This window comes from Adiantum capillus-veneris, chromosome 24 (assembly GCF_014529385.1).
Source record: "Adiantum capillus-veneris isolate H3 chromosome 24, ASM1452938v2, whole genome shotgun sequence".
Lineage (NCBI taxonomy): Eukaryota > Viridiplantae > Streptophyta > Polypodiopsida > Polypodiales > Pteridaceae > Adiantum > Adiantum capillus-veneris.
The window spans coordinates 70,592,826-70,707,678 of NC_140954.1; the positions used below are offsets into that span (position 1 = coordinate 70,592,826).

Below are 114,853 nucleotides of genomic sequence, written 5' to 3' on the forward strand. Positions count from 1 at the left end.
AGATTCTCCCTTTCAAGAAAGGCAGGGAGACAAGCATACAGTAGTCGATACAACACAAACGTCTTGCCTACAATTGACCTTCACTTTTGTCTTTTAGGATCTTGGTAGATTCCTCATAAAAGCTAAATAAAACTCAACAAGAATACGGATATTTGTCAACAAATAGTGACAAATAGGTGACGCTCTCAATTTGCGGCACCCTAAAATATTCTTGATAGTCGGCTAATAATAAGGTTGTCCCATGAGCAAAAAGTTGAAAAATAAGGTCTGGTGTAATTAAGCAAAGAGTTGAAAAATACTCAAATATAGTGCAAAAATAAAGGGGGAAGGGGGGGGTGGGGGGGGTTGCATGCAAGGTCAAGTGTTGATGCTCACGAAGGCATACAGACAACATGTTAGCAATGTTACACCAGTTTTGGAGAAAAGTGATTTTCACAAACTTACAAAATTCTTGCTAGCAAAAAACACAAGAAAGAAGAAGCTTAAGAGTAATCCAATGTCAAGCTTGCTAGCACCTACCTCTTGCTTAGCATATCCATTCTTAAATTTAATCACCATCTTTGTCCAGGGCCAATTTATTTAATATCTCACGTAAACAAATGAGTGACTTACATTAAGGAGTGATCTACAAGAATTGTTTGCTATGTGTGTTTTGATAAAACCTCTCTCATTAACTCGCTCGATTTTATCATCGCTCAAAAAAGTTCACTCAAAGTTTGGGATTCCTCATTGGAACTGCTCTTGATAGTCTCCTCTTTGTGCATGAAACTCAAGGAGTTCCCTTCTTTGTATTTTCTCAATCTTTAGTTTTGTCTCCAAATCTTTATTTCTCTTTTCTAATGCTTGTTGATAAGCCAAGTCAAATCCTTGGAGCGTTAGGACAATTAGGTTGGTCCTTAGCCTATCAAGAAGCTCATTTTGATCTTTAAGCCTTGATTTGGCTTGTGATATTTGGATCTTTACTACATCTAAATGCATTTGTAGCCATTGGGCATGAGCACTTGTGTCCAAAATAGAAGTTTTTATCCCCTTGATCTTATTTTCCTACTCTTCAGTTATGGTTTAGAGTTGCTCCATGATCACGATCATGGCATCCATTTTTTCTAGTTGCGTTTGTTCTCTTCATGGGATTGGTTGTGTAATCCACCGTATTCTTCCAAGAATGCATCAGCCACTTCAAGACGTGTGGTCAAGTAGTGGTGTGTACTCTCTATTTCATAAATACGTACTTGACGAGCGTACATCTCATTTTTCATTTTTTTAATGATGTGATGAGCAAAGCTAGTGTAATCTTCAATGCCCTTCATGTACTGGCTTCCCTTGTATGTCCACATCTTCTTCTTTTTGCTCACCTTGCTCTTCTCCAATTTCTTCAGGTGTTTGGTATTAAGCTAGGTCTTCTTTGCCTTGATCCTCTTTGTTTGTGCCTTCGTTAATCTCTCTATCTGCAGCCATTTTCTCTGGAGGTGTTTCATGGGGAGACTCTTTTCTTGAGGTTCTTCAAGGATAGGTGACAGTGTGATATGTTGGGTTGCAAAACCCTTAACGGTGGGTGTGGTCTCTACTATCATTAAGTTAACTTGGGCTTCTTCTTTCTCTGCACCCCCTTCCTAGGCCCTTTCTCTTTCTTCTAAACCATATCAAGACTCCAATCCCACTACCAGATCTTCTTATTTTCAGAACATTGGGTTCCTTGTTTTGAACTTTTTAGGATTGAGTTGCCAAAACTCTTCAAAGTCTCCTTGAAGGCCTCTTTCTCTTTCAAATGCTTCCCTTTCTCTCTCGAGTCAACAAGAAACTCATTGTGATGGCTCTTGACTCTGATAGGTGGCGGTACTTTGGCATGCTTGCCACTATACTCACCTACTTTTTGCTTTTCCTTTGCGGCCGGTTTCTTTTCTTCTTCTGTGTGTGATGGCCATTGTGAACCTTCATCTAGAGCTTTATCCATGACAATGTCTTTTAATCCTTCATCTTTAGATTCCTCGTCACCTTTTTCATATTCTTCCTCATCCTCAAAGGGTTCCATTATATTTTTTAGAGGGGAAAGATGGGGATTTAGCTATGTTGGCTTCTTCCTCTTCCTCTTCCTCTTCTTCATTCTTCACACCGGCTATGAGCCAATTATTTTGGTGAGGTTCCAATAGTAGATTTTATGCCATGCCGACAACGTGCCAGGCAATCCTTGTCAAAACTTTTGGAGCTCCAATTTTGGAGACTCCACTGCTTTTCTTTGTACTCTTTAGAGTGTTTAGCACATAAGAGGCATGGTCAATTTGCATTGGTTGTTTTGTCTTCAATGAAGTAACAAAATCTGATTCCATTGCATGGTTTGGTTTGGTGTAACTTGGTCTGGTTTGGTGTATCTTGGTGACCGATTGCTGCAAAATGGAAATGTGGATGATATAATCTTTTAGGATCTTCAACAAGCTTGTGGATCATGTTGGCAAAGGTGGCAGCCATGATGTTCTTTGTGAACACTCGTATCATTTTCTTCTCTTTGGATCCCATAATAGACTCCTTCTGTTGGTATCTTTAAAGCTCTTGCCACTATTTCTTTATTGATATCCACTTATGTAGCTTGCTCGGCGGCAGAGTCTATGATTCTGGCAATGCGATCTTCTTGGATGGTGCTCAAAGGTCATAAGACCTTTGTAAGTCCACTCCACATTGTACCATATTGTAGAACAAAAGTAAACCCAGCCTGCCGGTTGGCTTCTGTAACCTTTGGTGCCTTGGACACATCATATATTTCCAAGGGCAGAAGTTGTAGTTCCACTGCTTGGTTATCGGCACTTCTAAATGTGCCATGGAATATGGACACACGGTGCTCTTCCAGTTGTGCTTCTCTCGCATACGCCTTCATTTCCACTATGATAGAATCCTCCTCTAGCTGATATGGTAGGAGTTCTTTTAGTTTCTTCTTTAGGGTTCTATTCTTGTGAGAAGCTTGTTACGATGATTGCATTAAGCCTGTACAACACATAAGATTTTGCGAGTCATATACATTTCAAAGTTTACATCCTTTTACTTTACCCTTTGAGTTTGGAAATGCCGAATTCAATTTGCAGTTGAAAAATTATCACTAAAACCCATGAAAACATGATGCAATTTAAAAAATCACTTTTGGACAATAAATTTTAAAGCGGGATCATAATCGAGATAATTATCTAGGGCTTGATTTTGGCATGAAAATTGAACTTTGGCTTCTCACATTGGTTAGGGACATCATAACTAGATAGGATTTGGCTTTTGGCAAAATTTGGATGATATGATACCAAGTTAGGGTAATTTTTTTGATGAATAGAAGGCTTTTGAAAATGACTAATTGTGAAGAGGAGTGCTCTTGTAGTTCAAATTCTTCCAAACTTGGTGTGTGAACTTGCGATGACGCGCAAAAGTTGTAGGTGACAAGAAAACGTGAAATTAGGCTTATTTTGACATAGAAGATAATAAGCACGTTATTATCTTCTACCACTTTTTGCAACTTTTTTTTGCAAATTTGACATTACACATTGGTGTACCATGATGTATTGAAACCTTGAATGTGGTTTTCGTAAGTTTTGGAAATTCCACGTAACCCTTAAGTCAAAATTTAAAAATTTGAAGCCTTGGTGTTTTTTTTGATAGAGAGACCAAGTGGAAATGGATTTGTGTAATTTTTATTGGCATATGGGTTCAATACGACCTATACAAGCATGATGTGGTAGAGTTTTGGCAAAAAGATGCTTTTGTGTAATAAGCATAATTATTATCTTTGCTTGAGAATATTTGCCCATAGTTCGTATAGATCTGCCCTGTCGCAAATTTAGATCACTTTGGACTCCATTTGTGGCCATGTGTTATTAGCAAATCCCGTACCACAAATCATCAATCTCCATGGCCAAATGCACAATTACAATTGATTATTAGGACACACATAAGTGCAATTTAGTCCACACACACCTAAAATTAGGTGTACATACACTCAATTAGAGTACTCATATACTTAATCTTGGTGCATATGATTGCAATCAAACCAAGCATAAAATTAGCAAATCAACATTGCAAATTTCTAAATGAAATCATCAATTCCATGCATATACAATTCTAGGAAAAATGGCATTATGAAGGCATGCGAATAGACAAATAAAAAATCCATAGAATCACATTGGCAAAAACTTAGCATACCACACATACCTAAATTCCAAGGGCGCCTCTTAATTGTTGATTACTTGATGTGTAGGTTGATTCCGCTGACGCTCCAAAGCCCTATAATTGCATTCCAAAATCAAGAAATGTTGAAACTATTAGCACAAATCAGCATTGTTAGAATGCAATTAAAGCCTCTAAAACTAGACAAATATCAATGCATAAGAACCAATTGTTAGTATAACTAGTAAAAAATATTAGTGTGTGGGTTATCAAAATTAGTGGTTCGTAAAAAATTAGAGTGCGTAGGCACACGATTAGAGAGATGTAGTGCCATATTAAGGAAAATTAAACACATTTTCATATGCACACTCATGCAAAATCTAACAAAATCCAACACTCATACCAAATTAGTAAAGAAATTAGTGAGGGAACCTATTCAATTACGCCAAGATTACACTAGCATAGGCCACCGAACCCCAACAATGGCACCAAAATATTGGAGGTCCATCATAGTATGGCTCCAATGACCAACATAATGTCAATCCAGAGAGATGAGCTACCCAATTAGAACATGATGATCCACCCTTTTTAGAAGAAGATTTTGAAATACTTGTACTTGAGACCATCATCAACCATCAAGAAACTTTTGACACGTAGTAGTATGTTGCATCACAAGGATTTGTTTAGGTATAAGAATCATGTCCTTGAAAGCACCAAGTGGATTCCAAAAAAGTTTTTTTACCTTTATCCTAGTATTTTAGAAGCATATCAAACTTCTAAAAGCTCAAAGTTTTTGTTCTTTGCCTGAAGTTTTCCCTTTGGTTGATGGATGTGGTATTTCATACATGAGGCTCTCTCATCGACAATTCATTTAGTGGCAATTTGATACTGAGTTTTATCCTTTGACTATTAGTTTGTGGTATTCTATACTTGAGGTTCTCCCTTTGATAGCTATTATGTGCATCATTTAGATTAATACTTGAATGAGGTTTTTCCCTTTAAACAGTGTAAAAGATGATTGCTTTTCACTATTGCCATGCTCTTTTGTCTTTATTAGAAGGCTTGCTTAACGAAGATTTCTTTCAGTTTTGTAGATATTTTGATATGTGGATTGCACTTACCTTTTTGGTTCCCTCTTTTCAAGATGTGATGCAAAGAGTGAATTTCCCTCTGAGTACTTTACTTCAATCAACATACATCATGTGGAGATATGCCTCATCTCCGCACAAATGTTTAAGATTCCTAGTTTTCGCTTTTCTTTTGCAGCTGAGGGCAATTTCTTCGTTATCGGGGAGGATTGTTATCATTGTTAGTACTTTTATTTTATGAGTTTTGCTTATGTTTTATTCTCAAAACATTCAAAAGAAACAATGTAATTCAAACTCCCCTTTACCTATTATGAACAAAGCTTAGATGATGTACTTTTAACACTAGAATGGTAACCTAACAGGACTAAAAGTGTCCTTTCAAGGTTTTGGGAAAAAATTTCAAAACCATAGTAGATCACTCATTTTGAAAAATCCTTTCATGAGCTTATAGTTCAATAACTACTACATATGGAAAAAATGAGAAACTTGTAATTTTTCTCATCCCTTGGTCACTACAAGCCTCCAAAGTTGATGGACCAGTGCATTTTGCCCAAAACAGCAGTTTCTTACGGTTGATTGCATATAAATAAGAGTGGATATTTTTGTAGGACATGAGATAAAATGCCCCGTTAACTTCAATGGGTTGGTGACCAAAACATATGGTTGCTTTTACCTCACTAATTTTATTTTGGGCAAAAAAATTAGATACACAAAAGTTGCATTTTTGCCATTCTACGGACCTATCATCAAAGTTTCTATAGTCACGCTCAATACAGATACTATATACATGTTTTCTTAGTTCCCTTTGGGCCTCTGGATTCAAAAGGAGCCATGGAGCATGTCAAAAGGATAATGGATCTCTTACAATTGGAACCTTGGGGGCAATGATAAAGTGCTAAATACAGCAAACATGAAAAAACTGGGTTTAGCATTATGACCTCTAGAAACCCATAGAAACTACTCAATATCTAGCCAAGTTTGTAGTCTATGATTAGATATGGTTACTACCTACAAAATACACACAATTGGCCTAAGAAACTAGAAATATTGAGAAAGTTATACTTGCTACTCTAACATGTATCGTATTCTTCAGCAATCAAAAAACTCAACCATCATCATATACTATGCTATATAGCATATTAGGTCCCCCAAAACTCAAGGAAGATTAGCTTTATGTTATACATTACACTTACACAATCAAAATTGAATTTGGATATCAAGAAAGCCACCAAAAAAATCGTAAAAGTGCTAATTTTGGCCAAAAAACAGAATTATGCAATTCTTGTAAATTGGTCATAACTTTCAATTTTAACACTTAGCTCTCCCTACAAGCATCAAAACATGTTGAGAACTATGAAGGCCTAACCTCTAGCCATCTAAACCTCACAAACATGAAGTTTAGAGTGGTATAGTTGTCAAAAATTGAAAAAAAGCCAAAAACAGGACCTGTTTTTTCACACAGTTTAGGCTCAAAAATGTTGTGCAAGAGTAAGGTTAATGGTGAGATCGATACTCAAAAAAAAATGCTAAGTTTTTTTCAGCTCATAAGGCAACTTTGTGGATATATAGCACCTAGAAAATCATTTTCATACTCTTCAAATAATTCAAGCAAAATGGTCACTTAACAGGACACAAAAGTGTCCAAGGACATAAAAGTGTCCTGTTACCATTCTAGTGTTAATGATGACATACACTCTCTTGACTGTGTAGTTTATGCTCTCTTATCTTTCTTAATGATGACATACACTCTCTTGACTGTGTAGTTTATGCTCTCTTATCTTTCATACATTTGTCTTATTGTAATTCATGCTCCATGAGATGAATAAAGATGCGGAAGGCACATACTCAATCATATGTGATTGAGGACCCAACATGGTGTCTTGAGTTTTGATTCTTATTTATGTTGTACTCTTCAAAAAATTGTTTTGTTGAATTTATTTTGATTTAATGAATTGAAGCTGTGTTGAAAATGTTGGGAAGATAGAAGGAAACCAACATACACAGTTAGATTGGTAAGTCAGTTTATGCAGTCTTCCTGAAAGACACACTTGGATGCAGTGAGGTGCACATTGTGCTATGTGAATGCTACTTGGATCATGCACTCTTTTATAGGGGACTGATGTTGAGTTGTAGCTCTATGGTTACAAAGATGCGGATTGGGCTGGTAGCACATGTGATCGCAGGTCTACCAATAAATTCATGTTTTTGCTTCGGAGTGTTGCTATCACATGGAGCAGCAAGAAGCAACCTACAATTACTCTATCAAGTACAAAGGTAGAGTACAAGGGTGCAACAGTGGCAACATGTGAGCTAGCATGGTTGCGGTTGCTACTTCAAGACTTTGGAGTACATGTACGGAGGCTGGTTGTCATCCATTGTGATAACCTCAATAGCATACAGTCGCCTGCCAAGACCCTCTCTCTGATGAAGCACATTGAGGTGCATTATCACTTCATCAAATAGAAAGTCTTTGGCAGGACACCTTGAGTACATGATGACGAATGAGAACGTTGTAGATATTTTCACGAAGGCCGTTGAAGCATATAAGCTATGGTAGTTTCGAGCAATGCTTCGCATACAAATAATGGCATTGAGCTCAAGAGGGGGAGTGTTGAGATGTCAAGCTCAACATGAACTACTCCTTCCATAACTATCACCGAGTCATCTTCACAAGCGTGTCTTGGTGGATACACATATCTTCGCTAGTAATACTACTGCTTGACTACACCAACTTGGTCTACCTACTGGAGTGATGTCGTACTTATCCATCCAACTCACTCACTAGCGGTTCACAATAGACCATTGTACTAGTTTTCCCTTTTGTTGTTACACTTTTCCTTTTATGAATTGTAGACTTCTTATCTTTAGTTAGGGAAGAAGAAGAAGAAGGATGTTTGCCTCCATGTCTGTGTGTATGTGCGCTTGCAAGGGTTCAAGCTATCTCCTTTTCTATCTCTTAACACCTAGCCCAATGCTCAAGCTTCCCATGATTGGGTGCGATCTTTGATTGGTAGACCCATTTGCATAGGAAAGATTTTTCTTCTTTTGGCAAAGTTGCTAATTAAGTCCCAAGTTTGATTCTTATATGCATAATTCAGTTCCACTTGCATAGCATGCTTCCATTTAAGGTGTCTCAATATGGCTTCTTGATAGTAGGAGTATTATCCTCCATCTATCAGTGTAATGTTTTATAAGCTTGGTATAGACCATTTAGGCACAGTGGAAACTTGAATTGACCTTTGTAATGTAGCAAGTTTTCCATTTTTAACTATTGTCTCACTACCATTTTAGCACTACTTGATGAATTGCCATTATTTTTCTCATGTTGAGAGTGAGTAGGACTAACTTTATAATATTTCTTCACCCTACGATGCTTGGATAGCCTGGTATCTTGGCACATGAATTGATGGCATGTCATCTTGGAAACTAACGTATATTATCTAGCCTTATCAAGGAATTTTTGCATCTTCTTCTCATTGATGATCTGGGATACAAGATCTCGCAAACAATAGCCCCGTTCACTCGTTTCTTCAGAGCCAACAAAAATACGCTTCTAGACTTTTGTTCAAGATTTTTTTACGGTCTTGGGGACTTTGCAACCAAACACTCTCAAGTGATCATAAGAAGGTACTATGACACTTGAGGTTTTTTCTAAGGTATCACTACCACGTGGCCTTTTGGTAATCTATTAATCACATGCATACTGATTTTGATAGCGTTGGTCAAAAACCATTTTCCTTTAGAAACTTTATTTTGAGTAGATTTATGATGATCAATAAGACCCCTCTTTGCCATTCACGACACAGAGATATTGAAAGATAGTAGAGAGGTATTCTTCCCCCTTATTAATCTATCAACACTTAAGCTTTCTAGTTGTTTTATTCTAAAAGGACACACAAAGACACAAAGTACATCATGTTTGTGAGTCATTGAGTATGCACATACTTAACAAGCTCCATCATCCATGAAGAAAATAAGATACATGAGCGCACCACCTAGTGACCTGCTTGACATAAACCCACACCCATCCTTAAATGTTGATTGCTCAGGCTTTTTCTAATTCAAAAGCATGTTTATAAGCTGATCCAAAATGCTAACTATACAAAAAATCTTGACACAATTGAAAAGTAGAAAAGTTTGACACCCTATTTGAACTTTCCATGTACCCTTCCCAAACATGCGTGATAGCCACAATCATCTAATTGCCAAGTAGAAGGGATTCTTTATAAAAGCTGGCACATGTCACACATTTTATGAGGATAATTAAAAAACCAATAGAAAAGTGTGAGACAAATATCTAATGCACCACCATGTCATGTATGAAACAAAATTAATGGCTAAAGGAATGCATCTTTGTTTGCTATTGTTGTAAGTAGAGAACCATTCCCTATGTGGGTTCCCATAAAATGATATGCCAACAAGGTCCGATCTTGGGTTAACCAGTCATATTCTCCTTATGTGCATACAATCTCACATGCTCCACTTGTGCATCTCTTTTTGAGCATCTCCTTACCTTTGTGCTCATTCTTTGTATATGTACCTTTGTGATCTCTAACATCATTAAGGGGGTTGTTAATAAAGCTCGATCCTATAACATTGTTTAGTGTTGCCAAATTGAAGGTCTTAGAACTACATATATACACTCATATTTCAAAATGATGCCACGATGCTCTTTTTTTTATTAGTGCACTACACTCCTTGTAAACTTTGTACTACTTATACCAGAAGCCCTTTAATTCTCATGCTAGTATTGTATTGATAATCTATACGCTCCAGTTAAGTGAGCTCACATTGTGCACTACTAAATTACCGTTGTAAACATGCTACACTGAGCTTTTTGGGCTCCAAAAAACCACACTCTTGTAGACAATCTCCAAATTTTCCTACTTGTGTTATTCAATGATCTACAAAACTTCCCCATCAGGAGTACTTGTACTTGAGAGATGAATTGTGCAATCACTCTCTCAACACCTTCGACTTTGATACCACTTTTTGAAAGTCGCTTCCACTTTTTGAAAGTGGAAGCGACACTCTCACACACCGAGAGAGAGAGAGAGAGAGAGAGAGAGAGAGAGAGAGAGAGAGAGAGAGAGAGAGAGAGAGATTCAAGGACAAGTGTGGTAAACATGCCCGTACTATGTAGCCCGAAGATGGGTGGCATTTCCAACTCTCCTCTAAGGATTGGTGGCAAGCTGAGAATCCATGCTTACCATGAGATTATCATTGGGTTAAAACCCACCTTCAAGCTCATCCTAGCTAAGCTTTGGGAGCATATATTGCTTGACCACCTACTTATACATATTTCAAAATGGGTTTACCAACCCATCTACTATCCTTATCTTCCACTCCCTTTGCATCACAAACACCTCAAAATGTGTAGATCGGTCCCTTCAATGACGTGTCAATTTTGTATTACTTGGAAGCAAGATAATTCTCACTATTTTTTTATTAATATTATACCACGGTCACTTACCCATTCCCTCAATGTCTTCACTTTAAAGCTCCTTTTAAAACACTTATGTAGATTCCATTGTTACCATATACATGTTGTAGTGATGTGTGTGAACACACTTAGGACCGTCGTGGCATTTTTTCCCTCACTAGGATGTTTTTTTCCCCATGCATTGTATATACACCCATCATTCTAGGCCTATCTATCTTTCCATAGCACATTAAGTAATACACTCTCTGTTGTGTGCCTTGAGCTTCCTTCGTCTTCTCGAAGCTGTGTGTGTTTTCCTGCAACCCTAATACCAACAATTGGCATCAGTGCAGGTTGCATCGTCCCGAGCTTAGTCGCCAGCAGTGAGCTTTGGCGAGCATTTGCAGGTCAACAAATATTCTGGGTAGGTCGAAGAGCTTAGTTTGCTCAGATTTTTTATTCGGGCTCATTTTGGCCTCCGTTTCCACTACAAGCAGTACTGCACATGCTATTTTATCATTTTTGTAGAATTTTTGCCAGTGACGTTTTTTGCATAACAGGTCCCTCTTCTACGGTTTGTGCTATTTAGCACGTGTTATTCCTGCTTCATTTTTCCTCTTTTTGGGCAGTTTTCAGATCAGGTACAAGCATTCGTCATGGTCGACAACAACACAAATGTGTTCAAGATGTTTGTTGCTGAGGACAGATTGGATGGGGACAATTACCCTATGTGGGCTTACATGATGCAACATGTTCTTGTGTCAAAGGGTGTTTGGAAGATTGTGCATGGCATTGATGTACGTCTTGATTGTGAGGATGTAGGCGATGTTGAATGTTGCAGGTCTTGCTGCAAGGATTGCTGCTGTTAGAGTTGTTTTGCCTACGGCAGAACAAGCTTGTTGGGATGTGAAAGATGCACAGGCTCATGCATTGATTGTGATTTCTGTGAAGCGCACTAAATTCTCACATTCATTCAGAAAAATCTGCAAAACAGGCTTGGGATATTGTGGCTGGTCTTTATGCAAGTTGCAATGAGGCAAAAATTGCATTGTTGTGTAAAGAGCTGGAGTCGAAGATTACGCATGAGGAAGATGATAGGACACTTTCCTTGCTGGTGTCAAGGATATCAATGAGCAACTTATTTCTGCAGGTGAAGTCATTTCAGATAGTTCCCTTGTGGAGACTGTTCTTGATGCCTTGCCAAATTCTTACCAGACTTTTGCTAGTACTTGGAGACTTATGACCCAAGGAAATCCTGAAGTTGTCAAGTTTGATGCATTATGCACATTGCTGTTGCAAGAGTTTCTTTCCAGAAAAAATAGGACTAGACAGTGTGCACTTGAACAGGACTTTATTGCTGCTTAAAGAAAAGGTGGTAACAATAATGCAGTCACTTCTCATGGTTCTTCTGTGAGTGGAAAATCACATGTTCCTAATGCTTTTGCTGGCAGCAATTCGTCTAGAAATTTATGGTGATAAGAGCAAAAAGAAGATGCGTTGCCATTATTGTAAAGCTAATGATCACTTGATCAAGTAGTTTCCTAAGTTGAAGGCCAAAGAGATGAAGAAGAAAGAGGTTGGTTCCACTACTAATGCTGATTCCACTACAAATGCAGCTATTGTTGAGTCTTCTGTGAAAGGACACTATGATGCTGATGTTGATGCAGAATGGGATTTTAGTGCAGAGTGCACTTATAATCTTGCAGTCCATGATGCATGTATGTCAGTTGCTGCAGATTCACATGTGTGGTATTTTGACACTGGTGCTACAAAGCACATTATCTCACATCGTGGTTTGTTCACCTCTCTTGAGTCTGTCCCTCATGGGAATTCAATTACTTGTGCCAACAATGCCTCTTATCCGGTTTAGGGAGTTGGAAAGATTGTGCTTACTGCTACAAATGACAGTTCTTTCACACTTGTTGATGCACTTTATGTACCTGGGATCAAGAAGAATCTTTTGTCTATATCTGCACTCACTAGACTTGGTTTTGTAGTCAAATTTGTGGATGACAGATGTACATTACATGATCTCAGTTTTGGTGATGAAATTGTTGCATCTAGCATTTTATGTCATGGACTGTATAAGCTCACTTTGTATGACAAGTGTGGGCATAAGTTTTCAAACGCAGTTGTGGATTCAAAGGCTATTTCAGATGCAAAACTTTGGTATGCATGTTTTGGTCATCTGAATTTTGCCAGTTTGCTGTGTTTGCAAAAATCTGGTATGGTTGCTTCTTTGCCACCTCTTGAAGCACCTGTCAAACATGTCTATGCAGGCTGTATTTTGGGTCAGATGCAGCGTTCTAAGTTTCCAAAGGATGGTTCAGTTAGGGCCACATGTAGGTTGCAACTTGTGCATAGTGATGTTTGTGGGCCCATGCAAACTCCGTCCTTGGGCAATTACCTTTACTTCGTGACTTTTATTGATGATTACTCCATGCATGCATGGGTATATCCACTTAAAGCGAAGTCCAAAGTATTTATGTGCTTCAAACAATTTCTAGCTTTTGAAAATGTCTCAAAATGTATTATGGGCACCCTCCGTTCCGATCGAGAGGAGGAGTATATGTCTCATGAATTTAACGCATTTCTGGCTAGTCGTGGGATAAAACACCAATGTACAATGCCTTATATGCCTCCGCAAAACGGTGTTGATGAGAGGAAAATCAAGTCACTTACGAAAATGGCACGATGTATGGTCAAAAGTCAAGCTTTGCTGCATTCATTTTGGCTTGAGGCCATATGTACTTAACAGGTGTCCTATGAAAGCTTTGCAGTCTATGACTCCATATGAAGCATGGCATGCACATGCGTGTTTTTGGCTGTTTGGAATATGCTTTGGTGCCACAAACTTAGCGCAAAAAATTGGATGATAAGGCTGTCAAATGTATTTTTGTTGGTTATAGTGCTAAAAGCAAAGGTTATAGGTTGTATCATCCGCAAACAAAGTGTATCTTGGTCTCGCAGGATATTGTGTTTGTGGAAGATTCTATTCAACCCTTGCTGTCATGTACTAGAGATAGTAATGTCAGTTCACATGACATTTATGACACTTTGTTTCCTCTTTTCAGTGGTGGAAGTTTAAATGTAAATTCCATTGAGGCAAATGTACAGCCTATGGGAGTTTTTGAAAATGTTACAGATCAACCTATTACTGATGCATATATACATGATGTGCTTGATGAGGAAAGGACTAAGAATGAGCAGGCTAGAGGTATGCCAAAATGGCTGGTGCATACATTGCATGACAGTAAATTGGATACACCTTTGTCTAGTCGTACTCATTCAGGATCTTGTCATGCATCTTATGCATCAGATTGTTATGCTTTGGCTGTGTCTAGCTTACATGATGTTGAGGAACCTCCGTCTTTTGATGAAGCACAAAATTCAAAAAATTGGATGGCTGCCATGCAATCAGAATATGATGCACTTATAAAAAATGACACATGGACTTCATGTGATTTGCCTCCTAGCAAAAAGGCCATTGGTACGAAGTGGGTTTACAAGTTGAAACTCAAGCCAAATGGTGAGAGATTGATCGCTATAATTCTCGACTTGTTGCAAAGGGTTATGCGCAACAAATAGGCATAGATTATGAAGAGACTTTTTCTCCCATTTGTTGTATGTCTATTGTGCGTTTTCTATGTGCATTGGCAGCTCATTTTGGTTGGGATGTACATCAATCAGACATTGTCATTGCTTTCTTGAATGGGGACATATTTGAGAAAGTTTCTGTAACGCAGCATCGCGGTTTTGTCAAGAAAGGACAAGAGGATAAAGTGTGCAAATGTAACAAAGCTTTGTATGGGTTGAAGAAATCTCCTCGTGATTGGTATGGGAAGGCTGACACGCATTTGGTCAAACGAGGCTTTTGTAACAGTCCAACAGAAAGCACATTGTATGTAAAGCGTGAGGATGATGTACTTCTCGTTGTGGTTCTTTATGTGGATGATTTGCTGATCACTGGACCAAATGAGAGACATATTGCTGAATTTAAGGTTGACATGAATGCTACTTTCAAGATGAAAGATTTGGGGCTGTTGCATCATTACTTGGGCATACAGTTTAAGCAGTGTGATGGTGGTATTGCCTTGTGTCAGAAAAGTTACATAGAGACATTGCTATGTAAGTTTGGACTTGAGGATTGAAAACCTATTGCCACTCCCATGAAAACAGGTTTGAAATTGAGTCTTCATGATGTTGGTGATCCTGCAGATGTCACTTGTTACCAAACCGTTGTTGGATGCCTCATTTATGTATGCAACACGAGGCCGCGATATTCAGTTTGCAGTCTCACAGGTCATCAGATTTATGCATAGCCCAGGGTCTAAGCATTGATAGGCTATCAAGAGGATTTTCCACTACTTGAGTGGCACTTTACATCTTGGCTTGTCTTATCCCAAGGGGGGATCATTTTCGCCGCCAGAATTACATGCTTTTTCGGACTCAGATTGGGATGGTTGTTTTGACACGTGAGTGTCCACAAGTGGGTTTTTTTCATGCTTGGCAGTTCATGTATATCATGGTTGAGTAAGAAGCAACCTATTGTGGCCACTTCTAGTTGTGGGGCTGAGTACAGGGTAGTCTTCACAGCTATGGTTGAGTGTGTATGGCTCAGACGCCTTGTGGCTGATTTGGGTGTTGGACAGGACACTGCCAACACTATCTACATTGACAATCAGAGAGCATTGGCAGTTGCGAGGAACCTAGTTTTTCATGCTCGCACAAAGCACATTGAGGTGCATTACCACTATGTCAGGGAGAGTCTCTCAACAGAAGAGATCAGCTTGTGGCTTATGTGCCAACACAAGACAACCTTGTAGACCTTTTCACAAAGGCATTGTATCATGAGAAGTTCAAAGCTTTCCACAAAGCTTTGGGCTTACTCCCCTTTGTGGACTGATCATGTCCTCAGGGCATGGCACTTCCCTTTACTTTATGTGCTAGCTCTCATTCACCGCATCACTCCAGGGGGGATTTCTTACCATATACATGTGGTAGTGATGCGTGTGAACACACTTAGGACCGCTGAGGCATTTTTTCCCTCACTAGGAGGTTTTTTTCGCCGTGCATTATATACGCCCATCATTCTAGGGCTATCTATCTTTCCATAGCACACTAAGTAATACACTCTTTGTTGTGTCCCTTGAGCTTCCTTCATCTTCTTGAAGTTGTGTGTGTTTTCCTGCAACCCTAATTCCAACATCCACAATTCATGAAATCTGGTCGCTTGTTGTTATAGAAAAGCTCAAAAGCTCATCTAAGCATAATATGTGACTTTGTGACTCTATTATGACCATTCTAAATTAATTCGGATTTAATGTCTTCTACTTATTGAAATTTCATTCACTCGTCGTTGTTACCATGCACCCTATTTGATGTCTTCTTTTTAGGTAAGTATGCCAATAGTAGGTGGACAACTTCATCCACACCCTTGCATGAAGCTTTCAACCTAGGCCACTTATAGCCTTAACAACATTAATTCTTGCATTTTTAATTTCTTACTTGGTTCCATCCGCATCTCACTGCCTCTTTCCACTTAGTGCATCCTTTTGATTAAGTGGACCCAAGATGGCAAACATATGTGCTATCCAAGAAAAGAGAGTAATAAAGTGTGGATGAACTCTTACGTTACCTTGCTTCATGAATCACATACCACCCATGTCATACGCCCATGTCCATCTACTATTGACTTGGTTTGTGGGAAGGTTCGAATATAGATGAACCACATTTAGATGTTTTGCCTCGTCTCAATTGTCAACCATCCATCAATGTGCCTTGATGCACGATGCTCATTTGAGATTTGAAAGCTTTGCCTTGTTGCGTGCTTTGCCAACCTAGGCTTCTACTTGGCATGCTTGTATGCAATTTATCCTACGTTACTTACTCACTAGACAAGCACGGTTTTTTTTGAAAAGTTCACGTCTTCTCTAAGTTTGGTATTAGACATACATGTGGCGACAACACCAACGAGTCATGTTACTCCCCATCTGGTGGCAAAGTGGCCCCTCATCTATATGTGACATGGGAGGAGGGTCTATGACAGAGACTAGCGTAGGATATCTTGAGGTGGGAAAGGGGTGAGACAATGTAAAAGCTTATTTAATGTAGCGCACGCTGTCCGACTTGAACCCATCACTTGCGATATAAGTCATAGCTGGTTTATCCAACACCTCTGCTCGTGAGCTCTAATTGTGCAGTGTGCAATTCTGCGCTTGGAACAAATGTCATGTGGTCGCCTTGCCCCCGTGTGACGGAGCGTCTGTGTGGCCAATCCCTTAGATTTCTCCTCATATAATTCTGGCGGTCCGGACAAAAGTTTAAAACTGTTCAAACTTCAAATCGTACGCCACCACCATTCTGCATCACTTCGCTCGTGTACACACACACACACACTCACATGATGTGGCACAACGACAGAGTGGTTCTACGAGAGAGCAACAGAGTACTCAAAACTTTGCTGCCGCTACAATGCAACTACTCACCTTAACAGGTAGTCTCAAGCTGTGTATGTATTTGCAGGCGTATAGGCTACCTTAACAGGTAGTCTCAAGCTGTGTATGTATGTGCAGGCGCAGAGAGAGAGAGAGAGAGAGAGAGAGAGAGAGAGAGAGAGAGAGAGAGAGAGAGAGAGAGATCTTTGCTGTGTCCAGAAATGAGAGTAGTGTACATCAAGAAGAACCACCCGTAACTTGCACCATATTCTGTCCTAGGGCTAATGTTAAATATCAGCTAGGATGCGTGCGTGTAGGAGGAGCTTACGTTGATCACATTGCTTTCTGCGGAGGCAATTTTTGTTTTTAAGTTATCACTGGCAGGCTTCTCCACCCTTGCAAGCATGCGCACATAGCGTAGAGGTATGGCTTCCGCTTGTGCTGGTGAGCGCATGCCGTAAAAACGTGTTGACTTTTGGTCAACCTCTGGGGTTGCAATTGACTGGCAACTGGCTCCGGCTGCTCTGCCAGGCAGCTAAGCTAGCCGAAATATAACCAAAATCCTGTCTTAGTTCTGGTTTACGATGTAGGAGCTTATGTTGACACCAAGTTCTACACCCACTACTGGGAACCAATTATAGCAGTGGGGATTTGATGGTGATTCAATGATTGAGCTGATGGTTTAATTGCTCTGTATTTTCCTTTGTAGATGAAACTTGGCTCTATGAGTTGTATAATTGGACAAATGATATGGAAGGCTAGATGTATGCATGTTCTCCATAGAGAGTCTTTCACATCCATGGATACTCGTAACTACATATGGTTAGGGGATGCACATACTCTCTGTAGCCAATGGGACACATCAGCGCGCTCTTCCATGGTAGGGGAGGAGCATCGCTGGTCTGTTTTATGGCTGTGATCTTGCACCACGATGTTTTTTACCCGGGCAGAGGGTCTGATCGCATGGTACTATATTACTCCGCCTACATGGCTCATCTTACACAGCTCTTATAGGCCACCTTGATCTTGGAGTCTTTCTACATTCTTGTCAGATTTTGTACAGCTCCTTGAGGATAGGCTCCATTGAGCATCCTCATGGCTCTTGAATACATAATAAAACAGTCCTGCGTTTTGAGAGGGAAAAGGAAGAGAAGAGAAGATAAAAGGCCGTGGAAACAATCTTAAGAGACCTCAAAAATCTAGTCGACAAGTCTTAAACTCAAGACCAGTTATTCAAGAGGGAACTAGGATAACCAATCTACCACACTTGGGTGATAGAATGGTTATTCCAGTTTCCTCTTCTTATTCAAAAACACACACACTTTTTTTGTAAATCTTTGGGATTAATTTACAAGTGGGAAACCAAAACCCACAAAAATGATCATATACAAAATCACCACACAAGTGTGTTTATTTGTGGAAGAGGGCTAAAAGCATTCATAGGAAAGCTGATGCATCTCTGAGGTGATATCACCAACTTCCCATGCAAGACACAATCACTGCTCAAGGGAAAGCTTGAAAAACGGAAAGGGATTTGCATCAAAGCGAAGGAACATGCAGTCGTTACGTTGACACCACCGGGTCCATTTAGCCCAAAATTTGACCCTCATAAAGAAGACAACAAATTGTTGTAGGGAAGGCGAAAGAATGCTAAAGGCCCAAAACCTCTTGAAGAAGACTATAGAAGGGAAACGGATCCGCAAACTAGCTGCTATGTGACGGAGAAAACTTCGAGTAATGCAACAATCCCAAAGCAGGTGACTAATAGTCTCTTCAGCAGTTCAGTATCGACCACATTGGGAAGAGCATATATGACGTGCACTTAGAAAAGAGCCCACTGGGCCACCGAGAGAACTTCAAGTAAGCATCGCTAGAGTAACAATCGCTCCTTTAAAGGCAGGTGGCTCTTCTAGAGGGCCGAGAGTGGCTTCTTCCACCATGTATCTAACTCGTGCATTGATCACAGGGCATTACAGATTTACAGTGGTCTGCAATTCAGGACCGTGGTCTAGCAGACATAGCCTCGAAGGGCGTGTCCCAAAAAAACCAATCCGACATGCGAGCACCATTTGCCAAGGGTGGAATGGGCAAAAAATCAACCAGCATGTGTTGAAGCTCCCTTGAGATTTGATAGTAATGCATACCCAATCCAAAACGTTGAGCGGCAAGGGAAATTGAAAAGTGTAGCCCGCCTCATCAACCACATCACCAACCACTCGAAGGCCACGACAAGAGAGAAAGTATGCCTGTCGAGGTGAACGTTCGCTCGACCAAAGTAAAAGAGATTGCCTGACTCCAATGAAGACTCTCCAATCGTATGTGAATTCCTTTCTCGTTGCTGTCGACCATGCCATGATAAATGAATTGTAACCTCTTTCCAAGCATAAATCAAGATGGAAGTAATTGGACATCCAAGAATGTGTCCTTCCATCTTGTCAAACTCGACCTCCCACAGGGATGGTTGCCAATAACCAAAGGAGGAAGTAACAACCTGCTAACACAAGCGGGCAATCATAAGAGCCCAAGGCTGAGTTTGTTGCACAAGAGTGGGCAACAACATGGCTTTCCTAGCAAGAACATGCCGGCGCAAGTCCAAGATATTAAGACTGCTAAAGCGCTTGGAAGTGCAAAGTTTCTCCATCGACATCAAACTCAGGCCTTCTTTTGTGAGCATGAGTTCGCCACAAATGAGACAAAATAGATGACATAAAAGAAGTGAGACAATTGCGAGGCCAATGCAACAATGGCAAATAAAATTGAATATAGGCCATCACAATACTTTGGACGATTCGAAAGCGAACGTGCAATGCCAATTAGATAATTTCAATAATTCAATTTAACATTCAGGCGTTGCGTAACCCAATTCACTTTTTGACCATGAGAGACATTCCATCCAATTGGATACCCCAAATGCTTGACAATCACATTTAGAGGAACGATCTTTCCTGGCCACAACAGATCATGCCAATCACAAGGATTCAATGGCAGGAGCTTCGTTTTGCGGAAATCGACTCTAAGACTAGCGTCCATAATTCACTTGAACATCAGCCTATCAATTGTGAGGCATAAACAAAGAGTCATCGGCATAAGCATGGCCAATGATGTTTGTGACTTGGCGGTAACTGCAAGCCATGAAGATGACCAATGGAAGTTAAATGATCGAGATGCATCAACAAAGGGTGTGTGGCAATAGCATACAACAATGCACTAAGGGGACAACCCTGCCTAACCGAACAGCCAAGAGGCAAAGATTTTGTGAGTTCACCTTCAAAAATCCCCAAAGACGAATTGCGAGCATACAAGAAATAAACGATATTGGCTACTTAGGACCAAACCCAAGACACTGCATCGTAGCAACAATATAGTCCCATTGCACAGTGTCAAACGCCTTTTCAATGTCAACTTGCATAACAAGTACATCTTGCTGCGTGTACTTTGCATATTCCATGCCAATTAGAACATCAGCCAAGTTGTCAATGATTTGGCGACGTGGTATGAAACCATACTGAGCTTGATGAATTCTTGTAAGAAGGTGAGCTTTAATCTGATTCACCAACAACTTAGCCAATATCTTATAAACAATAGGCATCAAAGTAATTGGCTGCCAATGAGAAAAATGCTCGCAAAGTGCTCGCTTATGCAACAATTTAAGCAAACCCTCTTTCTATGATTCTGGCAAGTCTTGTTTCTCCCATGCTGCATTCATCATGAAGAGCAAAGGCTCTTTAAGAGTCTCCCAATAGGAGAGGAAGAACTCCGCAGTCAGACCATCCCAGCCAGGGGATCGCCAACGGCCCAATGCAAGCAACGGACAATGCAATTCGGAATCTGTGAAAGGTTCCTCAAGGCATTGTGCATGGGATCGCCAATGGCCCAATGCAAGCAATGCACAATGCAATTCGGAATCTGTGAAAGATTCCTCAAGGCATTGTGCATCTTGAGAAGAAATGATTGGTTGTACATAAGAGAGCTATAATTGTCGTACCTGACAAACTGCTGTGGAGGAGTAACAAACACCTGTCTATAATGCGAGACCATGGCATCAACAAGTTCCTGTTTGGATGATGTCTAGGCGCTTGAAGGAAGCTTTACATGCTTAATGTCTTAGGAAACCCTTGAGTGATGCAATGCTTAAAAAATTGTTTCTAAGCACAACCTTTATCCACAAAGGTGTGTTGACGAGCATGCGTTTGCCAGCTTCCGCTTGTCATTATGTTGTATACATACCTGAGCTTCACACAACTCTGATAATTCAGAGTCAGATGAAGAGCTCGAGTCAGCCAATTCTCGCAACCACACACACACACACACACACACACACACACACACACACACACACACACACATACACACAGAGTCACCCATGAAGAAGCTTTAATGTTGTAGGAACATTGAACAACCCCAAGAGACCTCAAGTCTATCTAAAGAATCTTGAGAGAGAAATGAAATGTTATATTAACGTCTTATGAGACCAAAAGGTTACATCCATGTGTGACTCTAGTACAATGTCTTGGGAAACTTAAAAATAAAAATAAATGAGGGTACCTAGAGTGGGTAAGTATGTAAGCCTACTCAATCACCATCATCCTCATCAACATCATCATCATCAACAGATCACATGATACATCATCTCAAAACATATGGGGAGGGGACCAGGGTACAAGCACATTAATGAGGTGTATGAGAAAGTATACAATGGTGATCATCCCATGGACTCTATCATGGATTTTTGCAATATGGCCTCAATGTCCTCCACAGTCAGCTCTTTTTTTGGGGGGGTTGTGGGGGGGCAAGCTTGAAGTCACTCAACGATGATCTCTAGCTCTTTTTTTGGGGGGGTCGTGAGCAGCCAAGCTGGATGGCTCGATCAAGAAGGATGCCCTATTGAGGGTGTGACTTGGTAATGTGTGGTGGACCATCCTGACTAGTCCCTTTGTAAAAAGTAGAAATCTGTCTTTGTACATCCTTTGTGTAGGTCCTCTGCTCTTGAGGTAGTCTCTCTAAGTCTACGAATCTCCAGCAAGAAGAGACCCAGCTCCTGTGATTATGGTAATCCATGATGCGGGGTAAGGGCCAAATCTCTCTTTAAATAAGAAATGAACATTGAAAACGCCCATAGATCTCATAATATGCTGTGCACTGGCATATATAATGCTCGTGTCTTTGGCTCTGTTTAGTAAACGTGGCATAATCTCTCCTCTGGGGGTATATCTTCGTATTGGCTAGTCTTAGTACGAAGCTGACCAATAATGCATCTAATGCCTTGAGATAGGTGGGTGTCCATATACCTGCGGTGTGAGATAAAACCATCATCTGTTGTGTGGAGAAGATTGATCTCGATAAAAAGCCATCTTCATCCCCAACTCATGTGATAGAGACATCCAACTCCTTTTTGAATCCAGTTGAATGGGATCATGCCTGATAATCGTGCTAATCTCTAAATGTATGAAAGGTGAGGGATGGTGCACCTAGGGGATACTGAAAAGGGGGCAGCTTGTCCATACTAAATTCATGTAGTTAAACGAAGATGATATCTGGATTCTGTACAAACCAACATGAAGTATCACCCGCATTGGCCAACTATTGCGATGACTCAAGTGCTAGTCATGCATACTTGTCGCATGGAAGCTCCCATGTGCTATGAATGACAGTCACTAATATAGCAAGAGCTTCCACTACAATTAGTGGTGCATCATCTCTGCTCTGATAATCTCCTGTGGCACTAAGTGTAATGTGCAATGGAAGTGGTTGATGGTGAATGGTCAAGATGAGTGTTCAGTGCGCACGCAAGGCTCCTTTTACTTCACGAGAGATGTGCAAAGATTAGAGATAGAAGAGAGAATGTCTCTGTGAGTGAAGGTTGAGAGAGAGAGAGAGAGAGAGAGAGAGAGAGAGAGAGAGAGAGAGAGAGAGAGCAGATGGGGTCTCAAACCCCCCTCTAAGGCCCCCCCTCTCTATCGATAGAGAGGTATTTGCTTTAGATTGCACAAATGTTGATACAATGGTCCTAGATGTTGAGTTGCTGATGGATCTTGCTACTGATTCTTGGATTTGTGGCTGAAAACTGAAAACGCTGGGGATGCTGAATGGGTCTGCGACTACGACGAGGCCGTCGCCGATGTCGCTGATGGGCTGAAAACTGAAAAACGCTCGCTGATCTGCTGTCTTAGGCTGAAAACTGAAAATGCTGGTACCGATGGCTGGATCTGCGACGATGTTGCGAGGTTATGGTTGAAAACTGAAAACACTGGTATTGATGGGCTGATTTGGTGCAAAAATGCCAGAGATGCTGAGGTACTGCGGGTACGTGGTGCTGGTACTGAGGGTACTGACTTATGCTTGAGAAGTGACCCCAAGGGTCACTTGTATATGGGATTAAAGGTGGGTCGGGCAATGCAACTGAAAATCCCATGATTGCTAAAAAAGGCACTTATTAATGAGTTAATAAACTCACTTATAAGAGGTGCTTCACATGCAGATAAATACCTAGGTTGGGTATTGATCCAACTTTATGGAAACACTCCCTAGTGTCTACAACTAGCAGACACTGGTCGTGCTTGTGTGCAATCATAGGGTATTCAACTACTCTAAAGTGCCAAGACATGCATGAACTACGTACAGGCTCACAAGGGTGCTAGAACACTTCCTAGGCTGTCCTAAACCCCAGAAATAGGAGTTAGCTTGTCCACATACACACAGGATTAGATGTGCATGTGACACTGAGGCTTCGCCCGGATCAGCCTTGAGATCATGGATACAAGTGTTCTCTCCATGGATCTCTATCCATCATATTTGCGCCCTGATCTACCATGTTGATCCAGGCTAGGACCCCATATCTGCACTTCTTAAAGCATGGTAGAATTGACCAAAGTGTCAAATAGCCATAGCTTAGTGCATGGCTCTTGAAATTGCACCTGTGAACATTCTCTCTAGTCTTGAGAGAGAGAGAGAGAGAGAGAGAGAGAGAGAGAGAGAGAGAGAGAGAGAGAGAGAGAGAGAGAGAGAGAGAGAGAGAAAGAAAGAAAGAAAGAAAGATTTTTAACGTCTATGTCAGGCCGAAATCGGCCTATGAGACAAATCAAATGTACATGGTGTGTATGTCATCCGTCTATCGGAAAGACAAATGAAACAAAACTGATACAAAACTGAACTGAATGTAGGTAGTGGAGTATCTGAGGAGGGATGGAGCTCTATCTCTAGGGGTATATGCATGTCTATATGCTCAAGGTAGTACAATCATGAGAATGCATCAAGCTATCTAGCTCCATCCTGTACTAATGGGGGGATGTAAGATGTGGTACATGGGCGGGTCTGGTGCCAAGGCTACCCGCATGAAAGCTGTCGGGTCGGCCCTCATCTGAGCCACTCGCTCCTCAGATGAAATAAAATGATATGTTATATTTAACGTCTTCAAAAGGCCAAAATGACCTATGAGACCAAACTGATATAATCCTTGTGGATTCAATCCAATGTCTGGGTACAAAGATACAATGAAGTAAAGTGAAAGACTTAAACTAAAAGACTCAAATCGTCAGCCTAAAAATTGTCATCATCATCATCCATGCCCGAGGATGCCCGGCATTGGGCGTTGTCCATGAAAGTATTGCATCGGTCGCTGAAGAGCTTCGTCAATGTCCGCCTCTATAAATAATCGTACTGGGTGTCTCCCATGTCGTGCTAGAATAGTCTTGATGAAACCAGCCCGTAGGGCGGTAGACTTTGGCTTTCACTCGAAACTTTACTTTAGACTTTAGGACACAGAGAAACTTTGCAAATAAAAACCTGTAACGGGAATTGACACTTCAAACACACGGCTTGGAAGCTAGAGCGCTACCAAGTAGACGCCGACACTTGTTGGCCCCAAAGATTGGCGCCCCTCTCGGTATTTCTTTTTTCTTAATGCAAAGAAACGATCCGATCACTTTCACCTAACTCCCACCAAGCTGTCCGGACCTGTCCATCGCTGTAATCGCAGGTTTTTTGACCCCATTTCGCCAACATAATGGCGCAAAGTCCTCATAGGTCAAAAGTACAGGCCTAGGACTCTTTTCCCCACATTCTGGCAGCTTTACGGTGAGCTGCAGGTCAATTTCAGCGTGCTGTAATTTTCTGTTTTGCCACTGTTAGGTGCATATAGCCTTGTACACACATCCCAAGGCCTTCCCGTGGCTCCCTTGGTGATTCCCTGTAGTTTAGGTGCAAAACCCTAAACCTGCAGAAAAAAAAACAGCAGGCTGTAATTCTCTGTTTTGGACCGTTTCAAGCGGCTCTTGAACGCATTGGGACAGTTTCCCTTCGAATCCGACAAGTTTTCACGCAAGAAAACTCTCCAATTTCGCAATCCTTCGCGATGTAACTGTGCATACCTGTGGGGAAGTAGCAATTAGCTAATCCAATTCGTGTTCAGAAGACTCTTGCCTTGGCAAACGCGCATAAACCCTCAGAACTGTACATGGTGAACTGAGTAGCCCATCTAGTGGGGCATTACCATATGTGCCAAAGGGGGGAGAGAGAGACGTGAGAGCAAGTCATTGCGTTGCATGAGACAAGGGAGAAGGCAATCTTTCCATTAAAGTTGTGATCACCTGCACCCACTACTCACCCACACACTGTAAGTCACAGAGAGTTGCAAATCAACCTACTCTCTCGATTTGGGCGCCCCCTCTTGCTGATGCTTCTGGCAAATCGCTCTGGAGCCGCCATGTGTCCAGTTTGCCTCTTTACCGACCTATAAGTGTAGCGAGGTGGCCTAAATAACTTTGAACTGAGCCTAGACACCCGTTTACTGCTCGGATTCTAGTGTCGACTGGCCCGACCATCTCGTGGCGACCTGCCCTTTCCAACTGCAGGTGAAACTCTCGGCCATCCGCTGTTTCACACTGGCCACGCAATGTCCGGCCATTTGTAACTTCAAAAAGAGAGTCCCAAAAATTAAATAAAAATCATTGGAAAGAAACCAACAACTAAGGTTAGTAGTTGCCATGTCCTCGTGACAGTAATTAGCAGTTGCCACATCCTCGTGACATATCCCCCTCTTGAAATCGCAAACGTCCTCAATTGCATGCCATATTTACATACGATTGATGATCTTGAGTTGTTAGCACGCTTTTATCATCGCATGTACCGCAAGAAAGGTCATAACACATAGATACAAATGACTTAATGAGACCTTCATAATTTTTTCATTTCCATCTATGATAGAAGTGAGCATAATACGTTTAACACTTAAAGAGCAATGTACACTTCTATTGCATTGAATTTGCATGTACAATTGATGTGCTAGCTCCATCATTACCCCTCCTTTGCACACGTTGGGGCATAGGTAGGCTGTAACCCAAAGGCCTCAATGGTGACTTTGACAGTTCATGCTCTTCCATCCACTTTGCATCCATAGGTGGATAGTTCTTGAACTTCACCAAATAGCGTTTTGCAACTTGTCCCTTAACTTTTCTTTCTTTATGTGCCAAAATTTGCTCAGGTATCAAGATCTCATCAAGTTCATCGACTTTTGGCTGATCTTCCTGTGGCATATCTTCTGGTACAGCACCTACAAAGGGTCTTAGAGGACTCACGTGAAACGCATTATGAATCTTCCAAGTTTCAGGCAATTTCAGCCTATAAGCAACATCGTTGATCTTATCAAGCACTTGAAAAGGCCCATAGTAATCGCATGCTGAGCTTTGGAATTAGCCTTTCCTTGGCCTTCATCTTCTTTAACCTTGCCTTTTCAAACCGTAAAAGTACCCAATCACCAGGTGAAAACAGTAATTCAAGACAGTGACGATCATCAACCCTTTTTTGCTTTGCCCGAGTCTTCTCCAAGGCAAGATTAATCTTCTTATACATTTCATCCATGTTCTCAACATATCGATCTGCCTCAAAGATCTTGTTCTTTGTATGCAAAATGGGAGGAACCTTTTTGCCACCTTCAACAATCTCAAAAGGTGCCTTGCCTGTGGACGAATGCACCGTATTGTTGTACACATACTCGAGCATAGGCAAATACTGTTCCCACTTGCCCTTATTATGTGACACATAACATTTCAGCAAATCCAAAACAATAGAATTAGCCTCTTCTGACTGTCCATCAATTTGTGGATGAAAGAAAGATGAGAACTTGAGTGTAGTGCCCATGTTCTCAAATAATTCTCTCCAAAACAAACTCGTCATGAGAGGATCACAATCAGTGACAATCGATTGTGGCATACCATGGTAGTTAAACACATTGTACATGAACAACCGTGCCATCTGGTCAGATTTTATCTTCTTCCTGTCAGGAATGAAATGGGCTTGTTTACTGAACTTGCAAATAATGGTCCATATACCTTCATTCCCTGTCGACGTTCTTGGAAGATCAAAGATAAAATCCATAGCAATGCTTTCCCATGGCTTATCCGGAATCGGTAGTGGCTGTAAGAACCGTAGTGCCTTTTGCTTGTCAAACTTGACCTTTTGGCAAATCACGCATGCTCGCACAAAGGCATCCACATCTCTCCTCAAACTTCAAAGTAGGCCAATAAAAGAATGCCTCTACCGCTTTCATTGTCGCATCAATTCCACGGTGCCTTGCATACGGTGGGACATGACTTTCTACCATGACCTTATGTCGCAATGACCTAGTGACACAAAGTCTGCCATGCATCATCATCAAAACGTCTCTGAGGAGGTAGTGCTCATGACGTTGCCTATCTTGCAACTGTTCAAAGATCCTTGCAAAATCTTCATCAATAGCATACTATTCCTTCATGTCATCAAGCTCATGATGATAAGGAATTGACATAGCTAAAATTTATGGTTTCCTTGATAACACATCAGCCACAACATTCTTCTTGCCTTCCACATGCATAATCTGAAAGTGGAACATAGAAAGAATGTTTGCCCATCGCATATGTTCTTCGGATAGCTTTGACTGTGTCAAGAAGTATCGCAAGGTCTGATGATCTGTCTGGACAACAAAATCAGCACCTAACAGGTAGTGCTTCCAGCTAGAGAGCGCATGAATCACGGCCAATAACTCTTTCTCATAGTTTGCATAGTTTTTTCTGGCCCTTGCAAGATTTTGCTCTCATAAGCTACTACCCAACCATCTTGCATCAGCACCGCTCCGATGCTATTGCCACACGCGTCACATTGGACCACAAATGACTTCGTGAAATCTGGTAAAACAATCACGAGATCTGAAGTCAACTTTTCCTTTAAGAGATTGAAACCTGAAATCTCTTTTTGGGTCCATGTGAAAGTGACCCCTTTCTTTTGCAAAGTGTGAAGAGGTGAAGCTATCTCAGCAAAATTTGTGATAAACCTTCTATAGTATGAGCACAATCCCAAGAAGCTTCGGACATCGTGCACAGTCTTCAAGTCTGGCCATGTCTTAATAGCTTCAATCCTTGCGGGATCCATTCGGACATCATCTTTTGACACTATGTGGCCAAGAAAGTGGATCTCTTCCAAGAAGAATTCACTTTTCTTAGGATTGACAAGTAACCTGTGATTGCGCAGCTCTTTGAACACAATGGTCAAGTGACGTCTATGCTCCTCTTCATTCTTCAAATAGACTATCATGTCATCAAAGAATGTGCCAACAAATTTTTGATGTGAGCGGAAAATCCGGTCCATCATCCTATCGAACGTGGCAAGAGCATTTGTAAGACCAAATGGCATCACTAGAAACTCATAGAGACCAATGTCGTCCTAAACAGAGTCTTGTGCACATCCTCGGGCCTTAACGAATCTGATGGTACCCACTCTTAAGGTCTATCCGGTTGAAAATTGCAGCACCGTCAACGATCAAGAATATCATCAATCCTCAACCTGGCCCATAATCTCTTTCTACTGGGCCGCACTAACCCTGTAGGGAGGTTTGTTTGGTGGGTTACACCTTGGCACCAAATCTATCGTATGGTCCTTAGGCCTCTCCGTCGGCAATTGTGACGGTAATGAATCAGAAAAACAGTCATTGAACTCTCGCAAAAATGTTGACCTTTCTTTATCTAACACAAATAAATTTGACTGACAATTATCTGAAACATCACGTGCAAAAATCAAGTACGCAGAAAGATGATTCTTAATTACAGAAGTGATAGCCGAAGTAGATACAATAGGGACAAACTTCCCTTTGAGCTTTACATCCAAAACATGAGTTTTGCCCCTATGCTGAAGGGTGATCTTTTTGTCGAAGACATCTAGTACGCCATGTGTTTCGAACATCCACGAAATTTCCAACAGCGCATCGCACCCTTCCAATGGCATGATATAGAACTCTTCTGTGTCCATGTTAGGTGCAACGGAATGAATGTTTGCGCTTTGCTCAAGATGAGTGCTCCGAACTGTGCTCAAGGTTCGTTTTGTTCTTATGGAAGGTAGAGCCTTCCGTTCTTAATGAGAGAATGCTTATGATCATGCTGTGTGCAACCGGAGGATATGCATCTGCACTAAGTGATTGGGCATGCACGGTCTACGAATAGACTCACAAAAGTGCCAGATCACTTTCTATTCTAGACTGACTTGACTGAACTGAACCCTTGTCGTGCTGTAGCTTGTCCACGGACACATAGGGTTGGATGTGTCACGTGACATCCCCTCCTTTCCAAAGTGAGGTACTTGTACCGAACTGTATGGCGTCGAGGGAGATCGCCAATAGCATCCGGAATCTTGGAAGGGACTCTTTGTGGGCCCACGCTAATGTGTTGGTCGTGCGGTACTTGAACTTCATAAAGGTCTGCAATGCTTGCTTCTTTGGGCCGCGTTGAAAGCGACACAAAGTCTTTTGTGGCTCCCGGAAATGCCCATGCTTGGTGCTCATACTTTCATGTGCTCTTTTTACAACTATGTCGTGCTAAGGAAGAGACATGGAATGTGACTTCCTTGATTGCATACTTTTCAGCTTTTCATGAAAAATCCGCATACATCCGTGCTCATTCATGAGTGAAACGTGCTCAACGTACAATATGTCATGCCTAGGAAAAGGGATCACATAAAGACGCTGACTAAAATATAGGAAACGATCACGAATGAAACACTTGAAGAATGCGTGCGTATCAACCATGCGAACACATAATACTTCCTGTGAGGGTTCTTTGGACCGAGGCTTGAGAGCCAAGATAGGTTCTTTTTGAGTGATCGAATCGTCCTGTGGGGGTTCTTTGGACCTTGACTCGAAAGCCAAGATCGGTTCTTCGTGATTGATTGAATCTACAACGAGGTTAGCTTCGCTAGAAAAGCAATCGACTAACTCATCATCCTTGTGAACAATCAAGTCATCTTCATGCAAATCATCATGCTGGTGAGGAATCACATCTTGATCATGCAAATCATCATGCTTGTCATTGTCATCCAAATCATCATGCTTGTCATTGGCATCCAAATCATTATGCAAATCATTGGCATCCAAATCATCATGCTCATCTTTATCATTCAAATCATCATACAAATCATTTAAATTCAATTCATCATGCTTCTCACAATCATGCAAATCTTGTGTGTCATGCTTTGGAGAAGAAGAGACTGAGAGAGTCTCCTTTTCCCGAATCTCTTGCATCCGTGCCTGAGCTTGAGAAACGAGTCGCAAGAACTCTTTCATGTGTTGGTCGCTCTTTCCTTTGACGGCGGCTGCCATTCTTTGGTGTTTGCGCTCCATTTCTGCTTTTCTTTCTGCTCTTCTTTCTACGTGTCTGCGTTCCATTTCTGCCATTCTTTTTGCATGTCTTGCTTCGCGTTCTAACTTCCTTTCCAGAAATATCTGGTCCAAAGTCTCCATAGGAGTTAGTGCAATCCTTGATGTAGATGGGGAAGGGTCAGAAAAACCTCCTGGTGGGGAAAATTCTTCTTCGCCTCTCTCATGCTCATCACCTCCAAGCGAAGTATCCATTCCGCTTCGAGTGATGACCATTCTGAAGTTGTGGGTTCTTGTGGTCTTGAGGTTTTCTTTCGCTTGCAATCTGTGTTTGAGAAGGATCTTCTCTTCACCCGAGTTCTACTCCTTTCCGCGGGCGCACCCCTTGGTGGCCTTGCGCTCACACCAAGGTTGCTTTTTTCCACCTCACGTCGATTGGCCGGCCGCTAAGTGCACGGTCCGCTCTCAATGAGTGAAAAGAGACACAAGGGGAGGCTGGACAAGCCCTTCTTTCTTGGGATTCCTGCTACTATTCAAAAACACGATTAGGAATCGTCATGCCCAAGCGAACTTGGGTTCGTGCGACCGCAACAAGCAAAAAAAATTCTTGTGATTCTTGTGGTTCTTTCCTTTGAGTGATACAGAACACTGCTAAAGCTCTGATACCAATGTTAGGTGCAGCGGAATGAATGTCTACGCTTTGCTCAAGATGAGTGCTCCAAAGTGTGCTCAAGGTTCCTTTTGTTCTTATGGAAGGGCTCTACCTTCCGTTCTTAATGAGAGACTGCTTATGATCATGCTGTGTGCAACCGGAGGATATGCATCTACACTAAGTGACTGGGCATGCACGGTCTACGAATAGACTCACAAAAGTGCCAGATCACTTCCTATTCTAGACTGACTTGACTCAACTGAACCCTTGTGGTGTTGTAGCTTGTCCACGGACACATAAGGTTGGATGTGTCACGTGACAGTCCACATATGACTGAATATGCAAATGCAACTTTCCAATGATAGGAGTAACACACTCTGAGTGGCTAGGACATGCCAACCTTGCCTCTACCGTATACCCCATCTCTTCAGCTCTGATGCCCAGCTTCATAGCTAACTGTGGTGAGATAAAGTTCGCTTTGGCACTTGGATCTAAGTGTCGTCTGGTTTCTGACTGTACCCCATGCTTTGCATAACTCGATGGCATCTGTGCTTGGTCTGTCACCCACCATGTCTTGCATTAAACCTGTCGTGGGTTTGGGCTTCTTTCCTTTCTTGTCCTCTTTACCATCGAGTCAGCTGGTCTTTCCTTTGTGGACAATCTGTAGCAAAGTGACTAGGCTGCTCACATATAGAGAATTTATTCTCAGTCATCAAGACCTAAGACCTTCTTTTCCTCGAGCGACTTATGCACAAAAGGCTTCCTTTTTTGTTTCTTTGCCTTCGCTTCAGAAGTCCCAACTGAGTCCTTATCCTTGTTGACCTTTTCTGACCCCTGTGACGCTTCAGGAGCTGTTTTCACAAAGGGCTTCTTTGCTGAATTTTTCTTTTGCTGCCCCCCCTTCACGTTGCCCGGAACCCACTGTCCTCTCTGCGCATAACCAGCCATACTTTGGAACACAGATCCACCTCCGAAATACCCAGGATGTACCGTGGATGGTGGGAAAACCTGATGCATTTCCTGGAAACTGGTTCCTTGTCCATTTAATGCAACATACGGACTCTGAAAGGTGGTGGGTTGAACTGGCATAACCAGTGGAATTGGCGTCCTAACCACCTGTTCATGGATGGAAGGAACTTGTCTTGGAGCCCTTGACTTTGCAACGTGCGAGTGCTTCCTATCCCGCTAGGACGCATGAAGTACTTGGGCTTGAGCTTCATCAGGCTCTACTGGCTGTGTGAGTTGCTTTGTTTGTTGTGGCACTGGTGGCGCAAAACTCCATAAACCTTGGGTTCTGCATCAGTCTCGAGAAAACACATTCACAACGGCAACCAACGGCGTCCTGAACGCATCATCTTCAAGTTGCCCAATCATAAAGCTGTGCATTGGAGGAGCATTCACATCAACAAGAGGTACAGACAAACGTGGCCGTGAACTCTCGCCAACCTCAAACATTGTAGGAATTGCCTGCTCTTGTGAAGAGGAACCATCTTCCATAATGGCTTTCCCTTTGTCGGTCATAGTGTAATCCTACGTTCGTGTACTCTATGTCTTCACCAAAAACCAACCGAGGCTCACTTCTTGAGGAAAAAGTGATTCCGTCCCGGCGACAGAACCATGAAACCAGCCCGTAGGGCGGTAGACTTTGGCTTTCACCCGAAACTTTTACTTTAGACTTTAGGACACAAAGAAACTTTGCAAATAAAAACCTGTAACGGGGATTGACACTTCAAACACACACGGCTTGGAAGCTAGAGCGCTACCAAGTAGACGCCGACGTCTGTTGGCCCCAAAGACTGGTGCCCCTTTCAGTATTTCTTTTTCTTAATGCAAAGAAACGATCCGATCACTTTCACCTAACTCCCACCAAGCTGTCCGGACCTGTCCATGGTTGTCTGCCCATGGTTGTAATCGCAGGTTTTGGACCCAATTTTGTCAGCATAACATCGCAAAATCCTGTAGGTCAAAAGTACACGCCTAGGACGCTTTTCCCCGCATTCTGGAAGCTTTACGGTGAGCTATAGGTCAATTTCAACGTGCTGTAATTTTTGTTTTGCCATTGTTAGGTGCCTACAGCCCTGTACACGCATCCCAAGGCCTTCTTAAGGCCCCCCCGGCGATTCCTTGCAGTTTAGGTGCGAAACCCTAGACCTGCTGGAAAAAAATAGCAAGCTGTAATTCTCTGTTTTGGACCATTTCGACGGTAGCAAACACGTCTACACTTGTCTCAAATGCTCCGGCACGCAATGGAACAGTTTCCCACGAGTTTTCACGGGAGAAAACTCTCCGATTTCGCAATCCTTCGCGATGGAACTGCGTACCTGTGGGGGATTAGCAATTAGCTAATCTACTTCCTATTCAGAAGGCTCTTGCCTTGGCAAACACGCATAAAACCTCAGAACTGTACATGGCCAGCTGAGTAGCCCATCTAGTGGGGCATTACCATATGTGCCAAAGGGGGGAGAGAGGTACGCAAGAGCAAGTCATCGCGTTGCATGAGACAAGGGAGAAGGCAAGCTTTCCATTAAAGCTGTTATCACCTGCATCCACTACTCACCCACACATTGTAAGTCATAGTGAGTTGCAAATCAACCTCCTCTCTCAATTTGGGCGCCCCCTCTTGCTAATGCTTCTGGCAAATCGCTCTGGAGCTGCCATGTGTCCAATTTGCCTCTTTAGAGTTAATTCCTAGTACCCACCGACTTATAAGTGTAGCGAGGGGGCCTAAATGACTTTCAACTGAGCATAGACACCCTTTTACTACTCGGATTCCAGTGTCGACTGGCCCGACCATCTGGTGGCAACCTGTCCTTTCCAACTGCGGGTGAAATTGTCGGCCATCAGCCGTTTCACACTAGCCACACAATGTCTGGCCATTTGTGACTTCAAAAAGAGGGTCCCAAAAATTAAATAAAAATCATCGGAAAGAAACCAACAACTAAGGTTAGCAATTGCCACGTCCTCGTGACACTTGGTTCTCTGGTGGAGCCTCCGTCGATGTCGTGGTCACCCCCGTAGACGTTGGCGTCTAGCTCTCCCAAGCTCAGTGGCTCTGTCCACTAATGTACCTCTGGTTAGGAGTGGACTCTGAAGTCTGCTGCGAAGCATGCTCATCCGGTTGTTGAGTTCGTGCTTTAAAGAAGTTAGTGATCTCCCTCTGTGAATGTCTCCCACTACCTGGTCTCCTTAAGAGACTTTCCTTCTATCTGCGCAGCTCTAGCAAAAACAACCCGAGGCATCTCTGATCCTGATATCTCATGACTCTAGCGAACGGTCCAAAGCACTCTCTGAATAGACAGTGAAAGCGGCCTCATATCTCGTAGTGTACCGGACAATGGCAAATGTTATGTAACTTTGTCTCTGGCTCTATATGACATAACTGGGATATCTTGGCTTCTGTTGGTACTCTCCTAAATGTGCCAGTCTCAATCTCTAGCTGAAGCGATGATGTGTGCATCTGACCAATAACACATTGTATCCCATAGGATAAATGAGTGTCCATATAGGTCGGTCTGATCACATATCCATCCTCTGTTAGTTGGAGGAGATACTCTCTATAGAAAGCCATCTTTGTGCCGAACTCTTATACCGGCTGTATCCATGTGCTTTTGGTATCTAGTTGAATCAAATCGTGATATATAAGTCTAGTGGTCTCCATCTGTGTGAGAGAAAGGGAGGGTGCATCCATTGTTGAGGCGACAATCATGCTCATTGTCGTTGACTGTACTTATGTTGTCTTTGGGGCTGCCCTCGATTGTGTCGCCTTTGCATAGTAACATCGAACGGGGGGTCGGGGTCGGGAAGGGGGACGGGGACAGGATGGCAAAGTTAGGGAACGGGAACGGGAACGGGAACGGGGGTTGGAACGGCAAAAAAAAAAGAGAGTTTTTTTCGCATTTTTTGACCTACACACATGCCACACACATAGAGCATCACTTTGACCACAAATTTACACTAAATAGACCAAAGAACATGAGTCATATAGACACAAATGTGCTAATAAAACATCGAGAAATGAGGATTCAAAGGGTGGATTTTATAGCCATTGGGGTGCTTCAAAGTTCAAAAATATGGTTGTTGGAGAGGAACTGGCCGTTAGAAACGATCAGTTTTTCAAAATTTTAAAAAAGTTGACTGTTTGTGATTGCTGTCCCTTGCCGTCCCCGGGACGTTTTGACTGCGTTCCCACTTGGCAGGCAGTTTGCCATCCGTCCCCACCCGTCCCCACCTGTCCCCGTCCAAGAATCGAGCAGCCCCCGTCTCTAGGCTCCATCCCATTTGTCCCCTGTTACTATGCGCCTTTGTCCCTTCGTCACCGTTATGGTGATTGCTCACACTTTTGTTTATCTGCTTGGCCTCTTTTGTGGCTTATTTTTGGGTTTTCCTTTTGTTACATGGACTTTGATTTTCTTTCTTTGTTTTTCTCTTGCTTGGTTCTTGTCCGCAGCTTCCTTGCTTTTGTGGGGGTGGTGTGTGTGTGTATGGTGGGTGTGTGTAGTGCGGGTGAGAGGAGCTTGGATCATATGTGCATTGTTTTCCTTTTTGTGTTTGTACTCTCAAGGCTTGCTTTTATGTGTGTGTGTGTGGGTGTGTGAAGCTTTGCTTTGTTGGTATGGCTTTACTTTTCACTTGATTTTGGGTTAATATTTGGTTTTCTTTTATTTTATCTACTTTTGGTTTTTCATTTTCTTTGTTTTTCTTTTGTTGATGTGTGACAGGGTGTTGGGGTGTGCTTGGGTTTGAGCTCTTATGACAAGTCAATGACATGGATCCGCTAATCAATGGAATAGGAGAAGAGGCCGTAAGACAAAAGAAAATCTCAGCTGTGAATCCTACTACAAATCACGGTGGAAATCATGGGTAGTGTATGGAATCGTTGATGTGGCAATGCAAGGAGAACTTTTTGGGCACCAATTATTTGACATTTTTGGAAAGCTTTTGGGGACGAGTTATTAAATTAGTTGACTTTTTGGGAATTTATTGAAAGTAGAAGATATTAAAGCCTATTTTTAGGATGCTTTTAATAGTTCAGAGCCTAGGGCCTTTGAATACGAGGCCTAGCCTCAGTTGTGAATTGGATCAAGTGTATTGATCATGGGTGTACATAGGTGTAATCTCCGACTTGAGGGCCAATAGAGGAACTCCGCCTCTTCCGTCTTGTAAGCGGGCACCATGTGCCAAGGGAAAAGAACAGACTCGAACAAACGTTTAACACTTCAAACAACTGAACAAAAATATAGAGAGAATCCACACGAGACACGGAGTGACGGAGTCCCACTCTGAGACTGCAATGGCCCCAAACAATTGTCAGTTCAACGATGCAAAAGTGATGAACCAAGGAGAGATTCACGAGAGAGAGAGAGAGAGAGAGAGAGAGAGAGAGAGAGAGAGAGAGAGAGAGAGAGAGAGAGAGAGAGAGAGAGAGAGATGTTTGAACCAACCAACCTTGGCAATGAAATTGATGATTATACAATGGGGGCTAGGTGTGCTTATATACTAGATTTAGCAAATTGCCCTACCCAAGATTTGACAAATAAGTGAAATAAATCCCTAAAGCCAAAATAAATTTTGGGATCACATTGGGATATTCACTTGAGATGCTATAACTTTAACACCCTCTCTGCAGCTCATAGTGGACATAAATAGTGAGACCAAGTTGATGAAGAAGCTACCGTGGACACTCCAGTAGTGGCCCCTACTAGATACACCTCGGAATTTGCTACCTCCCAACTCTTTACTATAGAAGAATGCCATCTTGAGCACCAGTTGCCTCATAGAAAATTGAATTGTAGACCACACTACGTTCAAGAATCCCCATTCGTGAACTGTGAACACATCATGTCCAAACTTACCTAGACAATGACCTTTGAAACACATCTTGTCCATAATCCAGCCAACAACAATGGATTGGTGCACTCATCTATACTATTTTTATACGTTGCATTGGTTCCTTGCCAGATGCATGTGCCTTGAACTCCGACCCACGCGTTCAAAGACCGATAACTTGAACTCCTATACATGGGCATTTGAAGGGAGCTTCTTTTGCCCCTCTTTGCCACTCATAGTTGCGGCAACCGCCACCTGACTAGAAATCTGGCGTCGTGGCCATTGTGGCCGCCGCCACATGTGCCATGCCAATCTCCTCTGTCAAATCTTTATCACCGTTGTCTCTGTCCAGCTTGCCTTTGCCTTTGTCCTTTTGTGAGTTGTTGCTTTTGCCTTTGGCTTCGCATTCTCGAGCCAAACAAAGGGTCTTCTTGCGTTTATAACAACGGTTCTCGCACCTCGTTGGTGCTGAGGCAGCTAACTGAGCGCTGGTCCTATCCTCCTCGTCAAGCGTGCCTTTGCCTCTATCCTCTAGTGAGCTCGTGCAGTTGCCTTTGGCTTCATAATCTTGAGCCAAACAAATCAACGGCTTCCTTGAGAACTTCATCCGTGCATAGGCCGCTAAGTGAATACTGGGAACATCGCTTTCCATTGTCAATAATTGGTGTCGGTCATTGTTGTCACTGGCGCTCGAGCAAGGGGAGGCCATGTTGAAGGTGCAAGATCTGGGAATAAAGATTCTTCCTTCTTGCACTTCAAAAGAGTTGTTGTAACGGGGACGGGCACCACGTGCCAACGGAAAAGAATAGATTGAACAATTTTAAGCACTTCAAGTAACATTGAATTGATGGGGGCTAGGTGTGCTTATATACTAGCTCTAGCAAATTGCCCTACCCAAGATTTGACAAATAAGTAAAATAAATACCTAAAGCCAAAAATAAATATTGGGGTCACATCGGGCCATTCACTTGAGATACTACAACTTTAACAACGATGGCACCCCTTTTGGTATTTCTTTATATTGCTTCAATAGGGGACAACTCTGTAACTCCGGTATGCTTCTTCACACGGTAGAATGCTAGAGACAGAGAGAGCCCACAACATGTATTTAAGGGCCCTTGGCCTATGCAAAAGTAGCTACATGAAAAGCATCAGTTCTAAAAGCATTTGGTCGAAAAGCAAGCGCCCAGAGGGCTATCCGCATGGCGTTGCCCGTTATCAGCAGCCAATGCAATTCAGGGAACGTCCGTACAATTGCCACATCATCATTTTTTACGCAAGTTAGAGTAGTGGCATGTCTTCTTGCTTTATTTTTAAGGGTTTAGGCCCCTCGACCGGTTCCATAAGTTGTTGGGGGTTAGGATTTTCAATCCTAACCCAATTTATTATTTGGTCCACTCGGTGATATTGTAGAAGTTGGTAAATCCTTGTTCTTCTTTTGCTTTTGCTAGGGTTTAGGCCCCTCGATCGGGTGCAGAATCCAGATTGGGTTAGGCTCAGGGAGTCCTAACACTTCGGGTCTTCAATGGTTTGACATGTTAGCAGTTCCCCTTCTTGAAAGAAGAGTAATTGTCCGTGATTATATTTGCAAAGCAACTCAAGTTAGATAAAAGTATTCAAGGTCAATCTCGACAGTCATTCATTTTTCTCATTCCATATTGGATCTCTTGGTATTCTGGCGTAAAAAATTAGCCATCACACCTAGACCATGTTGATCTTTAGAGGGGTGTCTCGATGCGCAATAAAGTGACATACCTAGGGAATCTCACCCAATTAGGAATATTCAGTAGCTGGCACATCATGATGCAACATAGATGCTTACATATGCATGTTACAAGACATAACAAAGAGTGCCCCTGAGCACTCCTCCGAGACAGACGGTCTTAGGCATGAAGGTACTTAACAACTACCTCCTCACTTCCCCCGCAAATAACCTAAAAAGGTCTAGGCCATGAGCTTAGAGGACTGATACAACCAAACGCTCCATAGATTGTAGCTTGCGTCAGTTGGAGGCTCCAGACCACCGCCCTGTGTCATTCAAAGGTTTTCTAGCTTACAACTAAACGCTTCCAAGACCACCGGTCTGCGTCGTTCAGAGGTTCCACATCAAACATGAACACTCCTGTTAGGAAAGCGCGTGCAGAAGACGATATCAGAAACCAAGCATTCTCAATTCGGCACCAAAACAAGTTCAAAAGAGTTTATTTTTATTTCAAACAATTATTCAAACAGTATTGTCAAACAAAGTTCAAAGAATACAATTCAGTCTTAAAATCATTCGAGGTTGGTTTCTGTTAGTCAAACTTTGAGGACGACTAGCTTGTCATTTTGTTGCAAAGTGATGGTGTGGTTGTGAATCTGGATGGTCGCATCGTTCTTGTCATGCGAAGGCATACCCAAAAGAGCATCACAATTGCCCAACTTCATGATGTGAAAATCTGCTTTGCCTGGTATCCTTGGATGGTAACTTGAAGAGCATGTCACAAGACGGGCACCACGTGCCAATAGAAAAGAATAGACTGAACAGACTTTTAGCACTTTAATAACAACTGAATTGAGAGAGAGAGAAATGACACGCAACACGGAGTGGCGCAATTCCACCTCAGAGAGTATTGGCCCCAAACCTTGGCGCCCCTTTCTGTATTTCTTTATATTATTGCTGATTCGCAAAGTACGACAGCCGGGGAGCACCTCCTTTGCAATTTGCGCGCTGAAGAGTGCCAGAGAGGCCCCCCAAGGCTCATATTTAAAGGCCCGAAGCCTAAAAGCATCAAATGTGAAAAGTTGACTCCCAAAAAAACACTTTCCTAAAATTTCGCGATTTTCCTAAAAATCTGCCGCGAATTGCGAAACGTCCTTACATGTGCCACGTCATCATATTTTGATGTGCAAAGTCTTTTGAGTGTGTTATGCTTTATTTTTAATGTCTTTATGTCACTTGGGCCCCATCGGACGGGGTCCCGTAAGTTGGTGGGAACTCTTCTTTAAAAATAGGCCACTCGTTAAGACTTTGTAAGTCTGTAAAACTTCTTCTTCTTCTTCTGCTTCTTCTTCTTAGGGTTTTGGCTTCTCGATCGGGATCTGTAGGTTAGCTCCGTTCTTTAGTGCTTGACACGTCAGCAATTTGTGACATCCCCCCTTCTTGAAAGGAAGTAATCGTCCGCGATTACAACATATCTGCAAAACAACTCAAGTTAGCTCAAATATTTTCGAGGGACATTCCGAGGGACAATCAGTTTGCTATTTTTTTTTGTTACGGAGTTGGCTTCTCCTTACGGCTCTTTTGATCGAGGAGTTGGCCTCTCCTTTCGGCTCTTCTGATCAAGGAGTTGGCTTCTCCTTTCGTCCAGATTGGAACTCTTGATATTCGGGCGTAGTAAAATTAACCATCACTCCCAGACCACACTGATCTTCCACGGGTATCTTGATGCACTAAAATTACATACCGAGGCAATCTCATCCAATTAGGAATATTCAGTGGTTGGCACATCACAATGCAACACAAATGCTTACATATGCGTGTTACAAGACATAGAAACATAAAGCTGCCGATGAACACTCCTCCCGCATAACCTAACAAGGTCCGGGCCGGGAGATATTCAACGACTCCCTCATCACTCCTCCCGCATAACCTAAAAAGGTCCTGGCCGGGAAATATAGAGGTCTTTAACAACCAAACGCCCCGTAGACCGCAACCTGTGTTGTTTGGAGGTGCTGAGAGTAACCACTGCTCAGACTTCTTAATACTCCTCCCACATAACCATCCAGGTCCGGGCCGAGAGTCACAACTATAGTACTCCCCCCGTAAATAACCACAAGGGTCCGGGCCATGAGAAAAAACAACACTTTTCAATCATTCAATACTCCCCCCGCAAATAACCACAAGGGTCTGGGCCATGAGTATGAACAAGCATTCTCAAACATAATTTCTCACTACTCCACTTGGGAGTAAAATCACCAGTCATTGAAATCAGTATCAAAACAAGAGTCAAACAATTCAAATTGGCACCAAGACAGGTTCAAAACAGATACTATCCATTTCAAACAAATTCCCAACAGGATCACCAAACAAGTTCTCAAACAGATTTCAAACTTAAAAAGCAATCTCCACATCAGTCGAGCTCGAAAAGTCGACTGACTTTCCATCCTGAAACTTGCACCAAAAAATTAGGGTTAGGTTCATTCCATAGGGTCGTAGCCGAGCACAACATGGTCCATCAGCTCTTGGACAAACAGCGTTTCTTTGGCGGCGATGGTAGTCCCAAGATAGCAATCGCACTAAACCCCCAAGGTCATCTTCTCGTGAGAGACATCTATTGCGAGATGTCGAGAAATTTCAAGTTATAATCTGCTAGGCTTTCCATGGCAAGCATTTCAGGATACCACACTTTGCTAGAAGTTGCACTCTGAAGAAAGATGTCAGAAACCATATAACTTCGGGCAAAAAATTTCTTGCTAAGTCCTCGGAGTGTGCTGCTTGGTAGCTAAAGACACCAACATCTGCATGGCACTGCTTTTGAGAAAAACAGTGACTCGAAACAAATCTTGGATCCTTCTCTTGCAAGTGATCTTTATGGCTTATGCCCTGTAAGACATGAGCGGTGAAGACGGGAGCGCGCCCGATGCGCGATGAAGTAATGGTGGGGGTGGCTAATAGGTCCGGGGTCGGAGCAATAAGTTCGGGGTCGGAGCACGAACATAAAATTTCGAATGAACTTTGGAAGTGCGATCTTGCTTTGTCTGCTCTGTGGTGGGACCGGAATGCTTTCAGAAAAACACACGAGTGTTGTTCTGATACCATTGTCACAAGACGGGCACCACGTGCCAATAGAAAAGAACAGACTGAACAGACTTTTAGCACTTTAATAACAATTGAATTGAGAGAGAGAAACGACACGCAACACGGAGTGGCACAATTCCACCCTAGAGAGTATTGGCCCCAAACCTTGGCACCCCTTTCGATATTTCTTTATATTACTGCTAATTCGCAAAGTATGATAGCCTGGGAGCACCTCCTTTGCAATTTGCTCGCTGAAGAGTGCCAAAGAGGGCCCCCAAGGCTCATATGTAAAGGCCCAAAGCCTAAAAGCATCAAATGTGAAAAACCGACCCCAAAAAAACACTTTCCTAAAATTGCGGGATTTCCCTAAAAATCTGTTGTGAATTGCGAAACGTCCGTATAGATGCCACGTCATCATATTTTGATGTGAAAAAGCCTTTTGAGTGTGTTCTGCTTTGTTTTTAATGCCTTTATGTCACTTGGGCCCCATCGGACGGGGTCCCGTAAGTTGGTGGGAACTCTTCTTTAAAAATAGGCCACTCGTAAAGACTTTGTAAGTCTGTAAAACTTCTTCTTCGTCTTCTGCTTCTTCTTCTTAGGGTTTTGGCTTCTCGGTCGGGATCTGCAGGTTAGCTCCGTTCTTCAGTGGCTTGACACGTCAGCAATTTGTGACAGAGCACCGATGAGAGGTACAACTTTTTGAGTTTGTCCGGTGGCTAGCTTGGCTTCAAGTTCTCAAGCGAGTTGATCGTACTCAAAATCCATCTGTTACAGGAATTGGGGATGGATGGAATTTTTGGTGGCTCCTAAGTCGAAGAGATAAGTGCCTTGAAGCCATTTATCTTTCCATAGGCTGTGCATAAATCGTTGGAACTATCGAGAGTGATGCCGTAAATGTCGGGGACAAGTCTCGTGGTTGTTTTGGAGTCGTATCCCCTCTAGTAGGACAATTGTTATAAGTGTGTCGTGTCTGGAGGCATTCAAAGCATCGCCCTTCTTGGAGTAGAGCGTCTCGTTGACGTTGAGTTAAACGAGGTTTGACCACTTGAGTCGAGTTGTCACTAGAATCCCGAGAAGTGGTTCGTTGGGGTCAAGGATTCTGAGTGTTGGTTGGTCGCACTTTTTTAACAAATCCAATTTTCCTTTCATAAGTGGTAACCAACCGCAACATGGTCCATGAATTCTTGCATAGTAGATACTTGTTAAGAGAGAGAATATTCTTGTAATGGGGATGGGAGTCCAATTGTATAGCGCTCGCATTGGCTCTCCAAGGGAATCGACTTGAAGAAAGACATCGAAAGGTAAACATTAAGGAACCTTTGGTGTAGTCTTCCATGGTTTTCATGGCAAGCATTTTCAAGTTTCCCCATTCTCCTTGAATCTGTATCTCGAATAGGGAATTCATGTAGCTTTGTGTAAAAATATTCTTGAAAGCCTGCCAAGTTCGTGGAGCATGCGATTGGGTAGCAATTGAACTCCATCACTGCATAGCATTATCTTTGAGAAATCCCGCGGCTCGAGAGATCTTTGATTCTTTTGTGTAGTTTTCCAAGGCATAGATGTTGTCAAATTGTTCCAGGAACTGCAAGGAGGCTTTCTTCCCATCTTTCACTCTAGAAAAAGTGAAAAATTTTAATGTAGTTCCCCCATCCTTAAATCTCTTGGTTTATTTGGTGCAACCACAGATGTGGATAATAATACATGAAACCATACGGACTCCAATCATTGTATCCGGGTGAGGTGGTGGCAATGGCGGTGAAGGAGGCGGTTGCATTGGGTGTCACAAAGTGATGATGTGGCATGCCCAACTGGAAAAAAATGGCCGAGAGGACAAGAGAAATTGAACCCAGAAGATTTAGGCGAGAGGCCTAAGGGGGTTAGGAGTTGAAAACCTAACCCCTACTGACTTGAAGAACTTATGGAGCACCGGCGGAGGGGCCTAACTTAAAAATACCAAAGCTTGAACTTTGGGCTGGACTTCTATAAATCACACTGGCTACCACGTGGCACTGCTGTACGGATTTTTGCATTTTCCATTGGCAGATTCTAGCAGAGTTTGCATGAGCTTTTGGTACTAGATGCTTTTGGGTGTGAATGCTTTTGGACCTGATGCTTTTGGGGCTGTGCTTTTGGGCATCCCTTGTAAGTTTATAAGAGCCTGATTCTTTTGGGGCTGTGCTTTTGGGCATCCCTTGTAAGTTTAAAAGAGCCCAGAGGGCCACTTTTTTGGAGCATGTGGATGTAGAGTCTTGGAGAGTGTTGGACCCTCTGGAGTTATACTTTGCGAAGAGCAATAATAAAGAAATACCGAAAGGGGCGCTAGTCTTTGAGGCCAATGGATCTTAGCTCAGAACTCCGTCGTCCCGTGTTGACTCTTCTCTCTCTATTTAAATTCAGTGATTTTGCAGTTCGTGTTCGTGTGTTGCTATTGATTTCTCGCTTGGAGTGTCCAAGCTTGTAACAGTGGTATCAGGGCTCAAAACGATTCTTCTTCTATAAAGGATCCGATCCTTTCTACAACACACATGGGTTCCCGCGGAGAATCCCACAGAGATGACACCCCTTTGACTGTTGGTCGTTGGGTAGATGAAGAAAAGTTGAAACCCAGCATGGGAACAGAAGAAACCAATGGAAATTTGGGAAAATTTCTAGCGTGGAATCTTGACAGAGTGGAGTACAAACATCAATTGTAGGTTGACACGTGTGTGGAAAGATTGATCAAGTACTCCAAAGACTCGAAATATGTGGATCATGTTAAGAATTTCCCATTGATGAGATTCACTCCAGATGGTGAGGGGTCGTTAATTGAAAATTCTCCTCTCAAGACGGTAAGGAAACTGAAGGAAGAGCCGAGTGCAGAAAAGCAGAAAATGTACTCACAAAAAGAGTTTGACCAAGCTCTTGAAAAGAAGATGAATTAGTTAATGAAAGGCTTAAAGCACTCTCCAAAGAAGAGAAAATTAGCGGATTTTTTCGATTATTTGGGTTGGAAGTCGACTTTCGAGGTGGTATGCAAATCAAAGAAGCATGTTTGTTTTTTCTTCGTCTATAGAGAGTCCTGATAGTTCGTCGTCCTCTTGTTCTAGAGAGGATGAGAAAAAGCAGAGAAAAAGCAAGAAATAAGATTTTTGAAAAAGTCTAGCAGGCACAAGGAGCCATCTAGTAGTTTAGAGGAGGAGACTTCAACCTCTTTTGACAGTTCAGACAGTGAACACATGGACAAGAAGACCAAGGAGTTGAAGGATTGGGGTCAAGCAGTCAAGTGTGACACGTTTTCGGGCTATCAAGACACCCATCGAGCCCTTGAGTTCATATTGTAGTTTGACTTTGCCTTCTCAGAAGGTCGATTCTCGGAACGCTCCAAGGTGCAAAGGGCGGCATCTTACTTGAAAGGAAATTCACAGACATGGTGGTCTACACTGTCACTACGTAGAGAAGCACCTAAGAAGTGGGTAAAATTCATGAGAATTTTCACTTCTTCCTGGATAATAGAAGAATATGAAGAAGATGTCATGGAGGCTTGGAATCATCTGAGAATGACTAAGAAAGACACTTTGGATTTGGGATACCTATTTGTTAATGTCCTCATTTTGGAGGGTCACTTTGAACGACCAGATTGAGCGGTTTTGCTGTGGTTTGCCAAAAGAGATTTGACAGTATTGTCTGCAAGAGAATTTTGACTCCATTCAGAGATTCATGGAACATGCCAAGCAAGGTTTTTGGAATGCATGCCGGCCTATTGACTTATCCTATGAACAAGCCAATATCCACCTCAACAGGGCAAGAGTCTTCCAACGAAGAGAAAGGACCAAGGGAACCGGATGAAAGTTCATTAAAGGATTTTGGAGAAGTAAGGGAATCAGATGATAGTGCATCTGAGGATTTTGACGGAGCAAGGAATCTATTGATGGATCATTAGAGAATTCCGACGATTGAGGTGCTAGTGGACATGGGAGGCCAGTGGGGTTACCAACAGGTCAAAGGGCACAAGAAAAGAAGAGAAAGGTACCTGGATAATTTGGTACGCTAGGTCCACTGGATAATTTGGCTCTCGATGCAAAGTGGATGGAGACGGTGAACATCGCAAATTCTCTTTAGAGAGAGTTGTACCTTATAGCTTTTGGACTATTAGTAGTGTCTATATCAAAAGTTAGCGATGAACTAGCAGGTTGTCACGTGACACATCCAACCCTATGTGTCCGTGGACAAGCTACACCATAATAGGGTTTGTCAAGTCCAGTTAGTCTAGATTAGAAGTGATCTGGCACTTTTGTGAGTCTATTCGTAGACCGTACATGCTCAGTCACTTAGTGTAGATGCATATCCTCTGGTTGCACACAGCACGATCATAAGCATTCCCATTAGAATTCATCAGAATTAGTGAGGGGAATTTCCCAGTACATTTAGCCTATTTTACCTATTTTTGGCATTTTTCACTTATTAATTTAAGTGACTTTCCAACAAAAGTAGGTAGGGCAATTTGGGTAAGAAAATATATAAGCAAACCAAAGTTAGCACTAAATGGCGGAAGAGGCAACAAGAGCCAAACTCAGCAGGCAACTTCTCAACAGAACCTTGGCGGTTTCCCCCTCCAAGCAAGAACCCCCATGCTAGCGTTTTCTGCATCATCCATCCTCTAGCGTTTTCAAGATCTACTCATCGCCAGCAAGTTCAGACACCAGCGCTTTGCATCAACCTTCATCGCCAGAAGGATTCACAGGCAACTAGCGTTTTGACCTCAGCAGCCCCTAGCGTTTTTTATGGGGACATCAGCCTAGCGTTTTGAATGACCAGCGCTTGCAGATCTCAACCCTTGCAGATCCCAGCCTTGGCGATTCCAAGCAAAGAAGGACCAACAAGAACCAGCCCTAAAAAGGTAGCAGATTCAGCCCCCAAAAAACCTCAGTTTTCAGCCTTGAAGATCCTCAGTTTTCAGCCATAAACCTACAAATTTTCAGTGACAAAGACCCACAGAAAAGAGCCCCAAAATCAGCGTTTTTGGACTAGTCGCAGATTAATCCCATAGCGTTTTTGGACAGCAGTAGAAAGATTGCAGATTTCAGCCCTAGTGTCGGCCTCGTCATCCCCGTCGTAGTCGTCAACATAGCCTAGACTTGCGTCAGTCTCATGCATCACCATTGTACCAGATTGTGCAATCATAAGTAGACCACTCTCGCCGACAAGAGTGGGGCCTTTGGAGGAGGGTTTTACAATGTCTCTGGTGTCGTATCTCTCTTCTCTCTCTATCTCTCAGTCTCATACACTTGCACGCACAGTGTCCATTCACTTTTGTGATCATAGCATTCTCTCATTAAGAACGGAAGGCTTTCCCTTCTATAAGAACAAAAGGAACCTTGAGCACAGTTCGGAGCACTCATCTTGAGCAAAGCACAAACATTCATTCCGTTGCACCTTACGTTGGTATGAGAGCTTTGGCAGTGTTCTGTATCACTCAAGGAAAGAACCACAAGAATCACAAGAATTTTTTTTGCTTGTTGCGGTCGTATGAACCCAAGTTCGCTTGGGCGTGTCGATTCCTAATCGTGTTTTTTGAAGAGTGACAGGATTCCTCTCTCTGGACTTTCAAGCTCTCTCCCTCTCCTCCTCCCTCTCCCCCCCCTCTCAAGTCTACATGACACGTTTGCCATAGTAAGGTTGAATGGTCTTCAAATCAAGTTTTTTGTGAGTATTAGAGTCAAAGGACTCTGATACTACTTCTATTCAATCACACAGAGCTAAAAATTGCATTATTTAAGTGTCTTTATGCCTCCCGTTCCGGACCGCTTTGCCGTTCCCCCGTTCCGGGCCCCATGTTCTGGGGGGATCCCATCGCCGTTCCTGTTCCACGTTCCGGGTAACTCTGGCTTGAGAGCTACTTGGTGAAGTAGACGGAGTTGCATCATCAAGAGCAATAAATTGTGGATTAATCCTAAACCTTATTGATTGCAGTTACGTGTCTTCTTGTTGTGCTTCCTTTATTTCTTGAAGCAGAGTACTCTCTAGTATAGTAAAACTCATATTGTGCATAATGCGTGATAATGCGTCGGTGACAACTTTATCCTTGCCCTTTTTGTCAAAATTTCCTTATGAAATTCTGCCATCCAGTGGGCCCATCTAGCTTGACGGCCTCTCAAACAAAGATATTTCAATGTTTGATGATTTGTGTAAACTTTAAACTTTGCACCATAAAGATAATGGCACCAGATCTTTAATACATGAATAATAGCGTACAACTCTAATTCATGCACATGCCACTTTAATTGTGGAGATGAAAGCTTTTTGCTCTCAAAAGCCACTGACCTTCCATCTTGACTTAGTGCCGTACCAACAGCGATACCACTAGCATCCGTGTGTTGATTGAAAGGCTTTTTTGGATCCACAACCTTAAGCGTTGGAGTTGAAGGTACTGCTCGCTTCAACTGTTCAAAACTTCCTTGTTTCTTGCTAGTCCATTCAAAAGGGACTTCATCTTGCAACAAATCAGTCATAAGAGCTGCCATGAATAAATAGAACTCAATAAACTTACGATAAATCCTTGAGAGACCAAGAAATGATTTGAAAGCTGTTATGTTCTGTGGCACTGATCACGCCAAAATCACTACTACCTTTTTGGGATCCATTTTGATTCCCTCAGTAGAAATGATATGGCTCAAATATTCAATCGCAGCCATGCATAAAAAAGTCTTATCTGCATTAGCATACAACCTTGTCTCTCTCAAAAACTCTCTCTCACAAATCTTACTAATCAAGCTTCATTGTATGCCTCATGTTAAAGCTTTTGGTATTTTCTCTTAATGTTGCCTGGCAAGGGGTGGGGGCTGGGGGGGGCGGGCATTAGAATAGTAAGTTGGAGCACCCATACACCTTGCCTCTCCGAGGCGATGACACTTTTGACTTAATAACCTCCCCAAAGTCATTGCTCACATAACAGTCTCTCTTTGATTGGTGTCAAGAGCCCTACTTTTTTACACACATGGAAATGTTTTTGTTTGTGTCTGGCATGATCTCTTTGTTTCTTTTTGTTAGATCAAGCTTCTACTAACTTCTGATTGTTCATTACATTGCTGTTTCTCCAGTGCTTGCAATTATCTGGATGCTCGCTTCGGGAACAAATGCACTACCTTTATCTGATTGCTATGCTTTAGACAAAGGGAATTTTCTCTATGACTTTGTATCCTTGAATCTCGTGTGAAGCTCATTAATTTCAAAGATTGGTCGACATTTTGGGGAAGAATTACTCTATTTCTGATTTTCAGAGTGGGATGAAACACGTTAGGAGGCAGGTTCCAGAAAAATAGTACAGTATGAAGCTCTCTAATAATCTGGAGAAAAAGATCTTGAAACCTTGTCATGAGAGAAGGGTCACCTAGGTAGACAGGAACTAAGCTCATAATTGGTTTTCTGAGGATTAAAAACAGACAGATAAACTTGGGAGGGCTCTGGAGCTGGAAGAGGAGGTAAGTAAATAACCTTATTAAAATTTGCTACAATTAAAAATTTAGCTTAATTTGTTCGTAATTTTTTTTTTCCAGGGGTCGGATTTTGTTGTTCGCTTTTGTGTTGATGCTCAAAATCGTTCAAATAATGTAAGCTTTCAGCGACAGCATTTATTCAGGTTCAATAGGATTCTCAAAAATTCTTACATGCTCTTCAAAACAAATTTTGCTCTTTGGCATATCACAGGGTTATATCAACTTTGGAAGATTCTCACCTCAAAGCATTTTCAAGAATGAGAAGGATGATGTCGACTTCATTCAAGTAAGAACATAGTCGGGCATGAAGATGAGAAATTCTTAACCATGATGTCTTATAGGTATTAGTGAAGCAAGCCCTGTACAGGTAAATCTGCTCTGCTTTGTATGGTTTTGAAGTTGTACGATCAGCGCTCCTTGATTTTCCAAGAGATCTGATCAGCAGCTCAAGCGTCTTTTGTGATTGACTCAGTTTGTGTTTTTAACGCCATTGCCATACATGGCTTGTTTGCTTGTAATCTTCCATTGCCTTCAGCTCAGCACTTGTTTCAAGGGGTTCAATAGGTAAGTTCTTCACGGCTGGATGGATGCTTTTGTTGTCTGATTCTGTCAATGGTGCCACATGTGTATTAGCGTTAGCATTGTTTGCTAATAGTGAAAAACATTCTGAGTTGACCAAATGAGCGTCGAAGCCCACCAGTGCCTAGATTGTTGCCGCATACATCAGTGCAAGAGTGATCCACTGTCACGTGCAACATTGTTCACCCTCTGCACCAGGTTGAAAGTCCTCACTAGCGATAGCCTTACTTGGTTTTGCATTCACAGATTTCAAGAGGAGTCTCTATCTTTGAGAAGTTACCAAGCTGTTTTGAGAGACACCATATAGAGGACTTGCCATGGTTTTTGGACAATCTAAACGACATACCTATCTTCATCATCCATTTGACATTGCTTTTGCCAATACTACTGCGTAGGGGCAGCATAGCCAGCCATCAACTTGTAGCAGGGCTACAATGTCACTTGCATAGGACAGGTAGTTACAGTTACAGTTGGTCTTGGGCAGTGACACGTTGGCAAAGAAACGGGTGGTAGTCTAGTGGACACCGTGGCCAATACACCACCACCACAGTTCAGAGATAGACGTAGCTGGAGTGTCAGGGATAATTTGCTAGCTGTTGGTGGCATATGCTCAGTTGGTTCTAGTTGTCGTATCTATCTACTTTTTGTGGTCTAGCGTCTTGAGTCTCATGTTTGTGTCTAGCATCGCTCATCTGCACTCTCACTGCACATTGGAGCCTCAACACTCCCATTGTACTTATGAGTCCTGGGTTTGGAGCTGATTGTGCTGCCAGCCAGAGTCTGTACTTGTTCCATGAGTTAGTTGAATTCCGTTGAGTTCTGAGTTTGTTGTTGTGTCTTTGAGTTGTTTGTTCCATTGCTTTATTGTGTTTTCTTTTTGTTGGAGTGAGGTTTCACCCATATTGCACTTAGGAGCACCCACAGTGGAGAGCACGATACACTTTTCCTGCTACACAACTCTACTAGCATCCATCTGGTTTGCATCATTAGTTCACACCATCCGAATTGGGCAGCAAAGGTACTTGTTTGCAAGTGACCAGCAAGGGCACTTTGATCCACATTACTTCCGATTGCTTGTTAGTAGATGCATCGTGATCCATCAGCCATGTCACTTAGACATTACTTGATTTTCTCGGAGGAGCCTCTATCTCTCAGGAGTTTCTGTGGCGGACATCACCCACCAGGAGGCCATTCATTAGAGACCATCTTGAGGTGTGCGTTGGAGTTTAACACTAGTGACTCACCTTAAATAAAAGGGAATATCACAGGCATTTGGGACTATGTGCCATGTGGACATGCTATTGTTACATCTTCAAAGCCAAGGTTTGTCCATCGAGTGAAATGGATTTTGTACCGGAAATTTTGTGGGCCTATTCACAGGACTTGCATGTCTGGGTTTTCCATTTTGGAACCCTTTTTGCATAAATGGTTTGTACAGATGCTTAATGGGTGTTGTTACACTACAATGGGCATCCGTCAACAGAAAGCATGTAGCCTTGGATAAGTGTAATTTCCTCAATGATGTGAAGAATATACTTTTTGTAGAAATCCATTTTCTTCCCCAACTCCCGGGGAGGAGTCATCCATGTCTTTCCCAACTCTTGGGGAGGAGTCATCCATGTCCTCTTTGTATTTATCTGTGTGAGATCCTGTCTGATAATCCTATCGATCTTTGAACATGTGAATGCAAGTGATGGAGTGTCCAAGGGATACTGAAAGAGTGGAACCCGTCCATAGTAAAGCCGTGCAAGTGAAACTAGGCTAACATCTATGCATACCAACATCTAGAGTCTTCCCCCATGGCTAGTTGTCGAGACGACTCGAGGGCCAATCTAGCATAAGAATGATTTGGAAGCTCCCACAAGCCCTACAGATCTAGTAATTGCCTCAACCGCAATCAATGTATCACCTAGTTCCGCTTTGATGACCGCATGCGGCACAACTGCCTTACTCATATCATCCTAGGGATCATAGTGATTAGTGGTCTCTCCATTCATCTCACATCGAGACCGACTATGAGGGTCCAGAGTAGGTCCCCAAATTTGTACCCCATGCAATAATGTGGATGTCACCAATGTATCAACCAACCATAGCTTTGGGGCTATTGAGGCTATACCAGTGACCACATCCTCTCCAATTGCTCAAGGGATGCATATCCTCTTGTTAGTGTTGAAGGCTTCGGCTTCGAAGTTGCGGCCTCCCTCATAGAGAAAGAGGGTCGTGTAAAAGTGACTTCAGGATATGTAGGACTACATACTCCACCATTTCCTGACCATAAGTAAATATTGGTGTGGATGCCCTCACTCATTGTGTTGTGGTCTTAAATATCATCACAGTGGTCTTGCCAAGGTCCATAGAGAACTCTCCAAATGAACCTAAGGGTAAAGCTAACACAATTGCTAAACCTAAGCTCACTCCACATGAAAAAGCAGAACAAGGAATTTTAAGAGGATACATCACGTCGGAAGAACAAAGCATTTATTCTAAGGAAGGTCGTTGTTTTCATTGTCACATCAAGGGTCACATAAAAAGAACATGTCCTAAGCTTGAATCGAATGAATCTAAAGAACCCACAGAACCCAGGATACAATCTCATGGTACAAATTGTAGAATGGGGGTATGGCAATGAGGAGGACACACTGAGAGAGAGAGAGAGAGAGAGAGAGAGAGAGAGAGAGAGAGAGAGAGAGAGATTTTTGTGCGAAAGTGAAAGTGAAGCCAAGAAATATCTTCAAAGTTCTTGAACCTTGAAATTAAAGTGTTAATCTGTATTTATGGGCTTTCAGGAGTACAAATTCGGTGACCTCGTGCTTTGTGAACATCTTGGAAGCGACTTAACAGGACGTGTGGCTGAGGTATTTCTCAAGAGCTCACCTATTAAAACAATGACTTAAAGAAAGGGGATTCAAGGAAAATAGATGAGACTATGATCATTCAAATTATGTTAAAAAATGCTTTTTTGATGTAGGTTAGAATCATCTGTGGCACTTGTCCAAATGGACCTGCTTGCAAAGGTGACAAGTCAAATCATGTGCTACATTTTACAGTTTAGCTATATGCTGCAAGAAGCACTATTTACCTTCCATTGCTTGGCTTATATATAATGCTGGTAAAGCTCCTGCATCTTTCGTCTTAGCAAAGATGCCTCCCACAAACCCATGATTTTTAAAGAGAAGAATCAAAGGAGACCACCCTCCGATCTCCCCCCCCCCCCCCCCCCCCCCCCCCTCCGACCCCCTCCCCCCCTCTTTCTAACACGCATACACATCCACGCACATACAAATAAACAACCTTCTAGTGGGCTTCTTTGCAATGCATTCCTCCACAGGTTGTCTCTTTTTTTTATGCCTTCTATAGAACGTTGGTCTTCTTCATCATGCTCTTGCTGAACGCTCTTCAAAGTGAATCGGCAATTGAGCCGCGCAGATGGCTAAAAATGAGTTTGCATGATTTTTACAACTTGTTGAATGGGAAGGGTCTTAATGGCCAAAATTGACAAACCAGAGGCTATTCAAATAGCATTGAAGCCAACATTTAAACCAAAACCAAACAATCTCAATGGGTGCCAAGACAAGTTTAAAACATATATAATCTATTCTGAACAATTTTCAAACAATGCTCCAAAAAGTATACAAAGCAAAAATAATATCATTCGGGGCTGGTTTCTGATAGTCGAACTCGAAGGACGATTGTTTTGCCATCTTGGTTAAAACTGATGGTTTTGTTGCATATCTGAATGGTAGAATTGTTTTGGTCGTGCCAAGGCATGCCCAAAAGAGCGCCACAATGCCCTAATTTCCACATGTGAAAATTTGCCTTGTCGTAGTACCCTTGAATGGTAATAGGAAGAGCACCAATAAGTGGGACGACTGTGCTGGTATCTTTTGTAGCCAACTTGGCCTCAATGCCTCCAACAAACTGATCGTTCTCAAAGTACATCTTGAGGAACTCCGGGTGGATGAAGTTTTCAGTGGCTCTTGGATCGAAGACAATAAGTGCTTTGTGGCCACAAATATTTCCCTATGCGTTGCACAATCCTTTGGAAGCATCGGGTACGGAAATTGCATAAATGTCTTGAAGAAGTCCTGTTGTAGTTCTGGCTTTCTTGGCAGGAGGTTTCTCTGGAGGTTTATGATTTATCACGTTTGTGGGGGTAGACGTAGGGAGTATGCTCCGTCCAGAAACATTCGAAGCACCTTCCTTCTTGTTGTAGAGTTTCTCGTTGGTTGTTTGTCAAGCGAGGTCGTGCAGGTTGAGTCAAAGTGTCGCGAGAATCTCGAAATTTGTACATTGTGGTGGAGGATTCTTGGTATTTGCCTGTTCATCATTAGTTGTAAATTCCAATCTTCCCTTTCATTAGTTTATAGCCAATTGTAGCCTGTTACGGGTGTGCCCGAGACACTCAAGGTGACATTTTCACCAAGAGGCCAAGGGCCCGCAACTTTGAGCACGCAGGCTGGAAGGCTCCCTTCTAGCCGACTTGAGTCCCCTTTGGTGGCTCATGGAGGGCTCATCCAAAAAACGGCCCGTGGTCACATATAGCTCGATGCATGCGGGAGCCTTCTTGGCACCGCGCGTTGAAAGTTGAAGTTGAGTGCGGAAGCGTCTTTAGGATCATGTTGAGCGAACGAGGCTATTCGGGCCTTGAGCGCATGTCTAAGAGGTCCCTTTGGAATCCTCTCAGGTGACTTTGGGCAAACTTGAAAAATCACCGAAAATGCCCCGGACCTCGGGCCGGGCCAAATCTGCCGACAGCTTTCGGTCCCAAACGAGGAGCGCCTCGAGCGCTCGTTCATGAATGTGCATGGTTGATCTTGAAGAGGAAGTCGAGGACTCCGCGTGGAGTACCTTAACGTCAAAATCGGACAACCGGTCCGCGTGTAGTGCCGAGCCGACGCTCGCCAATGAGACCCACGGACGTTTAGCCGATGGCCCCAAATCACCTGAATCTGGAGTCCTCGTGCGAGGCAGACTCCCCGTTTACCTCCGCGTTGAGAAACGGAGGGGGACACTCCTGTTGTCGGGCTCTCTCAAACCCAATCACGCGTCCGTAGTACCTAGACGATGAGTTGAGGAGAAGTTTTTGAGTCAAGACTGTGTCCCATCGTCCATCATCCCCAACTGGGTTCATCATGCGCTCCGCAGGGCCCATGCTGTGATTTGCTGAGATCGGGCGTCCACTGTCCGCCGCCGTCACCCCGGAGCCCCGAAACCAATCGAGGCCTAACATCCACTGGCCCTTTAGAAAACTCTCGTCCTCAAGAGTGGCATTGTTGGGGCCAAAATTTTGCGGGTAACGCCTTGGAGGGTGTAGAACGTCATGCGTCTACTTAACAAAAAGATGGGCTACTTCTGAGCGGTCTTACCGTGAATAGCAGTGTCTATCTCATAGCAGCCGTACTGGTTATTGGCAGAAAGTTGTGAGTACCAAGTCCGCTTGGCACTTTTTGATGGGGTTGATAGATGGAAGAATTTTCAAAGTTGGCATAGATCATTTGCTGCGTTGATCCATGCCAAGGAACCTGTCTGTTCCACAATCATACCTGAGCTGTCTTGACGATGCAACACTCGTCTTCGAGTGTGAGAACCAAGTCGCGTTGATTCCCACTTACTTCTTTGCAAGCCGATTGGATGGCTTAGTCCTTGTTCCTTCCGAATGACGACGAAGGTCCACTTTGTGGTGAAGCTTGGTTGATTGCGTGGTAGCATGCCCACTGCTGAAAAAGATTTGCGACTCCTTCACTACTCCATGGAGAGTAGGTACTCTTCCGAATTGGATCCTTGGGATTAATCGTCGAGCTGCACACCGTTAGTGAAGATTTGGCCCTTGGATTTTCCTTGTTGAAGCACTTACTCGAGTGCTCTTGTAGACCTGCAGTCTTGATGTGAGCGTGACCTGCTTGTTGAAGTAAGGTATGTTACGGAAGTTACCGTTTGGGCTTATTGAGCACCGGTCCATCCCTTTAGACCAAATACATGAAGCCTTTTTGATTCCTTCTTTGGCATACAGGCCAAGGTTTCCTTGATATTGCTAGAGAGACAACCCCATTGATCCCTTGAAGCTTTGACATACTTCAAGACTCGGTTGAACCTGAATGTTCGGATTTGAGTCTTGCAAACTTGAGGGCAAGACTTGAAGTAGGTAACTTGTAGAGAGGAACATGCCAATCTGCTTCTATCCTTGCTAGCCTGCTTTAAGCTCGTCTTGAATTGAGCTTGAGTGCTCGAATCTGGATCTTTAGCTCTTGAAGAACTTTGACTCGTTCCTCACAAACTTGTCTTCGTTGGCCATCGAAGTCGAACTTGAGAATCTCTCATCTCGAGTCTTCCTGTTTTCCCTTGATTGGATCCGTTGTGATCCTGATGAAGAGTTTGTGTGCGGTTGAAAGAAAAGGATGTAGGTGGGGCTCCTCTCTTGAGCCCAATGTGGATTCACCACATGCCTTTTGTACCTGTAATAGCTCTTGTCTGAGCCGAATGTAGGCTGATATGCTGTCTTTACCTTGAAAGGGCTCCTGTATGAGCCCGGATGTAGGTGTCTTTTCTTGATGGGTCTATGCCACCTATTGAGTTGACATAGCCTTGATTGCCTGTCTTCTTCCGAAGATGAGCCCACTCTGCTTGGGCTGATATTGGCTTTGGTTCATGAGCAGTGCTATCCTTCAGGACCGTCACTACGGGAGGCAACGCTCAACCTCTGGCCTTCGTGTGAGGGGGCCTTCCTCGCGTGGCCCTTGCGTTGAGCCGTCTCTATGAGGGGCTATCCCCGAATCTTTGTGCTGAAAGAGATGCATGGCTTGCTCGCTCTCAGGCCTCCAGCTTTGTTGTTTTGTACGGTCCCTTCCTCTGAAGTACCCGACTTAGCTTTGTGCATGGCCTGCCTGTTCGTAGGCCTCCGGCTTTGTTGGGTGCTCAGTCCACCACATTTGGGTCATCCGGCTTCGATGGTTGCACGGTCCACCCACTTGCAGGTACCCGACTTCGATGTCTTTTGCTTCTAGTCTGGTGCACGGTCCACCCGAGTCGTTTTGGGTCCTCGGCTTCGGTGCTATCTGGGCACGATTCACTCGAGTGTAGCGCGGATAATGTGTCGTGCTCTCTACAGTGGGTTGTCCTCAGTGCAATGTGCGTGACAATCTCACTCAAACAGACTGAACAGAAAGGAAACAATAGACATCAACAGAGCTCACAAAGACACTACAGCAGACCAGAACATATGACTCGACTATCTCAAAGACTGATATAGACTCTGGCGTGGCAGCACACTCAGCTCCAGCCCAGGACTTGCAGGTACAATGGGGGTGTCGAGGCTCAGATGTGCCGGGATGGTGAAGACGTGCTCTGTGTCTAGACTCACTCTCTCCACGACGATGCTGGACCAAGGGTGAAGAAGATGATAACGATCACCAACCGCTACTACTCCTATGTACGACCATAAAGAGCCACCAATGGCTCATAAATGTCAGCCATGTGGTGACCCGGCCACGAGGTCCACTAGACCACTGTTAGTACCTTGCCACGTGTCACTCCTAGGCCAGAGGGTCCAGAGGGTCTGTCCAGTGTGAACCAGCCTAGACCAACTGTACTAATTGTGTCCTGTGAAAGTGACACTGTAGCCTGCTAACAGGTTGCCCGCCACAAGACCGCTCACCGTCTTGGTGAGAGGAATACTGAAAAAACTGTGAAAGAAAACCACTAGGTGATGCATCCATACATTTCTTGAAGCAGGTGCTAGGCCCAACCATGACCTTACATGCCTTAAAAGTGGAGTAAAACACTGTCCTGCTTGCAACGCCTGAAGCCTGTGAATAGGCAAGAACCCAATATGATTGAATAGTCCAAGGATCCCAATCGACAAAACAGATTGAGGCTCCTCAGCAAAGAGATATGCACGGTTTGGATCCAGCGCATCTTTATCCTCCATAACCATAGTGAGAAGAAAATGACCTGGTCCGCACTTGCAGATGAAATTGTCGAAAAGAGGGATGATCAGAAGCTCGAGTAATAACGCAGGTAAGGTTAAGCTCCCTCTTAATGGCATAACGAAAAGCATTAACGACATTGTGATGGCAACCAGGTGAATGCTTGAAAGCACCAAGGAAAAATGTAGGGGTGGGTAGGGGCGAGGGAGGTGGGGAGGGTAGGGGCGAGGGGAAGGGAGGGGGTGGGTAGGGGCGAGTGGGAGTGAGGGGTGGGTAGGGGCGAGAGGGAGTGAGGGGTGGGTAGGGGCGAGGGGGGAGGGGAGGGTAGGGGCGAGAGGGAGTGAGGGGGTGGGTAGGGGCAAGAGGGTGAGGGGGAGGGACTAGGGCGAGGGGGTGAGGGGGAGGGTAGGGCGAGGGCGAGGGCGAGGGCGAGGGGAAGAGGGGGAAGGGAGGGTGAGGGACTAGGGCGAGGGTAGGGCGAGGGACTAGGGGCGAGGGGGTGAGGGGAGGGTAGGAGTGGGTAGGGGCGAGGGGGTGAGGGGGAGGGTAGGGCGATGGCGAGGGCGAGGGGAAGAGGGGGAAGGGAGGGTGAGGGACTAGGGCGAGGGGGAGAGGGGGAGGGTAGGGCGAGGGGTAGGGGACGAGGGAGGGACTAGGGCGAGGGGGTGAGGGGGAGGGTAGGGCGAGGGCGAGGGGGAGGGTAGATAGGGGCAAACAAGGAGCACCCAGCTATCAGGAGCAATACAACTAGCATGATCTTGGAATTTATCTTGCAGCATGGGCTCTGTGAAGGGAGTTTGCTATACATAGAGGAGAGCTTTGTTTTGGTCGGAGAAGCCGACACCAAAGGGGTTGATGTTTGATGGGTGGTGAACTCCTGTAGGGGAGATTTCTTCTCGCTTATAGACTTTTTCATAGACTTTCCAGATTCAACGGCTTTCATCCAGAGGGCTTTCACGAAGAGCGCATCAGGAGTATCTTCTATGACCTTCAACTCTTGAGCTGGCACATTAGGTTTAGTGACTGTGGAAACATTTGAGGAGGGTGTATCTTCAGGCCAAGAGTGAATAGATACTCCATAACAAGGCATAGATTTGGTAGCCTCCAACCACTCGAGCAGATCTTCATCTGACCCTTCAAGTGTAGTAGGCTGTTCTTGTTCAGGTTTGGTTTCCATTGACAACGAAACTTCGTGCACCACGGGATCCATACCACCTTCTAAGAGAATGGGTTGCATGGAGGAGCCAGAAGTCTGTATCCAGATTGCGTCGGTTCCCCAATCATGAAGTGCTTTAGTGTGTCGCAGCCATGGTCTTCCAACGAGCAAAGGAAATCCGCCCTCAACATGGGGAAGACGAACCACTACAAAATCCAATTTAAAAGTAAAGTCTTGTACCTGCAGAGGCACATTGTCCACTATGCCCACTGGGTAGACTGTCCGTTGGTCGGTCAATGTAATTGTGAAGGGAGCAGGGCGAGTAGGCTGTAGACCTAGAGCTAACATAGTGAACTCGGGCATCAGGTTGATGCCAGATCCACCATCCACTATCACTCCTGAGAATTTTTGACCCAAAACGGACACTGTCAGGCGAGGGCTTCTATAATCAGTGAGTGGAGCAGCAATATTGGATATCATATAGGACTCTGAAGGTCGCACTGGGAGGTGCCCGCCACTAGGACCTGCTCCAGGGTAAAGTGACTGAATAGTTGCAAGGGTGTCACTTCTGAAACTCGCATCTAGCCACAACATGTCATAGAGGGACACTTGTTGGCAAGTGTTCTTCAAGACTGTCTCTGCTGTACGCTTCTCTTTTTCTACCTGTTGTTGTTCCTCTGGTACCTTGATCTTCTATAAATCGGAAACTGCTTCCAAGAAAGCTTCATCAATATAAGAGAGCAAGGATTTGGATTCTTTCATGGCATTGGGGGATGGCTTGTTAACATTTGGAGGTAGGGTATCCACTGGTGTGAGAATGTGTGGTGTAGTTGAACTTGTTGGAATGCTAAGACCGAGAGCGGCTCTCTGGGCCCGGGCAAGGATGCCCGATGGCTCCTCTGTCAACTGTGGCATCTTGTTTTTAGGGGTAACCACGTGGGTAGAAGGGGGCGGCTGAGAAACAGTGCTACTGCTATCAAATTGAGCTTGGGAAAGGCAAAATCATTCTGGCTTTGACTTGAGTTCGAAGCCGTGGATGCACGAAGTTTAGGGCAATCCTTACTGTAGTGATCCTTCGATTCAGGGCAATGACGGCAAGGATGGGACCCTTCTGGCAAGGGGCATTTGCTTTGGTAATGCCCATATTCCCCGCATCTGTAGCACAAAATGGGCCGATTCAAAGGGCGAGTCGACGGACGACGTGGTCCTTGCTCCTGGTGCATGGAGTTGGAGGTGGAGGCATAGAAGTTTTGAGGGGATGAGGGAGCATGGGTATGATAAAAGCTCTGAGACGGAAAAGTACTTTGCATACCTTGCATAGGAGGGGCTGTCAGCAGAGGTGGCATATGGTGTGGATGACCACATGGAGAAACCATGTTGGATGCAGGCGCTGGCCCTTGCTGAAGAGTAGGACTAAGACTTTGCTGTATTTGTCGCAATCCCTTGAGGTAGTAACAATCCTTGTCCTCATGTCCAGATTTTTCACAGAAGTGGCAGTAAACCCGAAGGGGGCATTCCTGTGGAGGGTGCCCCGGAGAGCGGCATGAGCTACACCAAACCGTAGCCTTAGTCTCTTGCTCACACTTGAGCTCTTCTAGCTCGCGCTTAATCTGTTCCAATGCCTCGTGATGTGGTGGCTTCTCTTGTCTTAGAGAGAAGGACCTCTCCTCTTGAAGAGCTTGCTGTAACTTTAGGGCTTCCAGTTCCCTGCGTAAAGAAGATAAAGGATCAGAAGGACTTTCCAAAAACACAGAGGGGGTCTCTATGTGAGAGGGCTTGGTGAACAGCTTCCTAGCCCCCTCTATCCGCGTAGCAGCTGCGATGAACTCCTCCAAAGTGGCGTCGGGTCGGAGACTCTCTCGTAGTTTTTACTGAGAAATTTTGGGAAGCGCCTTCTCTACCCACTTCTTAACCATAAATTCACCTGGTTGCTGGGGAAGCTTGGCAACCAGAGACTTGGTTTTGGTCATAAGTTCTGCAAAAGTCTCCTCTGGTTGGAGCACCATGTTGGCCAACTCATCCAACACCTTCTCCTGGTAGTCACCTGGCCTGAAAGCTGCACAGAACTGTTGTCTTAAGGTTGCCCAAGTTGCAAAATGGTTCTTTGCAAACTGGCTGTACCATTTGTCTGCTAAGCCATCCAAGGTGGATGGAAAGAGTACCAAATAAGCATCTTCCCTGTTAAGACCACGACCCCTATAGAGAGATACAAACCTCCTTGCATGGTCGTCAACATCTTCTGAAGAGAGTCCTTTGAATGTAGGGAACGTGATGTTTACCTTAGCCAAAACGCTAGCCAACGGCTCCATGGCCCCTTGCTGAACCTATTGCTCAGTAGCCTGCTGTAGCAGAATAGGAGAGAGCTTTACTGGCGAAGGTGATCTTGAAGATGTGGAACCGGAGGGAGGAATGGGTGAAGTCGTATGTGGAGGTATAGGTGATGAGGTTGATGGACTTCTAACAGGTTCCAAGGGTCGTCTTCTGTTGTAGTGCTTCAGAGGGCTCAGTAGTGCGCTTTGACGCTCGACTGACCGCCTTGTATGTGTCATGCAGTGACCACCAACCCAACCAAGATTTGGGCAAGAAGACCTTGAACTGGCTGAAGACTGGTCTAGACTCTACTAGACTAGGCAAGTGACTAGATCAGGCTGGACCAGGGACGAGACGAGGCTGGACCAGGGACGAGGTCTAGACCAAGGTCGAGGAGAACTAGACCAGGGACGAGGACCGGTTGGACCGGGCGAGAGAACAGTTGGACCAGGCGAGAGGAGGGGAGAGGAGAACAATGCAAGGCAAGGTCGGCAAAGCTAGATAGACCCAACTAGCTTCAAGATTGCACCTCACAGAGTGAGATTTCAGTTGAGGTCCCACCGTGATCGCCAAAATGAGAGCACGTGTAGCGCGGATAATGTGTCGTGCTCTCTACAGTGGGTGGTCCTCAGTGCAATGTGCGTGACAGTCTCACTCAAACAGACTGAACAGAAAGGAAACAATAGACATCAATAGAGCTCACAAAGACACTACAGCAGACCAGAACATATGACTCGACTATCTCAAAGACTGATACAGACTCTGGCGTGGCAGCACACTCGGCTCCAGCCAGGACTCGCAGGTACAATGGGGGTGTCGAGGCTCAGATGTGCCGGGATGGTGAAGACGTGCTCTGTGTCTAGACTCACTCTCTCCACGACGATGCTGGACCAAGGGTGAAGAAGATGATAACGATCACCAACCGCTACTACTCCTATGTACCACCATAAAGAGCCACCAACGGCTCATAAATGTCAGCCATGTGGTGACCTGGCCACGAGGTCCACTAGACCACCGTCAGTACCCTGCCGCGTGTCACTCCTAGGCCAGAGGGTCCAGAGGGTTCGTCCAGTGTGAACCAGCCTAGACTAACTGTACTAACTGTGTCCTGTGAAAGTGACACTGTAGCCTGCTAAACCGAGTCGGACGAGTCCCCGGCTTCGTCGATGCTAATCTTGACTCTAAGGTAGCTTGATGGTCCGCATGCATACTGACCTGCTTATGAAGAACCTTCACTGCTTTGAAGGGCTCTGGATGTAGCCTGATATTTCGCAGGCACTCGGTCCTGCTTTTGAAGTGTTGGGGCTTTGGTTGTTGCTTGTGTCTTGATTGAGTTGGGGGATACTGCCTTGCTTGGCTCACCCGCTCATCATTGGGGCTAGGATCCGGACTCCTTGCCTTCACCCGTCGTTTGCCTTCTCCTCAAGAGGTACTCTCGACCTCACTCTGATCTAGCGCGGCACTTTCCCTCGTCGACTTCTGCTTGCCTATAGATGGAGGCGGGCCAACTCTTTGACACCTACCTCGTTGATGCTGGTGCTGTTGCTGCTGGATGAGGGGGCTATCTAGCTTGACCTCGCTGAGTCCCTCTGGACTACATGCTGGGTGACATCTCGTTGTCCCCTGACGATGAAGAAGCCTTGGTTCTCACTCTTGTGCCTTGTACTGCTTCAGAGCAAGCCTTGGTCATCTTAGGATATACATTGGCTGGTGGCTAGCTATTTGATGTTGTCTTACATCAAGTCACTGCGTCTCTGAACTGTCCCATTCCAATCCAGAGATACTTAGAAGGATGAGCGACCCCGTCCCATTCCAGGTGCTTTAGAACTCGCGGCTTCTTTGTGCTCTATTCGATGTCGATACATTTTCTGGTAGCATCCTTGTACCTTTCCTTTAGCTTTCCATTGAAGCAGCTCTTTGATCCAGTCCAGCTAGGTTCCCACTCGCATGAGGGTGGAGTACTCCCTGCACGCTCTCCATCCACGACGCAACCTGATGTTCCAATTTCTCATGGGGGCTTGCCTCTGGAATTATGGTGAGCTCCACTTAGCTCCACTGTCATGACGACCAAGGTTCCGAGGCCATGGCCGCTGAACAACTTCGCTTTCTTTCCTCCTGTGAATCTTGAGCGTATCATGCCGTCCAAGCTTACTTTTCCACTTAGGTTCCCAGGTCCTCGTGGACAATCTGCACTTGCCGTTGATGTTCCTGTCAAGGATCACACTCCCCGTACATTCTTCATTCCAAAAATCCATATGCTCGATGATGCTGTGGTTGCTTTTTCTTGAACGAGGGTTAGCCTGTCACACCGTCCGTGACCCTGCCACAGGGGTCTAACTGCATATGGTTTGCATTTTGATGATGAGCCACTCTCACTGTGACTCGTAGTGTGTGCCACACAGGCTTGAAGTGCCAATGCTAAAATTCCACTCGCTGTCCATGCTGACTGCGGAGGCTGTATCTTTGATTGAATCGGCCCCTTACCTTGGACCGCTCTGCCAAGCCATACCAAGACCAGGTTGAAGCTCATTGTGTGATGGTCACGTTTGACTCCGTGTCAGCCTGCTTTCTTCACAAGGTGCTTGACGACTCCTGACGAGCCTGATTGATGATAAATTTCATATCTGAGGGGTTGGATCGGCCCCGTTAAAGGTGATTTCTGAGGGGTACACTTAGCACTGTTCCCCCGCGGTAGGCCGCTGGCTTGCTGCTAGCTTGCTTTCTTGATTCATGCTTTGCCAATCATGGAGGGACTCTTCACCTAGAGCCCTCGCCCAAGAAAATTGTAGCCGACGTCTCTTGCCGACTCGGATACCCCTATTGGGCTTATGTTGTGTATATTCTTGAGCCACGGTTGAGCCTTTGCCGCCGGGCTTCCCACATTCCATTGAAGTCGCGTCACTTTGCAACCCCGATCACATTCCTGGTGACCCACTGCGTTTGCATCACTAGCTCGCACCTTTACTGACTTATCTTGGCAGTAGATCTTGCGTACCTTGCTGATGAAGTCCTGCCGTTTGGCTGATGAGGTTTTGGCTCTGATACCAAGTATTACGGGTGTGCCCTGGACACTCAAGGTGACACCTTCATGAAGAGGCCAAGGGCTCGCAGCTTTGAGCACGCAGGCTGGGAGGATTCTTGGTATTTGCCGGTTGATCATTAGTTGTAAATTCCAATCTTCCCTTTCATTAGTTTATAGCCAATTGTTGCATGGTCTATGAGCTCTTGGATGGTCGAGACTTGTTTGGACAAACAACATTTTTGAAGTGGTGATGGCAGTCCTATGGTGTGGCGTTGACGTTGGTCCTCAAAGGTTATCAGCTTGAAGAAAGACACTTGGAGATAGATGCCTAAAAATGGCTAAAAATTGGAGGGTCCAACCATATCTAAAAACTCCCGCGATTGGAATAGAAGACTATTTAGTTTGTCGAGAAGAGGCATGTTACGTGTGTGCCCTGGACACTCAAGGTGACATTTTCACCAAGTGGCCAAGGGCCCGCAACTTTGAGCACACAGACTGGGAGGCTCCCATCTAGCCGACTTGAGTCCCCTTTGGCGGCCCATGGAGGGCTCATCAAGAAAACGGCCCATGTTCACATATAGCGCGATGCATGCGGGAGCCTTCTTGGCACTGCGCATTGAAAGTTGAAGTTGAGTGTGGAAGCGTCTTTAGGATCATGTTGAGCGAACGAGGCTATTCGGGCCTTGAGCGCATGTCTAAGAGGGCAAACTTGAAAAATCGCCGAAAATGCCCCAGACCGGGTTGGGCCGAATCTGCCGACAGCCGTAGGTCGCGAACGAGAAGCGCCTCGGGCGCACGTTCATGAATGTGCATGGCTGATCTCGAAGAGGACGTCGAGGTCTCCGCGTGGAGTACCTAAACTCAAAATCGGACAACCGGTCTGCGTGTAGAGCCGAGCCTACGCTCGCCGATGAAACCGGCCGACGAAGAGCTTACGGCCCCGAATCACCTAGGTCTGGAGTCCCCATGCGAGGCGAACTCCCCGTTTACCTCCGCGTGAGAGACGGAGGGGGACTCTCCTGTTGGCGGGCTTTCTCAAACCCAATCATGCGTTTGTAGTACCTAGACGGTGAGTTGAGAAGTTTTTGGGTCAAGGCTATGTCCCATCGTCCATCGTCCCCAACCTCCCATCGTGCGCCCCGCGGAGCCCGCGCCGCGGTTTGCTGAGATCGGGCGTCCACCATGCGTTGTCCCCCCGAAGCCGGGAAACCAACCGAGGCCTAACAAGGCCCTGTCACTTTTTGGTGCCGGAAGAGGAAAAGCTTGAGGCAACAAAGGTGGCAACATGTAGTTCAGAATATGTTGGAAGTTCTATGGAATAGGTAGGTTCTGTTGAGGATGCTTTGAGAGTATGTCACGGAGTTCGTCAAGGAGGAGGAACTATAAATTCTGGGTGGAATCAAGAAGTATCATCTTGTCCTGTCTGTTTTGAGGAGGATCGATGTGCTCGTTAGAAAAGTAGATGCTTGAGGCTCTGATGCCACTGTAACGGGAGGGCACCACGTGCCAACCAAAAAGAACAGACTTTTAGCACTTCAAAACAATTGAACCAAGAGAGAAAGAGAGAGAATCCACATGGTAGACACGGAGTGGCAATGTTACATTCCCGAAGCACAGGCCCCAAAACCTTGGGGCCCCTGTTGGTATTTCTTTCTATCGCTTCACAAAGGTACAAGTGTCGGGGGACTCTTCCTCTGGTTCTGCACGTGCATGAATGCCAGAGTGAGCCCCCAAGGTTCATATTTGAAGGCCCTTCACCCCCAAAAGCATGTGCTACGAAAAGTTGTGCCCTCCAAAAGCACTCAAGCCCAAAATCTATAGCCCAAATAGTTTGCGTGATTTGTGGACCTGCCCGTATAGTGTGCCACGTCATCATGGGTTTTCATAATTAATGGATAGCTGCCACATCAGCATGGTTTGCATGAGTTTTTGATCTTTGGCTGGTTTGTCCATGGACCATAGTTAGGCTCTTTTAATAACTCCCCTTGGGATCACGCCACACTATCATCTTGTGACTTCAACAAAGACTCCGAGAGTGCCTAAAATCAGACTCTATTCTGGATGAACTCAATGCTGCAGCCACAAGGATAGAAGACTCTAGCTGAGACCCATTTGGAACTATGCCACCCATGGTTTTCCTAAAGCTAGAGGCACTTAAACTACAACTCACCTTGCAAGAAGAGAATACTTCACGTAATGCTGCAAAGCAAGACAATTCCTCTCATCAAAAGTTGTCGGAGCAGCTGAGGCAGGAATTGGCGGAACTCAAAGCTTAGCATGAGTCTAGGGCACAAGTGGTGCATTACATGTAGGAATCCTAGTTACCCTCCTCAAGAATGTCCTCAGAGGGCCTACTGCCATTTTTGTATAAAAAGTGGCCATGAGGACAAGGATTGTTACTATCTCAAGGGTTTTCTTCATCTCCAACAAAATCTTCAACCTGTGCCACACGGTCTAGAATCAGCTTTGAATATGGTCGCCCCCTATCGTCACACTAGTCATATGCCCCCTCTGCTAGCAACTCCATATGTCACGGTAATGCTACCCCACCCATCACACCACAAAGTTTCTATACAAGTGATGCCCTCCTTAATCTTGAAAGGGTACCTCGACCACCTTACCCTCTCTCTCATCAGCCAACCCACACAATCCTCTGCTACATATGAACGAAACTACTTGGAGATTTCTTGTTGGTTTGCATGTGGAATTCATCACCCTTGGGTAACTATGTGGCAGCTACAATTTGCCACCTATTGGCGATAATATATTATCCATTGTTAACTATGCGGCAGCTACAATTTGCCACCTATTGGCCATAATATATTATCCATTGTTGGAGATGGAGTAGAGTACCTCTAGAAAATGGGGATCCAAAAGGATTGTATATACTACGCTAAAGTAGATCACATAGTGACATAAAGGACATTGGTAGAGTCAGCATATGTGGACAGGAGGAGACTGTAAAGTGTTTGTGGACTTCTGTAAAGAACTTGAAACCCACTATGAATTTAATTTTCTTGCCGAGCTTATAAATTTTATACATTGCCCATATCACTAACAATTGAATGTTGCTTATGCAAAGCTAATCCAATTCTATTGCTACATACAAACTTTCTCTCTTTGGAAGTTCCCTTGTGCTCCTAACGGTTGACCCCTCCTATGCTGTGTCAAATAGAAGGGTGGAGGGGGGGTGGCATTCTATAGAGTAGACATCCTTGTTTCTGTATTGTTCTATGCTGAGGACATTGTGATGACTGGAGATTTTCTACGAGACGTTCCAGGGACATTCGGCCGCACTCTAGGGGTTTAGTAGAGAACCTTGGCCAAACCAGGGTTGCGATCTTTCAAAGCCTCCGTAGCAATTTGACATAGTACACATACAAGGTGGAGGTCGTGTCCTCAGACATCTATATGGCGGTGACCTTCACCACACCATGCGGTCAATGCTCGATGCACAATGTTTGACATGAGGACAAGTACCAGCAGCTAAACTATTTAGATAGTGTCGCGACTCGCCGGTCCCACTTTAGAAGCCTCAGAGAGGGGGGTGGCTCTTCAATATTACACTAATGTATGCTGCTCCATTTGTGAGACCATGACTATCCTCACTTGATTGATCATGGGAGACAATTAGAGAGATCTCATGCTGTCATGCTTTCGTTGCTATTATGTACTAAATGTTCAGGACTACATGAGATTGGGGGGGTGGGTTTTTGCTATGGTGATGCCCACACCGACGTAGGCTGCTCCATTGTGTGAGCCCCATGATTATCCTCAGATGATTGATAATTGGAGACAATTAAAGAGTTGCCATGCTCTCTCTCCTTTCTAATATGTACCCAATGTTCAGCACCCCATGAGATCGGGGGGCTGAGTTTTTTTCATACCTGATGGTGATTGAGGCCCTCTTCCAAACAGTCAGCTTCATCCATAGGGTGCGGCAGATGGATAGGGATCTGATCTCTTACAAACCATGGGGCATCACAGACTTTGGTCACACAGGGCAGGAGGTATACCTTGCAGCTGAAGTCCATTGATGATTGGCCAAACATGTGCTGATTATGAATAGACTGCCATCATTTAGATATATCCTTGGCTCCCCTGCATCCCATTCTTGTAGGTGTATGAGCATTAAGTGTTAAGTAGATGGGCCTAGGGTCTTCTCGTGCAATTTGATGCAGGATTATATTGGACAAACATGGATTGTCCACTCAGAACCTTTGCACAAAAATATGCACTTCCTGCAGCTTAGAGAGCAAGGTCTCATTTAGGGCCGCCTTCTATAGATGTATACATGTCACATTCTATGTGGATGACCATAGGACAGCCCAGGGTGTCATAACATTTGCAGACTCAGGTGGACAGAGCAGCAGACATCACACAAGAGAGACTAGAAGAGAGTTTGGGCATGGCAGTTTCAATACAAAGGCCCCATGTACTATGAGATCAAGGCTTGATATTACTTTTTGTTAGAGAGGGGTTGTAACGAAGGAGTGCTTTCTATGCAAATGCCCCCGTGTAATATGGGATCAGAGGGAGATACTACTCTTTCGTAAGGGAGGTTCTGCTCCAGCTAATTATGGAGTTCTTGCAGCAGAGATGCTTAGGTTGATTTCTAAAGTAGGTGCATAAACTACAAGATCAGTGGAGGAGCAGAAACAATAGCGATGGGTCTGACACAGATAGATAATCTATTACTGTGTAAACAGCCATTTGAGTAGCAATGACCAAGGACTATGGTAGATAGGGTTATGAGATCTCATGATCGAGGACCAAGGGCTAGATGCCAGACTCAAAGATAGGCAGAAAAGCTTCTTCTTTCCTCTTACGATGGTGATATTTTTTGGCAATACACCTTTGTTGTAGCACCCGTTTTCAAGTAACACTTCTTTCGATGGTAGTTAATAGAAACATGCTGGATTTGAACTGTGGAATTATTTGAAATGAATTTCAAGAAAATTAGGGTCTTTTTGCTACTTTGCGACGTACGTTCATGTTTTTCTTCTTATGTATCCATTACCGCCTCAGGTGAATATGTAGCTAATGTTTCTATTGATTGATAAAATAACAGATGACTTTGGCTGTATTTGCAATGTCACATACACTCACAACCTATGCAAGTCAGTACCTATCTCTTAATCTTAAGATTGTCTTTGTAGGAGGTGGTTTCCAAGGGTACTGGGCTAAAATTGTTGCTCCAAGAAGAATCTGGGACATCCGTGAAGTCTTAAGCAAGTAGCCTAGTTAGAAGAATTTGTTAGTATCTCTCAGCTGCTAGCATGGTGATAATTGACCTCGCATATTTTTTTGCGCCTCTATAAATGTGAACACCATGCTGAAGTGCTGCAAAATTCAGTAATAAAAAGATTGTATTGAAAATAATTGTTCCAGACAGGTAAGAGGCCCCATTCTGCACCAATTTTTGAGAGGGACGGTATGTAAAGCGTAATTATTAGCGAGCTCTTGCAGACCTACCCCAATGGTTTTGAAGTGTTCGTGAACATGCAGCAGCAGAAGCAGATGGCTATACCCTCTCTCGGCAGCAGTGGACCCCCACTAACAAATTTTGGAGCAAAGACTCTCTCTCTCTCTCTCTCTCTCTCTCTCTCTCTCTCTCTCTCTCTAGATGCCTTGGCTTATATCTACTTGAGCTACACCGACATAGAGATAGTCTGTTGAGGAGACATGGAGCACGACAGTCGCAGAGAGTCGAGACAGATCACAGACTTCTTTGGATCGAGGGAGCCAAGAGACCAACCACCAGCACAGGGTTGTACCCGCATTCATATGGGAGGCACCCTCATTGAGAGGGCGACTGAGCTCAGGAGATTGAGACGACCACGACCGAGACACAGGAGCACACTCCATCGACGGAGACTCCAACAGAGGATCAGAGGCATTCTAGCACGACACCCAGATTGTCATTGAGGGCCTATTCTACATTTTCACATTTCACACTTCATTTTCAGTTTTCATTTTTACTTTCAGTACTTTTTGTACTTGTACTTCAGACGTTGTATTAGATTCACCACTTTGTATCTGATGGTCTCATAGGTCATTTTGGCCTTTTGAAGACGTTAATATATCATTTCATTTCATTTTCTCTCTCTCTCTCTCTCTCTCTCTCTCTCTCTCTCTCTCTCTAGGTCGCTTCCACTGCCTATTTAGACAGGGTTTTGGACCACTTTCTAGGGTCATGAGATATTAGGATCAGAGATGCCTCGGATTATACTTATTGGAACTACGCAGACATAGAGAGGACCTCTTGAGGAGGGGGCCAGAGAGGGAGATACATCTACAACGGCAGATTACAGATTTCTTTTGGTCACAGACAAAGGAGTCAGCCTCGCAAGCTCCACTGTATAGCAGCACCAAAGGCACGTTGCTTGATCGGGCGATAGAGTTGGGGTGGTCCCGCCGCCCCCCGATGAGGGGGCCGTCTCGACACCGACGGTGACTACGACAGAGGATCCACACCATACTAGCACGACACAGGAGTCGCCAAAGTGCTCACTATGGAGGACATTGATGTTACTCTCGGACACTCATGTTCATTTTAGCTTTTATTTTACTTCATTTTATTTTGTACCTAGACATTGTATTAGATCCACCAAGATTGTATCAGTTTGGTCTCATAGGTCATTTTGGCCTTTTGAAGACGTTTAATATAACATTTCATTTCTCTCTCTCTCTCTCTCTCTCTCTCTCTCATTCATACAAGAAAAGAATTAACATGAACATCTTGAGGCCACAGTCCTCAAGATAAATATACAACATACGCCAACCGCCATAGATGTACCGCCATAGATGTGTGATCCAAAAATCCATAAAATATACAATCAAATACCAAAACCATTAGTTGGTCAATCTCCGAGAGCTCCTAATGTTTACATTTTGATCAAATTCAAGAGGTGGAAATTCTCCTCATTTTGTGATGAGGAATCTCATCTTTGTGCAAACTCCATGAAGATACAACATCCCTAGAAGCCTTATCAAGTTTTGGAGGAGGTGGTATGGCTGCTGATGAAGAGAACGCCTCAAGAGTTGGATCCTGTGGAATAGGAAATTGGAATCCTCCCCCCCCCCCCCCCCCCCCCCCCCCCCCCCCCTTTCACATACACACACACAAAAATTCATATGTACCCAGGCACCCACGCGCACGCACACAAACACTTTTTTTTGGGTAAATCTTTCTTGATCAATTTACAAATGGGAAACCTCAAAGTGAGGAAAACCCATCAGAAAGATCAGATACAAAGGGAAGAACACTAAAGTGGTCCGTAATAGTGAAGGCTCTAAAAGCAAACATAGATGAGCTGTAGATATCTAGGGATACGTCCCCAACATCAAGGGTAAAATGTAAGGATTGCCTAAGTGAAATATTGAACGAAGGAAAGGGATGCTGATGGAACTTTCGAAAATTGTGTTGACACCACAGAGACCATAAAGGCCCAAATCTGACCCATGTGAAGAAGACTTCAAATCGTTGAAGGGAAGATGGGAGAATGCCTGAAGCCCAGAACTGTTTGTGGAAAACTGCCGTGGGAAAGTTGAGGCACATACATGTTGATATGCGGTCAAGCAAGGCCCTGGTGAAACGACAATCCCAACGCAGGTGTCTGACAGTCTCATCACAGACCGAACATCTGACACAACGAGAAGAGCTGATGTGATGCACACTAAGGAGAGTTCCAACAGGGAGAACTCCCAGCAAGCAGCGCCATAGAAACAGACGTTCCTTCAGAGGCAAATGGCTCTTCTAGATTGCAGTAAAAGCCTCTCTCCACCATTGATCAGATTATGCAAAGACCATATTGCATTACAATGCTCAGCCAGCCGAGACTCGTGTAGGGGAGAAGCATAAATGTTGGTGGTAGAAATGACATCGGCAAGAAAGGAAGTATGTGTGGCATGGCGACTGGTCGACAAGGGTAAGAGAGAGTGCCCTACTCCAGTGAATGCTTTCCAAAAGTAGCGAATCCCCATTTGGTCGTTGTCTGCCATCAATGGGACCCAAAACCATTTGATTGCAGCACAGTACCAAGAAAGACGAGTCGTAAGGGCTTTCCAAGCAACACGTAAACTAGAGGCAACTGAGCAACAAGGAATGTGACCAACCATCTTGTCAAACACAATTTCCCAGAGGGAGGTCTGCCAATGACCAAAGACGGAAGTGCTAACATGCTGACATAATGAGATAATCATGACTGTCCATGGTTGAGACTGTTGTGCAAGATTAGGTAATAACATGGCCTTCCTTGCAAGAGCGTGATGGCGTAGGTCCAAAATATTCAGCCCCCCTAAATGCTTTGGAGTGCATAGTTTTTTTTCTGAGAAAAAGATCCTTCTATTAGTTAATGAAAACTGCCCATAGGGCTACATCCACCTCTGCAAGAGAGGGCTACAACAAGCATGATGGGGAGACTCTCCCAATGAAAAAACAGCATATATACAATGAGGCTAAATCAAGAGATGGGAGGAGGGAAGAGCCACACAGGTGGACAGTAGTGCCATCTGAGCACCCCCTGGACAATGGTGTAGAAAGGCCCCGGGCGCCAAAGTCGATGGAAAGCCTCGCGGCGCTCCCGCATGCGGTCGGAGCTGCCCTGTAGTCCCTCAAGCTCTCCTCTGAGAGTATGGATCAGCTATAGCCAAAACTCACGAACAGTCTCTGCTGATGGCACAGGGCGAGCCTCAAAGATGCGGAAACATCGGGCGGGCCAGATGAACCAGAGAGCTAGGCCGCTGATGAGCTCCCAACACTCCTCTCTCTCACTGCGCCACTCTTGTGGAGTAAGATCTGTAGCAGGCTGGAGTGGTCGTCGCCCCCCCTGCATCACTATCATCCTGCTGGTGGAAGATAGCTCAAACTGAAGTGCCGGGCCCGTGAGGGTGGACCAAGCCGCTGCCCCCCAAGTGTACTGTCGAGCCGTGGAGAGGGCAGGCATTAGCCGAACAACTCGTAGCCACACCTGCTGGGCCGAGGGTGAGTCCCAAAGATAGTGACGTTGACTCTCCACCAACTGGTCACAGGCTGCACATGTGGCCGAGAGAGAAGGCAAGACTCTCTGGAGGCCTCACAAAGCCTGCTCCTGCATCCTTTGTAGTGAAGCAATGCCTCGTCTGAGACGCTGCTCCTCCTCTCTCGCTGCAGCCCGTCGAGCCAGAGACTCCTGGAGAAAAAAGTGGCTAAGCTGAGCTAGGCCTAAGGCCACTCTGTCTGCAGGTAGAGCTTGGCTGTCCATGCCCTCTGTCCAGAGAGCCTCTACCCTCTCTCTGAGTGCTGAGTCTAACAAGACCCGCTCTGGGATGCGAAGCATTGTGCTCCCACTCCTCTGCCTGTCTGCCACTGTGAGGATCACTGGTGCATGGTCCGAGAAGGATGTCCCTGCCAGGATGCCCACTGATCCCCCCAAGTCAATGAAGTGGTCACTAGTGTAGAAGCGATCTATCCGCGATAGATTCATTCCTCCCACTCTGCTGTCCGATCTAGAGAAGGCAAGACTCTCTGGAGGCCTCACAAAGCCAGAATGCTGCCATGTATCCGAGACCCTCAAAGTCATACACAACCTCTCCCAAGCTGCTAACTCGACTCCATGCACAGTAGCATGGCTGCCTCCGATCCTGTCAGAAGGGTCCTCCAACATGTTGAAGTCCCCTCCTACACACCAATGGTCAACCTGTGACAAAGACTCAACAATCTGTGACCAAAACTTTGCACGAGCACTCGTCACATTGGGCGCATAGATGTTCAGGAAGCCCACAAGGCCACCCTGAACCTGCATAGTAATCCACTGAGCCGTGCCTGGCACAATAATCCCTCTGCCCACAATGGCCTGCTGCAATGAGTCCGCAATAGTCATACATACCCCACCCTGGATGCCTCCAGGTCCGAAAGCAGCTGACCAAAAGGTATCATAACGTCCACGCAAAATCTGACCACATCGCCGAATGTGGCTCTCAGACAAATGGTGCTCCTGAAGCATAAGGAGATCAATCTCTCCTCCCACAAGGCAACGTTGAAGCTCCTGACGCAATCGGCCCCGCTGTCGCTGAAATTGGGGCCCACCTAGTCCCTGCACGTTCCACGAGACGATCCTCATGGGGAGCGAGAGAGAACAGATGCTGCCGCAGCAGCAAGACGGGCTATCTTCGAGGCTGGCTTGGATGGGGAGTAATCTGCATCTGAGCGTCCTCTAGATAGGCGAGATTGTAGTGAGTGCCTGGCCCAAGCCCAAGCAGAGCGAGCCGTGCGTAGAGCAACCTCCTCTGTCCAGGAGTCCTCATGAATGTATACATAGCAAGGCAAACACTGCGTATCAGCAAAAAAGTACACCACAATGTGCCTACATCCTGTCGAGTCCGGGGGTGTCACCGCAAACTTGGCCAGTGGCCACAAAGTTTGCAGCAAATCTGTAACTCGAAGTTCTCCAATGTGGTGAGAGAACTCGAGAACCTGTGTATGCAACCATCCCACCACTGAGTCGAGGGACCACTCTGTCTCGGTCCTACTACAGAGGGGGAAGGAGAAACCAACTGCTGAGTCCAAGGCCTTTGTCCCCCTAGCGGTGAGGAACTGGACCCTGAAGCAGGCTGCCTCGTGGTCTGCTGCGGAATCGCCGAGAAAGCGAGTGAACCCGTAATCTAAGAAATCCCAGCGGCGTCGGAGGTCAATGCTCGTCAGACCACGAGGGATAGCTACAAGGGAAGATGTCTGAATCTGCAGAGGGGGCCGCAAGAAGTGTTGACCCTCTCTCGCTAGGCGACTCGTGGCAAAGGCGCTGCCAAGAGATCTCCTAGCCGCCGGCGAGGGACCGGTCTCCTGAGTCGACTGTGGTATTGAAGCAGGAGGAGGGGGAGACGGAGCTGGGGGGGGTCGGGGCGGAGGAGAAGAGAAACATGGTGGGGCGACAGAGACGGGGGCAAGGTGGGGAGTGGGCGGGAGCAGAGGGCGGGGGAGGGGATGAGGAGGAGGAGGGGAAATCTGAAGGTGGGGCGGCTGGCGAGGGTGAAGCGGAGGTGGAGGCTGGCGTAGGGGGCTCCTCCTGCTCAAGAGGACCAAAGCGGTTCGCCGTGGGAACCCACTGCTGCTGAGTAGGCACTTGAGAGCCACTCTGAGTGCCAGGCTATCGCTGTGGCCCCTGGCGTCGACGGCCACGGGCTTGCTGCGACCCCTCCTCTGTTGGAGCCCCAGGCTCGGAGGATGGCTCTGAATCTGTGCGCTGTGCCGCTGGCTATGGCTACGGCCCAGCCTTGGCAGGTTGGGGCTGAGGCTGAGGTGCAGGTCGTGGCCTCCTCCGTGGACAGGCCTTCGCTAGGTGGCCCATCTGCCTGCAAATGAAGCACTGGTTCGGGAGACCCGAGAACTCCACACTTTGTCTAAACCAACCCCCACTCACCCGAGGGAGAAGGATGACCTTCAGGAGCGTGTGGGTATCTCTGACCAAAACTCGAACTGAAGGGATGCCAGCCGCCTTGGCAGCTACTGATGCTGCCGTATGAGGTGTCTCCAGGACAGTCCCGATGGCGGAGCCAAGCCTGGAGAGAAGTGGAAGGTACTCCCTTCGTAGACCCGAAAAGCAGACTGAGATGGGGATGTCTGCCTCCTCTATTAGCACCGAAGTCGGGTCAAAACCATGTCACCGCTGTCGAAAGTGGGCGCGTGATGCTCGGATGGCCAGTGGACTCATAGCTATGACCTTGGAGGCCATCTCGGAAGTCTCGAACTCGATCTGGTAGTACCCCCGTCCGAGAATCTGGACATCCAAGATCTTGCCCACCTCTGCGAGAAGGCGGGCCTGGAGAAGGTCTCGCATCTCTCCTCTGCTAGGACGAGTGCCGAGAACCTTGCAGATGACAGAAGTCGCCTGCAAGCGCTCTACCTCTGCGGCAAGGCTCGCTTGCTCTGTCGGCGAGAGAGCAAGTCGAATGGTGGGCTCAGCGGGGTCGGGCGAGGGGGCTTCAGGCAAGTCCCTATGAGGCAGAGTTGGAGCCTCCATCTGTGTCTACTGTTGAGTCGAAGAAGCGGACGGTGAAGAGAATCTGCAACCGAGTACGCCGAACACTTGTCTGAAGAAAAAGTGTTGCAGAGCCAGGTGCCGAAGACCTTCGGGAGCGATGAGGACAAGGGGGGGGGGGGGGGGGGGGATAGGGGGGCGGATAAAGCGGCGAGCAAGAGTTCAAGAGGCTGCGGGGGCCCCGGGGGGGGGGGGGGGGGGAGAAAGGGCCAGGGAAATGTGGGGAGCGGACGGGCTTGGGGGCAACTAGGGGCGAGGGCGGCGGGCAGCAGAGGGCAAGGGTGGCGGGCTGGGCTGGGCGAGGGGGCAGCGCGGGGGCTGGAGGCAGCGCGAGGGCGAGAGAGAAGGGGGGGAGGGGAGCGTGCAGCAGCAGCGAGTACTTTGGAGTGCATAGTTTCTCCATTGATAAGAAACAAAGCCCTTTCTTTCGAGAAATAGTGCGCCACAAGTGAGATAATATATCAGATATAAGCGATGTGAGGCGAGGACGAGGCCAATGCAACAATGGAAAGTAGAATTGAACATATGCCACCATAATGCTGTAGACAATACGGAGCCGAACATGTAATGGCCATGTGGACAATTTCCAATATTGCAATTTAACATTCAGGCATTGCATAACCCAATCCACTTGCTGAGTATTGGTTACCTTCAAGCCAATAGGATACCTGAAGTGTGTGACAATCACATGTGGATCAAGAATATCTCCGGGCCACAAAAGGTGATGCCGGTCACGTGCATTAAGAGGCAGGAGTTTGGATTTTTGGAAATTGACTCAAGGCCTACCGCAAGCCCAAACGTATCGAGTGCCTACATAATCTCTCGAATGTCATCTTGGTTATTGCGAGGCATGAATAACAAGTCGTCGGCATATGCTGACCCAATAAAGTCATTTCCAGAGGGTAATTACAGCCCGTAAAGACAACCAAGCGAAGTCAAGTGATTCAAATACAACAAGGGGTAAGTGGCAATGGCATACAAAGCACTAAGGGGGAAACCTTGCCTAACAAGGCAACTGAGTGGCCAAGGGTCAATCAGCTCACCATCAAGAAGGTACTATGGGCTTATAGAAAATATACAACATTGGCTAACTTAGGACCAAATTCAAGTGCCCCTACTGTGTCGGCAATGAAATCCACTGTACTGTTTCAAAGGCCTTCTCAATATCTATTTGCATCAGGAGTACATCTTGTTGAGTATATTTGGTATACTCCATTCAAATTAATCCATGATTTGGCAATGAGGGATGAAGCCATACTAAGCCGGATGGATACCTGCAAGAAGAGTATCCTTGATGCGATGTACAATCATCTTAGCCAATATTTTGTATATGACTGGCATAAGAATGATTGCCGCCAATGAGAAAGAGGCTTCCCAATTGGTAGTGCTACCCTTCTTATTTCATTGCGTGGGATTTTTTGTGCCAGATGGCGTTGCACGTGGAGAGAGAAGTCTTGCAAAAATTGCCAACGCTATTGCTTTTCCAAAATTCCACGCTACATTTTGAGTTTTTTAATGTTTGTTAAATTTGGTCGTGTTTAGATTAACCCGGCCACTCATTTTTGAAGGTTTTAATCTTTAAGTTTAAAACAAGTGCTAAAAGGTGATTTTCCGGCTACATTGAAGCATGTTTATCTCTACATGCTTGTACATCTTTCCCGACTCAGTTTGTCAGCTCCCGTCGGGATGTATTGCACTGTGTACGGCCGACCACTTTCTTGGGTGGCCATCATAAAAATATTAAATTGTAACTTTTCTGAGTGCACTGGGGACACCATTCTTATTCATGTGCTTGTTTTTATCTGTTCTGCATTGTGTCTGGCGGCTATTGTTCTATTTATCATACTATCTGGACACAGATAAATTTAAAGATGGCACATTGCACCGAAAAATTTACCCATTCATTTAAATTATTAATTGACACCAATAAATTTATAAATTAGTTCCGTGTGCACAAAAATCATTTTCATTTATGTGTAGCCATAGCTAAAAATATTACAACATGAAGGGTTTCAGCAGAAGCCGGAGGAGGAGCAACAAAAACATTTGCAAAGTGTTAAGCCTTGGCATCAGCAAGCTCACGTTTTGAGCCCGATCAAAGCATGACCGTCTTGATGGATTGAGAGGTCCTTGAGTGGTGTTGGTGATTACAAAACTGTTTTGAGGCACATCCCTTATCCACAAATGCTCGATGTCGAGCACGGGTCTACCATTTATCTAGTTTATGTTTATCATTATGTTGTAGACATTGTCGAGCCTGACAAAGCGCTATCTATTCACATTTAGTTAATAGGCGTATATCAACCAAAAGTTGGAGCTCTTGATAAACAATCTTGGCATCCTCAAAATCCCCGCGTAGCTGAAGCATGTAGTGCTCACCATAATTCTGAATCACACATTGCATACGCATGATGAAACGATACCAAGCACTATCAGGATCAAGATGCATTTGAGCGACCAGTGGGGGAATAACATCTTGAATTATCTCACGAAATGTCTCATCGAAAGATGAGCATTATTGCAATGTAGCAGACGCTTCCTAGAGAGAGGCTGATCACAATGCAAGCGCCCAAAGCACAAAGTCATCAAAACTGGGGCATGATCAAACAACAGCAAGGTGTGGTCTATGCTCATCTCACATAAACTCATCATATTGTTGCATGTTGAGGACATACCATCGATCTAACCGTGCACAATACAAGGAGTGAGCATTATGCTGAAAAGTATACCCACAAACATTCGGATGCAAAAGCCTCCACAAATCCAACATCTGTGTGTATGCAATAAGATTTGTCCAAGCCTGCAATTCCACACCCAACTTGTGTGAATGTCCTGTGGTGTTATCAAATAATTGTTAAAATCACCACAAAGCAGAGCATTGGACAGCCATGGATAGGAAGACATCGCACGCCATAAAGCAGCTTGTTGCCCCGAGGTTGTAGGCGCATAGACCCCATCGAATTCATAAATTTGGCCATTGATTGTACATTGAACCACCATCCAACGACCTGTTGGATCATTATACGCTAGAACTGGCTGTAGCTCATGTCTAACCATCATCAAAGCAAAATACGAGCAATTCCGAGCAAATTAATGTTGATCGTGCTCTTGCAAAATGACGATGTCTGCGTTACATGTATGTACGCAATGCCAAGTTAATATCACTTATCAGGGTTACACAACCTGCACACATTGTATGAAATGCATTTAACACAACCATGCATTCGAGAGATATGTACAAAAGCAAAGGAAGGAGGAGACTAAGATGACGTGTCCATGGGCACATCGCCAGACCGTGGCTTGACTACAACATCGTGTATGCCCTCATCAAAGGAAGTAAATCTTGAGGTGATGAAGAAGCCCCATGAATCACTGCATCTTGTACCACCTTGTTCCATGCGTCCGCAAGTGTGCGATTATCATTACAAGGAAGAGGTTTTTGCACCGTAGATTTCACAGCAGGAGGTACATAATTGCGAGAACAAAGTTGAGAGCGTTTTTTAAATGGTCTTCTTGGGGGTCATTCAAGGAGATCCTTCCCCCAAATCCACATTCTTTTCCTTATTTCGGGTTTCATGTGCAATTGCAAGCTTTCCCTCACTTGGAGTGTTTGGGGAACTAGTAGATTTGACTTTGCCTTTATCTAGAGGTGGAGTATCGAGCACGATAGAGGTCCCAATAGAGGTTGATCTAGGGTTAGAGACCTCTTTCTCATTGGAAATAGCAAGTTGAGGAACAATTGGAGGAGGAGGTTGCAAATTAGGTTCAAGACATTCAGATTGCATGTGTCCACATTTCCCACGAAACGAAAGCATGAATTTGCAAATTTCCCCCATTTGAGCTTGAAGGGGCGTTTCTCAATGAGAAGGTTGCCCAAGCTAACACTAATGCCTTCAGGGTGGGAACATCCGTGTCCCAAAGCACACAAAACTGATTTGTATTGGCATCAAGGTTGGGAGGACATATGATCTCCCTCAGGTGAGAAGCAAGCACAGGAAGAAAGTGTCGCCAAGTACGCGGAAAGCCAACTATTTCCACCCATACTGGGCACTTGTGGCGGATGAGGCTTTGGTAGTCTTTGGTAAGAGCCCAGGGCAATACGTGTGTCTTTTGGGTGCCAAAAACCAAAGGGGATAATTCCCACAACATATTGTGGGCGTCAGTGTTTGCCAACAAGACTTCATAGAATCCTCTGGCGCCAAAGTAGACTACTCTAATTGCCTGACGTTTAAGAAGAAAATCTACCCATTGGCCCACGTCTTGCGCAGTAGGCATCTTGCGTGGTAAGAACAAAATAATTGCATTCAGAGCATATTGCATCATTGGGTCCATGAGAGCTTGAATTGGAATGAGCACCTTAGTGGGGGGTTCTTGACCCTCTTAGGCATTCCATGCATCCTCAAAATCCTCCAATAAGCAAGCTTGGATTTCACCCATTTCCGAAGACTTTGTAGCTATCTATTTCTTGTGCTTATAAGAGCAGACGGTAGGCCTGGCGAATTCCGTCATACACTGAAGGGAGATGTTTTGAAAACTGAGCACATTGATTTTCAGAAGTTTTCGATATGTTTACATCTTTTTTTTTTTTTTCTTTTGTATTTGGAAATGTACACATAGAATGCACACACACTCGGAAACAAAACGATCATGTACGAGCTTTGTACCGGGCTTGTACACAAGGAACTCTATATTTGGAAATGTACACACAGAATGCACACACATTCAGAAACAAAAATTATCATGTACGAGCTCTATATCAGGCTTGAACACAAGGAACTATGTACATTTGCCCACAGCAGGGTTGACATGTACGGTCACGTACGACGGGTACACGTACGAAGATGTGCGGTACTAATCGAACTAAAAAAAATTAGACGTGCGTTGACGTAACATGCGATGCAAAAAAAGATTCACACGTCTTACACACTACAAGAGAGACTAAACCAAGAAGTTTTCAAACTTAGAAGTTAGAACATGATAGATCATATGAGTCATGACATAGACCTTAGTACTTAGTACTAAGTACTTGCAACTTGTAGCGGAGATAATGTGTCGTGCCCTCTATAGTGGGTGCTGCTCAGTGCAATGTGCGTGATATCTCACTCCACAGAATGCAAACACTGAAGACAAAGAACAACAGAGCAACAACAGTACGACTCAACGGAACCTGAACATGAACTGCATGAACATCGATAAACTCAAAGAAACCGATACAGACTCTGGCATGGCAGCACTTTCAGCTCCAACCTAGATCTCATAGGTTGAGTGGGGGTGTTGAGGCTCAATTGTGCAGGGATGGTGCAGACGTGTTGTGTACAACTCCAGATGAGAGACTCTAGATGACTGACCACACAAAAGTAGATGATGATGCATACCCTCCACTTGAACCAACTACTCATATGTATTTCCTATAGAGCCACTAGCAGCAGGCAGATATCCCAATCCAGCTAAGCCTATCTCCTAACTGAGGTAGTGTTGATCTGGCCACGACATGCACTGGACCACTATCCGTAACACTTTCCACGTGCTAGTGCCCATGCGAGAGTCCACCCAGTTGTGAACTCAAGCTCAATTGCAACTAACTGCTTGTCCCATGCCAGTGACACTGTAGCCCTGCTACAGGTTGCCCGCCACAAGACCTCTCACCGTCCCGGTGAGATAGAACAGTGAAACTAGAGAGAACAGTGAAACACCAGGAAAAACGCAACACACTCTGATTGAAGAAGGTGATGTGAGGAGAAGATTGAGTTCTTAGGAGGAAGTAACAATGAAGCAATGCCGATATTTGCAAGATATGTTGAAGAAGTAATGACCCCGGCTCAATGAGGTAAGCTGACCAGAAAGTAGAAACTGAAGACTGCCAAGATGAACAAATCCCACAAAGCTAGTGTAAATGCAGCCAATCTTGAAATCCATTGGTTTGAGGGGCTGTCGCAGCTAATCAACCTGTGAAAATTTCTTGATTTCTTCAAGGCAATGGTCAAAATCTAACTTGAATGCGGAGGTGGGTGAGGGCTAGGGAAGAGGAGAAGGGGTAGGTAGGAGAGGGGTGGGTAGGGGTGAGGGGGTTGGGCTAGATAGGGGCGAGGGGAGGGGGTAGGGCCGAGAGGTAGTAGGTAGAGGCGAGTAGTGTAGGTAGGGGCGAGGGTAGTAGGTAGGGGCGAGTAGGAGAGAGGGGCAAGGGTAGTAGGTAGGGCCGAGTAGGAGAGAGGGGCAAGGGTAGTAGGTAGGGGCGAGGCCAAGTAGGTAGGGGGCGAGGGCAATTTAGAGGTGGATAAGGGCGAGTGTGTGTAGATAGGGGCCAGGGCAAGGGAGAGGTGGATAGGGGCGAGGGGATGTGGAGAGGGGCTGCGTAGGAAACAACAGACAAGAGCAAGAGAGACTGACACAATGAGAACATAGCAGATACCATGACTTGAGTTGTTATAATGGCAGCACCGACAGCGACGACAAACTTCCTCCTACTGCGCTCCTTTGCGAGGTTACCAAGTGTAAATGCTTTTAGTAAAGGGCCAACTGAGCAATCAACCTCTGTGACTTCTACACTAGTTGTTGGCTCAAGTGGCCGTTGGGCTTAGTTACGGTAGGAACACAAGAAAAGGGTGTGACCTCAGGCAAAGGTTGAATAGATAGTCCATAACAAGGCATAGACTTGGTAGCTTCCAACCACTCTAACAGATCTTCGTCTGACCCTTTAGGTGTAGTAGGTTGTTCTTGTTCAGGGTTGGTTTCCATTGACAAAGAAACTTGCTGCACAACGGGATCCATGCCTCCTTCTAGGCGAATGGGCTGCATTGGGAAGCCAGGAGTATGTATCCACATGGCGTCATTTCCCCAATCATGAAGTGCTTTAGTGTGTCGCAGCCATGGTCTACTGATGAGCAAGGGAAATCCACCCTCAACCTGGGGAAGACGAACCACAACAAAATTCAAGTTAAAGGTAAAGTCTTGTACTTGCAGAGGCACTTTGTCCACTATGCCCACTGGGTAGACTGTCCATTGGTCGGCCAATGTAATTGTGAAGGGAGCAGGGCGAGTAGGCTGTAGACCTAGAGCTAACATAGTGAACTCGGGCATCAGATTGATGCCAGATCCACCATCCACTATCACTCCTGAGAAGTGCCGCCCCAAGATGGACACGATGAGACGAGGGCTTCGATAATCAGTGAGGGGGACAGCGGGATGGGATATCATATAGGACTTTGATGGTTGCACTGGGAGGTGCCCGCCACTAGGTCCTGCTCCGGGGTAAAGTGATTGAATAACTGCAAGGGTGTCACTCCTAAAACTCGCATCTAGCCTCAACATGTCATAGAGGGACACGTGTTGGCAGGTATAAGCTTGTGTTTTTCTACCAGTGGTTTCTCTGATACCTTTTTTTCCCAAGAAAAAGATCCTTCTATTAGTTAATGAAACTGCCCATAGGGCTACAACCACCTCTTCGAGAGAGGGCTACAACAACCATGATGGGGAGACTCTCCCAATGAAAAAACAGCATATGTACAATAAGGCTAAATCAAGAAATGGGAGGAGGGAAAAGCCACATAGGTGGACGGTAATGCCATCTGAGTACACCTTGGACCATAGTGAAAAAAGGCCCAGGACACCAAAGTCGGAGGAAGGCCTCTCTGCGCTCCTCATGCGGTCGGAGCTGCCCTGAAGTCTCTCGAGCTGTCCTCTGAGAGTGTGGATCAGCTCTAACCAAAGATCACGAACAGTCTTTGCTGGTGGTACAGGGCGAGCCTCAAAGATGCGGAAGCAACGGCCCGCCAGATGAACCAGAGTGTCAGGCCATTGATGAGCTCCCAGCAGTCCTCTCTCTCATTGCACCACTCCTGTGCAATAAGCTCTGTGGCAGGCTGGAGTGTAGGTCACCCTCCTTGCATCACTATCATCCTGCTGGTGGAAGATAGCTCAAACTGAAGTGCCAGGCCCGTGAGAGTGGATCAAGCAGCTGCCCCCCAAGTGTACTGCCGAGCCATGGAGAGAGCAGGCATTAGCCGAAGAGCACGAAGCCACACCTGCTGTGCCAAGGGACAGTCCCAAAGACAATGGCGCTGACTCTCCACAAGATGGTCACAAGCTGCGTATGCGGCCGAGAGACCACTATGCACAAGCCAGCTTCCAACTGTTGTAGCTCTGTGTGCGACCAGCCACTGAAACAAAGTGACTCGCCTCGGTTGTCTGGAGTCCCACAATCTCTCCCAAACAGCTGCCAAGAACTCAGCTGTGAGACCCTCCTCCTGCCAATGAGGTGTTGCAGTAGGGCGAGCCTCACTCTGTGTTGCCAGAATGTGACGTCCCAATCGAACAGTGTACTGAAAGAAAGGGATGCCTGGGTGGTCTGCAGAAGAGAAAGGGTCCCTCCATAGCCACTCTCCAGGATCCCACTGTACTCATGCCAATGGACAACACTCCCAAGCCCATAGTCTCCAATGTCCAGTCTCAAGAGCAGCTGGGTCAGGATCGATGACACAAGTCCTCCCACAGATGCCCACCACTCTGATCCTCTGAAAACAGCACTCAGCCACCTGCGGGGCCTCTCACGCAGTAACTCGGAAAACAAGGAGGGATAGTCTCTGAACAAGCCCGAACTCAGATGAGAACCTCCAGTCGCGTGAAGGCTCCCGTTCCATCTGGGCGCTGCTGACTCGAGAGGTGTGAGCCACTCAGCTGGTACTGCCTCTGAGATGTCCTGGCACATGCTCTGCACCCCTCTCATGCCGTGTAACTGAAAGCCCTGCAGCTCCTCTGACAAGCTTGAAAACTGTAGCCAGTCACCTAGAGAGCGTGCTGGACCCGCTGCCATGGGACCCCAAGAAACATGAGACCGACTACCAACCAGGTGGCCTCTTTGAGTGCTAACCATGGGGTTTCAAACAAGGGGCTGTCGCAGGTGCTCCTCCGTGCAAGTAGGCTGCCGCTGCTCCAGGCCTCGCCGCAAGTGCTCCCAAGATCGAAGCAAACCCACAGCGAAGTGGTCCTCCAGTCTCTTGCTCAAATCAACTCTGCGCATCTCTGTGAAGATCCATCTTGTCGAAGGTTGCCAGGGGCCTCTTGCCTGAGGCACCCGAGCACGAAGCCGATGTAGCAAGAACTCCTTCCAGGGCTCCTCACCTGGAAGAAGTCCTCGGACGACGAACTTCCCAAGAAGGGCTCTGCTCTGCTATGCTGGGTCTATGATCCCAAGCCCTCCTTGTGAACAAGGAAGAGTGATGACCTGCCAAGCCACTTTGGCCCGGGTTGTTTGAGTGTCACGCCCTGACCAAAGGAAGTTCTTGATCAACCTCTCTACCTGGCTGATACAAGAACTCGAGGAGATCGAGCAAGAAGTGATGTACCACATAGTAGCCAACAACACCTGGTTGGCCACTACAACTCTGCCAGCCAGAGAAAGTTGTGCGGAGCTCCAATGTAGCAACTTCCTCTTGATAGACAGGAGGAGGGGAGCAATCTGCTGTTCGGGAGACAAGTCTAAACCAACCTGACAGCCCAAGTACCGAACTGCAGTCCCTGAGGGAATCCACCTGAAACCCTCCCCTGGCATCCAATCGGGTAGAGGAGCACTACCAACCTAGAAAGCCACTGTCTTTCTCCAATTGATCAGTGCGCCAGATGCACAACAGAAGGTCTCAAGAGCTTGCTCACAGCTGTGAAGGTTGGCCTCCTAACCATCCAAGTACAAGGCTGAGTCGTCAGCAAACTCAACGTCCAATAGCTCATCTCCCCGAATAGGAAGTGCTAAGCCCCGTAAACCACACTGCTGCCACACCAAAAACCTGCTCATCGCCTCAACATAGAACAGAAAGAGGAAAGCGGCAAGAGGGCAGCCTTGTTTGACCGAACGTGTGAGCATGAAACAATCACCTCGACCTCCTGACAAAAGTACTTGACTGTGTGCCCGTCTGTAAAAAGCTGACATCCCTTTGATCCAAGCATCTGAGAAGCCCATCCTACGTAGAGTTCCCTCCAGAAAGTCCCAGTCAACTTTGTCGTAAGCCTTCTCAAAATCGAGAAGAAGAATCACCAGATCCTCACCACGGAGCCTCCCAAAAAGTAAAGATGTTGTCAAGGATACTGCGCTCCTTGATAAAACCTGTCTGAGTCCCATGTATAAGGCGCTCTAGAAGTGGCTGGATCCTCAAACTCAGAGCCTTGGCAAGAATTTTGTAGGCTGAGTTGAGGATGGTGATGGGGCGCCACTGTCGAATCTCATCCAAGGAGCCACCCTTCTTGGGAATGAGGTAGATGAGACCCTCACTCATGCTGTCAGGCATCTCTCCTATGTGCAAGATATACTGAAAAGCACTACAGAGATCTGGGCCAAGCAAGTCCCAATACTCCAAGAAAAAACTAGGAGCCAGCCATCTCACCTAAACAGCTACCGCGGGAGAGTGCACTAAGAGCCGTGTGCAACTCCTCAAGCTGAAGTGGCAGCTCAAGCCTCTGACGCATCTCCTCAGTCACCAAGCAAGGCATCTGTGCCCACACCTGCTCCCTACATGCATCCTGACGCTCTGACTGAGGCTCTGCAGACAGTAACTCACGGTAAAAGTTAGTAGCAACTGCACTCATGTCCTCTGGCTCAAAAGCAACTGACCCATCGGGCCTCCTCAGCTGACTGACCTTGGCATGCGTATGTCGAGGTCCCAGTGCCTCCAAGAAAGCACTAGTCACTTTGTCACCCACCTGCGTCCATTGAGATGCCTGTCGATGGAAAGCAAACTCATGGCGCTGCTCCTCTGTGCTAACTAGCTCCTGGCGAGCCTGTTGTAACTGCTCCTCCAACCAAGGATTGTCTGGATGTTGCTCCTGCATCCTCTGCAAGGAAGCAACGCCCCATCTGAGACGCTGCTCCTCTCTCGCTGCAGCCAGGTGAGCCAAAGACTCCTGGAGAAAGAAGCGACTAAGCTGAGCTAGTCGTGAGGCCACTCTGTCAGTAGGAGAATCTTGCATGTCCAAGCTCTTTGTCAAAAGAACCTCTACTTGCTCTCTGAGTGCAGAGTCCAGCAAGACCCTCTCAGGGATGTGAAGCATCGTGCTCCCCCTCCTCTGTCTATCTGCCACTGTGAGGATCACTGGTGCATGGTCCTAGAAGGAAGTCCCTGCCAGAATGCCAGAATGCCAACTGTCCCACCCAAGTCACAGAAATGGTCACTAGTGTAGAAGCGATCTATCCGCGATAGATTCACTCCTCCCACTCTGCGGTCCAAACAAGAGAAGGCCAGGCTATCTAGGGGCCTCACAAAGCTAGAGTGTTGCCACACATCCGAAACCCTCAGTCATACAATACCTCTCCCAAGCTGCCAGCTCAACTCCATGCACAGTAGCATGGCTACCACCAATCCTGTCAGAAGGGTCCTCAACATGTTGAAGTCACCCCCTATGCACCATTGCTTTGCTTGCGGCAGAGACTCAACAATCTGTGACCAAAACTCTGCTCGTGTACTCGCCACATTGAAGCCAATTGCTGAGTCCAAGGCCTCTATCCCCGGGCTGCAAGGAACAGAACATGAACCCTGAAGCAGGCTGCCTCAAGGTCCGATGAGGAGTCGTCGAGAAGGCGTGTAAAGTCGTAGGCAAAGAAGTCCCATTGGCGTCAAATGTCAAAGCTCGTCAAACCTCGAGGGACTGCTGCAAAGGGAGACGTCTGTACCTGTAGAGGGGGTCGCAAGAAAGGCTGTCCCTCTCTCGCCAAGCGACTCGTGGCAAAGGCACGGCCAAGAGATCTCCTAGCAGCCGGAGATGGCCTTGCCCCCTGAGTCGACTGTGGAACTGGAGCGGGGGGGGGGGGGGGGGGCAAAGGTAGAAGGGCGAGGGGGAGAGGTGGCAGGAACAGGAGGCGGGGGGGAGGCTGATGAGGAGGGGGGGACCTCGGGGAGAGGAGGGGCTGTCGAGGGTGAAGCTGAGGTGGGGGTTGGAGCAGGGAACTCGTCCTGCTCAAAAGGGCCGAATCCGTTCCCCGTGGGAACCCACTGCTGTTGGGCAGGCGCCTGAGGATCATTCTGAGTGCCAGGCTGTCGCTGTGGTCCCTGCCGGCGTCGACCACGAACCTGCTGCCATCCCTCCTCCGCTGGAGCCCCGGGCTCGGAGGGTGGCTCTGCTTGTGTGCTCTGTCTCTGCCTGTGGCTGCTGGCCAGTCCTTGCAGGCTGGGGCTTAGTCTGTGGTGTAGGTCGGGGCCTCCTCCGTGGACAAGCCTTCGCAAGATGGCCCATCTGTCGACAAATGAAGCACTGTTTCGGGAGGCCCGAATACTCCACGCTCAGTCTAAACCAACCCCCACTCACCCGAGGAAGGAGGATGACCTTCGGGAGAGTGTGAGTATCCCTAACCAGAACGCGAACTGAGGGAATGCCTGCTGCCTTGACAGCTACCGAGGCTGCCGTGAGAGGTGTCTCCAGGACAGTCCCAATCGTTGAGCCTATCCTGGAGAAGTGGTAGGTACTCCCTCCGCAAACCAGGAAAGCAGACGGAGATGGGAATGTCTGCCTCCTCTACCAACACATCTGAAGCAGGGTCAAAACCATGTCTCCACTGTCGAAAGTGGGCTTGAACTGCTCAGATGGTCAAGGGGCTCATGGCAATGACCTTGGACGCCATCTCGTAGTAGCCTCGTCCGACGATCTGAACGTCCAAGATCTTGCCCACCTCTACAAGAAGGCGGGCCTGGAGAAGGACACGCAGCTCTCCTTTGCTAGGTCTGGTGCCGAGAATCTTGCAGATGACAGAAGTCACTTGCAAGCGCTCTACCTTTGCGGCTAGGCTGGCTTTCTCTATCAGTGAAAGGGCAAGTCGAATGGTGGGCTCAGTTGGTCGGGCGAGGGGACTTCGGAGGAGTCCCACTTTGGCGGAGCTTGAGCCTCCATCTGTGTCTGCTGCTGTGAAAAGAAGGTGAAGAGTCGTTGACGAGAGGAGGCCTTTTGCGCCCGAGTACGTCGAGGAAGAAGACGAGCATAGAAAACCGGGGATGCGAGGCGGGGCTGGCAGGATAGGAGGTATTGGGAGGCGGGGCTGGTGGGCTGAGGTGAATGGCGGGGTGTTAGGCGAGTGGGGCAACGGCGAAGGACGGGCGGACAATGGGTGACAGCGGGCTGGGCTGCGGGTGGGGCGGAGGGCGCGTTGGGGGGTTGCGCGCAGCAGTTGAAGGCAAAGGGCGCGCGAGGGTTGGGGGGGGGGCAATGGCGAGAGGGGGGACACGGCAGCAACAACGAGCGCCTGATGCTGTCATATCATGCCAATTCGTTTCTCTGGTACCTTGATCTCCTGTAGATCGAAAATTGCTTCCAAGAAAGCTTCATCAATATCGGAGAGCAGAGATTTGGAGTCTTGCTTGTCATTGGGTGATGGCTTGTCAACAACTGAAGGCAGGGTATGCATTGTTGTGAGAATGTGTGGGGGAGTTGCACTTGTTGGAATGCTAAGACCGAGAGTGGCTCTCTGGCCCGAGTGAGGACGCCCGTTGGTTCCTCTACCAACTGCAACTTATTTTGATGGGTAACCACATGGGCAAAAGGGGGCGGTTGAGAAATGGTGCTAACTGCTATCAGATTGAGCTTGGGAAAGGTAAACTCATTCTGGCTTTGACTTGGGTTCGAAGCTATGGATGCACGAAGTTTAGGGCAATCCTTACTGTAGCTATGCTTCGTTTTAGGGCAATGACGCTAGGGAGGGGACCCTTCGGGCAGGGGGCATTTGCTTTGGTAATGACTATATTGTTCGCATCTGTAGCACAAAATGGGCCGATTCATTGATCGAGTCAAAGGGCGAGGTGATCCTTGCTCCTGGTGCATGGAGTTGGAGGTGGAGGCAGAGAAGCTTTGAGGTGATGAGGGAGCATGGTATGATAAAATCTTGGAGAGGGAAAAGTGCTCTGCATACCTTGCATAGGAGGGGCTGTCAACAAAGGTGGCATGTGGTTTGGATGGCCATAGGGGGAAACCATGTTGGATGTTGGTGTGAGTCCTTGTTGGAGAGAAGGACCAAGACTTTGTTGTATTTGTCGCAATCCCTTGAGGTAGTAGCAATCCTTGTCCTCCGTGTCCAGACTTTTCAGAGAAGTGGCAATAAATCCGAAGGGGGCATTTATGTGGAGGGTGCTCTAAAAAGCGGCATGAGCTACACCAAACCATAGCCTTAGTCTCTTGTTGAGACTTGAGCTCTTCTAGCTCGGGCTTGATCTGTTCTAATGCCTTGTGATGTGGAGACTTCTCTTGCCTAAGAGAGAAGGACCTCTCCTCTTGAAGAGCTCGTTGTAACTTTAGGGATTCCAGTTCCCTGCGTAAAGAAGTTAACGGATCAGAAGGACTTTCCAAAGACACTGAGGGGATCTCTACTTGAGAGGAGTCGGTGAACAGCTTCCTAGCTCCTATCCTAGTAGCAGCCGCAACAACCTCCTGCAGGTTGGCGTCAGGTTGGAGATTTTCTCTGAATTATTACTGAGAGGTTTTGGGAAGAGCCTTCTCCACCCATTTCTTAACGATAAATTCACCTGGTTGCTGAGGAAGCTTAGCGACCAGAGACTTGGTTTTGGTCATGAGTTGCTTCAAAAGTCTCATTTGGTTGGAGCATCAGATTGGCTAACTCATCCAAAACCTTCTCTTGGAAGTCCCTTGGCCTGAAAGCTTCACAGAACTGTCGTCGTAACATGGCCCAAGTTGTAAAGTGGTTCTCTGCACATCCAAGGTGGATGGAAAGAGTACTAAGTAGGCATCTTCTCTGTTGAGACCACGACCTGTGCAGAGAGAAACAAACCTCCGGGCATGGTCGTCAGCATCCTCTGTGGAGAGACCCTTGAAAGTAGAAAACTTAATATTCACCGTAGCTAGAATGCTTGTGAGCTCCTCCATGGTTGTATGTGCAGGAGCTGTTTGCAATGGAGCTTGTTGTAACAGAGGTGATGAGAAGTTTATTGATGGGGGTGACGGGGGAGGTGTAGAACTGTTTGAGGGGGAAGGTAGGGATAATGGGGTTGGTGGACTTTTGCTTGGCACGAAGGGTTGACGCTTCTTGTCGTAGTACTTCAAAGGACTTAATAGTGGTCTTTGTCGCTCTTTTGACTGCCTTGTATTTGTCATGCAGTAACCAAAAGCCTCCCAAGCTTTGAGCACGAAGATCTTTACTTCCTGACATTGGTCCAGACTCCACTAGACCATGGCGAGTGACTAGACCTCTTGGCTAGACCTGGACGGGAGAGGACTAGACCTAGCCTAGAGACTACTAGACCAGGACGAGAGACTTAGATCAAGACGAGTGACTAGACCAAGCTGGACTACTCTAGTCCAGACCAACACAGGCGAGAGCTTAAACGAGCTAGCTCCTCGACCTGTAAACACAGTGGAGTGAAACTTCAGTTGAGGTCCCACCGGGCGTGCCAAAAATGAGAGCACCTGTAGCGGAGATAATGTGTCGTGCCCTCTATAGTGTGTGCTCCTCAGCGCAATGTGCGTGATATCTCACTCCACAGAATGCACACACTGAAGACAAAGAACAACAGAGCAACAATAGTACGACTCAACAGAACCTGAACATGAACTGCATGAACATCGACAAACTCAAAGAAACCGAAACAGACTCTGGCATGGCAGCACTCTCAACTCCAGCCCAGATCTCATAGGTATTGTGGGGGTGTCAAGACTCAACTATGCAGGGATGGTGTAGACATGCTATGTACAACTCCAGATGAGAGACTCTAGATGACTGACCACACAAAAGTAGATGATGATGCGTACCCACCACTGGAACCAACCACTCATATGTATCTCCTAAAGAGCCACCAACAACTGGCAGGTATCCCAATCCAGCTAAGCCTATCTCCTAACTGAGGTGGTGGTGATCTGGCCACGGCATCCACTAGACCACTATCCGTAACACTTGCCACGTGTCAGTGCCCAGGCGAGAGTCCACCTAGTGTGAAGTCAAGCTCAACCGCAACTAACTGCTTGTTCCATGCCGGTGACACTGTAGCCCTGCTACACAACTTAAGTCTTACAAGTTAAAACATGAAAGATCTGTCCATGGACATTGGAAACGGCAATGTCCGAAAAAAGAAGAATCATGATCTTCAAAGTGGTGGTGGCCATGGTAGATCTGCTACCCAAGCCTCGCCGCACATTGGTCATGGTTGTTTGAGCCAATGCAACCATTGGGCTCTTGGTCAAATATAGTCAAAATTGCAAAACAATCCCACCCCACAAATCACCCACCAAAAAAAAAAAAGACGAGTCATGTACAGAATGTACGAGTCGTACGGTACGGTACGAAACGTACGAAATCGTCCTGTACGCCATCACTATGGAGGATAGAGAGCCTAGTGAGCAAAAGTATGATGATGAAGGCAATCTCATTAGTGATGGAGATAATGAGCCTTCATCCTTCGACTCTTGTGAGGAAGAGGATGATGTTGATGAGCATAGCTCGGAAGAGGAAGATGAGGAAGATGATGAGAGCACTAGTGACTAGAAGCCCTTAGACTTGTTACTTTATTCTAGTCTCTCCATTATGGTGTGCCACTTTTTGAGTACTTTGAAACCCCTTGGTCCCCCACTTTTTTGTATCATCTTGACTCTCTACTTATCATTTTGGTTTATGTAATGCTCATTCTCTTGAGTCTTGACTCTTTACATTGTAGTATTGTAAATTGTATTTTGTACAAATGTCAAGTTCCTATAAGCGTAAAGTTTAAACCCAAGGGCCTAGGCCTTAGACTTAAGAATTATTTGTTTTTTTTTTTTTTTTTTGAATGTACATAATGTCATCGTATATCATAATTTTTTTTAGTTCGTTTAGTACCGCACATCATCGTACGAGACCACTATGATCGAGTATACTGCAAGCATTGGTCTGCACATTCTTCTCCTACACCCGGGAAAAGAGTATAGGTATACTCTGTCATTCGCTAGATGTGGGCTGTCGCCTAGGATCTTTGTCATATTTCATGTGGATGGTAGCTCAAACTGGGCCACCATTCCAGACTTGGGTTGGTTAGTGCTATGATCAACCTTGCAGGGGATTATATGACACTGTCTCTGGGTTTTCTGTCAAGTTCATATGATTCGGTGGGTGAGATGTGCTCTATTCTGCAGAGTGAGCCTTTAGTCTGGATAAGTGACATTGGGTGCAGCTTGGTAGATATTTTAGTTTTCTCGATCTCACCTTATGAGTGGAAAGGCGATGATCCAGTTTTCTTGCTGACAGAGTTGGGCTACAGACGTGGCACTGATACTATTCATGCTTTCGATTTGCATCCATGGGAAATATCCTCTCCACCATATGTGCTATTGCCCTCTGGATAATCTAAAGGTTAGATGTATGCATGTTCTCAAAAGGAGCCTTCCACCTCAGCTAACAAACTCACCCGCATACGGTCAGAGCTTCTGCACACACTTCACATTCAATGGGACACTTCAGCATGCTCTTCCGACGCAGCGGAGCGCTGTCATGCCCTTTTGAGCTGACAACGGTTTACATTGGCATTCTCAACGCTTTTTCAGGGCAGGATTATATGGCACAATCATCTTGCATGCCATTGTGTATAAATTGTTTATAGATAACACCTCAGCATTGTACAGCTTCATGGGGACAGGCTTCTGAGGCATCTCTAGGGGCCCTTTGTACAGAGTCATATAACCTTTTTACTTTTGCACCAAAACAGTTATTTATCGTCGTGTAGGCCATTTCTCAAATGCAAGGAACTTTACTTGATAAAATGTTTCAAGCCCAATTTTGTTGCTTGGTAACCTTATTCTAAGCAGGGCAAAGGTACTAGCTGCATTGGATTGCAGTAATCAGGGTTCACGCATATTTCCAGAATTTTCCATGGGATTGCAGCAAAAAGGATCCGAGGTGGTAAGTTCTCATGGGCGAACCGCATTACAAAGGCTTCAAATATGTTACCTATTGTGATTCTGTCTAGAAGGCCTGCTAAGTCCTTGTGAGTGAAACTTATACATTGCAAAGCTGTGAAATTGCAGGTAAAAAATGGCATTACACAAAAGGAGTACCGCAAGTCCTTTCACTCTTCTGGGTAATTTTGAATAAGGTCTGTTTCATATTCCCTATGGATTTGAGGAGTCATTATAAGTGAATTGTTTGTTTGGTACAGTTTTGAGAGCAGTCAAAAGAGCGTCTCTCTTTATGTAACAAGTACAGCTGACTTTCCAGGCAATCTTGAAAAACTTGACATTCAGGCAAGTATAACTGAGTAACTGATGCTAATAGTACAGACTGCTCATAGCATTAGAGGTTTGATCTAGTCAGATTTTTTAACAAGAATGACCTATGCAAATGGTTGATGCTTTCTATGGCTCACACTTGGGTTGCTTACAATTGACTTCTCTCTCTATTACTCACGCTTGGGTCGCTTCTGATTGACCTCTCCTCTCTCTCTCTCTCTCTCTCTCTCTCTCTCTCTCTCTCTCTCTCTCTCTCTCAAAATGATGAATGTAAATGGTTGATGCTTTCTATAGCTCACGCTTATGATTGACTACACTCATTGTATGTTTCCCTACGTTGGAAGCTAGGAAGGAATTCCTGAAGAAGAGACCAACACTCAAGCAAACTGGGATACTTTTAGGTGATGATTTCACAAGTAGCACACATGCAAGAGCTGATGCCAGAGATCAAGGCAGCAAGGGAGAAAGCGAAAACTGATTTCTACAGGGGAGGGAGAGTAGTGGTTTTGGAAAGACACACCGCATGACAGTGCGAGACCTACAGGACCAACCTTAAAATGGCAGAATGGAATTGGGTCAATGAAGCTAGATGTAGGCGCATTTGAGGATAGCTTCAAGGGAAGAGACATTATTTTTTACTCTGAGACGCATCACACTCCTGGTGGCACATTACCTAGAGTGACGGGATACCATTGGGAGACTACTTGTAGACAAGATGTGAGATCAACGCGTCGAGGACGTGGGTCCGGAGGTGTGGTAGTTCTACTGAGGGAGGAGCGTCAACCCCTTATTCGTATTGTTCGGAGAGATGAGAAGCCAGATATATGTGGGTCAGAGTGAGAGCGGAGACAGGGAGGCCACTCTACATTGCAATATGCTATTTTGCCCCCAGCACATCTCATTATGTATCGCCCAAGATGAAGTCACCCTACATGGTATATTGAATGAGGACATACGAGAGTTCTCTAGGGATGGAGATGTCATTCTTTTGGGAGACTTTAATGCTAGGACAGGCCAGCTTTCTGCGATACCTCAGACAAAATGTTGAGAGAATTGGATGTCAATGATATGGGATTGGCCAGGTGTTCGTAGGATGAGGAGCACAATGGGTGTGGGGGATATCTGACAGACTTGGGGACTTGTAGCGCGGATAATGTGTCGTGCTCTCTATAGTGGGTGGTCCTCAGTGCAATGTGCGTGACAATCTCACTCAAACAGACTGAAAAGAAAGGAAACAATAGACATCAACTGATCTCACAAAGACACAACAGCAGACCAGAACATATGACTCGACTATCTCAAAGAACTGATACAGACTCTAGCGTGGCAGCACACTCAGCTCCAGCCCAGGATTCACAGGTGCAATGGAGGTGTCGAGCATAGTTACCCGGAACGCGGAACGGGAACGGCGACGGGCCTCCCTGCAGAACGGGGGAACGACAAGGGGTCCGGAATGGGAACGGCGCGGAACAGGAGGCATTAAAAAACACCCAAATAATGCAATTTTTAGCGTTATGTGTTTGAACTTTGAATACAAGTAGTGTTAGAGTCCTTTGACTCTAATTTTTAGCGTTATGTGTTTGAACTTTGAATACAAGTAGTGTTAGAGTCCTTTGACTCTAATACTCACAAAAAACATACCATTCCACCTTATTATGGCTTGATTGCATCGTGTGGTGATGCGCGGTTATAGTACATTCACAACAGACACAATGCATGCTTGAGATAGAGAGCTTGAGAGAGGCTTCACTTCTTGAGATGAAGGGAGAGAGAGCTTGAAGCCTTGAAAATTGAGGGCAAGCCCAAGAGAGAGAGCTTGAGAGCTTGAGACCCGAGCGCGAGGGTAGAGGAAGAGAGAAATGAAATGAAATGAAATGTTATATTAACGTCTTCAAAAGGCCAAAATGACCTATGAGACCAATCAGCTACAAAATAGTGAATCTAATACCATGTCTGGGTACAAAAGAACTAGAAAAGAACTAGAAGTGGAACAAAATACTACTACTACTACTACAATCTAAAACTACGTGGGTGTAGCAGCTGATACAATAGGTACCCGGTAAACTGGATGTAACAGTGTGTGAAACAAAGATGGAAGAAATGGTGAGGATCCATCCTCATCTGCACTCTGGATGTCGAGAGAGTATGGCTCGAATCTTCTGTTGTAGTCTCCGTCGATGCTGTGTAGCTCCTCTCCTGAGTCGCGGTCGTCTGTATCTCTGTAGCTCCAATGCTCGGTCGATGAGAGTGCCAGTAGTGGTCGAATGAGTGTGGGACGAGCTTTGCAGTGGTGGCTGCTCCTCTGGCTGTCCCATATCTAGTGAAAAGAAATCTGTAATGTGTCTCTGGGACTGCCTCTCTCTAGCTCTCCCCAGTAAAGTGTCTCTACACCTGTGTAACTCAAGTAGATATAGTCCAAGACATCTCTGATCCTCATAACTCATGACCCTAGATAGAGGACCAAAACCCTCTCTGTATAAGCAGTGGAAACGCCCCCGTATCTCATAGAACATTGTGCAATGACATATGTAGTGCAACTCTGTCTCTGGCTCTCTCTGGCATAATCGGCATATCCTGCTGTCTGCTGGTATCCCTCTGAATCTACCAGTCTCAATCTCGAGCTGATGTGAGGATGTGCATATCTGACCAATGGCACAACGCAAACCATGAGACATATGTGTGTCCATGTAGCTGGGTCGAATCACAAACCCATCTCCTGTGAGGTGGAGAAGATGCTCTCTATAAAAAGCCATCTTCGTGCTCAACTCCTGAGGCGGCTCTATCCATGTCCTCCTGGTGTCGAGCTGGATCAGGTCCTGACGAATGAGTCTAGTGATCTCCACCCGTGTAAGAGACAGCGAGGGTGCCTGAAGAGAATACTGGAAAGGGGGCAACCTGTCCATGGTGAAGCCATGCGTCTGAAACCATGAAGTCATCTGTGCATACCAGCATGAAGTGTCCCCCTGTAGAGCTAACTGTCTGGAAGACTCAAGGGCCAGTCTAGCATATCTGTCTCTAGTAGTATCCCATAGGCTGTGCACAAAGGACACTGATCTGGTAAGCGCCTCAATCTCCATGGGGGAGGCAGCTAGCTCTGCTCGAATGATCGCGTGAGGTACGGAGGCCTTGGCTCTAATCAATCGGGAGATCATAGATACCAAGGGCCTCTCCATATGTCTCCAACCATCCTGGCCTACAGAAGGTCCCCATACCTGTAGGGCAGCCAATGGATACTCAAATATCTCTGACAGTCCGGCTCCGCCTATCTCCAAACTGTGGCGGAGAAGGACTGGCAGCGATGTCCTGTAGACCATCACTCCTGCCACGTGTCAAGTCCACCCATTGTGAACCCACGACCAACGATCGTGACCACCTGTAATTGTCTTGTCTTTTTGTGCAAAGTGACATTGTAGTCCATGCCCGCCACAAGACCACTCACCATCCCGGACATAGGTGTACTGAAAATTCTGCAGAAGCTCTACTATGGTATGTACATTGGAGGGGTGAAGACGCCCAAAGGTGGCTAGCTACTCGTGTTCGGATGATGGAGGTGGGGACGGGTAGAATGACGGGTAGGGAGATGGAGGCCAGGCATACAACAGAGGGTAGTGGCCAGATGGTGGAGGACGGTACACCGAGTATGGTGCACCGGTCGTTGCCGCATGAGCAACAAACTAAGTAGAATGAGAAGGTGGAGCAGCTGATGGCAGAACGCTTGGAAAGCCACTGTAAAAGGGAGCATGATGTGACGAGGGTGGTTGGGAAAGCGAGGCCACCGATTGTTCTTCAAACCATGATGAAGCTGAGCCCGGGTGCAGAGACTCCATAGTCGATGGCTTCTCGGCGCCCTGTGAACCCACCGAATCATCTATCAGTGCATGGTCTTGGAGTGCCATTGTAGCAACATTAGCAGGACTTGGAGCTGGCTGCAAAACTGCTATGGAATGAGCTTGTGCGCAGGAGGGACACACTTGGCTGACCACGGAGGGAAGTTCCTGAATTGTTGCCATATCATTTGCTTCTTTTACTTGCATGTGTAAAGTTCGGACCATGTCTTTAAGATCTTGCACCTGTCTATTGAGAATTCTCATACGATCTTAAGTTTGTGCAATCAACACATCCCTGTCCATCGATCTCTGAATGTGGCTTAGAACTTCCCTTTGCATACTGTCATATACTGCTTGATGCAGGCCGTGAGTACCTTGCAAAGTGATTGCTGCATCTACAATAGTTTGAAGTGCCTTTCTATCCGCATCTAGAAGTGTGTCGACCTCTGCCAAAAAGTTGACAAATGGGTCACCTTGCCCTGAGCTAGGTGCCCCTGCACTAGTATTAGGTGGCATTGCCATTGTAGGAGCCGTGTAAGAGTGGGCGGCACTGCTGGCGCAACTGGGACGTGTGATTGGGTGTCTGCGACACTGACAATGGGTGGAGTAAAGGTAGAGGTGGCAAGGGAAGTGGCCCCTGTAACAGTTTTTGGAGCGGCGGCCCTGCTATCAGAGACTTTAACATGAGACTTTGAGAAAGGTAAGGTTGTGAGATCTTCGATTTAATCTTTAAGTACCTTGGCCCTTTTGCGTGGATTGCCTTTCCCTTTAGGCTTCTTGGATGCACTTGGCTGCTCAGTGGCATCATCTCGTTGAGCAAAAGTACTATCTGTTTTGTTTTGCATATTTTGAACCACCCAATACATAATGGGAGCCGCATAGCAATTAAACTTTTTTGCCTTCCCCTTTCTCTGTGTCCGAAATCGCTTTGCCCTGTCTTGCAGTGCCTTAAAGACCAGGTGGTAGAAAGGGTAGGGCACAAAGTGGCAAAGACAAGAAAGTGCATCGCAAACTATTGTGGATGATGGAATGACTGCTTTGTCTGGTGCGCACAGTAAGAAGTAATATTGTAAGATGGAGTAGAGTTGCTGATTTTGGGCATGTGAGTGTGTCAACAGCTCCTGGCAAGCACTAGCAGTGTCCTCAAGGGAGAGATTGGAGAATGTTTTGGTGGTAGACAAGGGTATAGGCGCATTCATTAGTCCCATAGCACACCTGACATCCTCCATTGTAAGAGTCATCCCATTGAGCTTCGGAATAGTGATCAACAAAGCACTCACTTTAGCATTGGAAATATTACGAGAGAGGTCAGTCTGTGCAAGATTATGTAGGCCAAGGTGTATCAATTGCTGCTGGGAGAAAACATCCTTCAGTAATAGACTTGACAGCTACAAGTGATAAACCATAAACAGTGGTGCCGTAGAGAGGGCACCAAAGGGACGAGGCACCTGGAGAGTGGTCACCTTGCTTGGCGTAACCGCTGTAGATTGGGCTGAATCTTCATCGGAAGAGTCTGCAGTGTGGACAATTCTGCTGAACTAGGCTCGTAGTCTGACTTGCTTTCACTGTTGTCCCCAGAGGAGGCTCAGGACTCGTGCTCAGACTGGAGGTGTTGCTCCTTATTTCGAGTGAGAACCATCGCATAGATGATGACCACAATTGATTACTGTTTTCTGCAGGTGAATAGATTCCCCAAAAGCATGCGCTGCACTAATCCACACCTGGATACATTGATTGATGACACAGTATGACCTTGACCTCAGTGACCAAGTCGCACAAGAATACAGGATGTAGGGCTGAGTTGTTTGTGATGCTGAACTTGAGCATCTAATACTTGTATGTCCATGAGCGATAGGAGAGAGTGTGGAGATTGAGAGTGAGGTCTGACGCTGGCTTGGGAGGGAAAGGGCCGAGCTCTATGATGTGCGTTGCAGAGTAATTTCGTTAGGGGGCGCTTGGAGAGGGAGACGATTATAGTGTTTTGCGTTTTTTTTTTTGAAGAGGGTTGTATAGGGGTTAGTTAAAAATTAGAGGCCACGTAATATGGTAATAAGATGTTTTAACGTAGGCGATGGGTGAACATCGAATGGCAAACGGCGAATGGCGAGGCCGCTAGGCAGCTGGGCGAAGGGCGAGCAGGGGAGGGCGAGCGAAGGCGAGAGCGAGCCAATGCGAAAGCGATCTGGCTGAGGGTGAGGGCAACGGCGAGCTTGAAGGGAGAATGGCGAATGACGAGGGCGAGCCACTGGCGAATGGCGAATTGCGCTTGGCCATGGCTAGGAAGGGCGAGCAGCCAAATGGGAGTGTCACAAATTGCTGACGTGTCAAGCCACTAAAGAACGAAGTCGACTTGCAGATCTGGGCCGAGGGGCCTAAACCCTAGAAGAAGCAGAAGAAGAAGTTGCTCCAATACACATACACCCACACAGAATTGCATAAAGATTGATGACGTGATAGAGCTATACGGAATCCTGCATTTTACACTGACATATTGATGTGGCAACTGTATGGATGCCCGAATTTTGCACTGACATGTGTTGGCGTGGCAGTGTATGGATTTCCGCGTTTTGCACTGACATGTGCTAACGTGGAAGTGTACGGAATTCCCTGTTAGTAGATGGGCAAAGAGTGAGGGCATATGGGCAGCGGGACAAGTGGGTTTTAGAAGAGGCTTCTCCACTCTTGACCATATTGTGACACTCAGAGCCATCATTGAAGAGGGTAGGGCACATGGCAGACAAATTTATTGTAGCTTTGTGGATTTCGACAAAGCATTTGACATGTTGCCTAGAGCCAGATTGATGTGCAGACTACAGGAGATGGGAGTGCCCATTGAGTTGATTTGGATGATCATGGCTCTATACAGATCAGTGATAGGACATGTACGCACTTCAGAGAGGATATCTGATGTAGTTCACTCCACTATTGGAGTGAAATAAGGTTGTCCATTGTCTCCTACTCTATTTGGTATGCATATAGATGAGCTTTCTGATTACATTGACAGAGAGGGTGACAAAGGTGCCCAGCCGGTAGGGACATGGATTCCATTGTGGTTATATGCTGATGGTATTGTGTTAATCTCTGACTCACCGGAGGGTATGCAGTGACATTTGGATGCATTACATAGCTTTGCGGAGAATTCCACTGGTCATTGAAGCAATGTTTTGAGCAATTACTTTCTTCATATGGTATGAAATCATCTCCAGCTACAATGATAGAAATGATAAAGACAATGATGTCAAAATGGAGCATGATGCTAGCCAACCTTCTATCTTACATCTATTCTTGGCGCCTTTTCCCTACTTGGCACTCGCGTCTCTCAAGCAACTTGCTGAGGGGACACTCAGTGTTGGTATGCCATGATGCACTCCCCCCTTTCGATTACAGTCTTCCGTGCCCTTTCCTTGATCTTAGTTGTACAGATCTGAATCAGGCCATTTGGTTGGATATTGTATATTTAGAGACACAATGGAAGATCAGGCCCTTGCAGCCACCTGGCTTAGGAATGCCACACTATCAGTAACATTTTTAACACGCTCCTCTAGGTTGGTTTATTAGACAGCCCATATACATGGACATACACCTCTCACATGGTATCAAACATGCCGTTGGCCAAATGCGTACTTCCTCACACACTCTGAGAGTGGCAGGCAGATAGGAAGGTACACCACAAGATGCCAGATGTGTCATAAGGAGGTGGAATCAAAGGAGAACTATATGTGTTGTTGTACTACTACTATTATGAGCTCCAAGGGAGGTACCATTGCCTTTCTTGTGAAGGCTTTGGTCCATTGAGTTGGATCATGTGCTTTGATGGTAGAGAGACGATTGTCAGGAACGGGTCATAGTTAAGCACCTTTTCGCATGGGAAGCATATTAGGAAGGCCTTAACACTCTCATCTGAAAGCACCAGACGCAGTGCAACTTTGGAATCATAAATATTGCTTACTTTTTGGAGTCTGCTTGAACCCAATACATTATCTGATCATTGTAACTTTCTAAATACACAGGTACAACCTTCTCAAGGTCTGGTGGTCAGTGTTGTGAACAGACCTGTTCTGGGCATCATATCAGCGACAGACTCAACCAATTTGCTAGAAGTGAACTGGAAATGTGCATATGCTACTATAGCATGTCTTATTAATGAAACCAGTTTTGTGCTTATAAATTGTGACATTGCTAGACTCGCATTTACCATTTACTTTAGTGCAGGTGAAAAAATCAGCGAGCAGCCATATGAAGTAAATATAAGGATTCCCATCGAGGGCTATGATCCTATCGATTTTTCCCTCCATAAACACTGCAGTATGTGGGCTAACGTTACATCGTGTGTGGAAATATTCCTGATTTCTCAGAATGAATGTCTCAAGAAGAGTTGCATGTGATAAGCATGCCATCATGCACTCAATCCATACATTTGGCGACATGTGCTGCATACAATACTCTGTAAGAGCTGTGAGTCTACTCATGCCCCTTGTCAGGCCCTTCTGTTACGTTCCATATAACAGTGTTCTGTAATTAACCATTTTCTTCCTGTGTGGCTTCTACCCAGAGGTCTTCCAAAGACTAGAAACTCTGTACAATGTGTACAGTGTTTTTGAGATCCCTTATTGATGAGCATTGTAGGTGGCCATGGATGTTGTGAAATCATTTATATCTTGTCTGTTTTACCTAATACATATACGATTTCCATTTGTTCCATTTTTTCAGTTTCTCTCCTTAACATCTTCTGAGAACTTCCAGAATTTTTTTGGAAACTATTGCTTTAACCTATTAAGGCTAGTCCTTCAGTAATGTGTCTAGGCTAGTTTTTAATCCTTATAGAAAGGAAGTATAATTCCTCAATCCTTTACCTGCTTCCATTAGCAGTCTGTTTAACATTCCAATGTTACTCAAAAGAAAATAAAAGAAATCAAAAGCCATGCACAGACCAAACACTACTCTGAACATATAAACATTTATGCTTAGTTTAAAACATTTTGATGCCGTTGGCCAGAAAAAAATCCTAATGCAAACATAAATTTTATGGATCAATGCTTGTATGATCAGGAAAAAGGCTGTAGGAAAATGGATGATTGTATTTTGCAAAGTAAAAAAGCGAAGACCCAGCTCTTCTGCTTTACAAAACTCCACCATTGATTGGCTTGTGCTGTGGCCTTTTTTCTATGCTTCATGACTTTACTTAAGCATTACTTTTCTATTGCTTTCAAGAGATGTACATAAATTTTACAGGAGATCTTGATACTGAAAAGGGAGTTGAATCATCCAGCATCAAGGTGCTTGAAGTAGTACCTGTAATGTAGGTAACCCTGATACAAAAGTGCAATTTTGTAAACAAAACCGTTTACCTCTCCTAACATTTCTGCTGTGCAATAGCATTTTAGTTGGAGTAATATTGTTGGGGATCACATACAAATGCAAGTTTGAAGAACAGGTATCACAATGTTTCTTCTGCCAATCAAAGTGCAATTTCTAGTTTGAATATGGTAAAAGAACCTTTGTCTTTGGCAGTGCAAATCAGATGATGCACCCACTTTGCCACTCATCAGTAACAGCCGTGATCAAGTACCTCTCTCTCTCTCTCTCTCTCTCTCTCTCTCTCTCTCTCCCCTGCGCGCTGCCCCACCCCTGTGCGCTGCTCCCTCCTGCGCGCTGCCCCACCCCTGTGCGCTGCTCCCTCCTGCGCACTGCCCCACCCCTGCGAGCTGCTCCCTCCTGCGCGCTGCCCCCCCCTGTGCGCTGCTCCCTGCACGCCAAGAAGGCCAGCGCGCTACCTCCAGCCCAGCTTATTGCCGTACCCGCAGCCATCTCTCTCTCTCTCTCACACACACACACACGGTTACATACCCACACACACACTTTGAGTGCTCTCTTCCCCTTCTCCCCTCTTCTTCACAATATGAAGAGAGGGTAGCTACGAAGACAACCATGTCTTCCCCCATCATCAAGACGCCGACACCGACAACGAAGACAACCTTCATGCTCACGAACAAGAGGATTGCACAACTGGAGAAGGACATGAAAGAATGGCGGATGGAGAGAGAGATATGGAAGGAGGAGAAAGCCACCTTCATCAAGCTATGGAACGAAGAGGAGGACATGAGAGCGGAAATCCAAAATCTCAAAGAGGAGAAGGAGAGAAGGGAACGGGAGAACGAGAAGGAGAGGGAGAGATGGAAGAAAGAGCAAGAAGAGATGAAGGCACAAATCGATTTCCTTCATGCTTCCATCACATCCCTCACCCCCGAGGAAGGAGAGATTAAGGAGGAGGCTAAGGAAGCCCTCAAGGAGGAGATCACCAAAGCCCTCACCGCAAGCATTGAGGACAAATTAGAGGCCACCAAAGAAGGATGGGTCGAAGTGGTCAAAAAGAACATCAAGAAGGTAGCAAGAGAGGAAGCCCAAAAAGATGAAGTACTCATCGTACACACAACCATCGAAGAGGAGAAGATGCGACAAGCTCGCCGTCTCAATGTGCGAGTGACCGGCATCAAAGAAGAAGAAGGGTCTACACCCGAGAGCGATGGGAAAGCTTTATGCAAGAAAGTGGGATACAAGGAAGAAGAGCTTTCTCCAAAGTTTGGAGAGCCGGCAAAGATCCAAAGAAGAGAGCTCTCATCCTCCAATTCGCCTCCGAGGAGTCTCGAACTTCCTTCCTCAGAAAGAGGGTCATCTTGAGAGGGATAGAAGCCCCCCCGATTTATCTTGATGACCTCACAAAGATGCAACAAGATCACCGTCGCGCGTGCATGCCTCGAGTCCACCAAGCCCGCAAAGAAGGGAAGAAGGCAGTATATCGAGATGGTAGGGTTATCATTGATGGCAAGACCATCGCATAGGGACTCGCTGCCTGTGGGACACACGAGGAGATTCATGTCAGGGTTTGGAATTGTAATGGAGACCTATGGACACACCCAGAGAGACTTGAGGAGGTGATGAGAGGTCGAGACATCATTCTACTTACAGAGACACACGAGAGCCTGGAGAGAGAAGTCGACTTACGGAGGTCGCTTTTTCGTACTTGAAGCGACAGGTAAAACAGGTGAATACACTTTACGAGTTGTTGCTTTTGTGTCTGTGCTTTTCGTAGGTACTCCATCGCGGAGGAGGAGCAAGGAGTCTTCGGCGTACACTCAGGGATCCAGAAATGGAATCCGAAACGGTCTGCATAACTTATTGCTCCAAGTACAGACAAGAAAGGAATTGAGAGCTCGTCCCTTGCAATCTCTTTAACGGGAAGGAAATGACCATTGAGTCTAAGATCTAGAATGGAGGGGTTTTCTCAGGCTCTTGTGTTTGTGAAAGGATTCTCCCTCAATAAAGATTCTCTCGGGGGGGGGGGGGCGGGGGCATCCATCTTCTGGTCCCCAAGACTGTGTCGATCTTCTCCCTCGTCTCTTTTGGTCAAAAGACTATTTATTTTCAGCTTATTGATTATTCTTGTGTACTTGCACAAATGTTGATACAATGGCTAAATGCTGAATGCTGAATACTGCATGCTTATACTGATCCGATGCAAAACGTTGAGCTGAACTGATGCAAAGGCTGAAAACGTTGGTGCTGAGAGTATTGACGATGATGAAGGTGTTGGGGATGGAAACCAGAGTTACCGGGGAACGCCCCTACCAAGGCCTGGAACGCCGGAACAGCGTTCCGGCTGGCCTGCAGGTGCTCCGAACGGCCAGGCGTTCCGACAGACCAAGGAATACCGGAACGGCAGGAGGAAACGGGGCCGGAACGTCTCGGAACGTCGGAACGGCAGCAATGGTAAGAAAGCATAAAGGGGCAGATTTTGGGTGTGTGTTTTTCCTTATAAATTGCTCCCCCCTCACCCCTTTCCTTCCCAAATGCAACAAGCCTCAAGGCTCTCTCTCTCTTCCTCTACCCTCGCGCTCGGGCCTCAAGCTCTCAAGCTCTCTCTCTTGGGCTTGCCCTCAATTTTCAAGGCTTCAAGCTCTCTCCCCCCTTCGTCTCAAGAAGTGAAGCCTCTCTCAAGCTCTCTATCTCAAGCATGCATTGTGTCTGTTGTGAACATACGATGACCGCGCATCACCACATGATGCAATCAAGCCATAATAAGGTGGAATGGTATGTTTTTTGTGAGTATTAGAGTCAAAGGACTCTAACACTACTTGTATTCAAAGTTCAAACACAACGCTAAAAATTGCATTATTTGGGTGTTTTTTAATGCCTCCCGTTCCACGCCGTTCCCATTCCGGACCCCTTGCCGTTCCCCTGTTCCGCAGGGAGACCCGTCGCCGTTCCTGTTCTGCGTTCCGGGTAACTATGATGGAAACACTGGTGGGTGCTTGTGCTATGTTTAGGAATCTTGGCTATCCAATGGTAAGTGTCAACAAGGTTGTTGCCATGGATCCCTGGCAAGATTATGGATTAGTATATTGTCAGAAATTGCAAGCATGGCCTTTTCATGTGTCTCTAAAAGTAGCTCAAGTTCCTATGCTTTCATATTTCATGCCATTGTGCCTTTCTTTCCTCCGCTTGGTTTCATGTTGTTAGTGAATATTTTTGCCCTCATAGTTGGGTCTTTGGAAAGTTTTTTAAGGCATGTCATTGTGAGCATTTTCATCTACTTTTGGATATGCTTCGTTATTAGGGTTTCTGGCATAATTGGACCACCTGAAATGCCTTCATTTTTTATGGTGCAAGTGGTGGTCAAAAAATTGTACTCCTAGTGAGAGGCATTTTGCTTGGGAATGTATTTTCACTCACCACTGCTAGGGTCATTTCTATGGCAAATGCCTGAGTTTGGAAGGGTGGCATCGTCATGGTGACATACATCACCCAATTAGCATGGCTACTTTGCCATCTTTGCTATGGGCTTTTCATGTTCATGTCCAAAATTGGTCTTCTAGCCTCTGTACCTAGTTGTTTGATTGGTTGTTTGACCATGTGCATCTCCTTTTCCAAATCAAAATGATTAAACATCACGGAAAAAATGTGTGTGTGTGTGTGTGTGTGTGTGTGTGAGACAGAGAGAGGAGAGGGAGAGAGAGGTTACCTTGTTAAGTAATCCCACATGGGTTTAATAGGTTTTTCCGCTACAAAAGATTTTGGATGATTACAGCAGCTTTTTGTGGCGTGCAGGTTGAGGGAAGGGAGGACACTTTTCAGGCTGCTATTGAGGTGCCATTGGTGTGAACGTCTACCTAGTTGATCTGTTGCCAAATTTGAGGCTTCGCGGATAGCCAACAGCCCAACTCTTTATTTTTATTTTTTTTCATTGAAAGATGATACCTCTGGGTATCGAACCTGGGTCTTTATGCACACAGAGATCCACCTTAATAACTACGTTACCAGCTCCTTTGATTACTTAACATAGCTTCATCCAACAAAAAAAAATGATGTTATGAATAACCTAACGCTTGGAAGAATTGGGTAGAGTAAGTTAAAGCCAAGATGTTGGCCTTAGCATCTAATATGAGAAAGTTTGTTGCTAAAAAGCTTAAAGATCTGAAGTGAAGGGGTAATTAAAAAGTTCAACATTGTGCTCACATAATCTAGTTTGTAGTATAAATTTAAATGGTTGAAAACTCCCTGTTGCAATTTCATTGGTCCATAATTTTCAAGGCAAAAAAATTGATTATAAATCTTGGTAAATACCTTATATTTTGGCACGTTACTAGTTGTATATAGCAAGACCACCAAGTTAGCATTTTATAGATGTCGGACATTTATGATTTCCAAATACATCCAATTTGTCAATATGGTTGTGTGTTGCACTAATCCTTTGATCTTTTTCAGATCCTACAGAGAAGAAAAATACTGTATTAGCTGAGTTGAGGAAACATATGTACAAGGCGTTTATGGTGTAAGATTCTAGAGAGGCTTGGAGACTACTCTAAGAGCATAGCACCCAACACCCCATTGTTGATCACCTCATTTGATGCATGGGGGCAATCGACCTTCAAACAATGTCAAAACCGAACTAGTGCAACTCAAGAGACATCTCACATATATCATACCATCCAAACTCCATAAATGTGTTCTTGAACCTGAGCTACAAATATGGGGAGAGAATGCCAAAAGGTAACTGGTAAAGCAAGGTTTAGGAGTGGCTTAGGCCACATTCTCTCTTCGAGGGCGATCATTGAGAAGGATACATCTTCAAGGAGGGTGACTATTGAGAAGGATAGATCTTCAATGGGGTAGATTTATTGCTTTTGTGTGGGTTTGAAAGCGTTGGTCATAGTTTCTAGGGCACGGTTGTTTCAAAGGATGTATAAGATCAGGATACCCAACGGGCAGGAGATTGTCTAGGGAAAAGATACATTGTCGTATATTAAGTCATGAATAAAGGCTCATCACCCTTGAGGAAGAGAGCACGTCTTGCAAACAAGAGTTGAGTGCATTGAAATAGGAAATAATGGCATCAAGGGGAATGAGAAGAGAGGGTGCCATCGATGAGAGCACTCCCTTTGCCATCAAGGAAGAGAAAATCACAAAGGATACAAAGGGAAAGCATCAAGGTGGGTGGAAGTGGTATAGAAGAGTATCCGCAAGGAGGTGAGATATAAGGGGTATGAGCCTCCCGAAGACCGGCCACGGGAGGGGACCCCCCACCTAGGCACGTTAGCCTCACTCCACGCACTCGCGCACCGTGGGGACTCGACGCAAGGTTCCCCGGGGCACGCTATGACCCGTCGGCGGTGCGGCGGAGCCTGAGGCTACGTGGGGCTAGGGACCCGAGACGCGAAGACCCGCGAAACACAAACGGCCGTCGACCCATGGAACGCAACCACGCCCGAGCCGGCCCCGTCCGAGCCGGGCCCCCGAGAAGGCAACTTGACCCGAGCCGGCCACGTCCGAGCCGGGCCCTCCTGAGCCGGTGCCGTCCGTGCCAGGACCCCTTGAGCAACACCTTGGTCCCTTGGCCGCGTGCGGGTAAGAATCCCCGACGGGCCCCTTGAAGACAGTCCCTCGGCTGCGTGCGGGTAAGAATCCCCGACGGGCCCCTTGAAGACAGTCCCTCGGCTGCGTGCGGGTAAGAATCCCCGACGGGCCCCTTGAAGACAGAAGTTCCCTCGGCTGCGTGCGGGTAAGAATCCCCGCCGGGCCCCCTCCCCGACGCGCCCAGAAGCTGGGGCGTCACACTTGGTATCAGAGCTCCAGAACGAGCTCTTGGAAACGAGCCGAAGACTAACGTGCCCGACGCGCACGATACTCACGACGACTCCAACCGCAATGGCCCGGGTCGTCAAAATCCTGGTGAAGAGAGCTCCAGAAAGCAACCACACGCCTTCCGCCCCGTGACGCGTCCTGAACACGCGGGCCGTCACTTGTGACCCGCGCCGGCCCCGATCCGAGCCGGGTACCTCCATGAAGAAAAGGAACGATGCGAGCCAGACAGGGCTCTTCGTGACGCGTCCCAACAACGGGCCGTCACCCGTGACCCGCGCCGGCCCCGATCCGAGCCGGGCACCTCCACATGACAAAAAGCAAAGATGTGAGCCAGACAGGGCTCTTTACATGAGGAAAAGGCAGATACGAGCCAGACAGGGCTCTTGGTGACAAAAACATAGAAACTCCAAAAACGCGATGAACCAAGCCAACGGTGTTCGTCGCGCCCCGGCCACGTTTTGTGGCCCATGCTGAGCTAAAGATCCAAACGACGTCCAAACAGGGACCAACTCGCAAGTGCTGCATTGCGACGGAACGCTCTTTCAAATTCGGCTTTCAAGAAGCCTCCGCGCGGACCAACGCAGCAGGTGGCTCCGCGCACATCGGGTTACCTATTCGGGGGAACGCTCAAGTACGGGGAATTCTACTTGGGTGTTCAAAGCATATCTTTTCAGCCTTCTGCCAAAACCCCAAAAATACTCACTCACTCACTTTCAAAAATGAGAAAAACAAAGCATGCCGACTTACTTGCATTTTGGGAACAGTTTTGATCACTTGCACTTATATGCACCCCTTTGTCCCCACGGCCTCATGCATAGCCGAGCACTCTTTTTCCCCGTTCGACGCGGTCGTCGAACTCTCTTCAAACGGGGGTGTATATAAGGGGTATGAGCCTCCCGAAGACCGGCCACGGGAGGGGACCCCCCACCTAGGCACGTTAGCCTCACTCCACGCACTCGCGCACCGTGGGGACTCGACGCAAGGTTCCCCGGGGCACGCTATGACCCGTCGGCGGTGCGGCGGAGCCTGAGGCTACGTGGGGCTAGGGACCCGAGACGCGAAGACCCGCGAAACACAAACGGCCGTCGACCCATGGAACGCAACCACGCCCGAGCCGGCCCCGTCCGAGCCGGGCCCCCGAGAAGGCAACTTGACCCGAGCCGGCCACGTCCGAGCCGGGCCCTCCTGAGCCGGTGCCGTCCGTGCCAGGACCCCTTGAGCAACACCTTGGTCCCTTGGCCGCGTGCGGGTAAGAATCCCCGACGGGCCCCTTGAAGACAGTCCCTCGGCTGCGTGCGGGTAAGAATCCCCGACGGGCCCCTTGAAGACAGTCCCTCGGCTGCGTGCGGGTAAGAATCCCCGACGGGCCCCTTGAAGACAGAAGTTCCCTCGGCTGCGTGCGGGTAAGAATCCCCGCCGGGCCCCCTCCCCGACGCGCCCAGAAGCTGGGGCGTCACATGAGATGAGATAAATGAAAGGACATGATCAAAGAAGACAAAATATGATCGTGGAGACATGCACCTCCACCCTGAAAATGTGTTGGAACACTTCTATGCACATAGACTGGATACAAGGGGACCCGTTCAAAGCTTGGAGAGTCATAAAAGTGCAAGGCAAAAGAAAGCTTTCAATTGTACATTTTTAAGAAATTACATAAAGAGGAGTGACTTTGAGAGAACTACCATAGGATCTTGTCTTGTAAGCCACAAGGGTGCTAGACTTTGTTATCTTCACCCATTTAACTCCTCTTATAGATGCCCTTGGCCGCTTATCTTTAGGACCCCTTTCCATACAACCGTAGATAGGACATTGTCTTTAGATTACTCTCCCCTTGAGAGAGTTTTTGTCCTCAAAGACACAAGAGGGAATTTCTTACGAAGAGCACCAATACTTTCCCAAGTAGAACTTCCTTTAAGTCTATCTTTCCACTTAACTAAAACTTGTTGACAAACATGATTTCTTGTTGCTAAATTGGGATAATCTAAAATCTTTTTTAATTTGTGACGTGACTCAATTATGTGAACAAAAATATGTGGATCAGCAACATTGTCTTCCTAACCACTTGGGTAAACGGCTAACATGAAACACAAGATGAATGCATGAATGTGTTGGTAAAACACAATTTGTAAGCACGCTTACCAATTTTCTTAAAATCTTGGTAGGACCACAATACCATGGCGAAAGCTTAGGTGAAAATACAGTTTTTAGACTTTTTGAAATCTTTAGAATCTTTAAAGATATCAACCCTCCCTCTATAAAGAATACTTGTCGGTGTTGTTCACCTGCAAATGTTTTGTAACAATCTTGAGCTTGTCTAATATTGCTCTTAGCAATACATAACATATCAAAAGGTGCTAGTAACAAATTTTTACCCAAGTGTATGTGTTCATTGACCAAACCTACAATAGCGATAGATCGAGGTTGATAACCATACATGAGCATAAATGGATTGATACTGTGGGAACTTGCGTTGCTCTCTGTTTAGTTGTGGAAACATGGATCAGATCCTACGGGAACATGCGTTGCAGTCCTTTTAAAAAAATCCAAGGTGGGCAAATAGTATTTCCAATGTATTTTCTTTTTATTGACATATGCTCGTAGCATACGCTCTAGTACCGTTTTTATTGTCGAAGTCTATGCATCAATCTGAGGATAATCATGTGTACTCTCATTGGGAGTAGTTCCTTGTGAAATACTACTCTCCAAAAATGGCCATTAAATTTTCAATTTTGATCGCCAACAATATTAGACAGATTGTCATATAACTTGTACACATTCTCCATGAGCCACCTTCCAAGTTTCGAAACTTTGATCGTAACCTTATTCTCTAGGACTCTTGTCCAACATTTTCTTAGACAATGACATTAAAGATGCAAATAGAGCGCAAAAGGGTCTCCATGTTGAGGGTTCTACTTGATCAAAAGGAGGTTACGAGAGCAACCTGGAGTCCTAGTGCCAAAAGTCCTACAAAGCATAGGTTATAGAGAACCTAGGTATAAAGATATAATATGCAGTATTAAACTAAAATGAAACATATTGGGCACACCCTAGGAGAGTGGAGGAGTCCATGCAAAGATGGACATTCTTCGTGGAACACAAGAGGCCCAAAGAGGGAAGAGGGCTACTAGTGCAAATCTGCATACAGAGAGACCACTTGGGCAAATCACCTCAAGATGAGATACTCTTCAACCAACCACTACATAAGCATCCAAATGGTGGTACCTTACCTTGAGGCTAGATACATTTTAGCTATTCACAAATAGGGTGATATTTGTCTTATTGGGGTTGATCCCGTTTATTCCATGAATACATCCTCCGTTTTGATTGAGGGTGGAGTATATGTCTAATGAATTTATTGCATCTCTAGTAGTCGTGCGATAAAACCCCAATGTATAGTTACACCTTTCAACAATTGGTGCTCCAGAGAGAAAAAATAGGTCACTCATGGAGATGGCACGATGTATGGTCAAAAACCAAGGTTTGCCACATGGGTTTGGGATTGAGGTTGTCATCTACGCTACATATATACTATAACATGTATTCCACTAAAGTGTTGCAATCTGTCACTCCATGTGAGGCTTGGCATGAAAAGAAGCCATCCATTGGTCATTTGCATGTGTTTGATCATGTGGTTTATGCTTTGGTGTCCAAGAAACAAATCAATAAAATGGATGATATGGCTACGAAATGTTTTTTTGTTGTTACAACCAAGCAATTAGAATTTCCAAGTAATTTTCCAATGCTAGAAGGTGTTTTTCCCTCATGATATGCCTAAATCTTAACTTGGCTCATCTTTTTACAATGTGTACAAACTAGCAATAGTGCATTGTCTTTTGAGTGCAACAATAAGAGACATACCAAGAGAAACCAAGCGTCATTCCTTGAGAATCATGTGAAATGCGCCATCCTTTCAAGGCATGCTGACTTAGAGGGTGAAGTTATGAGAGTGAGAGAGCGCAATCATGTGCACGAGGATATGACTCTACATCGGTACATGCATGAGTTGTAAAGTTTGAATTTCTATAAATCAATAGCTGATGTATTATCATAAACTCCCATAGCATGTCAAAATTAGGGGTTAGGATGAGAGATGCCTCAACATTGGCAGTTTGTTAAAGAGAGGATTTATTTAGAGCACGATTTTTTTTCTTTAATGTTTATTGTACTTCAGCATTGTCTGAAACAAAGTTGATAACTTCTTGTATGTACTTGGGCAAAAGCACTTGTTGTCTTGGACAGTCCTTTGATAGCACTTTACAAACCACATTTTCATGTTTAACATGTAAAATAAATTAGCGTAGTATAGGTCAAAGGATAGCTTTCACCCACTTGGGAGAAGCAACAAGTGATGGAGTGAAAATACATAAGGCCTCAAAAATGATGGCCAGGAGAATTTGGAAAAACCAATCCAACTTTGAGTGTGTATATACCAAACAGGTGATTAGACAAGGGGCTATGTGTCTGAGTGAGGTGGTTGGGCCTACCTACATGGTGGCTGAGAGAGAGGCTTTTGGAATCCACTGCTCCACTTTCCTTTCAATTTAAAAAACGACATCTTGCTTTGATTCGTCTTTTTTTAGGATTTTCTTAAAATCATTTGGGCATACTACTTCCCCTTTATTTAATTTTTTTCTTACAAGCTTATTGGCACCTTCATGTGATCATGATGATATCCACATTAACTATCATATCAAGAGTTTGGCTCATATGTACAATGTGAGATGATGTCTCGTTGTGGGAGCTAAAACATAGCAAAAGATTTCCTACTTTTACACGTGAAAGCTTCAAACAAAAGCACATCTTGGGCACATGAGAATTTTTTCATAAAAAGAGAGAACAAAATTTTGTGAGTTGTATACCATTGCAATAATGAGATGTGTGGCAACCTTGCAAAAATGCATGGAAAGACATACGAAGAGCAACAAAGCATCATACATTGAAAATCATGTACGATATGATGTTTGTTTTAGGTCCTCAGGGGTGAGAGTGAGATAGAGCCAGAGAGCATGCCATGCGCACCTCCTAGACTAGAGTGTCATGCAAGCACATGGGAAATGAGACAAGAGGGTGAAAAAAAAGATACGAGCAACATAATACTAGGGTCGATGCTACTCCCCCCACGTGGATCCTTCAATGAATTCATGGATTATTAGTTGGAGAGATGTTGGATATATTATCTAGTGTAAGACATCCAATTTCACTTACAATCCAATGATAGAGTTCACCAACCACCTGCCAACCACATAACTTATAATCATATTTAATAAATAATCACAACCACCGATCA

General features: G+C 45.5%; 1 protein-coding gene and 1 long non-coding RNA gene across 11 annotated transcripts; one reads left to right on the forward strand and one right to left on the reverse strand.

Moving 5' to 3' along the window:
- Positions 1-2,508: 2,508 nt before the first annotated feature.
- Positions 2,509-4,704, reverse strand: LOC147426559 (uncharacterized). Its single transcript, XR_015186113.1, has 3 exons — positions 4,567-4,704; positions 4,180-4,251; positions 2,509-2,973 (listed from the first exon to the last, which is right to left on the reverse strand). It is a non-coding gene; the product is annotated as an uncharacterized LOC147426559 (long non-coding RNA).
- A 12,137-nt stretch (positions 4,705-16,841) lies between these two features.
- LOC147426560 (G-protein coupled receptor) lies at positions 16,842-107,895 on the forward strand. 10 transcript variants are annotated; one of them, XM_086498542.1, is made up of 17 exons: positions 16,842-17,140; positions 48,269-48,354; positions 49,028-49,122; positions 49,370-49,408; positions 49,484-49,537; positions 49,635-49,709; positions 52,789-52,857; positions 52,971-53,016; positions 69,484-69,532; positions 94,181-94,274; positions 94,400-94,452; positions 94,531-94,615; positions 102,438-102,732; positions 103,660-103,726; positions 103,804-103,861; positions 103,939-103,992; positions 107,533-107,895. In XM_086498542.1, the coding sequence occupies exons 3-17, from the start codon at positions 49,045-49,047 to the stop codon at positions 107,584-107,586; spliced, it is 1,170 nt and encodes a 389-aa protein (XP_086354668.1). In that variant the 5' UTR covers positions 16,842-17,140; positions 48,269-48,354; positions 49,028-49,044; the 3' UTR covers positions 107,587-107,895. The 10 variants fall into 10 exon arrangements, 8 of the variants coding, with proteins under 8 accessions (XP_086354668.1, XP_086354666.1, XP_086354672.1 ...); XM_086498544.1 differs by lacking the exon at positions 48,269-48,354 and having other exon boundaries at positions 16,846-17,140; positions 102,438-102,540; positions 102,640-102,732; XM_086498540.1 differs by lacking the exon at positions 48,269-48,354 and having other exon boundaries at positions 16,843-17,140.
- The last annotated feature ends 6,958 nt before the right edge of the window (positions 107,896-114,853 follow it).

Bases quoted from the DNA above. Each gene is read 5' to 3' on its own strand.
- LOC147426560 (XM_086498540.1), top strand. From the start codon at position 17,119: ATGCAACTACTCACCTTAACAG. The intron at 49,123-49,369 runs GTATCCTTGAAT...GATTAAAAACAG, and splicing joins GGAATTTTCTCTATGACTTT to ACAGATAAACTTGGGAGGGC. The intron at 49,710-52,788 runs GTAAGAACATAG...ATGGGCTTTCAG, and splicing joins ATGATGTCGACTTCATTCAA to GAGTACAAATTCGGTGACCT.